General features: G+C 40.5%; 3 protein-coding genes and 1 non-coding gene across 6 annotated transcripts; 3 read left to right on the top strand and 1 right to left on the bottom strand.

The window, feature by feature from the left end:
* Positions 1-9,721: 9,721 nt before the first annotated feature.
* Positions 9,722-9,792, top strand: TRNAG-CCC (transfer RNA glycine (anticodon CCC)). Its single transcript has one exon. It is a non-coding gene; the product is annotated as a tRNA-Gly (tRNA).
* Positions 9,793-12,202: 2,410 nt separating this feature from the next.
* On the top strand, positions 12,203-20,091 carry PSMC1 (proteasome 26S subunit, ATPase 1). The gene is made up of 11 exons (XM_068682972.1): positions 12,203-12,315; positions 12,566-12,619; positions 13,388-13,484; positions 13,874-13,998; positions 14,499-14,684; positions 14,875-15,003; positions 15,634-15,730; positions 15,888-16,077; positions 17,409-17,560; positions 19,044-19,198; positions 19,781-20,091. The coding sequence occupies exons 1-11, from the start codon at positions 12,313-12,315 to the stop codon at positions 19,913-19,915; spliced, it is 1,323 nt and encodes a 440-aa protein (XP_068539073.1). The 5' UTR covers positions 12,203-12,312; the 3' UTR covers positions 19,916-20,091.
* A 2,453-nt stretch (positions 20,092-22,544) lies between these two features.
* Positions 22,545-50,366, bottom strand: NRDE2 (NRDE-2, necessary for RNA interference, domain containing). Of its 3 annotated transcripts, none has more exons than XM_068682970.1 (14): positions 50,046-50,364; positions 43,262-43,370; positions 41,164-41,388; positions 39,724-39,873; positions 37,785-38,247; positions 37,193-37,595; positions 33,764-33,897; positions 31,930-32,053; positions 30,808-30,983; positions 29,791-30,177; positions 27,782-28,710; positions 25,458-25,596; positions 23,855-23,926; positions 22,545-23,305 (listed from the first exon to the last, which is right to left on the bottom strand). In XM_068682970.1, the coding sequence occupies exons 1-14, from the start codon at positions 50,122-50,124 to the stop codon at positions 23,180-23,182; spliced, it is 3,516 nt and encodes a 1,171-aa protein (XP_068539071.1). In that variant the 5' UTR covers positions 50,125-50,364; the 3' UTR covers positions 22,545-23,179. The 3 variants fall into 3 exon arrangements, 2 of the variants coding, with proteins under 2 accessions (XP_068539071.1, XP_068539072.1); XM_068682971.1 differs by having other exon boundaries at positions 41,164-41,385; positions 50,046-50,362; XR_011096908.1 differs by lacking the exon at positions 22,545-23,305 and having other exon boundaries at positions 23,912-23,926; positions 25,458-25,591; positions 50,046-50,366.
* Positions 50,367-83,567: 33,201 nt separating this feature from the next.
* Positions 83,568-95,021, top strand: CALM1 (calmodulin 1). The gene is made up of 6 exons (XM_068682969.1): positions 83,568-83,768; positions 86,409-86,439; positions 87,301-87,444; positions 89,762-89,868; positions 91,283-91,418; positions 91,650-95,021. Exons 1-6 carry the CDS (start codon positions 83,766-83,768, stop codon positions 91,676-91,678), a joined length of 450 nt encoding a protein of 149 aa, XP_068539070.1. The 5' UTR covers positions 83,568-83,765; the 3' UTR covers positions 91,679-95,021.
* The last annotated feature ends 26,875 nt before the right edge of the window (positions 95,022-121,896 follow it).

Genomic DNA, 121,896 nt, shown 5'->3' with positions numbered 1-121,896 from the left:
GTGTTTCGATATTGCTCAGCTATTTTTTCATTTCTATTTATTATTGGTTTTGCAATGGTAAATATTTCCCCCTTGGCAATTTGCATTAATACATCCCATTCAGTCATTGTTTAGCTCTCTCACTTTGTCATGTAGCTAGGATGGAGCTAAATTGGCCTATATTTTATAAGCGTCTCACTTATTTTTCTCTGCAGCTGTGACCTTTCTGTTTAGGGAGACAGTTGACTTAGATTGTATGACCACTGCACAGATATGTACCATCAATAAGAGCAACAGTAAACAATAAATGAGTAATACAGGGGAAAACCATAAAAACCTAGAGCAAAGTGCATCTCTTCATGATGAGAAAAGCACACATAGACCTCTGCTGGCAAGCTCTATGTGAGAATCACTGAAATGAGAAAAAGCATCTTAAAATGTTCAACTGTTTAATGAATTTTATTTCTAAATGTAAGACCTCACTTGTGTGTCTGTGGAGGAATATTGTCATATTGTCATGGCATTCTTTCTCACAGTGCATGTTTTTAATGTGTATTTACCACCAAATATACTACTAATCTGGTCTGAAAACCCAGGTGGCTGTTTTCCACTACTTTCCTTGCAATCCATAGACTGGTCATTGGCAGCCTTCCCCTCAGCTTTTCCTGCCACAAGCCCCTCTCAAATTCCATCCCTGGACTCGCAGTTGCATGGTTACCTTAACCTTTGCACATACGTGCACACACTTAGCCCACTTAGCTGAAGTGAGTTGTTAATCTTTGTTCAAATAAAGCAGTTTGTCATCATAATTGTCTTTAGCATGCTAAAATATGTTAAACAATGTTGTCTTTCAGCTCTACCTGGTGAAGGTATAAAATTAATCTTAAAGGCTTGCCCTGTCCATGATACTTCCAGATACTGGTGTGGGTTTTGTTTGTTTGTTTTCTACAGCATAAACAGAAAATATATTCTGAGTCAGCTAAGACTTTCATGACAGACTGGGTTTGGGAGAGAAGTAGAGAAATATGCTACTTATTTTACTTTTAACCCTGAGTTCAGTTTGGAGCCAGACCTCCAGGAAATCATGAAAAACAACTTAACTCTGCAATTTTTGAAATTGCAATTTTTTCTTTTTTTTTCTACTCTGAATTCTTCATCACTAGGTTGGCAATACATGGTAGATATGCTACCTCTAAAACTGATCTCAGGGAAGCACAGGTGGATGTAGCACATGCACTCACAAAAACAGATATCAATAATAAATATAGATAGATATTGGTTATATGTATTGAATAAATAGATATGATAGATATTGATACAATTGGTGATGGGAAGACATTAATTTCTCAAATTAAATTATACTCTCAGATCCAATGATAGCTACAGTTCTGCATAATATTACCAGTGGTGCAACACGTGTTTAGCACACCATTTTAGCTGGATTTCTTTTAATTTTGCAAAAGGACCATTGTTCCTCTGAGTGGACATCTGCTTTTTTCATCCTCAGGCTGGGAAGGTTTGGTTTGCCATAAGCTGACATGCTTTTGAGCTGACAGCAGAATATGTTGACACTGCTGTTTCATATCCCTGTTTCATATCTGATTAACTGCAACACTTCCTCAGATTCCATTTCCGTGAGGTGCCTACAGCCACCATCGTGCCATGATCCCATCACATGTCGGGTATAAATACATGTGGGCTGGATCATTATTTGGATGTGAGACCTGGCAGCAACATAGTGCCACTGCAGAGACTTACATCTAGGTGTTCAAAGCGTGATGAAGGCAGGAGGATAATGGAACAGAAAACTTTGTACCTTGCTGTTGATCCACATATAGCTTGTGTCAGTAGTGGATGAAACACTTCACAAATGGATGCTGGCTTGAAATCAGTTCTAATATACATTTCCCACTGTCAAGATAAGAACAGCAGCCTACTGCAACAAGCTCTGACTAGAGAAATGTAGCCTGTAGCTACAGTGCAGTACTGTAGCTATGTAAGCTTCAGAAATTGGTCATGTCAGACTTCTCATGGGTTACACCAGTTTCTGCAGATTGAGAAACTTACTCTGCAAAAAATGAAGTCTCTTCTACCTCTGACTTGTATAATTTTACAAATCTTTGGCTTAAGCCCTTCTCTTGTGCTAGCAGACTCATAGACAAGTCCTACCAAATGCTCGCAGCACAGTTGCAGTCCATGCACTGATGCAGTGTAATACTTCTGACGTGAAGAGCTCTTCACATCAGCCTGTTTCCAAAGGATCACAACCTCTTCATGTTACCATTCAAGAAATTATTAACACAGATGACTGTATGTTTCAAGTGCAGATAAAAGTAAACGGCATACCTTCTAAAACAAAAGATTATGAAAGAAGAGATGACATCCAAAATGTTAGAGTATGACCCCAGAGCAGTTTGATGTTAATGGAAAATGGTATAATCCTAAAATCAGTCGTATATGTCTCTAAACACTTCACAGGAAATTATGGAATATGTTATCCTGACAGATGTAACATTTGGGTAATACAGTATGAGGGAAACTGCAATGAATGAAGAAGGAAACTGAAGAGTAGAGCTATTTTTTACAGCAGAGAATAGGGACAGTTACACTACCTGTAAACCCAGATTTGAAAATCATTGCCAAGGCTGACTATATATGGGATTGGTATAGGGGAGAATTTGTATCGGAGGGACAAAGGATTTTCAACAGAGTTCAATGGAAGATAAAATACAGTTTCAGAGCCACAGCATCACCATGCCTACTTCTGTTTCTCTTAAGCTTATTCAGAGGAGACTGGCACCTCCAAATAGTCCTGAATTCATCACTCTGCCCATTTTTTCAGAAAGGCCCGTATAAAACAATATCCAAACAAGAATTCATGCACTTCTCATTTCTCACTCCACATACCAGAACCACACTCACCCCACTGTATTCAGGGCCTTCTCCATTTTCTTTTATTTATTTATTTATTTGTTTATTTTTGGATAGACAAGAGTTCTGCACAGCCTACATAATAAGTGCTAACACTTCCACAACAGGGCTTTGGCTCTTAGTTTCAGCTGTCTTTCAGTAAGAGTATCCTTTGTGTGTGAGCAGAGGAGAACTAGAAAAACTAGAACTAGATGATTTCTTCAGCAGCTGAAGAAATCATCTGTAGAAACTTTTTCTTGCAAGTGAGGATGACTGATTTGAATAACCCAATAGATTCAATTTGCATTATTAACAGTAAACATAATTACATAGGTATATCAACCATACCTCCAGATAGTGCTGCAATTACAGGCTGATTAAGCAGTCTATGCATCACAGAACTGAAGCCACAATTATTCAATAGAGGATGTGAACATGGTGAGACGCTTGTGCAGCATTAGATTACAGGGCTGCAGGAAATGACAGAGAGGAGTGATTACATTAGAGCCAACAGATTAATGCAGAACCAGTACTTCAGTGAGAAGCAATTAAAACCAACATATCTTCATCTTTATTACAGTGGCAAGGTGGTGAAGCTAGTGACTCCTGGGTTATTAGGGGCATTAGGACTTTTCCGCTTGTTTTTCTTGTGTCTCGGTGACTTCCCGTTCTCCTGCACCGACAATAGCTCTCTGCTCTCTCCTCTTTCTGCTTCCCTTTAATGGCCTCGTGCATTCAGTCCACTTAGGCTTTCATTGTTAGATTCAGCCTTTCTTTCCATCCACTTCAGTGGTCTCCAGGACTGTCCCTAACTGCTTTCCAGCTTCAAGCCTCTCCTCCAAACTACTGCTTATAATTAATCCTTCACTGGCACGCCCACACTGATGGCCTTTGCCCTCCAGCCTCCCTCCTGTGTTACATGGGCTGAGGAGAGAAGTCCTGCAGAGCAGGCACAGCCCTTCTGTTGGGTTTTGCAAAGCATGAGCACTCACAGCATTAAATAAAAGTAATTATAACAACTCGGCCCTTTCATGGGAAAAAACACACAAATCATCAGCAGTTACTAATTGGATGGAGCACACAGGTTTGGCAAACATCTGATGCTGTCTAAGAATGTCATACTGACACCCCAAGTAGCCAATACAATTTTTAGAAACTATTTCTATGTGTCATTAGAAATATTACTGTCGGTCTGAGAAATGAGAGGAAAAGCCTGTTTCATGTTTTCCTCTTTCCTTGAAAATTATTTCTCTATTTCTTCATCAGTTGACTGAGTCCTGCAGAGTGGCTCTGGAACAAACTCAGTTTATGTGAATGTTGATGGAATTAATGATAAAGTATCCAGTTTGTTAAAACCATCCTAGACTATCCGAATCCGAATTTTGAATCCGAATATTGAATCCAAAGAGTGTTGGGTGATTCTATTTTTCCAACATCAGGAACTATTAACAGGGCAGGTGAAGATCCCTGTATCCCATTCCGATGACTTGTCTCCGTATTTCATCCCTTTCCTTTGTTGTTTCTCCAAAGTTAGTAATTTCCTCATCAGGCAGTCTGCTGTATTCACTTTCACAAAGCTACCAGAAGCCCTACAAAATACAGACTGGCTAGTACGTTAGCCCTTACGAACAAATCAACTAATTATTACATTTGCCTGCCACACAACAAAACGTCCCCATAGCAACTTCATTCTTTGCTTGCTGCTGAATTACTAAAGGATCTTTTCTTACAGAAACACAGTGCCTTGCATTTCGCCAGCCACTGTTTCAAAAACAGGAAGAAAAGACATTTTCTTCTTTCACTCGCTTTCAGCTGGGTTTAGGATGCCACTTTGCTTTTACACAGCTGTCACTCACTGGAGCCCTCTGGGCCGGACTCAGCTATGACTTTGGGGAATGTATTTGCCACCAGAACCAACGAGGTGAATCTGATGCTGCTTACGCTAAGGGAGAAGTGAGTTCCTTCAGCTGCTGGATGATAAGCCTGAGGCAGTCTCCTCCACCTACCTGCCTGCCTACTAGACTCTGAGATTTCGCCAAGGACAATGGTGTCTTTCTCTGAGACTTCCAAAAGAGACCATATGAAGACACAGTATATTACAAATGTTATTTTCAACATAATGGCTTGTTCTGCTATATTCCAAAACCATGTATAAGCAATTCTTCAAGCAAGTAACTTTCCTGAAGCACTGAAAAATTCCTAAAAATTTTATTATCAAGACTTTCAAAAGTACCCATAAATGCTTCTTTAGCTTCTTTCAAAAGTACCCATAAATGCTTCTTTCAGTCTTCAAAGACTTAAAATGCTTTGATTTCTGCTTCTCCAGCTCCAAATAATTCCTGCCCCAAGAAGTTTGGCTTTTGGTAGCACTCTGAAACAACACCATACAGATCAGTGGGAGCTGTTGTGCAGAGGAATGAGTACCTGAAGATAAAGTGATGCAGATGAGTCCATGGCTGGAAGCTCAAGTGAGCTATCTGCTTGAATAGATGCTGCAGAAAAATAAGTTTAAACATAACAGTTGTGTCACTAATCAACACAGCCAGCAGGGAAATGGGATGGGACAGATATTTTACAACATGCCATCAACAAAAAGGGACAATCAAAATTATGGCATCCTGTTTACACTGCTAGTAAGTGTGGTGTAATTAATCAGGCTCCTGAGGGTGAACATTTGCTGCACTGCTCAGATATTTCCTATTAACCTAAAAAAGAAACACATATTTACATGTATATTTGAAATCCTGCTATTCAGCTGTTGATGATTTTTCCTCATTTCCTGATCTCCCTCTCCCAAATGTACACATGTAAGTAGAACACCTTCCAGCTATGATGCATTGGAATGAGCTGTGTCCTCTGCAGATTAGAAATCCTTTCCTCTACTTGATTCAACTTGGCTTAAAGTAGGTGCTGCCCTTCAAATAAATCAAATAAATCTTTGATGTATTAATTAATTTATTTTTGGGGGCGGAGAGGGAGGGGCTACTGGATCAAAACCCAGCAAAACCAAGAAACTAGTCAATTATTCCTGAGTCTAGCTAGGAATATTTGGTTAGATATTTTTCTTTGGAAAGTGTATTTTTTTCCAAAAGTAAGACAGCAGAAAGGGTTTCTGACAATTAATTACTTTACTCAAGAAATGTTTTGGGGAAAAGTTTTAACATTGTCAACCCATTCCACTTGTTTTTTTTTTAAATAAGTAGGGCTTTGTTATTGTCTTTGTATTTCTAAATTTTACTTAAACTTATACTTTAAAACATAAAAAAAAAAAAAGTTAAAATGAAATAAATGCTTCAGAATTTTTCTAAATTTCCATTCAAAATTTTTTAATTTATTCTCTAACATTGGTTTTGTTAGAAACGGGAAATAATCTGAAACCTCTCATATTTCAAAAGCATAAGTACCCTGGAAATTTAAATTTTAACTAGGCCTTCAGACTTCATAACAACACGAGATAGATTTTCTTTGACTAATAAGTGTTAAAAAAAAAAGGAGGGGGGGTGAAAACTTTCTACCGAAAAAGAATTTTTGATTAACTGTTAACCTCTAAAAGAATGAGACAGATTAAAGCATGCTATCAGGCAATTGTGGCAGCACAAATAAATTTTTTGAATAACAAATGCAAAGACTAACATATGAAGTTTGATGGTGATAGTGGAAATAATTTTCACGGGCTAGGAAGCCTTCCCCAGAGAGTTGCTGGGTATGTGTGCCTGCCTTGCCTGCTCAAGCTAGGAGGGAGAAAAGGTCAGCCTGGTAATTATTATAAGAGACGCTGCTGTAAGCAGCAGCATGTCAGGACCAGAAAAGCAGCTGTAGGTGCAAGAGGTGTCCCCAGGCTCCTAGGGGAAAGCCAGCAGGTATCAGGGAATGTGCTGGCAGCTGCTGCAGGTTTGTTCACTGTGGTGTGTGAGTTCATCTGGCTGCTAAGAGCACCTCAGCCTGCCCCGGGCAGAAGGCCCCTGCTTAGGGCATGGCCCTTCCTGTGCCCACTCGCCCCTCTGCAGCCCTGCAGACTTCTAGAGACCTGGTCCAAGGTGTTTTTACGCAATCTGTTTAGACATTGGTGAAGTTTAACAGTCTGTTAGGTAGCCCAGTAGCCGTTCACAATACTCCCTCCTAGTGGAGGGTTAAGATTCATGTGCCCAGTACGTTAAGATGGGTTAAGATTCATGTGCTCCTTTCCTCAAGGATTAAAAAAAAAACAAAAAAAAACAAAAAAAAAAAAAAAAAAAAAAACAAAAAAAAAAACAAAAAAAAAACCTTAGTTCTGTCTTCACATACAATTTTATAGAATACTCCCAGCTTATATAAATCTCTAAGCTGGTTGTTGCAAAAATCAAGTGCATAAAACCTTATTAACCCCTTTTAAAGAATGATCCCTGCACCATTTCTTACGTGTCCTTCTTTTAAACAGAACATCAGTAATCAAAAATTCAAATGAAGACTATATGTAGTGGTGTCAAAACATTTACTTTTTAGTACATCTAAACATTCCTTTAATGTAGGTGCAGCCAAGAAATAAAATTTCACAACAGTAATCTAAGCATAAGGTTGTTTATGAATACAATAAATGTTAACTGAGGTTGTGTGAATGGAGGACTTCATGTTCAAGGACATGAAGTTCACCCACCCAGATTATTCCTAACCATGCAGGGAAAATGTGGTTTTCCTGTTCTTCTGGAAGTCACGCTGCTGAGGATTTTTAATCTGCTTTGTTATCTCCTTTCCAATGTGTAGCATAATCGATCCACTTTGGCATCTACTTCAGTTGGAGCAGGTAAATGTTCTCACAGGAGTCTTTGGGACCACTGGGGGGAACATGCGTTGATGTTTCAGAGGGCTAAGCCTGTAGCTGCAGCCCTAGCCCTCCATTCTCTGACAGCTGCTTGATGCTAATTCACGCAACATAAAGCTGTGCTAGAGCTGGGGAGCCATCTCGGGGCTCTCCACTCAAACGAGCAATCTGCAGGTGGCTGTTAGCTGCAGTTTAGTCTTTCCTCCTGAGTAATAGTGCGGTGATTATGTGCAAGGAAAGAAAGGCAGGGCAAGAGCTCCTGACACCTTGGGGATGCAGCAGTCCCTGCAGACAAGAGCAGGCTGAGAGCTGCTCTCATCCACACTGAGAGCAAGGCAGCTGCAGAATATCCCGTGGATGGGGAAGGCACAAGGACCACCACTGTTAGCAGTTTGAAAACACAGTGCCATGGCAAGGAAGAGCACAGACATTCTGACTAACGAGACAAGTCATGGAAGATTGAGTGAATCTGTTCTAAGGGAATGCTATCCTCATTTGTACATACCCAATAATCCATACCCAATAATTCATACCAAATGGGCTTTAGCTAAGAGCCATGGAAGGGGCTAATTTTTAAAATGAACAACATCCAATGAATTGTACTTTGCACATGTGTAATGTGGATGTCAGGAAAAGAATGGACTGAAGGTGACATTCCCATTTTTAAAATTATAATATTAGCCTTGGTGATGGGAGAAGGACAAGGTAATCATGCTGCCTAGTGTAAGGCACTTATGCAGCTTGGTTAAAAAAAGCCATCTCCCTAGTTCGCTGGATGGGCAATGTCAAGTAAAAGACTCTAAAAGTCTCTCCCAGAAGGTGATAGTTCTGAATTGGTGGAGAAACTTCTTCGTTGATTCGGAGGGGAGGCTACAGGGAGTCGGAACCCTGCCTATAACTCCCCTTCATGTAGTCATGTGCCAGTCAGCAAGTGGTGGGAATATCTTCCAAACCCACTATACGTAGTTGCAATAACAAGACTGATCTTTTTCTTATCTGGAGGTTTGTTTAAATCTATGAAAACATTTTAAAAAGTTTTAGGTGCCTTGCTATGTATTAAGAAATAGAGATTAAACTCAACAGTACAAGCAATCCTAGTGATGTCCTCAATGTACAAAGTGAGAATAAACCTCCCTGCTAGCTACTAATCCCTGCCCCAGTATTCCCCCAGACCTCAACTGCCCTCTTCTTCCCCAAAAGCTTGGGAATAAAGATGTGGGCTTTACAATATGCCTAAAAGATCAGCAGTACGCTTATGTCAGAATAAAGAAGAGGGAGTAAAAAATACTGTAGGAAAAACACAATGAAAAAAAAAAAAATCACCCTCCCTGAACAGTGTTCAACATTTTTTGATATGAAGGGCCAGCTTTTTGATGCTCTTAAGGCTACATTCATTTTTAGCAAACAAGGGACCGTATGTTCTTTTTTGTTACCGCTGCTTGTTCACTCTTTTTTTCTAGTGAGGGCAACACAAAAATCAGAGGCACTTTGATCATTAAACCTATTTATTCTTCACATTTCCTAATTTGACATCATCCAAGCTCTGCATCTAAACCAAAAATCTGGATGTTGATAGCTAAGATGTGCAGCCAGGTTACATGAGTGTATTTCTATAGCGCTCACAGTCAATCAGCATTGAAAACCCCAGGAATTCAAAACCATTAACCAGATCACTCCAAATCAGGAAATTGGCTTAAAAAACACAGTATTTCCCTTCTGTGATTCTTGCTTTCTGCCACATGTGTTTCATAGCATGTGTTTAAGTTAATGAGTTGGATGACAATCTTGACAACATCCTTTTAATGTAGCTCTCATATGAAATTTTCTAATATTTATAAAAGCTACAAAACCAGATTGCTATCACAGATGTGTCTTGTGAATTCAGAAATGCAAAGCTGAGTTTTTAGGTTCACCCCACACTCCTACCATTCTGGTGAGTTTATGAAATAATTCTCCCATTTCAAATGACTGCTAAGCTACAAGACACTAAAATCTGGGTTTTATAAGAAGTGACAAGAAATCTGAATCACAGCTGCACCGCTGGTGTAGTGGTATCATGCAAGATTCCCATTCTTGCGACCCGGGTTCGATTCCCGGGCGGTGCATGGTAACTTTTTGAGTTCAGTTTTGGGCCCCTCAGTACAAGAAGGACATCGAGGCCCTGGAGCATGTCCAGAGAAGGACAACAAAGCTGGTGGATGGCCTGGAGCACAAGTCCTGTGAGGAGTGGCTGAGGGAACTGGGGTTGTTTGGTCTGGGGAAGAGGAGGCTCAGGGCAGACCTTATTGCTCTCTACAACTACCTGAAAGGAAGGTGTGCGGAGCTGGGGGTCAGCCTTTTCTAGCGGATAACTAGTGATAGGACTAGAGGGAATGGCCGCAAGTTGCACCAGGGGAGGTTCAGGTTGGAAATGAGCAGACATTTCTTCTCAGAAAGAGCAGTCAGGCTTTGGGATGGATTGCCCAGGGGGGTGGTGGAGTCACCGTCCCTGGGGGTGTTGAAGGAAAGGTTGGACGTGGTGCTTAGGGACATGGTTAAGGGACTACATTGGTAGTAGGGTGATGGTTGGACCAGGTGATCCAGTGAGAGGATAGTCGTTTAGCGATACAGCGTAAGATTAAATAAATAAATAAACAGGTATGATCCTGTAAGACAGTAAATTCCATACAGTATGTGTTACAAAAGCAGAGTGACTGCTCCTGCAGAGAAGGCAGGCACTTGGGTGCTGCAAGGGACAGGTGGGGAGCAAACCTGTGGGCCCAAAACAGGGACGGGGCTGCTGTGCCCAGCTGTGTGTGTGCAAGCAGTCGGAAACAGGCTCAACCCCAAACAGGCGTTTGGTTCTGGGTTGAGCACATGCTTGTGTTCAGTCTGTGCTTTACAGTTGAGAATGTCAGTGGAAACACTGAAAGTTTCTACAGCTTTTCCCCAGGAAGGTTGCAGACAGGTAGTATGTTTACTTGGGGGATTTCCAGAAAACTTCACTAGTGTTCTTTCACGGCTGCTTATAGGAAAAGCAATTCTTAAAAGAAAAAAACTCTGTGCTTTTATACTGAGTAGCTGATGGGAGAGATGAAAGGAAGCATCGGGTCTTGGGGAAAGAAAAAAAAAAAAAGACTAACTTTGAATACAAATTCAAAGAATATTTACTACTCTTTCTCCTCTGCTGCTGTACTCCCACACAGATCTGCTCACAGCAAGGAGTCCTAACAGAAAATTCACCACAATGTTTCTTTATTGGCAGTTAGAACTCCCAAAATTTAGATTTCATTCCTAGACATACATTTAAAAAATCTCACTTTCTTTGATTTGTATTTCCATTCTTTCATTACTGAGAAGGTTTTCTGGTTACTGTCTCTGCAAATAACTGTAAGACAAGGTTGGTTGCCTTCATTTATTTTGAAAACACAGATGGAAAAAATGTTACAGGAAAACAGACTTTTGGAAGAAGAGCTGCTGGCTTTTTATACACAAAGTTAATTCCTGTTTATATTGTTGGAACAATCAAAACACATGGTAGCTCACACTACAGGTGGAGACCAAACTGTACCAGTAGCACTCTGTAAACGCTTGCTGCAGGCAGTACTCAGTGCGCTAGTCCAGGCACGGGTCCAGTAGAAGATCCTTCCATCAATATTGCAAAACATTACCTCTGTTTTTTTTTCTTTTTGTTGTTGTTGTTGTTGTTCCTTCTATGATTCTATTATTTATTTATTTATGGGGGAGATGGGGAAAAAATATTTATTTGTGGGGAAAAACATTGGGGACCCAGGATTTGGATTTGATGATCCCTATGGGTCCCTTCCAACTCGGATACCCTGTGATTCTTTCCATGTTTCAGGCTACTCTCTGTAGTGTTCACTTATCTGTTTTCACAGCACCAGGCCACACACCGAGAGCAGACTTTGCAGTGTGTCTGCCAAGGCTAAGACACGACTGACAGTTTTGTCACCGTGGTGTATTTAAATCTCCTCCCGTGACAGCAACCCGAGCAGGACAGCTTCCATCAGGTGCGGACAGCCGGGGAGAGCTGCAAACACAAAAGTTTCCACTTGTGGCACAGCACTGCCAGAGGGCTTTGAACTTTCAAGAAAAGCCCCCTCTCGTCATGGTGAGGAGGGGTCACTTGGACTGACAAGGAAGACTACGACACGCTTTTCCAATGCATCCAGATTTAATATAATTTTACAAGATTTAGTATCGTTTTTATGGATATTAACATGGTGTCAGCTGGTTGATGATGCGATGCAGTGGGCATTGTGAGCTGCTGGGTCTGACGTGAATAAAGCGCAGGAATTCCTGAACATCCCCTGAGGGAAGGGAGCGTTGGAAGCTCCTCAGTCTCTGGCACCGAGGGGCAGAGCACACCGCTCCACTCGTTTTAATCAACAGCTGCCGCCCCCAGACTGCCCAAAACACCACGCTTGGCTGTCACGGGACGTTTCTTCCGCTAAGAAAACCAGAACAAGTCACACAGCAGCGCTGCCTGACAGGGCGGCAGGGAGCAACCCAGCGCGCTCCCGCCGGCGGCGCTTGTCCCTCTCGGCGCACCGTAGCGCCGCCGCCGCCCTGTCCCCTGCCGGCTGCCGTCGGGCGCGGCGCTTCCGGTGCGGTGCGGAGGGAAGATGGTGAGGGGGGGACGCGGCCGGGGATGGGGCCGGGGCCGCGGCGGGGCCGGGGTCGGGGTGGGGAAGGGGGGGACCGGGCCCGGCCCTCAGCGCCCCAGCGGGACCCCGGAGCCCCCCCCCGAGCCCCCCGGAGCCCTCGGCGCGCTTTGCCGTTTTGCCGAGTCACGGCAAACGAGGGCCTCAGGGTTGCTGCCGTTCCGCGTTTATCTGCCCCCTGTGATTTTATTTTATCCTAATTTATTTTATTTAGGGTCAGAGTCAAAGCGGAGGGCACGGTCCTGGTGGTGGCAAGAAGGATGACAAGGTAACTGAAACAAACAAACGCCTTTTCCTTACGGCTGTGCTACTGCAGGGGCTGGCTGCAGTGGGGTTTGCTCACGGTGTGGGTTTGTTTGCATGAAATGTTTTGTTTCTTCCGGATGCGCACAGGAGAAAGTAGGTTGCCGTTCAAAAATAGAAAAGGGAACTTTGGCGCAAAGGAAAACTGAAAATACTTGGCCGTAGAAGTTTACTTATAAAAATAAGAGCCCTGTAAATCTGCCTGGGGTAGGAAAGCCTTTAAGGTGGCGGCTAAGTAACTGGTTTTGGTTTGAAAATGGCACCGTACAGGTGTTTGCATGAGGTCTTTACGTAATGTTGTGGAACCTTAGAGGTCAGTTTCCTTGGGAAAAGGCAGTATAATACTGTGTGTGGTGAGCTGTATATGAGCTGGCAAACTGAAGGCATGTTACATGTAGATTAAAACACAACAGAAGTGTTCAGGGTCAGTGTTTTCCTCATCCTCTCGTGTATGAGTTGTTTGTGATTTAGTTCAGGTTTCAGCTTTCTGTGTTCCCTGAAAATGGAAGAAACCTAAAATAAGCAGGAGAAGAAATTTTAAATTTTTCTTAATACTACTTAGATTATTATTACTTTGGGGCTTGTTTCTCCATATTGTAAAGGAAACAATTGTGTTATGTAGTCATTCAGTTGAAGTTGAGCTCTCAGTCTGTGTACCTAACCTCTACGTGTGTTTTTTCATTGCTTTTATTCTGATTTTTTTTTTCCCCATGAAATTCCCTTTATGGTTAAGGACAAGAAGAAGAAATATGAACCTCCAGTTCCAACCAGAGTGGGGAAAAAGAAGAAGAAGACAAAGGGACCAGATGCTGCTAGCAAACTCCCTCTAGGTGAGCTTTCTGCCTGCCCCAGCAGTCCTGTCCCCAAGATGGGGCTGTATGTACAGCCGGGGACACAAGTGATTAAACCACAAGGCCAAATGTAGTTTTGTTTCATAGAAACTTCAAAAATACAAAATAAGATTGTTATGCAAGATGCATTTCATGGATTCCTGTTTAAGAGACAGACATTAAAATTAGAAGAAAAGTGGGGGAAATAGCATTTAAAAGATTATTTTTTTTTGACCAAAACTTAGTGGGGTAAGGTTTACTTAATGACAATGCTTAATGATTGCTGTCTGTATAGAAAGTATTGTCAGAAAGTAAAGCAGAAATTCTGATGATGAATTAATAGTTAATACCATTTCAATCTTGACCTAAAATTTTACTTGTGATTGCAGTGACTCCTCACACACAGTGCAGACTCAAACTGTTGAAATTAGAGAGGATTAAAGACTACCTGTTAATGGAGGAAGAATTTATCAGAAATCAAGAACAAATGAAACCTTTGGAAGAAAAACAAGAGGTGAGCTTTGAGTGAATTGTTAATAATAAAATGAGTGCTCTAATGTAATCTGCTTCATACAGAAGCAATGGAAATAGAGTGCCATGAATGTGTGAGTCAATGTAAACATTACTTGTATTAAAATCTTTCATTGCATCTCATTTACTGTTTGGAAAGTAGGGTATTTTTCTAGTGAAAATTTCTAGAAAGAAAGAATATTTTCACTATGTGTATCCATATACTAGTGTCCATGGGACTAAAATAATTGTGAATTCTGTTACTGGCCTGTGCTTTTATGCCTTTTGGGGCAGTGAAGCAATAGCAAAAACTAGTTCTGTTCTTTTTGGCTTGTAAAATTAATTGACTAATACAATGAAATTCCCAAATGTGCTGTCAGCTTTTAACTGTATTGTACTTCAGCTGAAGGTAATACTCAAAATTCTGGCCCAACCAGAAATAAATGAATAGTAATGTTTTTGCCTGTGTTCTTAAGTTGTTTCTTGAATTCTCCTTGACAACAGGAGGAAAGATCAAAGGTGGATGATCTGAGGGGAACACCGATGTCTGTGGGTACCTTGGAGGAAATCATTGATGATAATCACGCTATTGTGTCCACCTCAGTGGGATCAGAACACTACGTCAGTATTCTGTCTTTTGTGGACAAGGACTTGCTGGAGCCTGGCTGCTCTGTTCTGCTAAATCATAAGGTGAGTTATGCGAGATGATAAAAGAAGCACACGCTCTTCTGCCGTTTTATCTGGCCTCTGTTCTGAGGATCACAGGGTCTGAGGCTACTGCCGTTTATTTCACGCACCTAACTGTATGGATGTTGGGTTTTGGTTTGATGTTGTATTGGTGCTGCTTACTAACTTTAACAACTCTTAATGCTTGCCTTAGGTTCATGCTGTGATAGGAGTCCTGATGGATGACACGGATCCTCTAGTTACTGTGATGAAAGTTGAGAAAGCTCCTCAAGAAACATATGCTGACATTGGTGGCCTTGACAACCAGATTCAGGAAATCAAGGTATTCTGATGTGCTAATTTGTGCTGTTAAGTGAACTATAAACATAGCTGTTAGGTCAGGAGCCTGAAGGAGCAACAGCAGAACCAATGGGCTCTGCTGTTGCAGGATACGGTTGGGTTTCTGGGCTGCAAGTGCACATTGCTGGCTCGTGTTGAGCTTCTCATCAACCAACACCCTCAGTCAAACAGCCAACTCAACTCTTTTGCTTTGGATACACATCCAAAATCATAAATGTGCTTAAAACATTCATCCATAGCATCTGGTAGCTCATACTGGAAAGCATCATTTTAGGAAAGTCTGCCCCCTGAAGTACTCCACCCGTGTTTGAGAGCCAGGAACTGCTGAGTTCTAAATTCATCATGTGTTTAGGTTGAAGCAGGGGGTACTCTCACTGTTTCAACTTGACGTGTGAGGAGAAGCAATACGAAGACCTATTTAGATAGAATAGTTGCCTGCCTTAGAATTGCAGGCAACCAAGACGCATGTTTTTCAAGGTCTGCCTTGCAATTACTTGCATTCTTTTTGTCTTTCTTACTTTTATTAATGCAGTCCTGAAGAACCCCACAGATCTTCTGTGGAGAGTGCTCGCTGTTTATAAAAAAAAACACATTTGTTTTTGTCATGATGCAGGAGTCTGTGGAGCTTCCCCTCACCCATCCTGAATACTATGAAGAGATGGGTATAAAGCCCCCCAAAGGAGTCATTCTGTATGGCCCGCCTGGCACAGGTATCTTGGAGTTCTGTACCAAGCTAGCACGAGAAAAATAAATTACACTTGGGTAGTGTTAAACCACTGCCCAGTCTGTCACAAATTTGATGTTTTGTTTTTTTGTTGTTTTTTTTTTTTTTCCTGCAGACTAATTACAGTATTTCTTTGCAATTAGGTAAAACTTTACTGGCCAAAGCAGTAGCAAACCAAACTTCAGCGACCTTCCTGCGAGTTGTTGGTTCAGAACTTATACAGAAATACTTGGGTGATGGTCCAAAGCTCGTGCGTGAACTGTTCCGTGTAGCTGAAGAGCATGCTCCGTCCATTGTCTTCATTGATGAAATTGATGCCATTGGTACAAAGAGGTACGGTGTTCTGGCTTCCACTTCACACAGAGGTACTGCCAAGGATAGTAAAAGGCTTACTGGAAAGTCTTTTGCAACCATGTTGATACTCTGTTTCTTAGCTCTGCTACAATTTCTGTATTATTTTTCATTTAAGCAATTTTTGACAAGTAAAAGGTCAAATATTCAGACTAACCACAACATTTTCACGTTAAATAGGTATGACCAGTGATTTCACCTCTTTTCTCTTGCTACGTGGTTTCATGACACAGTGTCTTGCACTGGAAGAGGCACTGTGCAAGTGTCTGGCATGCTTTCAGTGCAAAAACAAAAACTGGCTTTAGTGATTCAAGAGTAACTCAGTGTATTTAACACTGAGTACACCCATGTGTTGTTTGCCTTTCTAAATAGCTAACTGAACAGTTACAACTAAGTTTTTAGAATGATGTGGGAAGTTACAGAGTGTAATGTCAAGGATGTGGAATTTGATCAGCATTGCTTATGTCAAGCTAAGCTGCTGTACAGCCTGTAGCCAAGCTGTATTTATTTGAAGACTCCTTGGGCTGCTTGGAGCTCTCCAATTCAGTTAGTCCTTAAAGCAGTCATATGTTCTCCTTTAAATAAACAAAATGATGCTCATGTATCTTACTACACAGCTGCCACCCTCAATCTCCAGTATGAAGGAGCTTCTGCCCCGTGTATTTCAGCATATGTAGAACAGATGGGACTGATGGGGAAGTGGGTAACACTCAGAATTTTTCATACACGCTATGTTGCTTCAGACTGTTCCTAAACATGGATGAGGCTTTCTGTATGAAGAGTACCTAGTCTGGTATTTGCAGAGTGAAGTGACTCACGCACGAAGCACAGCACTGCATCCCCTGGTTTTAGTAAGGGCAGAGTAAGACCAGGAGCCGCATTAGTAAGGCTGAAAGGCATACAGTTGTACCTGTATGCATAAGGGGAAAAACAACTGTCAGGCTTTATTTTCTTCCAGTTTGGATGCATGTCCTTTTAAAAATTAGTGTTTTTTTTTCTTTTATATTTTTATTCATCTGTTAAGGATAAATGAGATTTCCAACTATATTACAGACATTGGATAAGAACAGACTTCTTTCATGTAATTGCTATTATTTTCCACAGCTACAAGAATAGATCAGTGCCTTTGTGCTTATCTAGATGTTACAATTAGATTGTGAAAACCTGCCTTTTGCGTTCTATGGGCGAATGTTTAAAATTCTGTTGTAACATGGGCATTTTAAAAAGGCCATTTTGTGTATTTGTGGCAGTTAATGTGAAGTATGTTCTTAAATTTGCATAGTGCTTCTTCTGACTCTGTTGTTGTCTTAAAGGTATGACTCAAATTCAGGTGGTGAGAGAGAGATCCAGCGGACAATGCTGGAGCTGCTGAACCAGCTGGATGGATTTGACTCTCGTGGGGACGTTAAAGTTATCATGGCCACAAACAGAATAGAAACGCTGGATCCAGCTCTAATTAGGCCAGGTAAGAGACTTCCCCCTGTGAAAGGACTTGTCACACAGATTATTAAACAAATGGGCTGGTCAAAAGAACGCATGTCAGTGGTTTGTCTCTTTTCCATCTATGCTGGTGTATCTGTTAAAATCAGAACTCAGTCACAGGGGATTAGTCAGGGAGAAATAGTATCTTATTTTTATGTGTGTTACATGTTGAGCCCAGAGCTTGAACAGACACACATACTATTTTTAAATGGCCAGTAAAAATGTACCAAAACCCGCATAAATACATGCGGTGTCTTTTAAATGAGAAATTTGAAAGCCACAAAGAGATCAAAGGAATAAGCTAAGCTTCCTGGTAGAGTCTTTGAATAAATCTGAAATATTGAAGGAGTTGTAAAGATACTTTTCTTCTTAAGTAACACAGGTAAAATAGAGAGCAAAGATAATTCTAGATTAATCTGATAGATAATGCATCTGAGGGGTCAATAGACTGTATGGAACCAAGGAGTTTAAAGAAAAACTTCCACAGTATGAAGTTGCCAAGGTGTGATTTTTCAACAAGCTGTTTTTGTCCCCATCTTAGGCTTACCCCTCCAAATCAAAAGCAATTTGAGAACTGAGCAGAAAATACTGTACTGATGTTAAAAGCCAAGTTAGGGTGGTCTGAAATTAAATGGAAAGAAACCTCCTATACCCATCATGTATTTTAGTTACCATTGCTTGAGCAACCATGGTACTTCTGGCAGCTTGGTAAACTCTGTTACCAGTGTGTGTATTCTTCTGGAATACTGTACGTGGTACCATCAACCCCTTTTACTAAAGACTAAAACTAGAGAAGAAGTGTGATCTAGAGATGGAAAATATCTTTAAAAGGAATGCTTATTATGTTGGAAGCATAGGAGCTGCAACAGCTTTCTGGCAGTACGGACTTCAGGAAATATCTGGCAGGAACTTCCAGCAGAACTTATGCAAAGCCTTCTTTCTTCATATAGGTTTTACAGTGCTACATAATACTTCTAACATTTTTTTGAGAAGATTATATTGGAAGGGTTCATGTTGCCACAGTAACTTACTCGTTTTTGTGTGTATGTGGCAGAGTTAAATGTAATCGTTTAGCTTCAGAGCTAAATTTAATCTCAGTAAAATGAAGTGTGTTACAAGAATATAGGTATTGGATTAACACTTCTCTGTGGTATGATGAATTATTCTTATATTTACATGACTCAAGGAAGCTATGGTTTTTCATGCCTCCCAGATAAGATGCCTTTTACTTGCAGTTACACAGGCTTTTACAAAGCACCAGTGCATCTCTTTTCAGCTCCACCTTTGTGTTCGTTACAAACAGAACTGTCTGATTGCACTTCCTACTGTAAGACATGATTGATTCTGGCATGAAGATAGTTACCATCAGTATGAAATGTTCTTCCTGCTCTTTTTCCAGTAGAAGCATGCACAAAAAAGAACACAACATCAACAAACAACTAAGAGCAAACTTTTCTTTTGTGCAGGACGTATCGACAGGAAAATAGAGTTCCCTTTACCTGATGAGAAGACCAAGAAACGAATCTTTCAGATTCACACAAGCAGGATGACGCTGGCAGATGATGTGACATTGGATGAACTGATTATGGCAAAAGACGATCTCAGCGGTGCAGATATTAAGGTGTGTACATCACCATTGTTCATAGTTCAAAACCTAAATCCCCAGTTTAACTGTATCCAAACCTATATGGAATCATGCGGAAGTATCCAAGATATTGTTAATCATGCAAAACAGTCCAGCATATGAAGCGTTTTTTAGAGACAATGCTGCACACAGATAAAAATACAATTCTAGATTAGGAAGTTTCAGACAAGCAGACTATGTCTGAAGTAAACAGAGCTCTTGCTAGAGTTACCACCATGGCATTAAGTTTTTGTCATCCCAGTGCAAAAGTGTAACAGTCTGCTGTTAAGAGCTGGATGCCTTTGTTCTGTGGGCAGGAGGGAAATGGAATTATTGTGAAGCTGCCTTTTTTTTTTTTGCCATGGAAATACTACTTTATGGGAAGACATCTGGCTTTATCCAGGTTGTGTTACATGCTTCAGCACTACTAAACAGCATGAAAAACTTAATTTTAATTTTGCTAATAATCTTTACCACTACAGCCTGTGGTGAACCTTTTCATAGAGCTCTAGCTGTCTGCTGAGGTGTTGTTTGAAGTAGCTGCAGAACCAGTAACTTTTTCTGCTTTCTCTGTTGTAGGCAATTTGTACAGAAGCTGGATTGATGGCATTGAGGGAACGGCGAATGAAAGTAACAAATGAAGACTTCAAAAAATCAAAAGAGAACGTTCTCTATAAGAAGCAGGAGGGAACCCCCGAGGGACTGTATCTTTAAGTCATCTCTGCCTGTTAAGGAACTTCTGGAAACTCTTGCCTGGTTGAGATGACTGTTGTGTGTAAAACCACCTAGTCTAGATAATTCTCATTCCTGAAGAGGTTAAATTCTGGTGAATTGTGGTTTTCAGTCAGTGTAACACTTTGTTTCCCAATAAAACATTTATTTGAACTGAACTGCTTTCGTGGTAATTAAGAATTACTTACACTGTTGTTGCTTTAGTCAGGCTTGTGTCCACCAAGAAGTGCTGGCACACCCCCGTGCATAGAGAAGAGCACGTCAGGAGGTTCCTCACCGCTCTGTTCTTGTTAGGCAGGGCCATCTTGTACAAGTACTGCAACTTGCCTCTATTCTTAGAGTACCTTTTTTTTTTTTTTTTAACTCTGGGTGGAGGGCAGGTCATGCCTAACTAACTAGTACAAAAGTCACCTCCAAGTACCTCGCTTTCCTAAGTAACATATACATAAAAATTAATGAAAAAATTAAACCCTTAAAGTGTATCTGTTACTGAAATGTACTCTGTATCTAACATTTGTGCTTCCAAAAACAAGATCTATTTAGGTCTTTACACTAATGTCACTGAGTAATCTGTTTGGGTAAAATACTTGTACCATTAACAAAGGGCAGTTCTCATTTATTTCCAAACACTACATGCTTGATTTTAAAAGTTGTTATAGATGTACATATATAACTAAAAGCTGTAAGTTTGGTATACAGAATGCAATTAAGTAGTGCACAGTCTTTGCTGTGGAAACTTTCTGTGGGAAGAAAATCTGGACAGTAACAGAAATTTGGAAGTTAGTTACACATAAAGCAATCCCTTTGATAACTGCCAGTGCTGTTAACAACAATGGCAGCAGCAAGGCCAAGAGATGTTGTTTTTCCATGTTAAAGTTGTGGTTCATTGTTAAAAACAAATCTTACATATGAGGGGAATGTTTATCTGGATGACAGGAACCCTGAAATAGAGCTGGTTTTCATCTGGAGAAAGGAAAAAAACAGCACCGTTTATTACCCATTCCTGTAAATCTTATGAGATCTGTCTCCCTGGAAAACTCACAAAAAGCCAGCACTTTTTTAGGCAAGCACTTTCTAATCATGACAGGAGGCCTCATCTCTGCTTGTTGGGCTCAAGAGCTTTAGAACATGCAGTAAACAAGGCTTTCTTTTTTATCTGGGACACAGCGGGTAAGGCAGGCTCGAAGCAACAACCACAGAGAGGCTGGTGGAACTGACAAGGAAAGCTGCAAGGTATTAAACAAGATCAAGAACTGTGTTCTGGTACACTGACTACCACAACATTAGCTGAAGAAGATACATATTTGACAAATGTTTAGCTTTTAAAGCAGAATTTAACTTCTACCACTTTCTCCAACATTTCTGAATTCAAATCAAAAACTTCACCATAGAGACAAAAAAAATCTTGTGGGGTCTGAATTAAAAGGCAAGACTTACTCCAGGAGCACCACTGAGTAAGCAGCCTCTGACCATCCCAAGTGAAAGAAGCAGCTGTAGTGAGGCACCAGGAAAAGCTGTGCAAAAGAGAAAGAGAGGAAAGACCCCAGAGGAAGGATCACATGGAATAGAAAGGTGATTGAAGACAAGACACACACAGGAGCACAAAAATGCTGCCCCTCATTCCTACCTCCACGCCTGTTCCAGGTGTTTAGAGGAAATGGCATTCTGCTTTGACAGGAGAGCAAAAGCAAATTATAAAAAAAAATACTTTTTGATGTCACCATTCAATACACTATGTAACTCTTACCTCCAATTCAGAAGGTCTCATATTGGAAAGAAGAATGGATTTTAAAGATAACTAAGCTTTGGGGAAAAAAAGTTATTTTATAGAAAAAACAGCATCACCTGCAATCACCAGGATATTTTAAGGCTCTTAGAATATGCACTGTTATTTAAAAATTATGCATGTTCCCTGTAACATTTATAATACTTTAACAAAGATGAATAAATGAAGTGCAGCCTAAACTAACATGTGTATCTTGTGCTATGCCACTATTAGGCAAAAATTAGCTAGAGGTTGTGTGACTTTCTCCAGCCACAGTTTTCTATGTAATCATCTCTCCAGCTGGATGACCCACAACTGTTTTAGTGCTGTTAGTGACAGTTGTTTGTTTTCTTCTAAAAACCAAACCAAAACAAAACCAAACCAAAATCTCTGAAACAGTTTCAGGTACTCAGTAGCTGCAGGTACTCTATTTCAGATGAGGATCTAGTTTCTGAGTATTTGGGTGTCCTGAGCAGGAATGCTAAATGCAGTCTTTTACATATTTCAGCATCTTCTGTCTTACAAAATAAACGTATAACAATTATATTGCTAAATTGTTACCATATTTCATGTTATTTCTCTAGAAGCTGGCCTAAAGATTCTTGGAATTGAAGCTACTAATGAGAGAGTCATGCTTTGACTATTCTACCTTCTTTGGTGAGGATTAAATACAGAATAGACTTCTACTTCTCTCATGATGATTGCCTATATTTGGGTCAAAAGAAAGTAATCAATTACAAAAACTTTTTTTAAACTGGACTGCTCAGAGATGCACTATGGATAAAGTTTCATTGTTAATGTATCAACAATCTTATTAAATTAAGAAAGAAAGAAAATCAAGTTCCATTTGAATTTTAAAAATTAAAGGTATATTTTTCATAAATATTCATATTAAAATGGTCATCTGTCAAAACATACAAATACAAGTCCAAAATAGGTGCCTGCACAAGCAAAGATTTGGCCTTCACTGTTTATGAACAGATGTAACTGTTGTTTGACTCGGTGGTTATATATACACACGCATACCAAGCTGAAGGAAATTACTGAAGTCTGCCAGCTGGAGGACAGTGGAGCATCCACTTGGCAGATGTTTATTTCCTGTGCTGTTCACCAAACCATAATTGGCATGTACTGAATCTCTATTGAACTCCAGGGAATGTAATTTCAAACAATAGAAGAAGAAATGTGGGCAACATTCAACAGGAGGATATTTGCGAGAGGGTATCCTTCTGTGGGAGCCAGGAATACTTCAGAGAAATGGATGCATTTCTGTGGGCAAAATGCAGTACTTGATCCAAGAATACTCACAGCTAGTAGAACTCCATTTTGATAGCAACTTGTACAAAAAAATTAAAAAAAAAAAAAAAAAAAGTACATAGTACCCAAGTCCCAACAGAGCTCCAGCTTGTAGAGACAGTTCTAACTAAGTGTTAGTTTTGGAACTAGCTTGTGTACTTTCTTCGCTCTTACACAATCTTCTCTTAGACTTCTAACAGGAGATCCAGCTCTTCCATAGGTACCCGCACTCTTAATTCTTTTTCAGTCATTAGATCAAGTGTCTCTTGTAGCTGATCAGGGAAGTACTCTATTGCATCCATATACAGTACCTGGAAAGGCAATGGTAAAATGAGAACTTTTTATCTGCCATTTTTCTATCACAGCAAGACACATAATAGAAAGAGTATGCAGACATGCAAACAACCCTGCAGCAAGAACACAGGAAATACACACTTCCTAAAAATAATACCAACAGAACTAGAATTTCTACATTCACAGCAGTGCAGATGTTTAACCAAAGTCTTTTCCAACTGTTACTAAACAGTTGTATTCAAAAAGATAAAACTCATAGATCAAGAGGTGCTGGAGCATTTACAGCATACTCAGCCATCATTTGGGGAGTTGTGGGTGCTCCTTAACACCCTTCTGTTCTGAAATGCAAACAGTACTGACCACTATGTTTGTCTCCATTTCAGATCTTTTTTTTTATTAAAAAATAAATAAATAAATATTATAGTTGCTTTTTGGAAAGCTCTACTTTCATTTAATTTACCCATTATGATAACTACTAAATTATAATTTTTAGTTGTTTTTTTTTTTAAATACAGAACTTCAAAAACTAGAGTACTGATGACAGGCTTATTTTTTTCAATGCTTACTTTTGTCCAAGGACAGTTCTGAATGGCTTTATAAAACAATCCTTTACTTTTTTCTTTTTTTCCTACTGAAACCTGTGTGAGAAAAAAAAAAAAAACGTTCATAATTCAATACAGCAATAACTGAAATAATAAAACAACTGTCTATGAGACAAAAGAAATTCCCAATGAAAAGCTTGGTGTTCCTCTGTTGAGGAGTCCTTCCTACTATATCCTGTGATAGCTATACAGTTGGATAGGTTACAGTGATGACTACCTGTGTAATCAAAGAGATGTCCTTAGGGGGTTTCAGTGTTTTACTCGTGAGACAAGTAGTAGAATAGAGAGCAGCAGCAGAAGCTGCCACTGAATATTTCAGTTGAAGCCAATGCCTTTGCCTGTATTTCGCAGTAATATCGCAATGGGCAAGAGTGTGCATCACTACCCAGAACTTAACACCACACAAAAGCATCTCTGGTACCGTGAAGGTGATAATATATTATTTTTGTGCACTGAAGAGACTATACCCATATGCTTTTTCACTCCAGATAAGCTTGTTACGGTTGGATACCAAAAATATATTAAATGCATTGAGATGTTTGGAGAAGAAGAGCTCTTCAGGCACAAAATCACATTTTCTCTTGTTCTGACTGTTGCTAAAAATGAGCAAGTTCCCTTGTCAATTCTTAAAATCCAGAAATTCTTTTGCATATTATTGTGATGTTGGTTGCAGAAACTTGTGCTGTTCAGGTGTCCTGATCTCCCTTTGCCGAATAGCGATGCATGTATACAAATAACTGAAAAGGGGATGCAAAGAGGATTGAGACAGTCTCTTCTTTTCAGTGGTGCCCCGTGCCAGAACAAGAGGCAAGAGACACAATCTGGATCTCAGGAGGTTTCATCTGAGCATCAGGAAGCACTTTGCTGTGCGGGTGACTGAGCACTGGCACAGGTTGCCCAAAAAGGCTGCAGTCTCCCTCCCCGGAGATCTTCAGAAGCCATCTGGACACGGTCCTGGGCAGCATGCTCTGTTAAGTCCTGCTGGAGCAGAGGGGCTGGACCAGATGGCCTCCAGAGGTGCCTTCCAACCTCAGCCATTCTGGGATCCCGTGAAGTTATACAAGATCGGGATCTAGCTTTGACTGAAATATCAGAGTCCTCACAATTTCCATACAGAACACTAAAGTAGGTCTAAGATACAAATACAAGTCATCACTGCTTATTTATATAAAAATCATAAAATCCTACATCCCTTCCTTAGATTTGCTTCCTTTTTTCTTAAATTTTGCTCCCCTGACCACTTGCCTCTATATTGTGAGACAGACCAGGGGGAATCCATCTATTGATATCTCATGAAATAAGTTTTACCTGTGTGAGAGGGCAGCCACAATAACTGCACCTGTATTAAAACCACACTGTCAGAAGCTATCACTCCTTCTGATCTTTATGAAGGAAATTTTCCCAAATATGCCAAAAAGATGCAGCATTACAATTCACAAATAAGTCACCTCGAAAATCATATAGCTATGGCACCATTTAGTGTTTCTTTTTTAATATATCATCATAGCTGTGCCCATAAGAAATTCCAGATGTGGCAGATGCAGTAAAATGGATACACTCTTCTTACCAGAAAGTTCAAATACATCCTCCATAGCAGTGGACAATGGGTACCATTTTCACTCTGAGTGGCATGTTCAAATAGAGCTATAATCCTATTTGTTAACCCAGTTTCAGGAATAGTATAATATATTTCACCAACATCTGCCCTGAAACAGAGAGGGGAAAAAAGAAAAACACAATCACTTAAACACAAGATAAAGGACCACATTCAGATGTTAAGATCAACATACTGTCTTCTGTTCACACAGCACTGTATATGGACAATTTTGCATTTCATGCTGTGAACTCTGAATGTCATAAAACTGATTTTTAGCCAGTTTTCTAAATAGAAAATTCCATTAAAAGAAGCTAAATGAGATATTTTCTGGAAATTAAAGCATGCTGGAAAATTAACCCTGTTCAACTGGAGATGATTTTTCTGAGAATAATTATCTGCTATCATATAATCTTAAAACACTTATCTTAGTGTTCATTCCAGACATTGTATAATTCAAAACTTGGCAAAGCAGCTCAAACCAAATGCAAGTCTAGATCAAGAAGCCTTCTTTTGGTACCCAGGCAAGTCTGCTTAAATTTACCTTTGTAAGACCATCTGTAGATCTTGTATCAAGCCCTAGGTTACAGCTCTGGATGTCAACTGTGATTGGAACAGGAAACCATTTTATATTTGACCCAGGAGTTTCAAATCCCACAAGATCCAGGCCCAACACAAAATGTTTTTCATGTTTTTCACTGAAGCATTACTTTCTATCTACAGCTGATACAGACTGGCTTATTTTTGATGCTTGTGTTGGAAGAGCCTGGAGCACTCACGGCAGCATCACCTCTCTTTCTGCATTTTCCTATCCTGGCAGCTTGCTCCACTCAAGCTTAGTGCTCCTCATTTGACTCTTTCTTCAAGGGTCTTTAAGGTCATGTTTCCTCTCATCATAACCTTAGCCATGGCAGAATGTGATGTAATGTACTCTCCATGGAGCATTGTATCTCACCTTGGTTTATGTATGCTACTGTTTTACTCTTGATGTTCATTTCTTTCATGAATTCTATGCATTTAAACATGCAGAAATGAGAAACAGAACAGGAAACAGTCACACATACTACAGACCTTTGCTTAGTTTGTCACAACATAAAACATTATTTTTAATTCATGACTCACAGGCCATTTATCTCCTTTGCAGTAGGTCAGCTGCACTCTTGCAACATCCAGCTTGTCCCTATACAAATGTAATTTACAGGAACAGCCATGCTAGCAGAAAACAATCTGGAAAGGAGCTAAATGTCACAGAGAAAATCACCACTCTGGAATTTTAACATGGGTTTCCAGTAACGAGAATGAAAACCATCATATTGTCAGTCTGCAATTAACAGTAAATCAAATCACAATTGTCCTTTACATTTGATGGCAGTAGAATTTTTACTACAATTTAGGATCACAAACTCTGACAGCTCAGGAATGTCACTGCTACGAGTGCATGCCTGTTGCCAGACTGAGGCAATCAAAGCAGTGGGCACATCATTTTAAAGCATACTGATAATTTCATCAAGTGCTAAGATTGTATGCTTACAGCTATGGAAAGCCTCCAGATAACAGTTTCCTAGAAATCTCTGTTGCTATGTGCAGACACAAAGAACCAAGCTGGCAGTATTGTAGATACACAGGTAGCATGGCATAGGTAGCTCCTAGCAATGAGTTGACAAGAGACTAAGGTTTAAGAACAAACATATACCTCTATTCCTCACATCTCTTACCCCTTTTTCCTTTCCTGGGAGCATAATACCCAAGCCCAGACCACACCACAAATTCAGGAAATTTCCAGCCTCTTCTACCTAGCAACAGTCCCATATAAAAACCGAACCCTCAAGTACTCACTATGGAAACAGATCTGCTACCACTGTATTCTGCAACTCAGGAGTAAAGTAGGGCAGTGAGCTCAGACAGAAACCAATATAGCTCTGTTTTACACTCCTTTTTGCTGTACGTATTAAAATTCAGCAGTTTATAGGCTCATCATGTCTACTCTAGCCATCTAGGCAGGCTCTTAGTCATTTAAAAATCAGGCAAATAAGTATGTACCATCCTGATGTCAGAGCTGAGCAATCAAACACAAGCAACACACGATCTGAGCCAGCAGAAAGGACATGAGACTAGAACCTAGGCCTTTAATTTTGTTCAGGATTCTGTCACCAGCTCGCTGTCTGGTCTCAAACAAATAACCCTCCCTAGTCATAGCATCTTCATCTGCAAAAAAGAACGACAGCATTTTCTCTCCTCTGTTACGCGATCAGACAGAAAAAAAAAAAGTGTTATCACAAGGAGCTGCAAGATATTACCTCTGGACGTGCTCAGTAAGTTTTTTTCTCATTTGCTCTGCTTGGATTGCAAACAGCCACGGCTCTAAAGAGCTGGTAGACCTCGTGACACCATCAAAAAACCTTCGTGCTTTGCTAGCACTGTGAGACTTCCCTTGGACCTGGATGTACGACCTCCAGAGGGACTGGTTGCTAGGATATCTCCTCAGCGCCTCCGTTAGGGCCTCTCGCAAAGGATTCAAAGGATAAACGCTAATTTTCATGTGGAACATGAGTAAATTTGTGTGCAGCAGTGTGACAGCTTCAAGAGCTGTGGGAAGATTTTGAACGCCAGAATTCATTCCGGAATTTTCACATTTCTCTGGAGCAGGAACTTGAAGTTTTTCCGAAGCCTGTGCATATACCAATACCGCAGCATCAATCCCAACGGTCAAGTACTGGAACACTGCGTAACATCCAACCAAGTTAACCAGCTGGTTAGACTCACCGACCTGATCCCGATCAGAAACTGGTGTTTTATTTAAATAATCTTGCAGTGCATGCTCATACGTCTTACGAGCTTTCAGGACATTAACAGATAACACTTGTCCATTATAGGGCACATACGGTCCACTTTCAGTCAATTTAGTCAATATATGAACAGCGCGCGATGTGACAGCTCCTTCCAGGCTTTCCAGGAGTTCCACTTCTAGCTGAGCATAAAGCAGACTGAGGCTGCACAGCTTGGGACTCTTCAATCCTCCCGTCTCTGCTGTGCTCAGAGCTGTGTCAAATACCTTCCTAGCATCAGCAGTGTTTCCAAGCAGCCATTCTAGGTACGCATACAGTTTCCAAAGAGAAAGGTCATTTCGGTTGTCAGGTGCTTTAAGGAGATTCTTGGCCAATTTTTTACTTTTCCTCCCTTGTGCTTTCAGCTTCTTCTTGTTTTTTGTTTGGAGACACTGAACTACCTGCAACGAAGAATAAACAGAACACATTTTGAGAGAGGTGAGAAAAAAGAAAAGAAAGAGAAAAAAAAAGAAAAAAAGCCAAACCTCACAGCATTTTGATTTCATTACTGCCTTTGTTTTCATATTGTTCCATATTTCACCGCTGGCCAGAGCTGTTGCTACTGAACACTGTAAGTTGTCAGAGCTGCCTGTTGTCAGCTTCCTCCAACATACCCAAATTGCACAGGCTTATCATCCTCATGCCTGGCACTGCCATTAAATAGTATCAAATTCCACTGGTTTAAAAGGCCAACTCATCCAAAAAAAGGAGTTGCTATCCTGTAATGGTTGAGAAGAACTAAATAAAAATCCTGTCTGGCTAGATGCAGCTTATGACCAGCACAAATAAATCTCCACGTAACTTTCACAGCAGAAATCTGCTGGGGAAAAAAATCTGGAGATTTCATAGGAAACCTTCTGGTTAGGTGATGTTTGGGTAAAAGGCAGAGAATTCTTCCATAAGAAAACACAAAATTAAACTTTCTGAAGTGCTAAGAGAAACTGCAGTCTTGTGGGCATCTATTGGGCATATAAGCGAACAGTTTCACTTAAATCCAGATTCAAGTAATAAGGTGTTATTTCCTTCAATAACACTGCAAAAGTAACTTGCAAAGGAAGCAGTGGGTTTCTTCATAAGGTGCTAATATCATGGTATGGGGGATTATGCACTTTGTAGAATATATTGATGAAAGTTCTTGGCTCATTCACTTTGCCTTGTAAAAAGAACAACTTGCATCCACTCTTGTCTAGCATATGAAGTATCATATAGCAGTAGACAACATGTTAACATTTATCTAAGACTGCAAGAAATACTTTACTACATGAAAATATGCTTCTGTATAAAATGTACTGAAGAACAGGGTTTGTGTTTTTTTTTTTTTACCCTTTTTTCTTTTGCCCCCAGGGCAATCTTAACTGACACTTACTGCTTTGAATACTCAGTCCTCTAAGACAATTTTCCTGAGAAGTTATTCTAATTAAACATAAACACACAAGGAAATCACACAGCACAAAAGCAGTTATATGCAGATTTCTCATTACCTTAGATATTTCATACTGTAACCAACAAATGGACAGGTTAGATTTTTCCTTTCCTGAAAATAGCAGGTATAGAGCATGAAAAACATTCTGTATGAATTCCTCTCCATCTTTATAATGGCCTATATGCTGTCTGCCTCTTAGCATCGTGTCCATATGACCAATACTGTTGAATCCAGATAGTGGCACATCAATAGAAGTCAGTGGCTTTTCATCAGAAAGTACATTGTCAAAGATGTTATTTTCGTCCATGGCAATATAGAGGTTGGGAGGAAAGAGTTTACTTATACATGGCACTCCCAGGAATTGCAAAAATGAGTACAGTAGTTGATGTTGAAGGTCTGGATTAGAAAGCTGGATCATGGATGGTCCAAGATCATCAAATAAAACCTTTAAAACAAAAAACAAATCAAAACTCAATTTATGCAATCAAGTAAAATCAAGAAACCTACGTAACTAGAGAAACTTTTGAAGTCAATAAAGATTTATAATTACTACTAAATGGTAAGGGAAAAGCAATGCATTTTCCCAGTCAGATGGTAAATTTGCTCTCGAGATATTTCTTTGCTCTAGATTATCAGAGACCCATACAGAACACTTAACACAATGAAAGTCTAAAAATATATTATTGATTTTTCCAAATAAAAATGCGTTAAAAGGCCCGATCAATGTCTGACTTTACCTTTTCTCCCAAGAAAAAAAAAAGTCCAAATATCTGACTTGAAGCTAAATTCAGGCAACAAAACTTTTGTTTATTTAATGTGGATATCATCTTAAACACAGTCTGTGATATTTCCATATACAGCTGAGAGAAATCACAGAACAGCAAGGCTATTCACCTACAGCCCAAAGTTTACCATGAGGTTCCTATGGATTTCAGCAGTCTCAGCACAAAACCTAAGGTGACTTTTGAATTCCAAACAAATGAAAAAAGAATTACTCCTCTGAAAATATCTGTTGGCAATGAATCCAAACACAAAGCTAAGTTTATCTCCCACTGTTTTATTATGTTAGAGTGACCTGTCTTTCTGGATCTTCACAGTCTTCTTCAGTTTGGTTTTTGGTTTTGTCTGGCCTCCAAGGTAGCCAATGTCTTGCTTCACGAGAATATTCAATATCCAGCCAAATGTGCCACTTGGGGAGAGTTTTATCCTTTATTTCTTCATCTTCATCTATCTCTTCTTCATCATCATCATCTAAAAACAGATCAAAACACCCACACAGATATTAAAGAAAAATTAATCTACCACATCCAAAGACCAGACTTGACATATAATTTAACTATTTTTAAAATGCCTGTTTTCATTAACGTTGCATCTGTTTCCAGGATGGAGCTGAAGATTTCCACATCATAGTTCTGCGTTTTGACACCATCTCTGTAAGTGCAGGTTTCCAAACTATTTGAACCAGTGAACCAGTGTCAGCACCCAAACTTTATCACAGAGATAACAATAAATCCTCATCAGGCTGTGGGGCACTTAACAACAGCAGTTTATAAGCCACAGCAAAGGGCCAGTAGCTACTTTTTTATGCAGTTTAGTTTCTTCATATCTGGGCACGGTATCTCAAATGCACTCTATGAACATTCATGTGCATAAAACACTTTACTTGCGTTTCCTCAAAATGCATTATCACAACGATTAAACATTGCAAACTAAGACTGACAACGCTGCTTTAAAACACCTGGTATTTTTCAAAATTTTAAGCAACACACAACAGAAACTACCATTGTAGTTAAACACATACAAAAAGAAGTGTTTAATCTCATCCTACTTTTCTGATAATCCTTTTGGTACTTAAACATTATCAGCATATTTTTCCTGTGACAGGTATATATTAATTGCTTGCTGTAACTGATAAGCCCTTCTAAGTTAATGTTAAGGGGAAGCTTGTAGAGACTTCCTTGTGGCTCAGAAAAAAAAAAATAAACTTCCTCAAAATGTATGGTTACCTGCACTTTTTTTTTTTTGGTAGTAAATCATGCCATTTTTACACCATATCCAAATTCTTGTTGTGATGTTTACCATTAACTATGTGAAACATTCCCAATTCACAACACATAAATTTCCAGTAAAATAAACTGATGGCAGCAATGTTTTTACTACATGGACATAGGAACGACACATATTGACATGGGCATACCAGGTTTGTCAACAGCAATCCAGCCACCCTTTTCTTGTTGGTGCATCCATGCCCTCCAGCCTCTTGCTCCTTTTTCTCCAATTCGTGGTTCTCCACTATCCCAAAAGGGTTCAAAGAATTCCACCTGTTTTTTTCAGCGGGGGAAACCAAAACAAAACATATTTAGAATAATTTTTGCTGTTGTAAAGACACTGATTGGATCAATACAGTTTTCCAGACCCCTACAGTCACTTATTGGTGAGCAGCTTCTGTATCTAAAGATTTTGTTAGATGCTACTTAAGAAGCTGCAGCAACACCTGAGTACTTTGGTTATGTCTGTGGCACAGCACAACTGTCATCAGCTCTTCTCTTTAACATAAGGATTGTTTTTAAAACAAAACAAAACAAAAAAAATTGTATTAAGCTTTTACAGAATGCAGAAGACTCTTGTGCCAAATATCCTATTCAGCTTCTTCAAGGGTAAGGATCTGAAGTCCCCAAAATGTGGCTTTCAGAACCCAAATCTCCTTTCCTCTCCATCTTTTTTGGGACCATGAAGAATTTGGATAATAGAATGATGATTTAGACAATCATACTCCTATGATTCAATCAAAATGCTACACTTGGACATAAGCATGAGTGGACTGAGGATAAGAGGAAAAGATCAGTAAGGCCTTTTATTTCTCAGATTTCAGATGATCAACAATCTCAGGGCACTTTTCAGTGAATCAGAAGTTCAGGGTTGTAGTTCTTCACTGCTTGTATGCAATCTATCACCTTTAGACTGATCAATTCCTCCCCTGCATTGTGTATACTTTGCTCTAATAACCATCTCTCTCCTACTTCATGCTTCTGCTGTGTACCAAACCTTGGCTTGGACATTGAGATGCGACTCAAATACAAATATTAACAACAAAATTTACTGTAAGAAAAATCAGCATCACTGTATGAAAAAACGCAGGGTTTACAAATCTAATTCTACTCCTTATGGATTTATTCTTTGCAAAAAGTGAGAAAGTAAACTGTGAAAACAGTACGGAAGCAACTAATTCAAGACTGAGTCATGATTCTACAAGAGGGCAGAATTAAAGATGTTGCACCAGCTGTAAATCTGGCATTTTATTATTTTGAAGAACTGCACTTTCCAACTAGACTTTGTCCTTTTAATTTAGGTTCCTTTCCATCCTGCCTTCTTAATAGATTTAAACACTACAGGTAATCTTACAGTCTTTTCAAATGGTTGGAAGTGTAACAGGTTTTTTTGTTGTTGTTTGGTTGTGTTTGTTTGTTTTTTTTTGTCTTTTAATTGTTATTTTTTTTTTGTGCAACTATGCCAAGTGTTCCATCCTGCATGATAATTATAATTAAGTCTACACTTCCGGCATTTTAAGAGGACACCGGTATTATTTAAAGTAAAAGATTGCTCCATTGATGGGCAACAGCATCTAGAGGGCAAAAAATAATGTCTTAGCAGTGGATGCTGGAGAAGGTGGGGATAATAAAAGGATTTTTAACACTGGGGAGAACTTTTAACTTCGGGGAAAAGAAGCAGGAAAGCACTAACTGCCAACACTTTGGTCAGCCAGCTGAATTTTCTCTGTCATTTTAGCAAGATGGAAGACAAGGTATGACTGGTCATTGCACTTCCATTATATACAGAAGCAGCAGCAATTTGGCATGTAGTTCCAGAGGACCCACAATATTTTTCCAATGCAGACACCACCTTGAAGAGCCACAAAGTCAGTTGCAATTCAAAATATTTTCCTTATGTCCTTAAAATTCATCAATATTTTTCTGCTGCAGCATTCTCTGTAATGCACAAGGACATAAAACCATTTAAATGGAAATTGCTACCTGTCCCTTTGTTGGCAGATCTTTTACACTATCAGGTTTAAAGAAGGTGAAGTCAATCAGAGCCTGAAACAAAGACACTGCTTTCTCAGAATGGCCAGCCTGTCGCAGGAAGTGGCATTGCTGAATAAATATAGCTGTAAAGGAAAGGAAAGAAAGTTTTTTTTTTTTATTTCAAAGAAATTGTTGTTGTTAAGTATTTTAATAAAGCCCACAAATATACAAAAGACATACATGAAGTGCTGTGGAGCATAATTGTTCTGGAACAGTGTCAAAATCCAAAACATAGTAGTAACTGACATAAAAGCATGTCAAAATTATTGTAGTCTGTAGTAACTTCAAGTCCTCCCACTTTAAATGTGCTAAACAGATGCCATTTTATTTTCCTTTATGAGAGTCTGGTCTTTTGGCCAAAGCATTACTGCCTGAGATTAGAGAATCATCTTGTCCCTTGCTCTTCAACAAATTATTTCTGTAATCATTGTCATACCCCTACTACACACTGAGCCTCAAATCCCAGCTTATACAGGAAAGAATAACCTCAGATTTTCTATTCATATGTTTGCAAATGACAATTTTAGGACAAAAGAAAAGAGCTAGAAAAATAACATATTAAAAAAAAAAAACAACAAACAAACTACTACTAGATAATGCAAGAACAGAGACATTTGAATACTCTAAATAACATTCAACTCTTAACAAAACAGGGGCTGTTTGACAAAGTGCTTTAAATTATAATTTTTGCAACAAATAAGACAGATAATTCATTGATAGTTTTGAAAATAGTTACTCAAACACTGCTTTGTTTAAAAACCTTCAAAACCAAAACAAAGTATGTATGTGTCTAGATATACAAATGCAACTTCATAGGTTTATACAAATTATGATGATTTTATCTCTTTATATTGAGTGGCAAACAATTTATTCCTCTTGTTCAGATTTACACCAGATATGCACACATACGAAGTAAGCGTTTCATTAATCTTCCTGCAAGGTCATTCTTTCTGACAACAAAGACTTAAATACCTTCAGAAATCTCATTAAACAACAAGAAGTGTGCTAAGTGTCTAATAGAATCTTCCAAAGCATTTTAATCAGTTTAGGCACTTATTCCATCAATTTTGGTATCCAATTGCCACTGAAAAAAATTGTTGCTTCCCAGTTCATCAGCTTCCAACTAATGAACATTGATTAAAATGTTCTGAATGAAGAGAATATCTCATCAGGACTTGCTGTCAAACTGGAGCCAAAAATAACTAATAGCATAAGACTTTCTGCGTGACAAAAAAGAAAACCGAAGAAATGCAAAGATCAGTGTTTTCTTTGTGATAAAAACTGAAAACAACAAGCATACATATTTAATTTGGTTTACGATGCTAGGACACTTCTAGAGCCGAACCTAGAAGGTGTGGATGTTTCTCCCCAGCTGCTACGTATAATTTGAAAAACAGGACTGCCTTTCCACAGCAGAACTTGAGGATACTTATTTTCACTTGTTTTACATTAACAGATCCTAGTAAATTCAAAATGTTACAAGATAAAAATATTTGAAGACTGATCTATAATTTTAAATACATCTTTACCTTTCTTCATGTTTAAAAAATACATTGATACTGTTTTGAAGCAGATAGTATCATGCACATAATTGAACACTAGATGGCACAGTCCACCACTACTTAAACTTAGCTCTTACACTTTATCATTATCAAAGGTTGATGATAGAAGCCTACATACATCTACCCCTAATTCGTGAAACTCTTAGTAGATTTATGTTAACAAAAATTTGTAGATTTCTTAGTTCAAACTTACCTCAAGAACTACAAATAGTTAAGTAACTAAAAATAATAATAATAAAAAAAACACTTTCAGACCAAGAAGACCCCCCTGGAAGTTTCTCCACTCCTATTACTTGAATTCCAAAGTGTCTGTATGGGTGGGGTGGAGTGTGCGTGGGGAAGATATAATAGAAAAAAAAAGTTCTTGACAGTGCTTGTAAACAATTCACTATAGTGCTAATACAGGACAAGTAGAAATTAAGAGTGAACAGAAACACAAGAAAAGTTGAGTTGTTTTTTCAACCTATTTATATGGGTAGACTTGCCAACAAGTATGCTTTGTGAAAAATGTTTCAACGTAACATATTAAACTAGTTAAAGGGACCATATTGAAAAACATTTTTTTCACAAAATATTTAACAAGTAAATATGTTCTGTGCAGAAAAAAAAAAAAAAAAAAGGAAACCTTCCTGTTTGAAAAAAATATACATGTAGAGGCTGAATAAAACATTTGTCCCGAGAAACATCTGTTGTGGTTGACATACAAAGCGAATGAAGTATTAGAAGTCAAAGACCGTAATTAGAAGATCAGACGATACCAGGCAGTACAACAGCCACCTGCCAGTAGGGGACTTTTCCTTTACAAAACATTTTCCAGCTCTTGATCCAAAATGAATCAGAAGACCACCGTAAGAGATCCAAAGAATTTAAGTTATTTTGTAACACAGCATTGGCATCATAATCTTAAAGTCAAGACTTGCTTAACAGATAGCATTATTGTTCCAACAGCACTTTCAAGATTTGGACAAAAATAGAAGTTTCTTGGACTATGCCACAGATGAAAAAGCACGAAATACAGCATAATAGTCTCTTCTAGCTTTAAAATGTATTTTAAAAGAAAAATAATCCAGATTCATAGTGACACTAATATTTTCCTCCTCAGCATATCCATAGATTAACGATCACAATGACCCTTTGAGGTAGAGAAGCATAATTGAAACGGGATATAACTTTCATTTGGCTCCAGACAAATTTAAAGCCTGTGCCAGAACTGAGCACAAACCTGTTTCTTGCCTGGATCCTGTCCAGCATCCTAACCATCTGACTAACTTTCCTTCCAGGCATAATTATATAATAAATTTTAACTTGCAGATAAATGCATACAATAAATGCAAATGACACGATTGTATAGCATTGCAGTTCAGAATTCTGAATGCATTCATTGTGACTCTCACAAAAATTTCACATTACCCTTTTCTTTTCTAGATAAAAGTAATTAAAAAAAAAACCTTTTGAACAAGAGATCATTTCTTTCACAACCAAACTTTTTTTTTTTTTAAACACTTTTCAAAGATAAAAGCACCTCTCTTGGCTGCTGGCTGCAATTCTTAAGCCTTGCCGTTGTACTGTAAACCACTCAGGACATTATACTTGGATGGTGTATCACAAACTCATCTGGGGAAGGGAAGCATCTGCCGTATCCATATTTGGTTGGAATGTCTGCTTCAATTCTCAGCTAAGAAAACAAGATGCCAGCATTTTGAAGAGAATAAAATTTTCCTATAATAGATAGGAAAGTCTGTTCTTACAGAGAATGTATTCAACTCTTATGAAGACCTTTCTGACCGTATCACAAAAGAGAGAAAAACTTCCTTACCTAGCATAGCTTCTTCTGTGCCTGGCAGTGGGGGATGTGACACCATGCTGCCATCCTGTACAGCTGCCAGCGTAGTCAAGCATTTTCCATAGAGTCCATTGATTTTTGAAACAGAAAAGGTACTGAACTGACTTTGACAGAACAGAAGATATTTCTTCCACAGCTCTGGGTTATTGGGATGTATGAAAATTAGCTTCTGCCATTCTTTGATCAAAGCTGGTGGTTCCCAGAATTCTGTGCAAACCTTCAACCTGGCGAGTTTCAGATCAACATTACCTGGATTGCTTTCAATTGCCCTCTCTAAAATAGCTAGTTTCTTTTCTAAGATTAACTTCAGTGATTTTCTTCTTACTTCCTGCTCTCCCATACTTGCATAAGGGCTAGGTCCTCTCATTAATTCATCCTTTAAACAAAACAAAGATCATAACAACATTAGGAACAACCATCATGAGAAGAACACTGACATTTGTGAAAATGAATTAACAGCTCATTCTTTTCCAGTAAATATATATAGTCCTAAACAAAGGAAACTGAAATACATTTGTGTATTTATTACTTAATAATGAGCAATCATGTCTGTCAAAAAACATACCTGAAAAGAAACAAATTCCATCCAAGCATTAATATCTCTTGGGTTTTCTCTGACTTTCTTGTTATATTCTTCCACTTTTGTCATCAGAATGGGGTTAACATTTATCGCAGACTCCTGAAATGCCTGCTGTGTATTTACAGGCTCATGTTCTGCATCTTTGTTTCCTTTTCCTTGCAGCCACACTGTAGTTGATGGATCATAAATCCCAAGAGGGTTTACCTCTGTTGTGTCAGAAGGATCACTGCTTTCCATTTGGAAAACTGGTATAAAAGCAGCTGAGTCAGATGGAGAACTTTTATTGCAAACAGGAATCCCATCTGTGTTTAATGTCTTCACATTGTTCTTTGAGAAGTAGCGCTCAGGTCGCCTCTGTGATTGCTTCTTTTGGGATGCAGGACTGTCCCAAGTTATACATTGTTTCTTTGCATCTATGCCAAGACAGGACTCTCCTTTCCTTTTATATCTTAAAAGGAAAAATACAGTTAAACATATTCTAAAATACATGTAAGAAAGGATAACTCCTTTTTGAAAGGAAGTATGAAACTATGAATCAAGTACTTTAATCCAAATTGACCCAAATAGCATATGCAGAGAGCTTCAAAAGTTTAAGAACTTGGGAACTCTCTCTTTAAGTCTTTATTTATTTTTGCAGTGCCATCAGAACTTCTATCATTTAAAGCATTCTCTAAGTTCAACGATGGCCATCTTACTTCCAGAAGAAAAAATATTTTTTCCTCCAATCACTTTAAACCATGCAGACATACCTGGACAAAGATCAACAGACAACACTATTTAATGGTATTTAGATTAGATTATTTTAAAGTGAATAATTAGACAACAGCAGTTCATCTGGTAATTTTTCTTTTGCATCCCTAAGCCTTTCTCCATCTTATAAGCCAACAAGAGGGGGAAAAAAAAACAGACTCATGAAGGCCACAATGAAGGCTACGGACTAACAAAGAAAGATGCCATTTTAAAATATTACCAAAAATGTCATTTCAATGGCAGATGCAGTGATGTGCAATGCCGAAATAACATTTTCCATCTCAAACAATAGCTGACAACCCAAAGTTGGCAGAAAAGTGGAATGGATTGTAACCAGGCAATTTTACTGCACAGGTATACATATTACAAAAATAAAAGACATCAATCCCTCTTCCTCCACAAATAATTACATTATACACAGTAAACACTTTTCCTTGAGAACATGAAGCAAAAAGTGTGCATGCATAATACATAAGCCCAGCGTGAGCTCCCTTGGATGGACTTCTCTGTTAATTCAGGGAAAAGCTCTGAAGCGCTAGCATAATACTAGTAACCCACTAAGGATGTTGAATATGCAATTTCATCTACAGCCATTTGAAATGTAGCAATGCATTAAACAGATACTCTTTGGTATAACGTCTGCACAATCTAACACAGAATCCATTTGCTAAGAAAGTATTTGCACTTTTTGCAAAAATCTCAAACTACTCAAGTAAGTAAATTTTTTGACATTTCTAATATGAGAAACATAGTACCTTCATTTCCCTTTAAGGCACAGAAAAAGAGCAATGAAGAGATCAAAACGTACAACGACCTGGAGACTATCTAGAACTGAACCTAGGGTTTCTGACTTTGAAACCATGACTTTTGAATGATGCCACCTCCAGATGGTAGATCTAGAGGTTCACATGCCTGTGATCTACTACATAAAGAATGTTTTTAAAAAGTACTTTATTCCCATTATTTCATGGCATCTTTTGTATTCAATGATATTTTGATCCAATACAAAGTTAATTTTTTAAGTACACTATTAAGTACGCTATAGAAGGTATTTTCTCACCTTCTTCATAAAAATTTGAAATGTCAACTATTTCACAACCAGCCTCAATTTAATGAATCTTGAGTTAGTGATTCCATGATAGCTTGCAAACCAATACAAACCAACATATTGTACCTTGCAATGTCCCCTCGATACAGGGATTTGTAGGCCCAGTTTGCAGGATCTGATTTCTTGTCTATTCTGAAAGTTTCTGCTGTGAAAGCCTGGACGTCATCAAGCCAAACAAAGCGGTTGTTGGTAAGATTTGATGTTTTATCACCTAGACTGAAGAAAACGAGAAGTATATTCTAATTATTTGTGCACATATTCAGCATTTACAAAACCAGAAAACATCATGTATGTATATATATCTATATATATGTATGTATGTATGTATGCATATATATATACACACACATATATGCATACATATATATATACACACAATGTGTATATATATATAAACATGTATATATATATATATACACATGTATACACACGATGTATACAATGTGTATATATTCATAGCATATACAAGTGCTTATGAACCTGTGCTCTCAGTTCTTGCAAAATCTGCCTTGGAAAGTAGAAAATAGAGGAAAAATCAAAGATGGCCTGGAGTACACCCAGCTGTAACAAAAGTTACAACCTCAGTGTGAGGACATCCTCACTCCTTCCCCAGGAGCAGATGCAGAATCAGAGAGGCAAAATGGCTGCTCAAGCTGACAAACATGATGAGAAACAGGGAAAGGTGACTTACACAGCCAGTTAGATAGAGCCACTTAGATTGAAAACATCAAAAACCAAGAGACTGAGAAAAACACATGACTGTGTATGTGGTTTGCCAAAGCAGAATACTCAATGTGTTTGTAGAACCTCTTTTACTGCTCAAGGATCATGCTAGTTACTAGACACCTACTACTTCATGCAAAAATGACACCTCCACCAATTACACAGTACTTCAGAGCTCCCAGAATTAACAAAAAAGATCTGGTAAAACAATTTCAATTGTTCAAATACTCACCCAGATATACTATGAGTAAGAAGTATGAAGCATATGGCATATAGCAATAAATGGATGGACATTAAAGAAATATTAAATTAATATAAGCTTTTTCTTAATATGAAGAAAAAAGCAAATGTGAACTCTGAGTAAGAAGTTATATTACAAGACAAATACAACTGTGTTATTGTACTAACTAAGAATAATGTTTAATGCAAGCCCTCTCCAAGCTCTACAAGTAAAGCAAGGACCCATGACAGGAAACAAGATGCTTACAAATACACAAAATTAGCCTTTAAACATCTTTAAAAATATTTCATTACACCCATACCATGTTTTGTTCTGAAGAACAGTATTTTGCAGAATATTTTAGTCACAGTTTCTCAGAAGTGATAAAACAGGTGTTTCTAATTCGAATCTTTTTAACTGTTTTGAACACAGGTTTGATTATTTAAAGGTTAGGAAAAAAAAACAACACACCAGGGGCAAGAATCTCATTCATAAAGTTGAAGAGACAGGTAAAAAAAAAACACAACAAATTTACATTTTGCATAGTATTTATAAGTACATACTTTGCTGCTGCTTCCTTTTCACGATTTCTGCCACTTGCTGTAGCTCTGTCCTTGATGTGCTTAGTGTCCAAGTCTGATTCGCTGCTGCTGGAGTCCCCTTTGGCTTTCTTTTTTGTCTTGTAGTGGTGATGCTTTTTCTTTTTCTTTTTCCTTTTCTTACTTGACTTTTTCAGATTCTCATCTGAATCACTTTCCCCTGACAGCTCTGATCTTGAAGTAGTCCTGCTTGGAAAGGAGTATATATATCTATATATACACTTAGATATCTGAGTAGTAGAACTGTAAAAAGATATCACTGTGAGAAAGCTCCTAAACATTTTACCCTTCACCTTTCTCTACCCTGCCTGTCTTTCTGGAGAAGAGAGTTAATAGCAACCCATAAAATGTAATATACAGTAGAACTGCAGTAAATAACAATTATATTTTTCTCATCTTCTGGAATTGCTGAAAAACAGTCTTAAATTTTTAATTGTCAAAGACATTTTGATGTGGGATCTATACAAGTATCCATCTGTTATCACCACCAAATTAAAGAAAATAAATGAGCTGATAAAATCTTGTAACAACTGTGTGGAGACAACTTAGGTCACGCTAAAAAGATGGTCACCTTTCACGGTGACCACAAAGAAAGAAAAAGTCTGTACCTTTTCTTTGTTTCATTATGATTTACATTAAAAAAAAAAAATCAAAGAAGTATTTTCAAGATCACTTCCAGCTTAAAAATTCAAATCTTACTTCTTAAGGAACAATTTTTGGTGACTACTGAATTAATGCTGTCGTATATTAAACTTTAGTAACATCATATAAACATTGTATAAAAAAATGTAATAACAAACACAACATGTGATAGACAACTGACTTACTAAGAGATGACACTAAAAGAGGAGCAACAAGGCTCAGTATTCTTAATGAGTCAATAAAAGTAAATGCATTGTTTCAGAAGCAAGGCACCTCCAAAAAGAACACAAAGAGGTGTCTCTGTATGAAAGTATGAAGAAAAAAGAATCCATGGGAGAACCCATCGAAATCTTAAAAACAAACAAAAATAATAATAATAAAAAAAACACAATGAAATATCTTAACTATATTAATTAGTTTTTATTGAAATGAGATTGTACCCCAGTAATACTTAAGATTTTTTTTTTTACATTCTTTTTCAAAAGTTAAATATGGTGGGTTTATTAGATCATTCTATCTGAAGGGTAATTTGTAAATTCCTTAGTGACAATAAAAGTAGAATATATGACTGATAAATAAAACAGTGATGGCATTTCATTTACACAATATATGTAAATGTAAACATAAATATATGAAAGGATGTATTCAACCATGATTTTTATTATAAAGACATTCTGTCTCACTGCCACCAACAGCCAACATAAACACTGGAGCTTGTTTAAAATTAAACATGACTAAGTTTTCAAACTTGGCAACTGCAACTGGATTCTATTAATTATTCAGTTTTAGTTATAGTCTAGATATGTCAAGTACAGCAACTGTTCAAGTGAAGGTACTAAAATCAACCAGTACTTTAACAAATGTGGTGCTCACAACACATATTTGTAAAAATAACATAATCAGCCTCTTCAGTGAGCAGCACAATCTATGCTGCTGAAAAACTTGATACAGGTATTATCTCATTAATTCACATCTTCAACTAGTTTTTAAAAAGTAAAAAAAAATAAATCCTGTACTTGACTGCAAAATGGTTGATTTAAATGGTTTTCACAGAGAAATCACAAAGATGATACTTAATCTTTACATTAATTCAAGGGTCACTAAGGACATTCAAAAGCTAATGAAGAATCATCATCACTCAGCTCCATTTCCCTGCCAAAATAACAATGATTTAAATGTAGCTGTGAGAAAAAGAAAATTTAAATGTAATTATATAAGTATAACTTCTCATTATTTTAAGTTAAAGGACATGGAAGCATTATTCATACTTTCATATATGACTCAGCTCAGGCCTTTATAAATAGTGAACAGTGGAATGAAAAGCAGCACTAAAAGCTCCTGATTTTGGTCTCCCATAACAAAAGATAAGCAGGACAAAAAAAAAAAAAAGAGGCTAAAGAGATATTGAAGTATATTCTACCTTATTAGTGGTGATTTTTCAGGGGTAGAATTTGCAACTTCTGTAGTGCGTTGATGCACTAACAGTGCATCTTCTGTAGAGAAGCTTGGGTTACTCAGCCAGTCCAGGTCTGCAGGTGAAGAGAAGCGTGAGATCAGTACAAATAAGCTTGATATGTTTTTTAAAGTTAGGGGTTAATCTAGTCAGCAGACATTTAAATTTGCAGAAAATGTCACTAAGTCATGTGTAATAGTTGAGGACACTGAAGAGCAGTGAAATTTCCATTTAGCAGAACAATAGGTTTCAACCAGGTAAAATATTTAGGAGCCAGGATTCTCTTGGGACATCAATTTAAGCTTTTAAAAAGACACTGTGTAGCAATACTTAGAAGTTCATTCTGAAAGCAGGTAATATGTTTCATATACTGCTATATATATATATTTTTTTTTAAGTCTCTTTCCAGTATTAATTTTAACACGTACGCACTCAAACAGTATAACTGAAAAAAATACAGAAGGACATAATTACTTAAGAAACATAGGTAACGAATGAAACGCAACTTAATGCAAATTTAGAAAATTACAAAATGTGCTTTACTTGCTGTATGGAAAGTATTTTAAACACAATTTTATTGATAGGGACACCCATTACTGATAAGAATACTCAAGTGTTTTATACAAGGTCAAAATACGGCACTGGATTCTCAGTTCTCTAACCACTGAGATACCATTACCCTTGGATACAGCATGAGAAAAGGCTAATTGATGTTCATGTTGATGCGTTAATCAGCATTTAGCATAGAGACCAACCATTTCGGGTATCTATCAGGTCAGATGTTGACAGGCTATAGAAGGTAGACTTTCTGACCTAATTTTAGTGATATTAAAACTTCTATGAAAGAATTCTAGAAATGAAATTTCTATGAAAACCCTTAAGCGTGTGAACTGTTCTAACATTAAACAAAAATTGTTGCTTAGCATAATCACAGAATTTATCAGCATTTATCAGCAGTCTCTCTGGTGCCATTCCATGGGAGATAACAAAGGAACAAATTTTGTCTCCCTGCCCGTTCTCCATGCTCTTCACAACCGTTTTTGCCTCAGTGTTCTTCCTGTCACATTCTTGTCTTTGTGCTTTTGACCACGCTGACCTCTGAGACTTAAATAGCATGAACTCATTGTCTGCTAAGCCATACATCTCTCCTCCTTCAGAAGTATTTCTTTCAGAAATATCTCTTCATACAAAAATTCTTTCTTCTGTCTCATGTCTCTGTTGTCCACAAAAGGATTTAAAATGGAGCAGGCTGCAGAACAGTTTGCTAACCTAAGATAAACTCATCAAGTACATATAATCAAGCAAAGCTCCAGTTGTCACTTCCCAAGAGCTGGCCCTAGCCAGCAAAGAACAAGCACCCCTGGGGAGGGCCGTCCTCGCTGGGCCATGCCAAGTCTCCATCTCTGCACAGAGAAGAGCCCCAGGCAGCACACCGCAGGGCACTGCCATGCACCATCCTTTCCATCACCAAAATGCAAGACAGTGAAAAACAGAAAGATAAAAATTCAACTGTCTAACCTGTATGCATATGATTGTATCCATCTGCCTGGCAATGGAATCACTACACCTATGTCAAATGTTACCACACTCTGTTGCAAATCCACACCAAAACCCTTCCCCCCCCCCCGAAGTACTTAAAATATATTAATGCAAAATTACAATTACAATCAAGACCTTTAAACCATTATTACTTATTTAAAACATGATAAAAACCTATTACTTAATTCAATTGAATTTAAATTAATCCACTGTGGCACAAGCACCTTCATCTTAAATACGTGTGCTTGATTCTAAACCTCTAAATCTACCACAAAGCATTCGACCAAAACTTTTGGTGACCTTAAAGGGGAAAGATTTCTGCTGGCTAATATCCAAGCAACATGTGACTTGCCTATCAAAATTCCCCCTGCTGGGGAATAAAGTGCTCTGCAATAATAAGTTCTCATTTCAGTCCTGTAAGAAACGTACTAAGAAACAACCTAGAATCAGAATTGCTTCTTAGAAGAATTTTATTTAGCATTTTTCACAAAATCCCATAATGCTTCTCAGAGATAATTCTGCAACCATACCATATGTGAAACACACAAGACTTATATAACTTCCTACACCTGATAACTACATAACCAAATGAGTTAATTCAATAAATGTCACATGCTAGTGTGCTGCCTTATGCCTGAGATTCCTCAAGTATATTTATTAAATATGATGCTGATTTAAAAATGGGTATCTTACATATATTCAATTATTTCTGCTCATTTTGGTTTTGAAGAAGTGATGTAAAGGAATGCAGGAACAAACCGTAACCCTAACACATCTTTCCACTGGTCACACTCCGTCTTCCTTATACATAGACAAATTCAGAGATTAATCAGTCCCGAGCACTCCATATTTAGGTAAATACAACCAATTTGTGCATAAGGGATTTTATTCATTTACAGAAATAAAGGAGAAATTCAGTGCCCTTAAAAAAAAATCCATCTTTGTTTTAATTTGCATGGTATCCCCCAGAAGCCTTTGATCTTCCTTTTGATAAATTATTGTTTCACTTTGCAACGTGTAATAAGTCATTTACTAGAATTATTTATTTTGGCAGAATTTAATTTATTGTAAGGTAGTTCTGTATTGATTTGAATAAAGAACTATGCTTCAAAACCACTTGAAATATATTAATACCAATACTCATGACATTTCTTAATAAAACACTGGCTTAAGCTTTTCAGAAAAAAAAAAAATTAAGCTACGGCAGAACAGTTAAATGAATTGTTTTAAGCATACAGAGTTGTTGGTGATGAAATTCAGATTTCAAGACTTATGAGATCCAGACCATTAGTCTAAGACATGTTTAAGATCTTGACCTAACATCTTCTAACATGCTGTACATCTCAAAATAGGCTTTCCGTCAATTTCAAGAGCATAGTATCTGGTCCTCCAAAGATTAACATAGATAATGCATTTTACAATATTACTTGACCATGTAAACACTTTAGATACAGAGCAGCCCAAAATAGGAAAAAAATGTCTGCATACAACAAGTATGCTAAATTTTATAACCTCGAGCATTAAGGCACTGCGTTCCAAGCAATTTCCAAATGGAGATATGGATCTTTAGCAGGACTAGGAGCTTTAGGCTTAAAAACTGAAAAATAAAAACCCACTGATACATTACTTTTTAAAATAGCATTATTGATTACATTGACAAAATGAACAGAGAATAAATTAAACAAAGAAAGTAGTAAAGCTTCAGCTGCTTTAGAAGACAATAAAAGCAGGGGCTGATCAAGCATACAATTTTCTTGAGGCACAAAACACACTTGGAATCTACAAGTCAGTTTAAACAGAGCTTATACCTGATTTGGCACAGGAGTGGAAAGCAGTTCTCTATATTTCTCTGCCTTAAAGGCTGTGCTAAGACAGGAACCACATTTTTAAATAACGAGGGAGTTGGCAAAATTTTCACTTTCCTCCCTCAAAACAAGTCAATAAATTAATCTTGCATCTTACAAAAGAATGAAGCCTGGGTTTCTGAGTTGTGCCCTAAATCCTTTACACTCTCTCCCACTGCCACAGCTTCAGGAATTATCGGAGTTCTCCAGACCCTGCTGCTTTCCCACATCCCCTCCCTATCAGCTGGGCAGGAGGCAGCCTGTGCTGTATCAGTGTGATCTCTGAAGATGTTTATTAGTTGGCTAACGTGCATATGCTCAATGCCAAGTAGTTCAATTCATGTTACAGCCTCTCTCTCAACAGTGTCACTTGCCTAGATTTATGTTTTCTAAGCAAGTGCAGATTTTCACAGACCCCTCGTTTTATGACTTCTCTCTCTCACTCACAATTAATTTTTTTGAAAGGGTTAAAACTCCTGAGGGGGAAGAGAGATATTGCAGAAGCAGGCTGGCATACTGGCACAGCAAGCACGCATGAGAATGATTTCCATAGGAAATTTGCATTAAATATAGCAAAATAACATTTACTATCACCATTTTAACAAACTTTTAAGATGTTATTTTGACTTAACTTTACCTGCAAGTACCTGTTATTTCCCTGCCGATGTGAAGTCCCTCACTAAACCAGGTACAGTGTGCTTATGGCAGTAAGCACAAGCAGAGTAACATTTATTTTTAATAGGCCAAATTATTGTTTTAGTGCCTCACAGGAAATCTCACCTTGAGAACTGGAGTCATAAACATTAATCCCCTGGTGGCCTAGGCTTGGTTCTACCTGAACAGATAAGATCAAATTGCGTTTTTAAAATATTGAAGAATCACACTGCATGAACAAACCCCCCTAGCACAGTCAATATGCCTCTGTGGACACACCAGTGCAATGTTTAGAATTCTCCAACTAGAGTTTTCTGAACAATTTAATCAAACTGACCTGATACTCTGGAAAGAATTGAACAAATTTTTCCATTACGCAACATGCAAGTCCAAACCTCCTTGCAAATCTCCAGTGAATCAGTTAGGTGGATACAAATATTTCAATCTTTAAAATTCTACCACTTCATTCTTTTTTTCTTGTCAGACATCTAAGAAGTTTAGTATTTTCACAGACCAGATCTATGTTCTTCAGAAAATAAAATAAAAGACAAATTTTTGGTGATAATATGTGTGCATTTACTATTCTTCCATTCCACCATCTATATTCATGAGTACAAGAGTAGAAGTAAACCAGTGGCGCTTTTTTAAACCTTACCAAGTTACATATATATATTTATATGCATTATATATAGTGTATATAGATAAAATATATAGTATATATACATATAGTGCATGTCTAAGGGGCATTTTAAAGAGTTTTATGAAGGTCTTCAGTTGCCTTTCCAAATGCTGAAAATGTGCTTTCAGCAAAAATCACGGAATCATAGTAACTACGGAATACTTTAGATTGTAAACAATGCTGTGCATTATGCTTACTACTGCCTGGGGGGTTAATTATTACCACTGTTCTGTTCAGTACTGATAATTTGTGGTCTTTTATCAAAAAGTAATTAAACTTGATAATATAATTTTAAGAAACCATATACAAAATTACATTGTGCTCTAGAGATGGCTGCAGCTCAGCATTTTAGCAGGATAGGATGAGCATACAGCAATACTGTTTCAGATATTTATAAATGATTTATGGAAGTTTGAAAGAATATCAGACAGAGGTCAGAAGAATGAAATATGATGACAGTGTTTACATTATTACCTATTTTTTATAATAAAACTATAAAGTTATCCTGAATGACTGCTGAAGACACCCCAGTTTTACATATCATGTTAAAAAACACATATTCAGTGATCTCTGTATCACGATCGATTTTGGCTTCATCTCAGCTCTGAGGAAAGAGAGTCATCTATCAGACAGATACCAAAGTTGTCTGTCGAGTTCTCAAGTTCTCACAAGCTGAACGTGTGAAATTTGATATATGCCACCATTAATGTGGTTCTGAGTACTTAATTTTTATTACTTATACTGAAATACGATAAAGTACAAAATTGCGTAAAACGTAAAAAGTGAACAAATGATGATCCTTAAACTTTTGTCAATAATTCTGATATTAAAAGTTTCTAGTAGACCAAAACATATCTCATAAACAATGCTATAACTGAAATCCAGATCTGAAAGTACGTCTTAACATCGTTTTCTGTGTAACTTGACCTTCCAGGCAGGTGGTCTGCGGTGACACAGACTGCGTAACAAACCTGAGGCTCTATTCCCAGGGTTTTAAAATGTAAGCAAAGGCCTCACTACTAGAGCAACATTACTGTACATCTGCTTGGCACAGCAGCTTCTCTCTTCCTAGAAGCTGTGATTTGGGATATTATTATGCCCACTGTTCCCTGCACCAAGTGCATTACCAGAAAGGCTCCCCAGCACGGCTAAAGCATCTCTGTACTGGCAGGCTGTGTATCAACAGGTGCAATGCCATCAGGGCAAAATGCAGAACTTGCTAGGAGGTGGGAAGTAGCTTACCCTATGCTGTATTCATGAAAGTTTCTAAAACTCACCATAATGACCGGACCAAACATCCAAGAAATTTACACCAGGGATTATGTTACTTTTCTCTTGCTGTGGTCTCTACAGGACAGGCAAGGGCAGTGGGAGATGGCAAGCAATAAGCTGAGTTCAGAACACCTCCCAGTACAATTAATGCACGTTGTGACTGAGTGTGTACTTTACGTTTCGCAATACACCACCTAGTGTTCTTTGCTCATTTAATAGAAGTATAACTCATTAGGCAGCAGCCGTGGCAATCAAAAGATCAAGCTGAATGATATTCTCAGTCATAAAGTTCCCCAAACGATCCTTTACGGCTTGCACACCCTTCCCCAGGACGAGCGTTTCCACAGCCACGCCTCCAGCAGACACCTGGCAACAAACCCGCGCACACCCAGCCCACACCCCAGGTGTCCCTACTTCAGCTTCTCTCCAAATTTACACCCCAGAAGGGAACTTTGGTCAGCAGGACAGCAACTTTATTGAAAGCAGCAGCGGGCACTAAGCTTTCCCAGCCTCCCCTCGGACCGCGCAGCCCCGCGCAGGGGAGGGAGGAGCCGGCGGCGAGGGCACCCCGCCCCGTGCAGCCGCGGGGCTGAGGCGGGCCTGGCGGGCGGGGACCACCTCAGAGCCCCCCGCTGCCCGCGGACCCCACACGCAGCCCGGGGCCGCTGCCGGCCGGGGCAGGAAGCTCCGTGCGGCGCCCACTGGAAGCGGAAGGGCTTCCCCGCGGAGCGCTGCCGGGGGAAGGGTTCCCCGAGGGTTTTACCTTTCCTGGAGCCCTCGCTGCTGCCCGCTGGGGTCTCCCCGGACTCGGCGGCACCGGCGAAGGCCGGGAACAGCGCCATGGCCCCGCTGCCTGCCCCGCTGCCCGCCCGAGCTGCCCCGCGGAGCGGAGGGGCAAGATGGCGGCGCGGCGCCGGGCCTGCTGGGACCTGTAGTTCGCCTGCCCCGGCTCCCAAAATGGCGGCCGGGCCGCTGTGGGTGCTGAGCGAGGAAAGTGTCTGGGCTGGGGGTGTCGTGTTATCCTCCGGGCCTCCGCTGACGGGACGGAAGGAGGGGATTACTGTTCAGCCCGCGGGGAAGAGCCGGGGATGGGGTTTCCATAGCCTTTCCTTCCTCGCCACTCTTACTTTCCCTCATGCAGCACGCTGGGAGTGAAGGTCCGTCTGGCCAGGGAGCCTGCCTCGAATGGCGGTAGTGCAGGCTTAAGGAAGAAATAAACTCCCGCAATGAGCAATTTTTAAGTCCCCTGACCAGTGGGGACACCATTCATGTTTAATAGTATTATTGAATATGCCCTCCATTAAGAAACTGGGAAAATAATGAACAGTCTTATGGTTTTGACTACTAGGGCAGGATGTTACACTTGAGTTACGTATTGTAAAAAGTAGTATTTCCTTTTTTTTTTTTTTTCCCTCAAGCTTAATTGTAGCATTATAAGGAAAGCAAACAAACAAACAAAAAACTGCACAGTCTTATACACCATTATGATAACTCACTTCAGTTTTCATACTTAATCTCCTGAGGACTGCTTTTTTTTTCTTTGCATACCAAAGCTCTTGTTTAATTTTTCTAGTTTTTCTAACTGATACACTAGTACCGCTGCATGACTAGAATTTCATGTAGTAATCAAGTGTACAAATGATGTAGACTTGTACATTGTAGTTTGTACACATTGTAGTGTACAAACAATGCAAGTATTGTATTACCTGAAATTATAATGAGTGGTTTGGTTTCGGCTCCTTTCCCAATGCCTTATACCAATTCTGTTTTTCTTTTTGACTATTATGAGCTACAATGTCTTCTAAGAGCCTATTCCTGAGTGGCAAATGATTCTCCATTACTATGTGTATCACTATTAGGATTAGTTTCCTACAAACACTAGACACAAGCACTTTGCACTAACTAAGCTTTTTGCTTTTATTTTTTTTTTCCTGACGTTTTATAATTTATTTGTGCAATACTTCAGCAACCTTCCTCAGTCAGCTTTCTAGCTGATTATCCTGAATACTTTGAGTCAACTGCAGACTTCGCCAACTGTACATTCACTTCCTTTTGCAGCCTTTTTGTAACGCTGAACTGTCGGATGCCACAGAATTCTCTAAATGACTTCTTCCTTTGGAAAACTAGAAAACTCTTTCTTAATCATTGTTTCCTACCTTTAATTTATTTTTAATCTATAAAGTATTATTCATTTGCTAACAACAGAAGAGGAGAATGTGAGACAGAGGGAGAAGAGGATTCAGAACAAAATAGTAGTCATCATCACTGATAGTCTGCAAGTCATCAAACGTGTGGTTAAGAGCAGGGCCTGCCTGCCAACTTGGAAAGAACTGACTTCAAAATTTATGTTCACATAATGATGTTTAGCAATGCTTTTGTTTAAGTGTGCTAATATCTGTCATGTTTTGAAGTAAAACATTAGAATGTGAAAATGCAATGAGTAATATATAGAAACATATATCTGCCTAAAACCGATACAGAAGATAGAAGGAAAAATCTAAAATAATCACATTACCAATTTGTGACTAAACTCTGAAGAGACAATTTCAAAAAGAATTATCTTGCCACGTGCAATTTCTAGCCTTTTTCCTGAGAAAAGAAAGCCTATGTAATTATGCTACTTGAACAAGCATTTGTCCTTCTGTCTGCCTGGCATAATTTCTCCAGGTAGTTTTAGAACTCATGACCAATTTCAACCAAATTTAACAGGATGTTACAGATTATTACATTACTGCAAATTGCATGACAACAGGTGGCAATCTAGAGCAGGGTTTTCAGTGGTAGGGAAACCAATGTGCAGAGTTCTTAATCTGAGGCTAAACTACTGGGAAAGTTCAGTCAGAACTCTCCTGCTCATGGAAATATTTGTTATAATCTTATTTGGATAGGTAATGAAATATGTAGAAATTCACTCTGTAAACTTCAGTACTAGGAAAACTACCACTTATCTATAGAAAATGTATTACTTACCTGTTTTCTTAAGGACCAGACTCAAAGCCCATTCAAGATAGTGATGTTCTAGATGCAGAATAAACTAAACTGATTTCATAATAAAAGCATTCAGTTTATTTGCTGAAATGTTGTTATTCATATTGTCTCTCAGATGTTCATAATGATGGTAATTTCTAACTTCTCAGCAAAGCAAATACAGAAAGGTTTTTTTTTTTCTGAGTAAATTAAATGCCCAGAGAATAAAAATCCTAAATACAAATTTATGAACTGATTCCCTAGAAATTAGCCATAATTATGGATAAACAGGGGGATAAATTAACTAAGGGTGTTGTTATTATACATGTATTTCTATGACATCAAAAATCAAAGACTCATTTAACACTACTACAAACATATTTTACACTACCACATAAATGTGGGCAAGATTTCCGATTATCACAGGTGGAAATTAAACTTGTGTGAACTTTGCTTTTAGATTATCCTATTTATTTATATATGTAGTTCCTATTTACTGTTGGTAACAATTGGTTTTGTAGTAAAGTCTTTTATCTTGACATTTCCTTGACCTACTGAGTAAGCAATGTTAATCTTGATAAATGCAGTCTTTTTCAACATGTTTAGCCCTGCATTTAACAAGTTTTTGCAGCTTTTGTCTTAAAAACCCTGAAAAAAATGCATTTCAGTAGCATTATACAAATACTTTACTAAGCTGTTATAGGCAAAAAGTACAATTATAAATACATTAACGAAAATGTCATTTTCCTCAACTAAGTTGAGCTGAGTCTTTTCTTAGGATTTTGTGGAGAAACCAACCAAAACACCTCTTGATACTGAACACCTAAAATAAAAAGTTACTTGAGCCTCTCGGGATTGTTATTTCAGTTTTATTCTAGTAACAGCAAACTTTTTACAAATGGACAAAAACACAGCAGCTGTCCTCAACAAGAGTTCCTTGTTAATAATAACTAACTAACTAGAGGAATTAGTAAGTTGTTCTTTGTATTTTCAGTCTGCTTTTTACATTGTGCCCACCTGTTTAACATATTGAAGTGTGGTTTAGTTAATGCTTTTATTAATGATACTTTTTAAGGATTTTTATTATAATTATTTGAAAAACCTTATGGTGGGTAATATACTGAGATGCCAAAGAGATGTGACAGTTTTCAGTAGATTTGAGTTCTTTTGTATATTTTGACAAAAATCATAACATTTAAGGGAAACACCTCTTATCATCTCCATAATATTTTCATTATTCCAGTAAGATTGTAATAGGTATCTGTGAATCCAACTTCTGGGAAATGGGTGCCATGTGAAGCAGTAATTCAGGGCCTCTCACCAGGGTCTGGAAGGCCACAGCAGGCCAGTTTGGTTCTTGGCTTCACATATTCACAGTTTGCTCCGTCACACTCTCCACACTCTGACTTTATAATCTGTGACATCATTTCTCTTATATCTTTCACATTTTCTGTTGCTTTCTCTACACTTTCTGCTTCCTCTATAGTAAATCCTGTGGTTAGTTCTTCCTTCCACCCTGATGACTGAGGAATCCCTGTAAGGATTAGGTTAATCTCTCTAGACAATACACAGAGACTGTTCTCTTTACAGAGGTGGGTTTGTTCCCATATGTAAAAACTTACAGAACAAGCCTTAGAGTACAGCACTATAAACAGTGTAATTTAAAGCACACCCAGTGGGTATCTTGAATAAAAGCATTAGAAATAAAGCCAACCATTTGGAATAAAGGCCACACTGCACTGATTTAAAGAAATAAGCATACATAAAAATACTGTAAAATTTTCTAAGAATGTAAGACCAGAGGTCAAATTAGGGAGGACACAAAATGAATTCTGACCAGAGTGAGAGGGATAATTGGATTTATTTACATGCACTCTCTTCACCTTCCCGTAATGACTCCTGCATTGATAGACTAGCAGCTTCCAGCTCTGCGCTCCAGCAGCCTTCCCAAACCTCATTTACACAGCACTGAGTTCTGCTAGCATCGTGTGTTCATGCACTTCTATCATGGTAAGGATGCTCATGCAGTTTACTCCAGTAAGAAAATGCCTGTTTTTAATGACACTTTTACAGTTTTCCAACAGTGAGTGAAACAGGGCGAATGTAAAACAAGGGTGTTTTAATTGTATCTCCCTGCAGGGAGAACTATGGAACACAGTGAGGTTTCTAATAACACCAGTTCCTTTTCTGATGGTGTGCCAAGTTTCCAGCCTTCCTCTACATTTTCCCAATCTCTTCTCAGGTTTCTTTCACTGAGAAATCCTTTTGTCTATGCCAACGCTACTTAGATGTATTGAGATCCACTGTGTATTTTTACCAAGGGCTGATTTTTTATTGAGACCCACCCAGCATGCAGGAATGCGACAGCTCCTGTTTCAGCTCCACCAGGTGCTGTGCACGGCCACCAGGCTATGACCCCAGCACCATCCCGTGGCAGGTCTTGCCAGGAGAACAAGATGGAAGAGATCACCTCCTGTAGGAGCATCACGTGTTTGGGACTTGAATGATGTCCTGATAAGGTCCCCGCAGCTATTTTATTTCCTCAGGAAGCTCCCTCTGTCTGCCCTTCTCTCTGGGTGCTGTGTGGGCTGGGAGCTATGGGAGGCCCCTGGGGTGCAGGGCAGGGGCAGGTGGGGGCACTGGGAACAAGACGTCTCCCTGGGGACAGGCTGGGTCGGGGACAGGGTGGGATGTAGGCCCATGGGTGGCCTGGCTTAGCCATGTCCATGGCCAGGTTGGGCTGGGCTGTGGGGAGCTGGAGCCTTGCCCTGCTGGGGCCTTGCTGGGGCAGGGGCTGCCAACCCTGGAGTGATGTGGGGTCAGGGGCAGGTGGGAGAGCCCCACTGGGGATAAGCAGGGGTAGTGTGGCTTGGCAGTGCCCTCAGGCCCCTCACACTTTCACCCCACCCCACTCCCTTTCAAAGCTGCTGTCATACTTCCCACCTTCTTGCTGCCTCTCTTGGCTGCTCACATGCAGGGGGTGAGAACTGGACTCCCATGAGCTTGGATGCAGCCTGGCAGCAGCCAGCTCTCCTCCCCACCCATTTCTTTCCCAGGTAACCCAGCTCCTGCCATGAGCATCCTGCAGCTCTCACATCTCACACTAGTTTTTAATGGTGACAGCTCCAGAAGGCATCTTCTAGGAAGTAGTTCTTCTTAAGTGTTTTGATATTATTCTTCCAGTCCCCAAAATTGACATATCAAAACTGAATATAATTTGACGCAAAGGCATAATAATTTTACATCTTTCAAAAACACCTTTACTGTATTTTTAAAAGGAAAAGAGTTGACTCATGTCTAGCAGAAGATTCCAATTACTAACTTTCTCTTCAAATTTTAATTATATAGTGTGTTATGTGTGCAGTTAGTATCCTAGGTGAGAATATTTTATAATACTGTTATTAAATTAGATGTATCATATTCTATTCTCAAAATACTTATTTTGCAGGTCAGTATGTATATGATTTTTAGATTCTTTTATACACAGATTTTAAAAATCATGCTATTGCTCATTAAAAATATACAATCCTACTGCCTTTTCCGCTTACAATGAATTCAATAATACATTAATAAAATCTTAGCAGTTTACACTATTAATAAAGCAAAGATATAAAATTATGTGGAAGTGGTGCAAACATTTTTCCTTCAACAGAGAAAATTAAATAGAAAATAGGCATACAGTAGTTGATCTTATTCGTACACACCTTATTGCTAATATTTATACAAAGGCTGTCAGGCCATCTTTCTAATGCTTTATTTTAACAAATATAGTGATTTATATATTTACTGTTCCAGGTTTTTCAATGTTTCTATTCTACTGTTCCAGATTTTTCTATCAGTAAAATCTTCAGTTATGATAAGCATTGTTATCAGATACTTGCTTGGGTAGATCAGCTTTAAGAGGTATGTTTGTGATAATTGGTTCAGTGCAGCAACACATTCTGATGCTACTCTTAAAAACCCTAAATGAGGCCTTTGCACTTGATTATTCAAGTTGCAAAGCTGTACTGGCATTGAGCTCTGAACTAATGCCATGGTCAGACTGACCCTGTATGCGTATATGAAACATGTATACAGTGTTACATCATACAAAACAGAAATAGCAACCAAATTAAGCTGAAAAACTTTTCTTTCAAAGCCATATTCTAAAAAGGCCCATTAGTTTTTTAGGCATAAATGTCAGACTTGTCAAGTAGTAACTGCACATATGCATATGTGAATATAAACCTATATTTCTAAATATATTACAAAACATTAGAATCTTGATATCATTCCCTTTACATTTACTGAGAATTTTGTTGTAAACTAAACTATGAACAGAAGATGAAGAAGGTGTTTTGAAGACATAAGCAGAGCATTCTGCTCGTGAGCATTTTATACAAGCTTTCTCAGGGCAAAGACTGGAGGACTAGGTTCAATTCTTCCTATAAAGTCAAAGACAGGCAGTTTTATCCATTTTCCTTTCGTAGAGAAACAGAGGCAAGGAGTTTGATTCCTGAAAAAAAATCCATTGGGGCTAGTTGGGTATTTTTCTACGTTGTACCCTGGAGGCCCACTATCCTTCTTTCTAAAACAACAGAGGTATAGGTCTTCCTGTAAGAAAAATGCATTTCACATACTTCTTTTATTCTCAAATCAAAACAAATAAATGTCACATGCCATGCAGACGGAAAACATCCAACTTATTGCAGCACTTTGAGGTCACTTTGTGGCTTGCACAGATGAAGCTTCCAGTTATTGAAATGCTTTGTTTGGTTGGCTTGTTTGTTTTTATTTGTTGTTGTTTATTTATTTTTGGTGTCTTGGAATCATATGATCAGATTTTTTAATTTGAAGGAGTGGTAATATCCCTGATGGACTATTCAAAATGCAGTCTACAAAACAATTATCATGCTTAAGTAATCAATATTTTCAAAATAAAAAAGCTCCACTATCTACATGAAGGGATTTCCATGTTCTGTTACCCATTCCTTCAGAAGCAGTTTGCAATTCTTTTAGATTACTCATGGGTTTTGTGATTTCTCAGGTAAATTCCTTGCTAATTTGTCATTAGCCTGTCCCCCAAACAAAATTGATCTGGCCATTTATCCCTGGTCTCTAAACTTTTGTGGACATATGTGTGGAAGGCATAATCTAAGTCACTGAGTTCAACCCCTGCAGAAATCCTTACCATTTAAGTCTGTTCTTGGATTCCACCTTGAAATTTGGGCTTTTTCTACCCACAACTCCTGTTGCAAGACTATTTCAGAACCTTGATTTTCTGATGCTTAGACACATCCTGATTTCCTTCTCAGTCTCATTCATGCTCTGTTTATATCCATCTGCTTCTGGGCCAGCACTGTGCTATGACTTAAAATAACTCTTCCTTTATCAAGGCGCTAACCTGGGTGTAATTTATGCACAGACAGTAATCATATGCCACTCAGCATTTCTTCCATTAAGCTTTTTTTTTTTTTTTTTAATCTTTCTTCATAAGTTTGGTTGTTCAGTACACTTTTTGTACACCATGAACAATTACTACACTTCGGCATTTCAAACCTATCACTTCCTCTGGATGAATCCCCTATTATGCCAGAAAATCTTGTTATTAATCCCTAAGGACATGGCCTTGTATTTTATATTAAACTTAATTTTATTTCAATTACTCCAGCCTGCTAGGTCACCTGTTTTCTAGGAATGCCATTCTTGATACAGCTCTTTTTGAGCAAGGCCTCTCACTTTTTGTCATCAGCAAGTTTAATTAGCACATTCTTATTTTTGTGCCACTGCCTTTATTAAATAAGATTGAGCCAAATGCTGGTATAAAGATCCCCACTTGAAATTTCTCTCTGGTTTCATAGTGCCCATTTCAGCACAGAGCTATTGTCATCCCTCTTTTAGCAGTTCTTTATCTAAGTTACATTTCTTGTGCTATTTCCCATTTCAGCTAAGAATGTAACAAGTACTGCATTTTCAAGTGTTTTACTGAGAAGGAAATCAATTGGATCTATGAGATTTCTGCCCATAAAAAATCTGCTGTTATTAAAGGACACTCCTGATCTACCTTTAGTAAATTTACCTTTGACCTTACTTTCTACATCTTTATCCCTCCTGAAAACTGCAAATTTGGGGAATGTAGCTAGACTATATGTAACCTCAGTGCTTCAGGGATCTACTGTCTTCTTGTGCTAGTTATGATGTGCTATCTGCATTGCTAAATAGTCCTTTGGTTTATGCTTTACTCTTTGGAAAGGTCTAGCCTTGGGTTAGGTTTGGCGAATCCTTTTTTCCTGTACCTCCAAGCCTCCCAGTCAAAGTTTTTTTTTTTTTACATTCATTCATTTATCTTCTTCACCCCATATAGACCCTTCCTTTGTTTTAACCCTCACTGCTGAGGTGGTTGCTCCTCCAGCATTTACATGGAATGTAAATTCACACGGTTTTTGCATCTCTGAGTTAGATAAATTCCAGATCTCTGCCATATTTAAGCCACTGATTTATTCAGTCCATACAAATACCTCTACAAAATACAAAAAATTGTCATTCTGGTATTTAAAAAGCCCTCAAAAATTGTAGTCATTGAAACAGCTTTGTTTATTCTTCCATTCTATTTAGACTTTTCAAGCAGGTAGGGATGGAGAGGAGACTGCTCTGTTTTCACTTCAAATGCAACGAGCTCTCTCCGCAATGTTACTACCTGCCTAAAATTAGTCTGCAGTAGCACCAGTTTGTGCATAGTAAAAAAATTATTGGTTGCCATTTACACAAACATCTGGTCTGTACTGGTATTAGTAATGCATGTTTTCTATTGTACATCTTCATTTTTGTATCTCTTTTCAACCTCATCAGAAATATCCCTCATCCCCATGTTTCACCGGCCACTGAACTGTGATATTTGCAGGAGATTTTCCTTTCTCCAGTTTCCATTTGTGCTGCAAAATCCAATTAATTTACCTGCCAGCAAGATTGCAAACTTCTCTCCAGACTTTTCTAGAAAACTTCAATTCCTAAATAATTTCACATAGGTGTCCATTATTGGCATTGAGAAGTTTTATCACCAGACAATATGTATAATGCTTGAGTTGTATGCAACGCCATCTCTCTGACAGAATGCTGACTGCTGTCACTAGAAAATCAATACGACCAGAATTGAAACTGGTTGATATACACACAGTAAAAACAATCTACAACGTAATGAACTGAAACCCTGCTGTCCTGAACTATTACAGTGCTCTTTCAGCACACTGAGGATTATTATGCCTACAAAAACAGTAGCTTAACATACCTACATTATGGATATCATTGCTAAGTCACGGTAATATATTAACTGGGACTAATCAACTGTATATTCATTAAAATGAAAAACTCTATTTTATAAGCAGTGAAAGTCTTTTTATACAAACTGCAATTATTCTACTGAAGCGTTGTTACTTTTGACCTGAAAAACTTCAATATGCTGCACAACCTTGAGAAGAGATTGCATAGGCAAGTACACCCAATAAGCACTATAACAGCATTAGGAAATCTAATTTTCATGTAGAGAAGAAAGGACATTAATTTTATTTTTATGGTCCTCCTTCAATGATACAACCATGCTTCTTCCATACAATTCCTTTTCACCTTACCTGTCCTTCAGTGTTTTTCTACACCCATTAAATTACATAAAAGCAGCTCTTTTGGCTTAGAAGGTTAGTAAAAAAAGCAGAACATACACACAAAAACAAACAGCTGTACCTGCATTAAATGTACTAAGAGGAGAAGTAGGGGTGATTCAAGCCTAGTTCTTGGGGCAATAAAATAACCTAGGACAGAATAATATGAATATGCATGTATCTTCATCAGGGCATGAGTGGAACATGTCTATACACTTTTGTATTTGATACCTTATTTTATACAAACATACATGAGCACAGCAGTTTGAATTTTGCAGATTTACAATAAAATTAATGATGTCAAAAGCCTACTACTCAGTCTGTACCGCAAACATGTATGTGCAAAACTTCATCATAATGTTTGCCACAGTCTTCTTCCGTACAGGAGCAGGAGACTGGAGCAGCTTCTGAAGCTGCTTCCAATCTGAGTTGTGCTACATTCCGATACGTATTCTCTCTCCCTCCAGAATTTTCTCTCTCACACACTATTTCATATCCAAACATGCACAAAAACGGAAGATAATCCTTTGTCAAATAGCTTGCAGTATAAATCTGTCTCCCGTATATACATATGTCCTTTTTGGTACACAAACTCAGGATGGCCATCACCACACATGACCAGTTGCTTACAGATGCCCAGTCACATGGATTCTCTTTCTTTTTCCACTCACTCAGCATTGTACAATGCGCATTTACCTCACTTTCCATCTCACATACTCTCTTCCCCCTCAATAAATGTTACTTTCTTGTTTTCCTCCCCTCAGACTCATCATCACTTTATCTCAGCTCATCAATTTTGTTCAAAGCTGCTGGGCTTCCATGAACCCTGAGCCTATATTCACAAGTCCACCCATTATCTGAAATACTCTTTACCCTTCTGGCCATAAGTAAGTCCTTTTTGGTCAGAGGGCTTCTCACCTATTTTTATGACTTCACTTTTGGCAGCATATGAAATCCACCCCCAGAAATACAAGGTTGGACTTACCACTGGGATGGAACTAAGGGATTACTAAGACAAAGGAAACCACCACTTGAGCGGTACAGGCTAGACCTTGCAAAAGAAGCATTACGTGTACATCAGATGGGTGAGGGAATGTGATAAACACATAGAATGTGAAAGGGTATCTTCTTCTTCATTTGTATCTATCAATCTGGCTGTGGTTACTCTGCTTCCCAAATACTGTGTGCCTATCTGTAAAACAGCAAGGTGGGAGACGTTCATAGTGGCCTTGAGAGATAAGACCTCTCTAAGTATCTAATCATTCCTGAGAGGTCAAACAGTGGAAACTAAAGCCCATAGCCAACAAAGAAGTGTAGCAGAGCTTGTAATGAGTGACTCCATGAATGAAGAAGCCAGATGATTGATGTCTATACTAGTGTTGTTTGCTTAAAAATGGCTTTAAGTTATACTTCAAATAATGTGGATCATTCTTACTTAAATTCTGCTAAGTCAATGTGTCTTAAATACATCAAGCATACTGCTGACCCATCTCTAATAACAGTCTCAGTTGTGTTTTGAGGTGACTGGAGTGGTTCTAGCGTTTCTTTTCCCAGTATAGATTAAAACACTATAAATCTTTCCTCTTCAATTTATTGTGCTGGTCTCATTTGTTAACAAATTTTGTATACAAAGTGGTAGAGCCAACCTACAGCATTTATTATTCACTTAAGTGGAAAAGAACAGAAGCAGAAAGCCCCAACTATCTTCTAGATTGTCTGTAAAGGTCCCTCTTAACCCAAACCATTCTTTGACTGTATGATATACAGATCATATTAACAAACTAAATAAACAAAAATAAATAAATAAACAAAACAAAAACTAAGCAAACAAACAAACAAAACACCATTCTTCTGTAATATACAATCCCATGTATGGTGTGATTTGGTGTAGCCTTTTCTAAACACGTAGCTTGCAGGCAGCACACTCCCTGCAAGACTGACATTGCTCGAGGCGTTAAAAAATACTGCCTTAACTATGGTCCAGGGTGATAGAGAACAGAACAAGTGTTACACCTAGAATATTAATCACTCATGAAGAATAATACTTAGATAGCAAAGCTTAGGCACACAGTCCATTTTGTTGTCCTCCACTGCTGATTTTCATCGTTGATGTTGTTTTCACAGGTTATTTTGCTCCTGACTAAAGATTTGAAGAAAAATAGGTCACTTTGCTATTTGAGATGTTATAGTGGGGACAGGTTAACATACAAAAGGAAGGAAACAGTAAAATTTACTCCACTAAAGGTTAAAACCTCTGAAAATCTATGAGGCTTGATCCCAGATTGTTACAGGACTGAAGTTTTTAATGTTTTAGGCTACTAGACCTATTTTCTCTATTTTCTTTTTTAAACAAATGAAAAGCTTTGCTTTTCTGAGGAAGAAGTGTTGGGAAAATTACTCAGTAAATTCCCAGTATCCCAAGTATATTATTCCTCTTGATCATAAGTCACCAGAGAAAGAATTGAGTTGTGAGGGGCATGTAGAAATTGCGAGAAAGTGAGACTATGTGAAAAATAATTACAGCATAGAAAAGAGTAAAAGAGTCAGAAAAATGTAAAAATCAAGTGCATTATTTATACTGTATAATTTAGTATTATTTGTCCAAAATGTCTTGTACCATTGGAATATCATTTAAATACAGAAAACCTCTAAAATGTTTCTATGACAGTTTATTATTCGTATTATTTTACTTTGACAAACAGCGTAGTCCATTAATTTCTATCTGCTCTTTTCATTATGATCAGTACTAAGTATGAGCTGTTCTCTGTATAATTTAGCCTAGAAATTACATTAGGTGGTTATTCCAAAATAGAAATCTGATATATTAAAGAAAACCAAAAAATCCATACAAAACTAAGTAGAAATTCAGCTAACACTGAAATACATAGCTGACCATATTTAAGCAATTTATTAATGACTAAGATTATTACTGTTTATCTGTATATCCAGAACAACTTCATCAACGTTTAAAGCGTAACCAGCCATGGCAGACAAACTTTGCACTTGAGTCAATGTATCTCCCAGGACTCATGCCCTTTCGTTCTCAATATTTAGGACTGCCCAAAGTCCTTATATCCAAATAACACTGAAACAATATTGCACCACCTTTGCTATCACAAGGGTGACAGTGAGTTTTAGGATGAAGTAATCCTTTTGAGCTAAGCGCAATGCCATTCTAATGAAGAAAGCACAGTGCATGCTTAAATCAAAAGCTTTCTGGCACCTGCGCAGTGAAACGGGGAAGCTGCACTCCACCCCAAGCTATGTTAGGGCCTTTGGCAGATGCATGGCGAGCTGTGTAGTCTCGTATGAACTGAGGAATCTCTAAACACTGTCAAAGCAGCCCTTTGGGAAGAGCTGCAAAGCAGGCTCTGTGAGATTCATCCTGGTTAGTTTATGAAAAGCTACATCTTGGGGTTTTGAGTTGTTATCCCAAATTTCTTAGCAAACAAATCAGTAGCAACATACTGGAGAGGAAAAAACTCCAATGTTTTCATTACAACGTGCTTGAACAGCCATAATCATTAACAGAGGCCACAATGTACTAGAGTAACACCACTCAAATATGAACCCTGAAGAGTTTAAGACCTAGATCAGAAAACGCTCTATTTTAAAATGCTAAGATCGGGCTTTTTCTTCAGCTGCTAGAAGTAATTGCTTTTTATTTCTACTCAGTAAATAACTATTTGAGAAAGGTAAATTAATAGGATTAGCAGTTGCAGACAAGCCTGGAGATAAGCACATGCAGATAATCAGCACAATATGCTCAGCAAGTTGTCAGGAGCACAGACAAGTTGGGGGGAGCAGGGAGAAACTAAAGAGGAGGAGCAGGAGGGAGGAAAGCAATAGGAAGGGCTAGAGTTAGCAAATGAGAGCTGCTGAATGCCATTTGTAAATTAATAGCTGTAGCCCAGCAGAGAGTTTCCTGGTAATAGAATTTGTTCTTCTCAGGTCAGGAGAAATACGATCTTTTCAGGTGATCTCTGTTGCTCAGGGATCTCTTTCCGTGGGGTTGCCAGCTGTGTTTTGATAGCCAGATTGGCTGGGAGATGTCTCTAGTGGCAGAGATATCTTTCTGACATCTTTTTTTTTGCCTGTCTAGGAAACAGCTCGACAGCCATCAGTACCTCTGCTTGTCAAGGGAATTTCTTTGCTCCTTGGCAAAGAGCCTGCTCTCTATTTATTCCCTTTGTTTGGATTTCTCTCCTTTTTTTTTTTTTTCAATGAAGTTTTCTGCACACAAGCATTCTCACCCTCTAAAGCACAGTCACAGTTAAAGCTATCATACACCAGTCCTAGAACTGACTTTGGAAATGACCTTTCTCCCTCCCACCCCCAAATACCATTCCCCATCCTCCCCCCCCCCCAAAAAAAAAAAAAAAAAAAGGGTACTAGATCAAGAGGAGGCACCAGCAAGGACAAAACAGGGATTTCTGTGCAATTTCTAGCCTTCTGACACTGTGGCTATGGGACAGAGAGGCCCCTGAGGCCATTTTGTTTGTAGGCTTTTCCTCATTGAAGGCACTGACAAAGGTCCCTTGGACCCCCAAGGCTCTATTGTTTCCCATTCCAAACAAGCCATGAAGTGTACGGCCTCATGTGGCTTGCTGAAGCCACTTCATTTTCACAGAGTGCTGTGTGGTTTGTAATTTTGCAACCCTGAAGTATTCTAAGTGGTGATTAAGTACTAAAACAAAAAGATTGTAGTATTCATGTGCTAAAATGAAATCTTTCAATTTATTAATGCTATTCCTAAAAATATTTTATTTGCAAGGGAGTAGAAGCCTTCCCTCAAATCTCCACTTAACCTACCACCATTTTTCATTTTTTAACATTTCACCTTCTCATAGCAAAGATGTTTGGTGGTCTTAGAGGCATTGCTTTTACTTGAGATTACTCCTAATTTACAATGGTATAGCTATTAGTGGAATTAGAGGAGTATAGCTGCCCTGTGGCTGCTGTTTCACAATAAAAAATTGCAATAGTGGCTTAAAGCCTCCTAAGACTCCCTCTGCTCTTCAGCTGTGGCAACATAATGGGTTTTGGGCTTCTTAAATAAGGCTCATTAAAAAGTTGTCAGCACTAAGCCAGGGAACTAACTGTATTTTTTTTTAAATATTGCTTTTAACAAGGTATGCTAGCACAACTGAATGGGTGGCATGCCACAGACTGAAGAGGGAGCAAAGAAAAGGAAGCAGGAATACCTCAAGCTGACACCGCTGCTTGAAGAGCAGTAAAATCACAGACCAAGTGAGATCAAAAGCAAGAGCAGGCTTGTAATACCCGTGGAGCCAATACTAAATTCTCTATGATTAGATTATCTGTGTTGCAGATTATCCATGCCACAGATGTGAAAGCACCTCGCATCCAGCACAGTTATTAGCTGAGGCCCAGCATGATACAAATGCTGCTCACTTTTGTCCCTGGTGTGGAAATACAGGCACCTCCGTGCAGGACAAAGCCAGGGAGGATAAATCCAGCTGAACTGAAGTTGCCTCCATGAAGAAACAGCTGAGGCTTCTCCCCAGCATATCCCCAGACTGAGGAGTGACAGACAGCATGCTGCAGGCGCACCTCGCTGCTTCCCCTCACAAACAGCTCAAATCCAGCCAGGCTTCAGGCCAGCTGCAGCCGACTTCACGGGGAGACAGCTGAAATGAGCCCCAGCACGCGGGACTGTGGGAGGCCTCGGAGGTCAGGTGAATATGATACACGCGCACGGATCCAGTTTGGATATCTGACCCTACAGACTCTCCTACAGGGAAGGAAGGAGATAGCACTGAAACATCAGCAACGAGAAGCCTGGCCAGTTTCTGGAAGAAAGTATGGGAGCAGAATGAAAAGGCCAAAATGTCATAGGTGACACCATTAGTGAGGCATTTACACTGCAAAGTATTACTTGCAAAAGAAAACAGGAAACATGGCAATTACGAGTAGGATGTTCAGAAGCATTCCCTCCATGGCTCAGCTCCAACCCTACCGAGCTCAATGACACAGAGGGTCCGGCTGAAGCTATTTTTTTGTTGTCTGTTCTAGCACTTACACAAAGCCTACAGGTACAGCAGCTTTCTGCAAACTACGATGAAACAATCAATTCTTGGTGTGGAAGTACATTTTTGCACCAAATAGTAGCCTTGCAGCTGATTATTCTGTATTATTTATATTGCACCACAAATGTGCTTACCTTTTGGGATCATTTTAAAAGAGTATAAATTGCCATAGAAAAGCTAGCCAACTTCCAGGTGAACAGAGGTATTTTTAATCTAATGTAATAGCTATCACTTTGCCTCTAATAGCTCATCAGAAATTCAAAACTAATGATTTTAATTCTTCGCAAATACTCAGAAGAGGTGCACAATTCTAATCAAACCGTTAGCTTTGGGACTTTCACTTTTGTGTGTATTTTGTCTGCCTCATATAAGCAATACCAATGAAGCCAAACAGGCTTTTCGTCTGTTCCTATGTTGCAATATTGTGTCATATTATATTGTCTAATAATGCCAATTCTTTTTGTCCCAGAGTTGCCCAGTTTTCCACATCTTTAAGGTTGTTTCCACTAGAAAAATAATGCAATTCAGTACAATCACCTTTACTCCTGAAGAATGGGCACAGCATCCTGTTTTATGGAGCACAAAGGAATTCAGAAGAGTAGGAGCAATTTATCTACCTGTAGTTCCCAGACTCTCTGTAGGCAGCTGTATTCAAAAAATCTTCCTTCCAGTGTTTCTGACGCCACACAGACAGACTTATAGCTTCATTCAGGTCACCACCCCAGTTCTGAAATTATTTCTAAATCCTCAGAAAACCACTTCAACTGTCAGACCCTCCTATTGTCTGCACCTACATGTGACCCGATTTTAGTACATTTTATTTTGCCTGTACCTAAATTGAAGTAAATTTTCTTTTTTCCTTGTGTATTCTGTATGGAACAAAATGGTTGAACTGTCCAACGCCCAACACAGTGGTACATTCTTCAGACTTCATTTTTTGTATTGTCAAACAAATCCCCTTACAATTGCACAGAATCTCTTGGCTTAGCCAGATATCACAGGCAATCCCATGTGGCCATCCACTGAAGCCAAGAGAATTACTGCAGGGCTGGATTTGGCAGTATAGCATTTTGAACTGAGTTCCCTTAAGCAAGAAATCAGCACAAATGTACAAATCTGGCTGTGTTTGAAGGTTCTGTTTTGCAGCCATCTGTGCAGGCTTCTATTGTTAAACAGGAGTAAAACAAATTCTGGACTAAATGATACTCATTTATACATGCGTTTAGGTAAAAAAATACACAGAATTAGAAAAGATGAAAATAACAAGAAAAAGCTGTTTTGAATTATTAGAAAATCCATAAAACAATACGCTTGAGTACAACACCAAGCACACAGCTTAAGACACATTGACACTGCAAATTAACATTGGAATCCCAGTATGATTTCTTAAGCTAAAAGACACAGTCAGCTGAAGGCAGTTTATTGTGTGTTGGTTTTTTAGGCAAAACATTAAAAAGCTGAAATGTTGTCCCTTTGTAATGCTACATAAAATCTTGTACATTTTTGTAGAAGTAATGTGCTTGATTACTGTTTGCCAAATCAATGAGTAATTACATGGTGAAACATACTGCTACAGAAACCCACTGAGGTCAAGAACAAAATAAATTCTAAAAATGTACATGAATAACAAACTACTCTGAGCTGCAGTTGTTAACAATAATTCTGGAAGCATTATTACATTTCATGCTTTGAGTTTAAGAAAATCACTTACTGCTTAAATCTCTGCAGTCAGAGGGGTTTTTTAAATACCATTTTGTACACAAACTTGATCCACACTCTGCTCTCACTCCTATGTGGGGCCAGCTTCTGATCAATTTAAGCAGGGGAACACAGTGAGTGTATAAGCAGTGAGTGCGCTCAGATTCAGACGTGACCAATAATGCTGTTGACTAGCATTAAACATACTTAACCATTATTTTTGCTTTTTTAACACTCTTTAACTTGCAAGGAATGACAGAAGTGGCAGAGACATACTCAGTAGAGCTGTGGAGCAATCCTCACCACAAAAGCAGCTCCAAGCAGTCTCTAACCACTCCTACTGCAAAGCCTCCCTGTGTCTCCAGGATGGTCTGGCATAGCACAGTTACTCTGAACCAACAAGTGTAACCCAGGGGTAAGCTACTCTACACCCGAGCAGCGTAACATTAGCAGCTTACACTGGCCAAGACGGGCAGTGACTTGCTGCTGTTTGGGCCAGCAGCTCTTGCCTCTCCAGCGTCACCGCCCCTGCTGCAGGAACCTAGTGAGGGCCACCTTTTCCTAGACTCTGGGAGAAAGATAAGGTAGGAAATGTGATGTGGGTGGAGTGGAGATGGGTGAGGGAATGGAACTGGCCTCATTGCGGAGATAAGAGAAGCACGTTAAAAGTTCAGGGATGGGGCTTCAATACGTAATGGACACAGGCCCACAAGTGGGATAAGCAGGCTGGTAGGGAAGCATGGTATCCTCCTGCACATCCACATAGACCGGCCTGGGGACAGCAATTTGATGCTACTCGTTGCACCAAAGGCTTGCCCCTGTCCAATGGGTTAAGCCTGCTCTGTGTCAGTCTGTGTTGTTGTCATGGAATCTGTGCCAGGATTGATAACAAACAAGTTGTAATTTACACCCAGGAAGTTAGTCATTTGCTGTGGCCAACCAACACACCCCCACAATGGAAGAAGGCTTAGAGCTATCAGCTCCTGCCATAAAACTTGTGACAGAATTAGTCAAGCCATTAGAGCAATGGGGTGTAACAGAAAAAAAAAGCCACCCACCACATAGCAGCCTGGTCTTCTTGAAACCAGGCAGGACCTGGCACACGACTACTGACCATAGGGCATTAAATAAAGCAACTGGCCTTTTAACAGCCCCTGTTCCCAGGATGGTAAATAGGAATGCGATTTTCCATGGATGGGAGTATTACTTATAAAAGGCATGTTCTTTATGGTCCTGATACAAGAGCAAGAAAAAACATAGCTTGCAGATACTTGGAGTGGAAGACAATACACCCTTAATCACTTACCCCAAGGTTTTAAACATGGCCCCACTATTGCCCATGCCATGGTAGCTAAAGAGCTAAAATCAATCATTCTCCATCCGAAGTAACAATTTTACAATATGTGGATGTTATTCTAGTTGGAGGACCAGAGGAGAAAATAGTTTACCGGAGTATAAATGCTATCATTCAGCATCTGCTAGAACTGAATATCAGCGTTCCAGACTTTAAACAGCAAGGACCAAGTCAAGAAGCTACATTTTCAGGTACACAATGGATAGGAGGACAGAAAACTGTTCCAGAATCCATATTAGTTGAGATGCAAAGCATTCAAGCACCTCCTGATAAAAATGAGTTATGAGCTTTATTAGGAACTTTTTGGGCTTGGAAGTCACACGCTCCTGAATTCCATATTTTAGAGAAACCTCTGTACAATTTGCTGAAGAAAAACACAGTGTGGGATTGGGAACAAAATCACCATGAAACACTAAGTGCTTTAAATAATGAAATTCTACTTACCAGCCAATGGGACCCATTCACCCCACATGCTCCTTTAGACTTCAAAAAGGCACAGGTGATGAGGGATGAGGGTTATCAGTGGGGGTTATAGCAACAAGATGTGCAAGATAAAAAAGATTCCTATTACTTTTGGCTCTAAATTGTGGCAAGGCTCCTAACTACACTGAATTTGAGAAAGCACTGTTAGCTGAATATGAAGGGCTGCTAACTGCTGAGCTCTTAACTGCTCTTAACTCAAGAAAAGGAAATCAAGTTACTTGCACCCGTTCCTATTTTAAAACCAATTTTAACTACCCTTAGTGGAAGCACAGGAAACTGCAGTGCAGTAATGGATTTTGTATATACATCACTGGGTGACATGAGATGGGCCAAATGATTCTGTGAGTCTGAGCCTATCAGAGAGCAAAGAGCAAATCACAGAAAGAACATCCTATCCTTGTATTCTTAACGACTATTGTACTGTTACTTGTTGTAACCTTGATATCGACCTGTTACCTTAAAAATTGAATAGCACACATGAATGAAACATGAACTCAAATACTAAGCTTATAAATAATGATTTTCCCAGATACGTATATGCTCTCACCCTCACCTTGCACAGGCAGAGGGCTAGTCATTCATATATTGTATGGATTACGCTCACGCGTAACACCAGCAATTGTTGAATGCTGGTCAGAGCCAAAGGGTGGAATGTGACCGACCAACACACCCCCATGATGGAACAAAGCTCAGAGGAGATGAGGAAAAAAAAAATAATTACCTCAGGGCAGAACATAAAGTATGACCGCCAATTATCATAAAGAAAGCCAAACTTATCTCAAGACAAAGGGGACCGGAGGGTAACCTTTGTTTTAGAGATACAACTGTACCAGTGGGTCATCAGGTTGTGTAAACAGCCTTCCCTGAGATAACTCAGGGAAGAGAGTAATGTCTTCCTGAGCTAGCCAAGCTAACATGGCACAGGGGAAGTGCATACGTGGCTCAGCCAAGCATGGTGTATAAACACTCAACCAACATAATGAACTTTGGAGAAAACAATGGGCTGGAGCTGGCTTCAAACCACATGTTCCTTCCTGCTGACTGGGGATGCCCAGCGTTGTGATGGTGAACATGCAGAGACTGAATACAGGAGTTGTGTTTTTATTGGGATCCATCTGCATATTGCAACTGCAACTTTATCCTGATGGTGTGCTTTCAGTAGGTTGATATATCACTCTTCTAAATCAAAATCTGACGTAACACCGAGTATATCAAATAAGTGAATTTAGTAGGAGGAGAGGAGAGGAGAGGAGAGGAGAGGAGAGGAGAGGAGAGGAGAGGAGAGGAGAGGAGAGGAGAGGAGAGGAGAGGAGAGGAGAGGAGAGGAGAGGAGAGGAGAGGAGAGGAGAGGAGAGGAGAGGAGAGGAGAGGAGAGGAGAGGAGAGGAGAGGAGAGGAGAGGAGAGGAGAGGAGAGGAGAGGAGAGGAGAGGAGAGGAGAGGAGAGGAGAGGAGAGGAGAGGAGAGGAGAGGAGAGGAGAGGAGAGGAGAGGAGAGGAGAGGAGAGGAGAGGAGAGGAAGTGGGACATAAATGAAAAGGTGAAGGCTGTTTGTTCTTACACAAAACTGATTATGCTAAGATTTTTATTGTGGTGGTAGGTAGTATTTCACATCATCACGTTCAGTTGACAGTAATCTAAATAGCAGTTTGTGCTCAGTGTCTGTTCCTAGCAAAAGTATCAGGATTGATGTGAATGTTTGCAAATGAGACTGAATGCAGAAAAAATAATAGAGTTCTCCCTATCACAGGTATATCAAAGAAAAGTCAGACATCTTCCTAAAATTTTCCAGCTTCTACCAGTTCTTGGAGCAACCAGAAAAATTCTGTGAAACTTTATTGAGTGCTGGACAGTTTGATTACCTTCAGTGCTCAACTACAATATCAGACGGTGTCATCGTTAACTTAGAACAACCACTTTCCAAACTCACCTCAAACTTGTCAAAAGCAAAGAAATGAGGTCTTCCTAAGGAATCCTTTTCAAACTAAAAATAAATTTGCACCAGTTAAAGAGAAAATAATGTAAAATAATACATACTTGATGTACTAATTATAACATGAGAAGCATTTGTTCTTGGCTGTCCCAAAAGTCACTTATCAAGTTTATGACATCGGCTTTTATAGAAACAGAAAATAAAAACAGATCATTTTAGCAGCTTTAATAGCTTTGCCAAACTTTAATCACTCGGGCTGAAAATTTCCATGATGATTGTCTGCCTTGGCCTGTATAAAGTTCAATCAAAATTGTTCATAATAATACTCTAATAATAACAGATACAGAAAAGTCCATATAGCAATTAATAATTTTGACTTCAGAATAGGGCTTGACTAGATTGCAGCACATACAGCACAGTCACACTCCAAACAATGAGGCTAAAGCAAGATTCTGAATAGCTATTTACCAGACAGCATCTTCTAACCTGAACAATGAATCAGACAAGGGTCTGAGGGAAAAAATAGCATATGATGATGTTGTCCAAGGCTGTCGTATAATGTAAACAACCAGCCTCAACTTAAGTGCTTCTCAGCTTTTCCATGCTTGACTTGCAACTGCAATGCCTTTATTTCACTGTGCCTGTTTATCTGTGTACACCTTCATACATACATAAATGCAGTAAATATACATATCAAAAAGCAACAACAAGTCAAAATGGTGCAAGTTTTAGAAGAAATAACACATTACTTGAAAAGGAAAAAAATCAAACTATTCTAATATGAACACGTAGTTCCATATTCCGTTATTTGGCAGTACCATTCAGGCTCCATAAGATGGCAGACCTGCATATATTTAACAGATGTTAGTGTAATGACATTGCTGTAAATACATTGATTTAAAATGGTTGCTCTAAATGGATGGTGCATGCTTTTATTCAGACTGTTTTGACTGTGATATATTTAGAATTACAATTGAGCGTTGGCTATTATGCTGTATTACCTTTCCCATAATTATTGATGGCTTTGGACATGACCCACACACGCAAAAGAAAGGTACCACCATCACCCAGAGTTGCTTTATTTGAAATTACCTGAATTTGCTCACTGTGACTTTTCCTAATAAACATGTAATTGTTATTTATTCCAGTGATTCATGCTAGCAACCTGTGCTCAAAGTAAACTAATTCTTGGAATATAATTACCGTCCTGAACACACTAAAGCTTGAGTTTATCTTCTCAATAGTTACTTTCATAAGAGACTGGGGCAACAATGATTTACATGTCAACCCTGAAATTGGTATATTTATTCCCCATTAAATGATCGTGTCACTTTAAAAAACTTTTTTTCAGGTTCTCTGACATTAATGTAGTTCTATTATTTGTACAGTCATTATAATAAATTAATACTACAAATTTGTTTTATGACTAATATACAATGTTTAAGGTTGTTCTGGAGCATAGTGTGTCATCACACTTTACCAGTGCTTCCTACCCATTTCCTTTCCATTTGTTAAGACCTCAAACTGTTTTAGACCTAAGATTTTCTAAAATGATTTTTTCAAAAATGCTAGCATACTTTAAATGACCAGGTAAGAAAAGGAATGAGCTTGCAATCTCGCTTTTATGTTTCACTTTAGCAAACCCTCACTCATAAATGTTACAATTATAATTACATAGGCATATAATTTTCCCATAAAGGTTTCATTCCACTTGTTCCACTTGGCTGGGACTACAAGTGAAAGTGCCTAGATTGTTTTTAATATTTTGAAAGAATTCTTTTGGAAAAAGACAGTAAGAAGTGTTCATGCCAGCAGGAAAGCAGTTTGTACTCAGCAAGGCTGTGAAAAGGAAATCATGATAATTTTAAAATAAAAAGTGTTCTACTTCCTAGTGAGCAAATGGAATAAAGGAAACAAATTAACACGGACTTCAACTCAAAATTCTTCCAATAGCACATCAAGAATGTTATCCTGAAAACTGTAGTTAGGAAGAAAACTTTCACTAGAGTCAAGAAATTGGGCCATTATGTTCATATTCAAATCTGCGAATTTTCATATGTAAACATGTTCTTTAATAATTGCTTAGCAATGAAACCTTATTTAAAATACTGTTCCCTGACACATTCACAGACTTCTTGCTGACTCACTCTTCAAGAATGGGATTTTGAAAGAGAGCAACGAAACACTCCAGTAACAAAAAATGAAGAATTTAGATAGCATTATGAGCGTCTGTAACCTACTTCCACGTTTAGATGGATATTGTATCTAGCCCTGCAGATGTGCCAGGAATCTTTTACTGGTTTGAAACACCCATCATTTTTAAAGCAGTCTTGTAAGCCTCCTATTCATGCAGAGAAGGCTTTGCTGTTCATTCACTTGGGTTTGGTGTATTGATGCTTATTTCAATTAGACACGAACAGAAATCCCACCCGAGTGGTGACAGCGTGTCCGCCCCAGAGTGCAGCTTGTGAGGCAAGGAGGCTGAGGGGCTCCTGCCAAGGGCTGAGGAGCTCCTGGCCAGAACTGAGGAGCTCCTGGCCAGAACTGAGGAGCTCCTGGCCAAGGCTGAGGGGCTCCTGGCCAAGGCTGAGGAGCCCAAAGCACCCAGCAGCATCCAGAAGTCTCAGGCGGAGGCAGGGCAACGCCACATGCCCCTGCACAGCTCTTCACTTCGGGTCTAATTTTACAGAAGCATCTCCTCGTGTTGAAAGATTTTGCAGCATTTCAGCAAGATATTTAAGAGATCACTCGTCACTTTATCGTGCATATCCTCCTCCAACTGTCACTCAAACTGTCGCTTTGAGCCGCAGTCCAAGAAACACTTCTTGCACTGATAGTAGAAGGGCAGAATAAGCAAATTTGTTCTGCCACATTTTGTACCTCCAGCACCCCGTGTGCCAGAGAAGCGACGAGAAACGAGGCTTTGTCTTTCTGCTGCCTCTTGATACAGCAACCCGGCCCTGAAGAGATAACCGACGGAGGAAAAGCGCCTTCCTGCCAGCTCTGGCTCACTGAGCCAAGCAGGGGCTATTGCTGCGGGCAGCAGCAGCAGGAACAGGAGGGAAACGTAGCGCTAGGGCTGCTGATACTGCCAGGGAGGGTGGAAGGCACCACGGGCCTCGCAAAGCTCTGGGGCTGGGGTTGGAGTGGGGCTGTGGCACTGGCTGTGGCACTGACAGGAGTACAGAGGGGGGCACTGACAGGACAGGCAGCGCGCGGCCGCCGCCATTCCCGCCGCTCCCCCAGCAGCCCGCCAGTCCACGCACTCCAGCATCTCCACTTGACGCATTGCAGGTACAGCGCGGCCAATCGGAGGGCTCGGCTCTTCCCAGCTAACCATTGCAGAGCCCCGCTAGCCAATCGGGCGGCCCCTGACAAACCGCTGCCTCAGGAGCCTCAGCACCGCTTCCGTCGGGAGGCGCCGTGCCGGAGCCCGGTAACCTTCCGCGGAGGGATATAGGCCCTGCCGCCGGGGAGGGCGCGGGGAGCGGCGGGCGGTGGCCGGGTGCGCGCTGCCCCCAGGGCCAGCCCCGGCCGCCCTGGCGGTGCTCCCGGTGCCGTGGCCGCTGCCTTTCCCTGCCTGGCGCTGTGGGAGCCGGCAGGGCGTGGGGTGCTGCCGCCGGGCCGGCTGCCCTCTTTTTTTTTCCCCCGGGCAGCTAACGCCCTGTGCCCCGGCACACAGCCCTGCCCGCTGTCTGCAGGGAGGAAAAAAAAATAAAAAAAATAAAAAAGTAAAAAATAAAAAATCCTCACAATTCCACTCGGGAGGTTGCAGGGAGGTTTAGAAAAAGCAAAGGGTGCCGCGCTGTGCTGCCCGGGCCCCTGCTGCGGGCTGAGCTGCTGGCGGCCAGGGGCAGTCCCCGTGTGGGGACGGGAGCCCGGGGAGCCCAGGCACGGCGCCGAGCCCCAGCCTCCTTCAGACGGCTTTGAAGTGGCTGCCGAGGCGCTGCGGGGCTGCCGGTGCCCAGCCGGCAGCGGGCACGCTGTGGGGAGGCAGCAGGGAGCCGGGCAGCGTCTCCCTGTTAACGCCACACACCGGGCACAGCGCCTCCGGGCAGGGCCTGCCGAGCTCCCCTCACAGCGGCTGCTGAGGGGCCGCCCGTGTCCGCCTTGGATCAGCTGCAGCTGTGGAAGCCCCCCAGACACCCACCGTTTCTCCTCTGTAGCCTTCCTTTGGGGTGTTTGGTTCAAAATCCAGCCCCCTCCCCATCCCCGCAGCTCAAATAATGAACTGGCTGTGTTTTGATGCGCGCGTTCAGGTGCAGCTGAGCCTCCGTGCCAGCGCAACGCTGCGGCTGTGGCCTGGGATGGCGATGCCAGGCCCCTCATAACCTGCACAATGCATACAACATTTATACAATATATACAATAACCCGCACGAGGGCCTAGCGACGGTGTCTGAAGGGGATCTCTCCCTGCAGGACCTTCCCAGCCATGCTGGGGGCTGAGGGAGCGCTGGGAGGGTCTCAGGACAGCTGAAAATCTAACGATAATGTTTTTGCAAGAATTAAGCTAGGTGAATACTTGGCACCCATGGACCCATCACAGAACAGAGTTCATTTTTTTTGCAGAAGCCTGTGGGCCAGCAGTATGTCCCTGAGGAGAGAACAAGATGAGACAAACTAAAGAAAGAAGTGGGAGGAGGAGTAGGAAGATATCTATGTTTAAGTGATTTAACCCCATAATAATAATAACAAAATAGTCTATTTTGAGTCTTTTGCTTTTTTGCTTATTTGATGCTGAATATCTTGTTTCAGTTGCATATTAGTTAAGGAGATTGGTGCTCTGTAAGCACCTAAAATAGAATATGGAGATAGAGACAGCAGAAGCAGAGTGGATGCCAAAGTGAAATGATCTGGAGTGCTGAGCACTGCATCAGCCCACACACAGGCCCACCCCAAGGATAGTGATGCAGAGAAGTCTTAGATGGTGCTCCCTGCTTGGAAAAATGATGTCAGTATTGGCAGACCCAAAACTAAACTGAAGGCTAACCAAAATAAACTCATTAAATGTACTTCCCTTCTATATAGCATAAAAATCCCATTCTCGGTGCAATGCACCTTTGTGTTAGGCTTGTGCTCTGTAACAACGCTGCTGACAGCTTCACAGCCAGCACATAACAGTGCACTTACTAAATATAAGTACTTCATTAGCATCTAGCATATTTCTGCTACCACAAAAATAATAACAAATAGCCACACTGGGGGAAGGCCAATGCCGCTTGCCAGGAGAGGTGTGCACACAGTGCAGACCTGGGACAGACCAGAGTTTTAGGCATATTCTTATTTCACAGAAGCTGACGGCCTCAGAATAAGGCAGGCAGAAGAGAGATTTAATTAGGCAGCTGATGTGAACTGTGCCCTCACAAAAACGTTGGGAAGAACAGCAGGCCCCATGACACAGCTCAATTTTGCTGGCTTACAAAGAAAAACAGGCTTTCTCTTTTGGTAGCATTATCTGCAATTTCAGCGACGTGCTGGGGCCTTTTAGGATGGAGGCTCATGAATACTTTGAGGATCAGACATTTTAGGAGGCTGGACTTCACATGTGCTAACGCCCCCAAATGTAGAACCCCAAGTTCTAGAAAAAGAACTGAATTAAGGGGAAGTATCAAAGAAAAACCTTTACATGGAAGAAAGAGCCTGCATTCTGGAGTCACCATATATTCCTGCCATTTTAAAAATTCTCTTCATTAAAAGACTTTAAAGAAAATGAGCCTGCAGCAGAGGATTTCCTAGGTCATGCCAGCTTCCCAGGGGAGAAGCAGTCTGTTGATTCTCCAGCAATAGGTTGTGGTTATATTATAGTTTATTTTTACAGTTTCTCAGAACTGATAGTAGAAATACATTTTTTCTTCAAGGGTCTTGAAAAACTTTGTTCTTTCTCCCCCCTAAAATTAATGACTGATCAGTTGATGAAGTCATTTCATTATCAGGTGGGTTTATTAGTGATGCAGGCACAAACAACATAGTTATCCAAAGAAGTGTAGGGATTCCACAGCTTTCTCCATGTACTTAAGCAAATTAAGAGTACACTTGCCAAGGATGCTGGCTTCCAGCATCTGCCTTTGAGGAGGTACGCATAATACTTCTCACCTTGGGCCAGCTCCTTGCTATGGTGGATGACAACACTGGATTATCTCCTGGATGGCAGTAGCTGACATCCTTAGGGCAGGTGGGTTTGGTCTCATAGATGCTTATCACAAGGAGTCTGACAAACTGTGTTGCAGATGCATGAGAGAAAGGAAAGGAGGAATACATCCCTAACTGATGTGAATTAACACAGATTTATTAACCTCAGGGCGTGTTTACAGTTGCTGGAAATCAGTACTGGAAACTATGATTCTGATCGCCCTTGAACTCTGTGTTTGCAGTTATTGATTTTTTTACTCCAGCTGTGGCCATGAAGGTGTGTAACCACCTGGATGTCAGATAGGTGTGTCCTATCTGACCCAAAGAAAATGTATTGACATAAAGCTACTATAGAAGTATGATTTGGGATTAAGTAAGGGAGATGTGGCCATCGGATGTATCTGTGGATTTTACATATGTTTGCCTGGGCCATATATCTTTGTACTTGTTTACCAGCAAAGATCAGAAACAACCAAAATTTAAAAGAACACTTTTGCTTACTGTTTCACAAAACCGGGGCCTGATTCTGCAACTGTTCAGTTCTATATCTATGCTAAATGTTTTCTGAAAGTTTTTGACATACTCCTATATTTAAGCAAAATTGTTTGCTAAATTTATTTGGGATTTTTATTGCAAAATTAATGTCCCAGCTTGCCCCATAGGAATATTCAGATGAAAATAAATTACTCATGAACAAAAGAGAGGTGTAAAGATCATACAAACAGAACATCTGATCATTTCCTTTATGTAAAAAAGCAATCTCAAGTAACTTTGAAGGTTTTTTTGTTTTTTTGTTTGTTTGTTTTGGTCATGTATTAAATAGAACAAACTGAAATGAGAAAGGTAGAGGTACTAGAGTTGAACAGACTGATTTCCAGCCTTTCTTCAGGCCTTAAGTTTTCAAATGTACTTGTTTATCACTGTTTATCATGCCATGTTAACCTATGTATTGGTTAAAATTCTGTAGCTAACAGCAATAACTGTTTGGCTTTTATCTTTTAGTTTTAACAGAAATCTGAACTTATAATGTAAACCAGGTTTTGTCTCACTCAGTTTTTCAGCATGTTCTTCAAAAACTAAATGCAAGCTCAGGCCATTCCTAGCAAGGTGAGTTTGACTAATAATTGTTTTAATGTTTGTTATATTTTCGTTTAAAATTTTGAGTAATCAGTGTCTACTGAAATTAGAAACAGAACTTTTCAGTCATTAGAATGACTGTTCCCATACATATCTTTCCATACAGGATATTTCTAAATATATGTGTCGTTTAAAAAAAAAATCACTTTTCTTTGGCAGATATATCAACTACAATCATTGTCAGGGACTCTACTTCATATAAAAGTAGCCAACAGTGAAGAAACATCACCTAGGAAATATTTAGTGTGTTTGACAGTGTTACGTAAAAATACAAAATTCTTATCAAAGATTCATTTATAAATATTCTGTCCTCTTCCGCATTCGATTCTTGAAAAATAGCAAATACAGTTTGGCTTTTATCCATAAAAACATGAACAATAACAAAACAAAAACAATAGAACAAATGGAATGAGTAACTTTGTTTATATCATGAATCATCTAAATGTTTACCTTTCTATGAAACTGGCAATTACAAAACCTGAGAAGGAAAATCCTGTTTTCAGATACTCTGTTTCTAGCAAACTCTTCACAGTGCTGTGAAGAAAGCTTGTTTTTTAAGACTGTGTGAAAAAGTTTTTTTTTTTTTTAATTCATTTTACATTTCAAATATAAGAAGTAGGGAAAAGTACTTTGGTTTAAAATAATTATTTTATAATGTTTAATCTGCAAAATACACGGCTGAGTTTATGTATGGGAGCAGCTCTATAATTCCCATCTGTGCAAATCGTTTTAAGATAGGATCTTTATGGTTCCCCACTCAAACTGCCCTAAGTTTAGAACATGAAACTTCTCAAATTATTGGGCCCCGAGGGTGCCAATTTACATAGCTACGTAGAAAAGTACTCACTAATTTAATTACAATGTGTAAATAATTTAGTTCTAACCAACGGCTAAATCAGTTTTACATCACCACCTAAAACTTTACAAGACAATGGACTCAACATAAGGAACAACTACTGTTACTCAATTATACAGATGGCTTTTCGACTCTTAATGCTCAGAGATCCGTATTCTGTGTGACTTTAATATATGCCAGTGGGAATGAGGCAAATTATGCACATATAAAATATTGGGGAGTTCCACCCCCCCCCCGTCCCTCCTGTCCCCATCCTCCCCCTCCCTTCAGAAAAGAAACAGGAACAGGAACATATATGTTCCCATTGAAAAATGCTACCAGGCCTGGAAACTTAAATGTTAAGATTAAAGCAATTTTTATTTTTACTTCTTGCATAAATGTGGTCAAATTCAACTCTGTTCTAGCTTTTTATTTCAATGGAGTTCCACCCACTTATTTGCAATCTTAGTGAAGCTCATGGAGTATTTTTATAAGGATACTGGCTCAGTGTTTCACAGCTGCCAATGGCATTTGGAAACATTAATTTTGTGGAAAATGGTCTCCCAAAGAAACGTTGACAATATGAGCAGAATTTTAGAGAGGATACAAAAACTCTTCTCTGATACACCAACAGAATTCCAATTGACTTGAAAAGGAATACAACAAATTCAACGCCAGTTTAGGTAGCTTAAACCTATAACTGGCAATGTTTTATCAGTAAAAAATAATTTTGAATTTGTTCTGGATGCACACATATATGCACAGGCTCTTATATACTTGATTTTGAGTTCTAATATTTAAAAATGATTATATTCTGGTTATCTATCCTTATCGCCATAATAGCAGCCTCCCAGCTGAGCATTACATCCAATCTCAAACTTGGGTCTGTTCTCACATCCTTTTTCCAGGGCAGATGCCTGTGAATTGCTTTTATTTTGATTTTTGTTAAATTATGCATGTACGAGAAAACAACAATTATATGCATGAACCCACTTTCTTCAGTACATATATTAACTAACCAAGGCTGAAAAACACACCTTACATGTAAGTGGTAAGGTTTATTATGAGTTCCTAATAAAATTCTTTCTAAAAAATACAATTTTTAAGATTGTATTAAGACTAATATCTGAGGTATAATACTTGCTAGAATGGTTGCAAGTCTTTGACTGGGCCTAATAAATTTGTAAACTAATCCTTTGTTAATATTACAGCTTAAACACAAGTTGACAAAAACATGCTTAGTGATACAGAGTAAATTAGTTTAGAACAGTAAACCTTAACCAGACAGAAACACTTGGTTAGAAATTTATCTTAATAGCTATTGCATAGCCCTCTGTTCACAGAAAAACTCGGTAGCAATGGGGTGGCCAACTTGTACGGTGTTAGGCACAACTACCAAGTAATTCCATGGCCGAGTCCAGCTCCCACTGAGATCCAGAAGATTTTGAATGAGACATTGTATAAGTACCTGGCAAATCCTTTGACACTGTATGTCATTGGACTGACAGGGGCATTTCTTGCCTGCCCACAACTGAATGTAAATTTTAAGTGAACAAAGAATACCGATCAAACTCGAGCTGTACAACTGAGTGAAAGCGAGCTTACAAGGAGCAGGCAGATGCCAGTTTAGATGAGGTTTTCCACACTAAATAAGCAGAAAAACCTTAGTGTTCCATTTTGTTTACATTTATCATTACCATATGTCAAATCAGGAAAAAAAAATCCCCTTAGTCAGAATGTTATTTTGGAGTAGTAGCTGTGAAATACTTTCAAATCCAGAATGACGCAATTCAACAGAAACTACTGCAGAACCTATCTGTGGTATCTCATTTGGTCATCTTGAAATTTTTCTGAAATAAAGTGAGACTATATCTCATTTGGTCATCTTGAAATTTTTCTGAAATAAAGTGAGACTATATTGCAAGATACTCAAAAAGTAAATTACTTTTAAAGTTCTGTTTATATAAAAATGATTTATTAGTGTAAACCATTAAGAGTTAGCAATAGTAGTCACACACACCCACCAGAACAACAATTAAAAGAAAGAAATAGGAAAAAACATATAGCAATCCTTCTACTCAAGGTCCCGTTAAGCCTTGGCAACCTTCATTGCGTGTGACTTCATTGAATGTAGCTTTTTACCTCACGTTTCCAAGTTTCTTCACATATATACAAACATTGTAATGTTGGTATTTTGTAAAATAATCTCCATGAAGTTTAATTACGTGTCTCTTAGTCTCTCCTCAACAGATACAATCTAATCCCCTCACTTTTTAACGAGTGAAGGCTTTGTATCAATGGAATAATGTACTACATGTACTGGAAAATAAGCACCCACGTTCTAAATTGTCGCATTGAAGTGTCGGTGAGATTATTCTCCTGGTAATACCTTCAGCTTTCCACATTAGCAACATTTTGGCCAAAGACCATGAGATTGCATTAGCTATTTATCTTTGTGAGATAACTGTATAAATTTGTTAGCCCAATATTTGTATAGAGCTCTCATTTCAATAATGAGATCTTCACTTGTGTGAGGCCAGCGCAATGAAGTGAATGATTTGCACATGAACATTCTTCAGACATCCCCGTGAGACTCAGGGAGTTCCAAGATTCACTTATCCAAGCAAAAGCTCTTGTAGCCCACATCAATCAAGCATTGTGTCATGTTTTCTGGAAAGAAATTAAGCTGGGAAAATAAGAGCTTAAAATTGTTGGTCTGGTTTGAAAACAAAAGATCGATTTGCATGTTCTTCTATGCAAAAAATAAAGAAATCCAACCTCACTGCTTTGTATTTAAATATATATACGTTTAATATAGGAGGCGAGGCATTCTGCATCTAAAATGGAAGGTATCCATAAACCTATCATTTGCAGACCAGCCAGCTGCAAATCGATTTTCTGACACCATTTCAGACAGTACTTCTTACACAAATGTTACAACAGTTTTGGGGCCCAACCCTGACATGTGGAATATGCTGTAGCTCACTCTGAGAAGTATTTCTAGATTGGAAATAGATGATAGCTGTGTTTGCCAACCTATCTTTGTGTTCCAGAAAGGCAAGCAAATGGATTGTAACTTCAGTGGTTAAATAAACAGAACCTAACCCATTTGGCCTTTATTTCAAAGGCTGAAAGTATGCAAAATTTTTCAAAACTGGAAGAATAGAAAAATGCATTTTAGAAGAGTTAGTGCTACATTGCAGTAAGATCATCAGAATTACGACCACAACGGAAATACCGCCAACCTTCCAGTCCGGAGAGGCCCAAATTACAACCTTAACTAAAAATACCACGAGCTACAAGGAAGCTCAGCATCTAAGGGTTCCTGTCACAGACGGATGCAAGATTCTTGCTGCTAGTGTAGGTGCATGTTTGTACGCTCCTGTACCTGTTAAAAAGGTACGACGTGAGCACTACGGTATTTACCTGGGTCATCATCAGCTGGTGGCCCGAATCCCCAACGCCTGGGAGGCAGAGGAGGACGGGAGGAGGCAGACCAGGCCTGCTGCCCCTCATGTGCTGCCAAGGGGCCCAAGTGACACGTCAGTCGCCTGGTTCTGGATGGGTTGTACCGAGCGCTGGGTTTTGGTGCTTGACAAAAACCCTAAAGATTAAAGGTGCTCGCTTCAGAGCCGCACAACACCTCTCCAGCCTATTCCGTGCCCCCTGCTCGCCCAGGTTTCCCCCAAAAAACACGCTTGGGCAACGCACCCCCGGCACCCAGCTGCTGCCCCCGGGGATGGGGAAATCGGGGAAAAAATAAGAAAAACGGGGAAGAAAGGGGAAAAAACAGGGGAAAAACGTCCCCGAGCCGCCGGGACCCCCGGGGGGCGCCGGGCAGGGAAGGGGGCTCGGGGTGCGCGGGCTGCCCGCAGCACGGCCCCCGGGGCCGCTCTTACCTCGGGGGCACGAGGGGCGCGGGGCCGGGATGGGGCGGGGGGGGGGGGGGCCGTGGGGGTGCCCCCTCCGCGCCCCGTCTCCCGCAGCGGGCGGGCGGGGAGGGGCGGGGAGGGGCGGGCGGCGGAGGGGGCAGGGCCGCTCGCCGCAGTCACCCTCACACGGAGCGCGCCGGGGAGGGGAGAAAAAGGCCCCGCTCCGGCGGAGGGATACAGCGCCATATATAGCGGCACGGCGCAGCCGCGCACCCCCAGCACTCCTCGCCGCCGCCGCGCCGGGCAGCAGCAGCAGCAGCAGCAGCAGCAGGAGGAGCAGCAGCAGCCGCCGCCGCCGCTCGTGGTCGCGCAGTTCGTGCCGCCGCCGCCGCGCCATGGTAGGTAGCGCGGCCGCCCGCAGCGCCGGGGGCTGGCTGAGGAGACGGGCGGCCGAGCCGGGCTGTCCCCGGGGAGGGCTGCGGCGCGGGGGCGGCGGGAGGCCGCGGAGCTAATGCCGTGCCGGGCACCCCGTCCGTCCTCCCTCCCTCCCTCCCTTCCTTCCCTTCCCCCCGTCCCTGCCCTGCTCCCTGCCGCCGCTTCCTTCTCCCCGCGGCGCCGCCCGCCCCGCCTCGCCCTCCGGAAAGGGCCGGGAGCCGCTCCCCGGGGCCGCGGCTCTGCCCCGCTGCGCCCCGGCCCCGGCCGCAGTGCGCACCGAGGGGGGGGTGGAGGGGGGAGAGAGAGACCGCGCTGCGGCTGCTGCGCCCCCCCCCCCCCCCCCCCCCATTCCTCCCCGGTACCGTCCCCAAAAACGCAGCCGGGCTGCCCGCATTACATCATGTCTCCTCCTCTTCCTCCCTGCCTCCCGCCGCCTGGCCCCGGCTGCGGGGGTTGGGGGGGCAGCCGAGCCTCACCCCCCCCCCCCCCCCCCCCCCCCCGCCTCCCTTCCAGCCCCCGGGGGCAGGGGATGGGGGGGGATTGGGGCAGGGGATGGGGCATCGGGGCAGGGGGAGCCGCTGCCTTCCCCGCCCGGGGGAGGGAGGGAGGGGAAGGGGAGGGGAAGGGAAGCGGGGCCGCAGTGCAGCACTGCCCGCCGGGCACGGCGCCTGTTGCGCCCCGCGCTGCCCGCCCGGCCCCAGCCCCGGGGGTGGCAGCCTGGGGCTGGGGGGCTTCGGGGGCAGCCCCCCGGCCGGGGGGGGTGGAGGGCTGGGGGTTATATTTTTTTATTATTATTTTTTATTTATTTTTTGAGGGGGGGAGTGGGCTGCTCTCTCGTCGCTTCCTGGCCATCTGGGTGTCGCTCCGTGCTGCCTCCCCGCCGGGACACGGCTCGGTGGCGGGGCAGGGCGGGGTGGCAGCCCCAGCCCCGGGCACCTTTGTCCCCCAGCACAGCGCTGGTGGCCGCCTGCAGCGAGCCGAGCCCCGAGGACAGCTCCGGCGCTGCCGTTTCTTGGTGTGACGCCGGTTTTTGGAGGCATCCGGAGCCCCGAGACACGGGGCAGAAAGCCGGTGCTGCCGGGTGAGGGTTTTGCCGAGGTGTGGCTCCGTTTCCTGTTCTGCAGGGCATTTGGTCTGTTATGTAAATTGCTTAGATGATCTTTAAGGGAAGCCTCATCTTTGCTGGAAAATCGTGAAAAGAGTGGGAGGTCAAGCTGGATTTTTGAAGACGTTTTCTACAGTCTTTTAGCACGACTTAAGAAATGTGAATTTGGTTTTTTAACTGCAAGCACTATTTTCTTACCCCCCCCCTCCCCCCCCCCCATACATGTGGGGAGCTGTTTAATCATTACACATAGACATGAAACACTAAATCTAAAGCTGGAACCTAAATACTGATGATGTCTGTATGTCACTTAACACATCCAACAAGCTTCCAACCCTGTTGTTCACCTGTGCAGGGCTTGACAGATCATGTAGCCTGTTAATTCTCCATTGCATTTGTTGCCCTTTGCTGTAGTTACCTGGCTTTTATGTTTGAGATTAATGGTATTTTTAGGACAAAAGGGTTGCAAGATGCCTGCTTCCTTTGACCAACAGCATAATTTTTTTGTATTGGTAAAAGCTTTTCAAAAAAGGGAGTCTTATAGGAGCTGGTATTTTATGTTATCAAATATCCATATCTAGATAACAAAAATTCAATTTTAGGCTTGTTTTGTTGTTAATGATGAGAGAAATACATGATTTTTGTGAAGAACCAGCTATCTTAGCCCAATCAATGGAGGCTCTTGCGATGCCCTATCCGTACAGAAAGGGGAGATTTCTGGAAGGATGCGGTCGGCACAGCTGAGCTCTGGAGGAGCGCGTTGAGTTGCCCGCTGCGCAGTGCACCTCTGGCTGCAGCCTCCTGGTGTGCAGAAGGTCACAGGCGAGCGCTTTAAATCTTGGTGTTAGAAGGATGTGCACTGTGGTTTGTGCCTCGCTGGGAGGCATCTTAAGGTGCTGGGCTGAATGGGGGAATAATGTGATGCTTAAACTGGTGTTTTCTTGTCGGGTGGTGAAAATCTCTGATACTGAGCAGCATTTCCTCCTGTTACAGCACGGTCCTGTGTGTTAGGCTTACTGGAGGCTGCTGGCTGGACTGCGCTGTGGGGTTGGGCTGCTGTAGCGTTAGATCACTAGGTGGCACACTTGCCGTTAGCCCACTGATGTGCAAATACCCCCACGCTCGGTTAGGGTCACTGTACTTCTGGAAGTGACATCTGATGTGATGCGAGACTCTAAGCATGTCATTAAGGATTTCATGCCTTTCTGATCAATTACAAGGAGCCTGCCTTGTGTCCTTCGCCTGACCAAATCGGGTTCTTTGAGCCAAAGGATGGCATATTGTTCTGAATGGGCAGTTCTGGAACATGCTAGTTCTCTGCTTTTGGGAACAGCTGCATTGTGTAGGGGAGTGGAATCCCTTCTTGCAGAGGGAGAATTCCAGGGGTTGAAAGTGTCTTTGTAATGGTAATAATAAATCTCTGCTAAGTTTGAAGGAAGGGCCTTGTGGCTTGACACAGAGGTAAACATTATTCTAAAATATTCTATTCTTCGTGTAGGCTGATCAGCTGACTGAAGAACAGATTGCTGGTAAGTGTCTTAATGATACATACTTTTTGGCTAATTCCTTGTGACTGAAAGAAAATATCTCAAACATAATGGAATCATCTTTTTTTTCTCTACAATTTCAAATCTATACTAACAATTATTTAAAAAAAAAATCAAAAGCACTCCCTTTTATAAAGTTCTGGAATACTATTGGTATGTTCTGTTTCAATGTGGGCTGCAGATTATCTGAGCCAAGTGTTTCTACATTTCTTGCAAACAAGTAATTGCTTGAATTTTCAGTGAACTTCTTAGAGCCAAGGCAGAACTAAATCTTTTTTTCAGGTGAAGATAAACTTGAAGTGAAACAGAAAAAAGTAAACCTACAACTGATTTATTACCTGTTAACACAAGCGTTTATTTAAATAACTTCTAATATTGTCTAACTCAAACTGGTTGAGAGAATAGTATTTGACCTTGTGGAGACCAGTCACACCCACTTGAGGTTGACACTAATTCTTATGTCTGCTGCCTTGTGTTGCCATTTACCACTTATTTTTATTCCTGTAAGTTTGTTAATGGTGAATGGGTGAGCTGTTGGGTTCCCTGGCTTATCCCAAACAGCTGCAATTTGTGCTGCAACAGTAATTCAAGCAACACGATGTTGAAATGCATTCACATTGCAATATTATGTTAGTACATGGAAACTTAGGTCATGTGGCTGTGCAGATTTTGTTGGTACTGTAACTATTTCTACTAATATTTGAAAAAAAAAATTCTGCCAACACACAGGCAAGTTAAATGTTTCCCAAAATCTTACCAGACGTCTTTCACTGGAATGCATTTTTGTATGCAGTTTTCTTAGCTGGTGATGTCACTAAACAATGGCGCTGTTTCTGCCTCTAGAGTTCAAGGAAGCCTTTTCCCTATTTGACAAGGATGGTGATGGTACTATCACAACAAAAGAACTGGGAACTGTCATGAGGTCGTTGGGTCAAAATCCAACAGAAGCAGAATTGCAGGATATGATCAACGAGGTAGATGCTGATGGTAAGTGTTAGAAGGATAGTTCTTAGTGTTGTAAATCATTCTGTGTATGCCCTCCACACTATATAAAGGTGTTATGATGAGCTCAAAATAAAGTTTAGAAATACTGGATAGAAACTATATTCGGGGGCATCTGTTATTTTGCTTGTTCTCTGCACAGCAAAGATGCCAGCTGCTGAAGTGAGAATCTTAAAGTAAAAAGATGGGCAGAGGCAAAGTTATGCTATTCGTCTTTAATATTTTATGGGTTCCAAGCTTCCTATTGCTATTCAGCTTACCCTGACCTGCATTTAACCTGTGTTTCTACCTAGCTTTTCCACGCATGTTTTGTCAGCCCTTGCTATTCTTAATAGCTGTATTAAGGTCTGGTTCTGTTTAAGGTTGAAGATGTGATTACAATGGAATAACGCTGAACTCAAGAGTTGGAAATGCAACACGGAGAGCATGCGTAGCATAGTCTAATGTAGTGTATTAGATCACTGGTAGATAGGGGGAGCAATTGGAGGCTGTCACTTGGAAAAGCAGGAAAGCCTTCTTGCATCGAAGTTGACCAGAATGGTTCATGTGGATGCCAGAAAGGATGTATGCAGTTTTTCTCTGGGACTCTGCTCAGGCTAGCAGTTACAGAAAGGAAAAGCTTGCTCTGCTTGGTGGTGTCAATGTTTTGATCTCTTACATTGGTGGATAGTGACTTTTCTGCGATACTCTGAAGAATGAAAAGTATATTGGCAAGGCTGTGGATTATCAGTTTGTTAATCAAAACTACTTTTGTGAAAGTGTAAGTTAAACTTAATTGCCAACTAATTTGGATGCAGGTACTGAACCTTCTTAATACTCAGGGTTTGCAGTGATATGTAGAGGTTGTGTATAGTGGCTTCTCCAGGCTGTTCTGCAGTGTTCATAGAATCATAGAATGGTTTGGGTTGGAAGGGACCTTAAAGATGACCCAGTTCCAACCCCCCTGCCATGGGCAGGGACACTTCCCACCAGACCAGGTTGCATGAAGCCCCATCCAGCCTGGCCTTGAACACCTCCAGTGATGGGGCATCCACAGCTTCTCTGGGTGACCTATTCCAGTGCCTCACCACCCTCAGAGTGAAGAATTTCTTCCTTTATATCAAATAAAAATCTACTTTCATTCAGTTTAAAGCCATGTTGCACTGGTAGATTAAAATTGGAAGTAGAGTGAGGACTTGAGATACGTATGTCCTGCCCATATGTTTAAATTTGCTTCACAGCAGAATGCTTTGCTAATATTCTGCACGTTCATTGAGAATTTTCTGAAGCTGTGTGTAAGACCTGTCTTCTGACTTAGCTGGTAGATGAAGTTGGCCATGATGATAAATAGCTCCATATGTCTTAATCTGGGATCCCTAAACTGCAAAGCTTTTCTTAATGATGCAGTTAAATGAATGCAGTTTAAATTTACCCAGTGAGTTTGCATGTTTCCCTGGGGCAAAAGGTAGATCTTAGCAACACGGTGAATGCTTAATGCTTTGTTTTGGCATGTAGGGATAGATCATGACTATGCTAACCTACTTTGTGTAGCTTGAAAGAACTTTTGCTTCTTTAACCATACTCATCTGTTTCTTATTATTTATAAGCTTTGAGCAGCCTCAAGTTTGAGTCTTTACTTTAAACTAGAACTTAATCTTATGGATGAGGCCTGAACACTGGTGGGGATTTTCAGTTTTGCGGTGCAAAACACTATGGTTATCAGAAATAACAAATGAAAGTTTTTCTTATGTCAGTTGTTTGCAGATACTTCTTGGACCTTAAAGTTGTGTATTACTTCTGTGGTATACAATGTAGGCTGATAAAAATTGATTTTGAACAAGTATTTATGAACAGTGTGATGAAGAACTTTCTCAAATTTTAGATGTCATGGAGTTGTAGTGCCAGCTTTAATGTATTTGCTTCTGGAATCTCCCACAGTATTTGTTAGATTGTAAACAAGTTAAGTGATTAGTTTTGGAGACTGGTTTTAAGTAAAGGTGAACCTTATCAAATCTTACCTGTTAACCTGCGAATATCAGACTGATATTTTATGTGCAACTTGGGTGGGCAATGGTATGGCTTGATTTGGAAAGAAAGCAGCAGTTGACTTTGTGCTGAAACACTGGGGTGGAAGTGGCTGTTGCACATTGTAAAAGCAAACAGGCAATGGTTATGAGTTAAGGAAAACATATGGTTCTTCTATAGGAATAGGTTAGAGAGTACCTGTCAGTCTGATTCTTGTCACTGGCTAAATTAAAGGCCAGATTCTTTTGTGCTCAAAACAAGCATGGAAGTTTAATTTTGGAAGTTTGTTTCCATTAAGGCAATGGCACTATCGACTTTCCTGAATTCTTAACCATGATGGCCAGAAAAATGAAGGACACAGACAGCGAGGAAGAAATCCGTGAGGCATTCCGAGTCTTTGACAAGGTATTCTTGGATCTTCAAATATTCCTTAGAAGCAGTAATGATGCTTATCTTTTCCTCTGTGTTCTCTCATCTTGTCTGAAAGGAAAAACCTCATAGCAGAGGCAGGAGAATTTGTAGCAGAGCAGGCCCTGTTCTATGGCAGAGCAGGCTGGTTGTATCCACTTATACAGCAGTGCTAAACTTGAGGCTTTTCCAGGAAGAAAACTTTCTGGCCTTTTAAGAGCAGATATGAGCAGAACTAGATGCTTGCAGGGTGAAGGGGTCTTGTACAGAAGATTACAAAAATACCTTTTGATTTTGGGGAATTACAGAAATATTCGCGTGGGTGTGCAAGGTATTATGAAAGCTTCTGAAGCTGTCACCGGTATTTACAGGCACAAGGGGTGCCTGTAATAGACAAGGCAGCATGTTGTCTTAAACATGCAGGCTTTGAAGTTACTTTCAGGAAAACTTGAGCTCAACTCCCACCTTCATTAAAGTTAACCTAGGTGTACATGGTAAAAGTTCTGACGAGCTATTTTTAGAACAGGGGTTCCCCTCTTTGGATTGTTTGGGTATGACAGTTACTACAAGAGACCTGTGCTGTACAGTGGCTGGTGCAGCTGCTAAGCTAATGCATATGCATGCCTGGAAGGTCTCTTTCCAATTTTTGTGGAAAAAGAGCCAGTCTCTGGTCCTTTGCTGGAAGGTGTTTTAGAGCAGATGTTTGTTTATTTAGTACTTCCCCCAGTTTATTTTTGCAGACTAGGTTGGTGAGTGGTGGCAGATGTGACACCATCTAAGCTCCTGCTCTAAGTTAGTGTGTTCTTCGTGTAGACAGAAGACAATCCCTGAAATGGCTAGATATCAGAACTTAGAGCATATATAACTAATGGAATGCTGACTTAAAATTGTTACTCTTTTTGCCACTATTCTTGTCACAACTGCTTATGAGTGAAATTAAAGTGTTTTCTTTGAAGGTGTGATTTGTTCTAGATCTTATATAAGAAGCCTAACTTAGCTGCCCACAGTCTGATTATAGAAGCAGTGTTTTCATGGAATCGAAAGCTGACTTTATACTTGCTGGTGGGGAACTAGTCCTTTAGTTGCTTAGGCAGCAGAGAAACGAAAGCACTTTTTCTAACAATCTTTCAAAAATAAAATCAAGAAGCATTAAAATACCTTATAACAGCTGTGAATCTAGCATACAGTTACTCTTACAGTACAATAATTAGAGAAGATTTTGTTGGGAAGCATGTTTCATAAGGTGATAGGACTGATCCACACTGTAGGGGTACGCAGTGTACTGGATCTGTATGTCTGTCCTATGAGCTATAAGGCTAGTTTAAAAGCAGTCCCTAGAAACCTAGGTGTAGTTTCAGAGTAGATCAGTGTCAGTATTGTTGATCATAATCTTGTGAAACTTTCCCTGCAGGATGGCAATGGTTATATCAGTGCGGCAGAGCTACGTCATGTTATGACAAACTTAGGAGAAAAGCTAACAGATGAAGAAGTAGACGAAATGATCAGAGAAGCAGACATTGATGGGGATGGGCAAGTCAACTATGAAGGTAAAACAGCTTATCTTGACTCATACTCGTTATTCACGTTGAGTGAAGGTGTACTGAATAGGCCATCATTTTCTAGTATTTGGAGACACAGTTTACTCAGTTGTCCACTTCTGTGGAGGAGAATCTAACTTTCACTGCATCTAATGTTTGTTATGCCAAGTATGCTTAAGATTTATATGATAGTTGAAAGTACTCCAGAGACGATAAATCAGTGACTTTTTGTCTTTTCAGAATTCGTACAGATGATGACTGCAAAGTGAAGAGACCTCCTTTACACCTTTTTTCCTCTAGAAGAATCAAATTGAATCTTTTACTTACCTCTTGCAAAAAAAATGTTCATTTATTCATTCTGTTTCTGTATAGCAAAACTGAATGTCAAAATACCTTCTGTCCACAAACTGCATGTAATGGTTGGTGGTCCTGTCCCCAAAAGATCAAGTTAAACATCAGTTTTACAATATAAATAATTGTACTACCTTGAAAATAAAAAAAAAAAAAGGAAGCACTTAGTGAACTCAAAAGTTCCATTTGCTAATGACTATTACACTGTTTGGGCTGGCCAGTTTTTCATGCATGCAGCTTGACAATTGAGCACAGTCAGACATTTGTATAAAAAGGAAAAAAACAACCTAAAAGATCCACTCTTTTCTTCAACAGTGGATTCTAGATCAATTTGTAGTATAAATTGTCATAGCTGGTTTACTTTAAAATTGGTTTATACCTCAGGATGGTATGCAGCAAAAATGGTTGAAGGATGCAAAACTTAGAGAAAATGCCCTAAAGGTTGAATGGTTCTCCTGTACGTAGCAGTGTGCTCCAAAAAATACGATGATCTTAACTATGGATGGCATGTCTGTGTTAAAATATTGGTTTAACATTGTCTGCATTGCACTATAGTGAAACGGGTGTCGGCTGTTACCGTTCACAAAATTTTTAAAAGAAACCTTCACCAAGGGAGCATCTTTGGACTCTCATATTTTTAAAACCTTCTGTACCATGACTTGGAGCTGGCGGAGTAGCCTGTGGACTTCAGCACAACTATCAACATTGCTGTTCAAGACATTACAATTTATGTCCATTCCAAGTTGTAAATGCTAGTCTTTTTTTCCAATAAAAGACCATTAACTTAAAGGTGGTGTTAAATGCTTTGTAAAGCTAAAATATATATATAATTGAGATAATAAACCAAAAAAGCAGTAGGAGGGAAGCGTTTCTATGAATGACTTGCTGCTAAATTATAATGCACATGTATGCAATAAGTTATCCCCTATCTTTTCGAGATGGCAAGAACTGACCTCCTGTAACCCAAGACCTTTGCTATAAATAAATGAACTTGTGCTTGCCTTTCATATTACGACAATGTTAATTTAGTTGGTCTCAAAGTCGTGTAATGCTGACTCGTCAACTATCAGCAGAGAAGTAACACCTCATTTCACTAAAGTGGAGAGCTTTCAGCATGCATGTCGATACTGGGGGAACATGGATAGATTGCGATGTTTTTTTTTGACAGGTTATAGAAACCAGTTGGAGCACTTAAACAGCATGGACTTCATAGATATCTATGATTCTCAAACATGCCAAAAATGCATTTCTCTACCCACAGAAAGAAATGGACATTTCTCTTACAATGTTTAGAAAACAAAAGCCTTTTTGGAAACTGGGGCTATTATGTCTTGACTATCTTCTCAAACACTTGCATGAATTTTATGGGGTGGAGAAGAGGACTAGGGTTAATTTAAAAACAGTCTTGTTACTTCTGCTTTGCATGCACTAGCAATGCTTAGTCATTCCAGGTCTTTGAGTAAGTGTTCTCTGATCCTTCAGCTTCCCCATGAATGAGTAGCAAAGCAGCTGTGTTCACTCTTCTTTGTTTTGGAAGAATGCTTTTTTTTTTTTTTAATAGCAGAGCCTCCATGTGGAAGGCTTTTATGCTTGGGAGGGAGGGACTACAGCTTTGTTACTTGACTGTAAGTCTGTTTCCAAATATAACTGGAGCTGCAAACCTTAATTGCTTAATTGCCTTTGGTTCTGGAGAGTATTGATACTATCTCTTGAGAGAGATGCAAGTCTCCATTCATCCTGTCTAACTGAGGTGCCTGTGTTAAGAACTTGGTTGCTTGAAACGCAGCCTCACTCGGTGGGGGTAAAGAGATGCCTCCAGAAGGCAATCGAGACTATCTGCCTTCAGTGATTTGTTTTTTACTTTTTATTCCTGGTTGTTGCTGGGGGGAGTTCTGGGTGACTAGGTACCCAGACACCTTAACCAAGTGCCTGAAAGTTAGATGGGCTGAATCTAGGCAGTTGTTCAGATCTCTAGTTGTAAAGGCTTTTGCTATGGCTGCGTATGCTGTCATAACAAACTGGCTGCTGTGATGAGAATGCCTGACTGCCACTTGAAAGTAGAGCCTTGCATGGCAGCTGCAGACTGCTTCTTTGGCAGTGCCCGAGAGTGGCTGCCCTGAGTCTGTAGACCAGCTTTGAACAAGAATGTACTGAGGGACAGGCAAGGTAGGAGCAAGGGTTGCTGCTCTCAACTAATTACTTCTGCCTGAGTGTGCAGAGATCTCGTCTAGTAGGTAAATGCTTCTTACCATCTATCTGTCATTCACTCACGGTTGGTAGGGTAGTTCATTTAAGAACAGCTGCTTTTAGCTTATTCAGTGTGCTCTGTGCTTGCTAGCAAAGAGACCTCATTCCTGCAAGAGGTTCTTGGCTTGATTAGAAATTGTCTGGCAGTGTGCAGTGTTGGTATGCCCTGTAACTGAATCTGCCTGGAGGTATCTAATTATTAACTGACTTCAGTACCACATCAACCTCGAGTAAATGTATCCTCTGTACAGGACTTTAGCTCTGTTCCTTTCCGCATAGTGAATATCTAGAGAAATGAAACACTGTCATCAAGGACTTTTTTTCTTTTTTTTTTTTCTTTTTGTGGGTGTGTGCGTGTGGCTTTGGCTTTTTCCAAATGTGAAAGTGTGGGCTGGATACACTTGGTGCATGGCTTAGAAACATGGGACTGGAAAGAACTTCCTGGGTCATCAGATCCAGTCCCCTGCTATTGCAGGCAACCGTGTCATATAATCCTTTTAATAAACTGATCAAGCTTAACCACCTGCTTGTAAGTGGCTTGTTTTCATGGAAGTTCTGTAACTCATGTTGCTCTCAACTGATGCAAGTAATATATGAAATATGAAGTTAATCAAAAGGTCCTCCAGCTTAGCTTCAGGTTTATCATTACACTTATTTAACTGAATTTCTCGACCATGTTTTTCTTTGCACAACACTCAGGAAAGTGTTGAATATTTACACCCCCTTGTTATGAATAAGAGTTGGTGTGCTTATTTTTTTTAATGGAAAAGATGGATGTCTGGCTTGTTGAAACTTGTTAGATATGTTAATTGTCAAGGCAAGAAACAATTGAGTTGTATTTGATACATAAATTTAAGGCTAGATTATACATAACCATTTTTAAAATACATCAACTTGCAGTGTAGTTTTATATTTAATACTGAAATTGTACTGCTAAAGTTTAAACTGCTGTTAATCATATTCCTCTTCTGATCATAATGAAAAAATAAAGGGTAAGAAAATGCTTAACATAGATTATTCATTATCATGCTTATTTTATTAACTCAGGCACACACATCCCGAAGCGTCTCCAGGTGCGGGGCATTTGTTTTGTTTGGTGGGGTGGGGAAAAGGGGAGGAGGGGGGTTACTGATGTGATAATGGGAGACTCTCATTCCCACAATTTGTCCCACTTCTGCAGCTTCAGAAACTGATGCTGTCAAGAATCGATGAAGTTAGCCTACACCTTACTGATGCATTAAATGTGCGCGTGGGTGCAGGTCTGACCTGTGGGTACTGCACAGTGCTGCTGCTGACAGTCCCCGTGCCCTGCACAGCTCGGTGGGAGGGGGAGAGGCTCTATCTTGGTCCCCATATGGCAGTAAACATAATGTGAACGCAGGTCCCTCTTCCCAGGTGGCACCAAATTAAACTAAAAAGACAGTCTTGGGGTTTAGAACTAATAGTTGTATGGCTTGCTTTTTCCATACCCTGAAACTAACTGGACCACCTGCCTTACTGCAATCCAATTAGGGTGTGGGGTTTTGTTTTTTAAGGTTCAGTGACTAACTGAAATTTGACAAAGTACTGTGGCAAGACCACGGTGTGTCTTCTAACCATAAACATCTAGTAGTCAAGTGAAGATAAGTGATAAAGACTGGTGCCATGTAGCTCCTGACTGACATTTAGGAGAGCAGACGATAAACATTTAAATAGAACAGGTGCACCCTTAAAATCAGTAAGACAAATGTGTGTGATATTTGTGGATTTTTACACAACAGGATTGCAATTCCAATATATATTTATATATTTTTAAAATCCAAACACCAGATTTTGAAGTAATTAAGTAGATAGTGAGCTGCGTGTGGATTTGGAGTTCCAAAGAGCCCTGATGTTATTTGGTATTAAAAAGTATGTATATATATATGTATGAAGGCCCAAGCACTTAAAGGATTGATGTTATATGCTTCTAAGCACCCCTACCAGCAGGTTACCCCTATCAGTAAAGCATTCAGAGGATCTGTAATAGTTGATAATTGAATTAAAGTTTGATATTAATAAATCCAGTTCTGGATGAAGTGGCCAAATATCCCCAATAAATGACAGAGCTGCTGATTAGGTAGAGGCTAACAAAATCTCTTAAAGCCCCTGGATGATTAAGCACAGCTGGTACCTAGTGCTAAATGAGTGCCGGTGTTGCTCTCCTTCCTGCTGCTAACAGGCAGGACCAGCACAGAGCCAGCCAGCCTGCCCTGCTCCCATCCCTGCAGCACCGACCAGGAGCCTTTTCTTGCTTCCCTGAGCGCTGCTTTGCTCTGCAGAGGCAGGAACACACTTCAGAAAGCAGCATGTCCCTTCCTGGCATCAAACTGCTCAAGTCCACAAGGCGAAAAAAAACCATTTGCTACAGAAAGGGAGCATCCTGCAGCAGGAGGTTCCAAAGCCCTGTGCAGACAGAAGCTCTGAGTGACACCAGCAATATATAGTGATGTTAAAAAGAAAGAAAAAAAAAAAATAAAGAGGTTGCAAGTTACTCTGTCCAGCATCACTAGAGGTGTTGGGCAAAGCTGGCTGTAGCTGGCAGCGAGGACGGCAGCCTCGTACACAGTAATTTCTCACTCTGGTCTTTCACAGAAACGTCATTGACTGTGAAATCTTGTATAAATCTCAGAAAAGTCACTTTCATCTCAGTTGCCTCAGATATCAACATGTGGAGAAATACTGAAAGAATTACTCACGGAACAGCCTTTTCCTGGCGCAATAATGTATCTTTTGAGATAATTAATGGTTCAAGTACAATATGAAAACTGAGCTAATCACCTAAAAATGAATCAAAATATGTTCTGAATAGTTTTATTCCTACATCTCTAAATATGAAGTTTGAAAAAAAAGATTCTTGAACAAATGTCCTATTTGCCATATCAGCTGCAGCATTTAGAACGAACACAATATTCCAATAGGAACCAATTCAATCAACTGAGCAAGCCGTAAAAAGACATAGGGTATCATTCCCCTTTTTGCTAGGCTGCAGTGGGATTGGCAATAGCGATGCTGACAGCACAGCAGTGCCATAGTTATTCTGATAAATCGATATGGTGAAAAAAATGGATAGGGCGAGAGGAAAAAAAGGAGTATACCTCTGCATGGGCCTGCTTTGTGGCCTTGTCTCATGGAGTATTTGTTGCCCACAAATCTATAAATACTCAACTGTGAGCCCTCTGAACACTACGTTTTTCTAGCAGTGGTAGTGTCCACCCCCAAACAAACAAACAAAAAAACAACAAACAGTCAAAAACTCTGCCACCACACGTAGGTCTATGTACTATGTATACCTGAAAGCATAGCCTGGAAAAGCCAGCTGTAAACCTTCTGCAGTTCAGAACTTGTCAAATGTCCTATTTATTAAGTTCTGCTTATTCTGAGCTTTCTTTACAAATACATTAAAAGGAACAATTTCCTCCAGGCATCTTGGTAGGAGACAAAACATACCCAGGACTTCAGATGGCTTTTTACTGAATCTCTTTTATTAGGTAAAATACTGAAAGAATGAATATTTAGCTCCACAGGTATCTGTGTGTGACATCAAAATTATCAGGGATTTTGGTATAAAATGTTAGCAATATTTTCAAATAGCCTATTTGTTTCATTAGACATTAATAGACCAAAAATTCCTGTACGTGTCCACCAGGTACTCTGACAATCAGACTCACAGTGAGCATGATGCTGTCCTACCCTACACATCTGGACTACAGACAGGTTAATTCCATCAGTACATCCAGTTAACAAGTAAAACATCTTTACACCACCAATGAGGATGCTCAATGAGGATGTTCTACAGCACAGCTAACATAAGCATAGCTAAAATGTGAAAACTGCCTTTCCAATGTATTTTCTATCAAATTGACTTCTGGAGAGGAAAGTATACAACTTGTTCACTAGCTTAAGTTACTATTCTTTTGTATATTGCACATTTGTACACTGAAAATACTATGACAAAATAATGGTCTTAAGACTACAGAACTAAGCACTCAAAATTTAGAAAATGCCCAATTAAGGTTATCTGTGAAATGCCAGTTTGGGCTGTTGCAGATGTGATTGCAAAAGATTAAGACACCGTCTTGGCTTATAGATCCTCCTACTATGCTTCCCACAGGATTTTTGCATGAAGTTTATTAAATACTTCTTTTCAACTTTCTGAATGCATTATTCCATACTCAAGTCACTTCTCACTGCACAACTCTTGTTCTGAGGACAGAATTAGTAGTTTCTTCATTTTTTCCGATGGCACTGAAGTAGCCGAGTGCCTCACAAATACCGCTTTCATTTTTATGACACATACTGCTTTCTTTTTTCATGGCTTTTCATGGCACACGGTGAAGTAAGGACGCCCTCCTTTAACAGAAAGAACCGAGGTACGGTGACTGAAGTCCACAGTAGCATTACCGGAGCACCCAGTTAGAGACACTTACATTTTTCAGAGCTACTATCTCACGCTATGCATGGCACAATCCCATCGGTACCAGGGAGCTTCCTTCATGGCCGAAAATCTGTCTAAGCTGGGTCAGGCAGTTGTCGAATGATGTACATAGAGGAAGCACCCACCCATACAGAGCTAAGTTCACAAGAAAACAGATCAGCTGCACGTTTTTTTTTCACAGCACCACCCCGATTCATGCTCAGAGCAGCTCCCCTTGTGCCAGGAAAGAGGAAGGAGCTGAAATAAATTACAGGATTTCATGTTAAAACCACATTGTAAGGGGGTTGGAAGGGAAGTAGGCAAAGAAAAGTGGTACAGAAACTCAGTTCTGGCACTCCCTAACTCTGAGGCTTAGCTTTGCCCTTTCCCTGCCGTTTCAATCCTCTACTTTACTACTCGCTCACAGCAGCGTGAAGCCGAACCGCGCTCCCAGCACAGGAAACTCCACCATGCAGCATCCCGGTGACACCCCCTGTGTCACCCCAAGCCTCAGCCTGCAGGTTCAGCACAGGCCTGAGGTGACCCAGCCCATGGCTTTCGTGGGCACTCGCTGACTGCAGAGCAAGGGTGGCTTCGGGGGCTGTTGGAGGTACTTGGGGCTGCAGGAGACTGAGCGTTGGTGGCTGTAGGTTCCTACGCTCATCCACTGACACCCTGACCCCATAGCAGCTATCCTGTGCCTCTTCTGCCCCCTCCCTCATCTCAGATTTGTTCTCTACCCTCATCAGAGCCAGTTTGTTCCTCTTTTCTTCATTTTCTTGTCCCATGGTCCTCACCCCTTTTTCACCCTATCAGCCAATCTATTTCTTTAACCAGGGCTGCCAATGACACAGATCTTCCAGATCTCCGTTGCCGCCACAAGCAGCCACCAAATTTTTCATCCTAACCTGCTGGTTTCTCACCAAGTAACTTTCACCTCTGTGCTGCCGGAGATGGGGTAAGCACTCAAGTCAGAGTGTAGAAAAAAGTCCCCCCTGTGATCAGCTCGTTTGGGGTTGTAGACAGACCTGAGCCCCACTTAGCTTTCAGCGGCCGAGAGCTGTGGCTGCAAAACAAGAGACAGAGCAATTTCCCCCAGGCTTCAGGCTGGGGGTGCCCGGTCTGGGGGTATCTGGGATGTTAAATGTCTCATCTCTATTCCTTAGAGCCACAAGTTGCCTGTTCTGCAAAGAACACCTAACTGAACTTAATTCTGCTAACAGATAGCTCTAGAGTAGGAGATGCAGTTACTATTTACTAAACTGATGCAGCAGTACACCCATGCAAAAACTACAAGTAGGAAGCTCTCAGCTACAGATGTAAGCCTGCAGAAAAAGTCATATAATGTCTGATTGCACTATTAAATTATTATGGTAGTTTGAAGTTTTATGAAGCAGTAGTTCTAATAATGCCGTTTTAGTACTCTGTACTTAGACACATTAGACCCGCTTCAATACAGTAGGTAGTCACTATATGGGGGAAAATAACCTTCCTTCATCGATGTGGCAAAAAACTTCTTCATATAAAAGCTATTGCCATTAGTGAATATGTATAAATGAAAAAGTGAAATCTAATAATATATACACCTGGGTAGATTACATTGCTTACTATGAAATAATGGAACATACTTCAGTGCTTCTACTTTTAACAGGGTAGAGAAGAATTCAGATTCTTATTCATGATTAATATCCTTCATATGTAAATGACTTCAAACTGCCAGTCAAATGGTGCTATTAATTTAAGGATGAAGTACTGAACTAATCTGTTTCAAATTTTTTATTATCTATCTCACGTGTCCTAATCTCTCATGTAGCTTTAGTTCCTAGGATATTACCCAAGGGTTATAGAATCTACTTGTATAGCAATGAAGACATTTTTTTAGTGATTTACAGACTGTTAAGACCAAATTCCATACTAAATTAATTTGATCAGTTAAGACAATAACTGGAGCAGGCATTAATTGGTCATATTGGCTGAACTGCTGAGAAAATGGAACCACTTTTTTGGGCTATGGATTGAGTGCATAATATTGACTGCTAGTACTGCAGCAAAAACATTCTAACTCTATTGGATTGGTAAGTTTTTATTATTGTTATTATTATTATTTTTGCCAGAACTAGAAACACAAAATGACTTGATATCCCGCTATTCCCAAGTCACTGTCTCCTGAATCCCTGATAAAGGCCTCTGCTCACCCTAAAGACCATTGGCACCTCTGTTTTTTGCAGTGAAGTTTTCAATGTTCTTGGACATGTTTGTAAGCTTTCCAAGACAAACATACAGATTTTATAATGAATTGAGTACACTTTGTTTTGAGTGAATAGGTTGCTGTTAAATATTTCGGTCTGGGACTTGACCCACTTTGCAGTTTATCACCTTACAGAAAAATTTATCCCAGTTTTATATTTCCAAATATGAAAATATCCATCGCTCTTTTCAGTGAAAATCAGCAAAGGCCTCACCCTACCATCTTCTTCTGTTCCTGCACTACCAGCTTGGTGTCCATGAACCATGGCAATTAAACAGGATTAGATGAACAAAGCAGATTCATCATTAGCTCAGAATTTCTTTGATTCTGGAGATGTAGGTCAGACCAAATTTTACAAAATGAGGTTTTGTGGTTTCATTTAATTTTTTATTATACCCTCAAAAAAAAAAAAAAAAAAAAAAAAAAAGCAATGAAAATAATTAAAAAAAAAATGTTTAAAAGGAAAAAGTGTTACTGGTATAAGTAAGGCAGGAAAGCTGGACTGATGGGCTCAGGAAGGCATAAAAGATGAGTTTGTTTGGCAAAGCACTCACACAGAAGAGCTCTTTAAGGGATGATGAGAGATTTCTGTGGTGCCAGCTCTGGGAGAATCCCTGCAGAGAAGAGAGGCAAAGCAGGGGCAGAAGTGTTTGAAGGAAGATCTAAAATAGATTAAAAAAAAAAAGGTGAAACATGCAAATGGCCTTGTGAATGCAACCCACTGCATATTACAGTGGCCCAGCCACAGAAACAAAACTGCCAAGACAAGTCTGTGTTAATCTCCCAGACTCTGCTTGGGTTAGAGGGGAAAGAACTGATGCAGAGAAGAAGCTTCAAGGAGTGCTCAGCCCGGACCTGTACGATGTGGACATTGGGAAAAGGCTATGAAGAGCTGACAGCATTGCTGCTAGGAAAGCTTTTCCCCTGTGCAAGCATTGCCCAGTGCCATGTCTGTTCCTGCTTGTCTGTGAGGTGAGCAGATGCGGTCACTGTCACCAGACTGCCTCTATGTTCAGTGATCACGCCTTACACCCTGCCAGTCTCCAGGATCCAGCTACTTCACTCTGGGGTGAAAAAAGACACCTGCATGGCGAGGGAAGTCGGTGCTCTGAGCCTGCCCTGCAGGTGGCCAAGCAGTCCTTTGTGATAGAGGGGACAGAGGACAGCTTCGCTCCATCCCCACACAGCTACCCACTTTGTATAGAATAAATACTACCTGATGCAGAGAAAAAGACCATGCATGAGCGTGTACTCTCCCTGGAGAGGGGAAATCTACATCCCAAATCTTTCTGCCAGTGATGCTTCACAGTAGTGAAGTTGTCAGTGGACCTAAGGCTGGTGTGCAGTCCCACATACCCTGCCATTAGTCAATGTGTGCTCCGATCAGTGGGTTTGTCCCTACTGGAATTTTTGTTCCTATCTTGTTCGGTGCTGAGTGTAGTAGTTTCATGGTGCTTCATAGCCTTATGCTGTGGGTGTATTCCTGGTCGGGAGGAGGTGGTAGAGTCCATTCTCTTGGTTCCTGCAAATCTGTGTATGGAGAAATGAGAACTTTTTCCTCTGAGCCTGGTAGGCTCAGTCCAAGGGTGTCTGCTGAATCAACACTTGGGACCTTGCTGCTCATATCCCAGGGAGCAGGGGCTATGCTGATTATAAATGTTGACACCAAGGAGATTACAGGCACATCCAAGAACTCAAACACCTTTACTGTAAAAAACAGAGATTACAATACTCGTCAGATAGTAGCTGAGGAGGGGGTTAGGGCTTTAACCATTCCTGGAACAACAGTGAAGGTTCAAAATACAGCAGAATATTTTCTAGCTCCCCTCTTTAGCCTGTAGCCCTAATTCTTTGTTTCATCACATCAGTTTTGAAACTAGTAGAAGACTATGGAGAGGGTATAACAGGCCCCAAATTAATACTTAGTAGTGAAATCAAATGCGAACACTTTCCTCATTTTAAGTAGCTTAGCAAATGGTCTAGAAAATAGAGCATGGTACAGAGCCATTCAACATGAGCTCGTTGATTCAGATGCAACCTGCAAGAAGTTAACAAAAATTAGTGCTGGCAAATGCCCATTTGGCAGCCTGCAGAGGAGCCTTGTTTATAACTTCATCCCACATAAGTACTCGTGGCTGCCGATTTCCATTCACAGACCCTGTTGTCACGGAGTCACTACGTGGCCCCCTGACCTGGTCCTCTGGCTGCTCAGTAGATGTCCTCACTGGCAGTGGGCTGAGGGCACTGAAGCTTGAACCCCTTCCTCTGAGAACAGCCTGGACATGGAGGCCGAGGCCCAGCATGTCTCTGTGTCACAGTAGTGACTGCCACGCATCCTCCCCGCTGTCCCCAGAGGCCCTTTGTGGGGACACCATGGTGCCCATGTCCCCACCTGGCTGCAAGGCCCTGGGTTGGGCACCCGGGCGCTCGCTGCCTTCTCTGGCAGCCTGTGCCATGCATTTTGCTGCTTCTGCCAGCACCAGTGCCTGACGGACCAGGCCTAAACTGGCTTGGAGAGGCCCACACAATGCTTCAGATGCTGGGGACTGCATCCTTCAAGCCTTATCCAGCTTCTTGGCACAGCAGGGAAAAGGGATTTGTGGTATTGTTGGTATTACTATAGGAGAGAGCAGGCCGGTGTAAGCTTGAGCTCCCCGTTTGCTGCTTTTATTGCCCTCCAAGAGGAATGCAGCTGCAGGGCTGGGGCTGGCAGCCCAGCCAAACCTTCCCATGCCTACCAGAGTGGCCAGCTGTCAGGCCAGGTTGTGTCAACCAGCCTGGAGCCAACCCCAGATCAGCACTTATGTCTTGTTTTTATGGCCTAGGGAAGTGTAACGGGGATGTTGGCAGGCTGGAAGGGCTGGAGAGAGCTGGTCCCAGCTCAGCAGCTCCTGTTGTTGCTGCCCTGCATGCGAAAACATGCACTGAAACATCTCACAGGTGGATGTGGGCCATCCACAGCAATCAGCATTAAGCATTTGTATCCAAAGACCCCAAAGCTTTAGGCAAATTCAAATTTAAACTTGTAAGAGGTCTCTTCCTTTTAAATGAAACACCTCTGTTCCCCTCCTCACATCCCAGCACAGCACTTTTGAAATTCAGATGCAAACAGAAATTTCATACCTTTAAATCTCCTGCCATCCAACTCATTACAGCATGACGTGTATGCTGTCCTTTTTTTTTTTTTTTTTTTTTTTTTTTTTTTTTTTTTTCCTTTCTGCTGGATCAGGATGAACATCTGTAATGCTTTTATGACTCTCTTATATAAGTATTATCAGGAAAAAATACTAGGAAAGAAATTAAGCCAAAGGACAATGCCAGCAGAAGAACCAAGAGGTAGGAATAGGCTCAGGATAAACTTACATTAAAAATTAAAGATTTCCTGGCATTGGAAAAGTGTAGCTGTGGAGCCACCTTTCTGTAAGTAGCCATGGAAGAAGTGTTGGCTAACTTTTGCTCAAGTCTTAAGGAGAATAGATGGTGGTATTGCCAAAATACCACTACAGTTGACCCAAGCCTATCTGCTGTCTTCATAATGGTGCTTACAGTGGAGTTACATAGCCAGGACTGTCTATTACAGTGTTTTTCAGGAGTCTTAGGGCAAAAACTGGTGTCTTCCCACTGTTCAGTCAATCTCCCTGACCTGTACAGCTCCTTTCCTTAGGAAAAGTCTCCCTCTTTTTTTTTTTTTTAATTTGCATAGTGCTGTATTTTTTTACTATTCCTTAGCAATCACAGGTTCTGCTCACAGCAAACTAATCAGAAGAGGAGCTTTTAATCAAAGCCACTGAATTCTGGATATCTTGTGCAGCTCCATTGTTTTCTTCCTGTTAAAAACCTCCAAGTGCTTTGCGATGATGTTATTAGTAGACTGCCTGCCTGCATAAAAACAACATTATCACATTATTTCCATATGTCTTAATTATCATCTCAGCTTCTGTCTTCTTTTTATCTTTTTTCAGATAACTACCAAAGTTTCTTAAATGTGTACTCAGGTCAGTGGACTCAAGAGCTAATGGTCAAGGAGGAGGATTTATTGGGAAGTAAGAAGAAGGGCTTAATAGGGATTTATTAGCCTCTTTTTGGAGAGGCTCAAGCCTGGTCTGAGGCAATAGTGACAGGTAAGTCATTACCACATGCCAAACATTTAATTTTTTACTGCAACAAAGTTGATAGTGACAGTTGACTTCCCAGAGGGCAAGTGGCCTCTTATGAACATTGTCTTCACTGTCAGTTTTGTTGGATGTCTTGAAGGACAAGCTGAGAACTAATTGGAAGCTGGATACTGAAGGGCTCATACATAAGGATGAGCTCTGGGCCATGGATATGTGGGGTAAGGAAACCTGGTGTTACTACTTCCAAGCTATATTTGTGGCTGGGTAATTAGAAGATTTCAATCTTCAGGGGTGCACAAACTCTGTTATCCACCCAGCCATTCTCTGTGAATTATTCACAACTCATTTAAAAAGATAAGAGAATGAAATATAAGATGTATGCACATAAATCATAGCAAGATCTTGCCAGTACCTGCTATGGTCAAGAATGAAAAACAGTCTCCATTATAATCTCTTTTTCTCACGCGTTCCTAACTTAGAAAATAAAATAAAAATAGAAACAACTTTGAAACAAATATATTTGATTTGGTTGCTCCCCAAGGATAATATTTGGGGGAACTTTTATATTTAGGAAAAGACTGTCATTTTTTGCCTTCAGCCAGAAGTGTTTTTTTTTTTTTTTCCCTTTAGAAAGAAAACAAACAAAGAAATTAAATGCAAACTGGTCAAGTCAACAAATGCCAGGATATGCAAAAGGGAAGTTTCTAATGGCCTTATTGTCTGACACTGCATTTTGTATTTCTCTCTGTTAGTTTTAATATTAAGTTAAATAAAATAATATCTGCAATTTAACTCATACATTGCAGACTATCCAGGAGGCAATGTTTTCAAAGTCAACAATAGTTGAAAAGTTGAAGTTGAAAAGAGTTAAGGAAGTGCAGAGTGACAAGTATTTTTGAATAATCTGGCCTCTTTCTTAGGTAGTCAAGGCTTACCTCGGTGAATAGAGGAAGTATCACTCTCCCAACAGCTTTGCCCTCAGAATAAAGTTGCTGAGATGGTCTTGCTGCATTTTGAGCTTTCAAAATTTCCTACATTGCAGTATTTTGAAGTTGTGTACGTTTTCTCATTATGATTAGGTAATATGCAGTGCTATGCTAAGAAAAAAAAAAAAAAAAAAAAAAAGGTGGGAATTATGCACTCAGAGAATAAAATGATCCATTAAAACAATACATGTATTAATGTGAGTTTCAGTGAATATTTAATATAACAAGAATGTCACTTTGAGTTACAGTTGACATACACAAGCAATCCCATTGACTGTAATTGAGGGCAAAATTTGCTTCTTTTCTTTCCCTTAACAAACTGTTCATTAAATGGTAGTGAGTTCTCTACTGAACCATGTGGCACTTAAAAAGACCAGTATCTTCATTGCTCATTTATGATTTCTGCTGAAAGTCTCCATTAGAGTTGCCATTTTACCTTACGTTAGCAAATGTACTAATGGAATTACCTTCTTCTGGGCCATTTTTTACTTTGCAACAACAGTTTCCATGTTTTGTTTTAATTTTATTTCTGCCTCTTCTAGCTGGTTTTCTAATGAGTTTCTCTGTGTGAAGTCAAGGGCTTAGGTGTCTGGATGCTGCAGGAGATGCAGTGCTATTCTGTAAATCCAGTGCTCACCTGGAGTTAGAGGATGCAAGGTCACAGACCAAATGAATTGAGCAAACTTACAGGTGTAGTAATCTCCTCGCACTGAAATGCATAGAACATATTGTTCCCGTTGAGAAACTAATTAATTAAAATAAGGAAAACAATTAGAATTGGTGCAGTAAATGGAGTCATAACATTATAGAAGGATCAGGCTCAGGGATTTGGCTCAGGTCCTATAGTTCACAAAGCTGTGTGTATAGTCTAACAAACTCCAAGTTGCCGGCAGTGTTCACAGACAATGAGACTGGGGGCTTTAATGTCTCTATGTATTTTACAATATGAAAATACTGCAAAATCATGTACATGTTTTGATCACCATGGCACTGATGGTGATAGTTATACTGGTGGCTTGAGAGCGTGCAGCTTTCTTATGCTGGGGAAATAGTAATGGTGTTCACCAGCATTTGGACTAGCTCTTACAGATGCTGTATCCCCTTAACCATATTTATGTTAACAGGTGATGTGGACACTGAGTACTTGTAACTGCACTGATGGAGTTGATATTATGAGATGCTCAGTGAGCCTATGAGATACTGGAGTCAGTGAGAGGCAGTGTCAGCTCCTGGCTGGCCTGAGCCGTTGCAGAGCACAAATTAGGACTTATCTGCTTCTCTGCACTTCTCCTGAAAACGCCTGCTCTTTTGTGCTGGCTAGTTGTTATTGTTCTTTATTATTGCTTGTAACAAAGTAACGCATTAATCAAAGAGAGTGTTTTTATAATCATATCAGAGTAGTGATTTAGTATGACATCTTATTTTTTGGATGGGGGGAGGGAGGATTTTAAAAAGCTTCAGTCATCTGGAATGAAAACATAGTAAGTGGTGCAGTCCCTGCACCCATTTAAAGGCTGAAATATGCCATGTCATATATAACCGTTGGACAGTTTATTTATTTGGAATAAACTATAGAGGAATTGCTCACATTAGAGTGATGTTTGGCCAGAACACTTTTTTTTTTTTTTTGGACTTGAGAAGAAAATAGAGTGTTTTCCTTGCTGCTTGTTTCTGGGCCTTTCTTCCTCTCCACACATTTCCCTGATCTGCTGGCTTTCTTTCATGGCTACCACAAGCCATGCGATTTAAGGAAAGACCTACAGATTGGACTGCTGTATATCTTACTACACACCTATACTCAGACAAAATGAAAGGCAGTGTTCGGGGATAGATGGAGCCTTCTGACTCTTGATCAGACCCGATGGAGGACTTTGTGAAGGCCTGGAAACCTGTCTAGGCTGAGGGTAAGAATCGGAGGACGCATACATTTTTCCTCCATTCTTTAGTCACATGAAAACATCAGGGTTTGAGCTTTGTCTGTATCTGATAGTCTTCTTCTGGGTATGTTACTTCTGTGTTAGATGACAGAAGTCCACATACCACTGAAACTAAAGACAATTCTTCAAGAAGATGAGAGTCTATGGAGATGCTGCCCTGCTGGCAGCAAGTCCAGTACTATGCACACAGAGCCAGTTCTCGGTGCCTCTTCCAAATTCCTCCTTCTTGTAGCTTCTGCTGCTGTTTTCCTGGCATGTTGCTCTGAGTCGCAGCTGCAGTGGAGGTCCTTGCTCAGTTTCTCAGTGTGGATTGCAGATGTCCAAAGCTGTGGCAAGAGAAGTCCCAGAAGTTTCCTGGGGAGTGCGCAGATTCAGGGGCTGCTAGCATTTGTCAGGAGAGGGGCTGGACCTAGGAGGTATCCAAAGTTTTTCACCCCTTAGGACCTGCTTGTTCCCATGAAAGTCATAGCAGAGTTCAGATGCAATTTTGTTTACTTCACATAAAGCTTACTTAAATTTGAAGCTGAGACCTAGCTCTATCTTTTTCTGCCATACAGAACATGGGGTGAACATAGCATGTTCCCTAAAATGCCAGATGCATTTCTGAAGGGTTACAAAGACCTGTGAGATGTGTAAATAATAACTATAAACCTCCCGAGACTTGGTAATATTTTAACCAGTAGTCCTTCTTCAGGCTAAAGAAAAATCCTGTCTCACCCTGCGACTGCACACATAGCACTGGTGTGATTCATCATGCTTCCCTTCTTTCTCAGAAGCTGCCTTCACAGCCGTTTGGTCCTCATATGTTCTTTCAGAGAACTGAATTGGGCATCTTTTCAGAATTATAGAGCAAAATGTTCACACCATAATCACAAGATGGAAGAAGCTTTTTTTTTTTTTTTTTTTCAGGCACTTGGGCATATTCATTTGTTCTCTACAATGTATTTTCCAGCCTCAGTGGTGGATATGATACTCAAAAAAGAGTTAATGGCTTATCTGCAGTTGCTAGGTAATGCTGTCTTGTCATTGGGACCACTTACTAGTTAGTGACAGCCTTTCTGATGATGTAATGCTTAAATAGTAATTGTGGAGTGCATTAAATTACCTTTTTATTTTTCTTGCTTCCTTTAGAAAGCTAGGAAATGAAACATAAAAGCCTGCAGCATTGTGATATTATGGCTGCATGGATAAATCAACCAAATGCCAGAAAATACAGAAGCTGAACATTAGTCTAAGGAGACATCTTCAGCTCTGAGAGAGTGAGCTCTCTTGATAATGTGTTTTAATACAGCTTTTGGTAGAAAGTACAGTTGCTTCGTAGTTCTTCAAGCAATGTAGATTGAAATGACTGGTTCAAGTGATGGGTCACTATAATAATAAACATGGAAAATTCAAATGGGCTTTATAGCAGTTGATAATTCCTTTGCTTGCTTTCATTTTATTTTTCACATTTTTGTTTAATTCAGCAGTCAGAGCCACACTCATAAAACAACAAGCACTGTTTGGATTTAAATTACTTTTGGACTCAGACCAAACTGCTCAAAAACACATGTGGACCGAGGTGCAGCCAAAACTCATGCAGTCAGGTCAGCTCCAGAGGTGCATTCTTTGGATATCAGATTTGAAGTAATTGCTAATTTGTTCCTAGGTAACAGGAAAACACATTAAAGTGAATAAAACTATTAAACAAACATTTCCTTCTAATTTCTGTTCAACTGATTCAGCCAAGCGTTCCAGCCCATAACCCTCCTTTCCTAGCCCAAGAAGTACTGAAGGAGGGATCTGACACTCACTGGGGTCTTGCACCCTTAAAATCCTCAGAGTTGGAGAGATCCATTGACCCTGGCTTTGGGGCACCCCACCAGTGCTTGTTCCCTCAGCCTCCTGTGATCCTCTCCTTCAAACCCACTGCCTGTTCCCAGCTGCATATGGATCAGGGCTGCTTTGCTGGTATCTTTCCTAAGGTTACACACCCCCAAACAAAGCTGCTTTAAAGAGAATCCACCATCATCTCAGACCATGAAATAGCATTGGGAGTCTAGGACTCAGGGCAGTTAGAAAGTGTCTGGCTATCTTTTCATGCAAGCAAGGCAAATCCACTTGTGGATGCCATCCCTGAGGCAGGATCCTACCTAGATAAGAAAGCAATCACATAAAGAGAAGTAGATACTTTTATGGCTGGCACCATGCAAATGGGCAAATGGAGAGAGAAGGTTACTGGTAAACATCAGGCTCCCTTTTTTGTTTGTGTGTATCTTCGTGTGATCATTTAGGAACCCTTTGGTGAACAACACTGTACTCTCACTCAAACATATACAAGTGTGCTGATACCAGCAGATGTGCCTGGATGTTGCTGAGATTAGCTGTCTGAACCAACAACATCAGCAAGCCAGCATCTTTGTGCCTCCCGTTTGTCAAATTAAAAGGTCCTATTCTAGGCTCTCCCTCCCTTATGTATACTCCTACATTGCCGTGCTCAGTGGACACATGCAAGGAGAGTTTTTGCTTTCTGAGAAGTGTGTGGGATTCGGTTCCAGGGTAGAACCAGAAGTCTGCGGGCTTCAACACCCAGCTTTTCCATGCCACTGAGAAAACTAGCTAGGATAATATATGCAGGCTGAAAGAAAAAGGGAAATGCATGTAACTGTATCCTTATGGGAGCCCTTCTTTGTATTTTGGGACATGCAGTCATAATAATGGTGGACACTGCGCAGACAATAAGACATGAGATGAGAACTTTCTTGTACTCAGGTTCAGCACAAATATTATTTACCAGAACTACAATGTACAGAGACTGTTGTAAGGGCAAATCTCATGCAACAGACCATTCAAATGCTTGTGGTAAGTACAGTGGATGCTGCTATGAAAAAGCAATAGCAGAAAAATAAATGACTCCAGATTGTGAACCACTTTAGACAGATAGAGTTTATTATCCTAAAATAAGTTTAAACCTGTATGTAGGTAGTTATAGCAGAATAAGGATGGTGAAGTACCACCATGGCTGTGGATAGCATTACCAGTTACATTTGATTCCCTTTGATGAGATAGGTTTCATCCTACTCACTCATTTGTCTCATCTCAAAAAACAATCCCCTTACACCGACACCTGATATGCAATGCATCACCCTGGCTGAGAGAAAGAACAGGGTTTTAAAGTTGTCCCATTTTGCACTTGTGTTTTTACTGAGACAGAGCAGATGGCAGGGACATGCCCGTTACACCACTGAGCCACATCCCAAGGTGTCACGTCCATCCCAGGGGGCTGCCAGAGTCTGGTCTACTGCTCATTTCTTCATGTCTGGACCCATCATCAACAGTGGTGCCTTGTTTAATGTATGGGAAGCATCTGAGGCAGTTAAAAAAACATTAAACACATTAAGGAAAGAAGGTTTAGCTCCACAAATCAAGGCTTGCAGAAATCATCCCAGGACCACTCATTTCCATCCATGTAAGTAACAAATTCCCAACAATTCTGATATAGAGCACTAAGAGATTGCACTGCATTACTAATGAAACTGAACTATCACTTTGGTACTCTTTTAAAACACCTTTCCCTCTGTGGATCAGTGCTCTGCACAAACATCAGTTACACCAGCACACACTTATAACCACAGTGGCTGAGCTCCCTGCCTGCTATACCAGCAATCTTTGTTGCCCCTACCTTACAGAGAAAGGACATAACATACAAACAGGCTGCTTGCCCTCACCCAACTATAAATCTTGGCACAAAGCATGGCCCTGAATAATTAACCTGACTTGTGATGTACCTTGAAATTAAATCCGATGGTTAACATCTAGCCTTATGGTCTAACCATGAATAACTGCAGTGACCTGGATACCACCTGCAGTGCTCCTGGCAGTGCAGCTCTCAGGGCCCTGTGTGCAGCTCTTGTGTCTAGGTGTCTCCTCTTCAGCTTCCTTTGGCTTGGGAGAGCCAGAACCTTGTCCTTATTCCTTGACTTTGTTGGAGTAAGATTGGCCTGTGCTTCAGCTAGCACAAGAAATACAAAGATCAAAACAAAACAGTGGCATAAACAGATGTATTTCCCAGCCTATGTTTTCTAAGAGTTATCTGAGCTTAGGTCAGTGTCTGTTCAAGGTCTTTCAAGCCACTTTGTGCCTTCCACACAGATCCACAAATCTTACACTTTTTTGCAATCATTTCCTTTGACCATGGCTTATTCTGGAAGTGAAAAGGTCTGAGCTAATACAAAAGCCTTCCCCAAAGATTCTTTTTCTCCATACTCACAGTTTGCCAGGCTAATGACTTCCAGTATCCACATCTGCCACCTGTTTGCAACTGTTGGCATTTTCTGATTTCTGCCATGGCCACTACAGCTGCTCCACCTCACCTCCTGGCCAGCTCTGAGGAGCCTCACCATGACACCACGACACCAATACACCACGGCACCATGGCACCATGACACCTTGGCACCATGGCACCATGACACCATGACATCTTAGCACCGTAACTGGTGGTGTCCATCTGATATGGGAGACAATGGCAGGCAGGCTCTCCTGGGTCTTCCCTCACTTAACAGTTGCTGAGCATAACCCAGTTGCATTCTCCAGGTCTGATTCTAGGTTGGGGCACAAGTGTTTTGCCCTCCTCCCAGTTCAGCAATAGTTTCCTTCACCAAAATCCTCATACAGTAGCTGTGTCTGCATGCTCAGGACTGGGCTTGTGACAGGTTATTTCTATTCCGTACATGTACCAGGACATTTTCATCCACTGGCTGCAAAGGTTTATTTCTGCCTCTCCCCTCCTCACAAAAACTGTAATTTGGGAAGCAGATTTCATTTTGCTGATTCTGTCCGACTGTTTATTATACTGGATTTCTAAGGCACTTATGCTTGGCTCGGCGATTCCTCAGAAAGGGAATGGTGCCTATTGTAGTTAACCCTGTAAAATGTCTAATGAATAATTAAATAGCATGTTGTCTGTAATTCAGCTTTGTTGGTTTGGTCAGTCAATTGCTGGTTGCTGCTCCTATCAGACAAAAACCTTGCCATGAAGCTTGTTTAAAATTCAGCATTTGCTAATTAGCATTGTTCCGAATGTAATTCTAAGTGTCACTTCTTCAGGCAATTCAAGAGAGCAATGTAGAACTTCAGTGTCTCTATGGAGACCATCTATAATTTAAAAGACAGAAACAACAGTTTAATGCCTTGTAATACTTTAAAAATCACCAGTATCTCTTTCCAAAATACCCCCAAAATACAAATAGAGAAAGGACTAAGGACTATGCCCCACTAGTACATGAAGCCAATTTGTTGAAGATCACCAAACAGTGACAGAGATGATTCACAGAAACTAGTTGAGGGCTAAGTTAAAGCACCAGGATTAGTCTCAGGGGCTTAAATTAAATACTGAATAAATATTTAAAATGCAAAAGATCAAATCGTTAGGCACATGTGCCAGCTGTAGGAAGGCAAAAGCATTTTGTTGGATTTATGCACAGAAAGACCGAGAAATGAATTCAGCAGCCCTGCTAACCATCTGGCTCACAGGACCGTAAGCCATGACTGATCTTGATTTCCAGGGCAGACGAGAAGAGGTTTGATCACCCACACCGGGCATCGTGCCTCCAGCAATGCCTGATGATGCTTCAGAGAAAAACAACATTGGGCATGACAGAAAGACAGGGTCTCCTGTAAATAACCAACAACCACACAGGCGAACTCTGATGAATGAGTAATGTGAGATACACGCACAAAGCTGCACACAAGTCTTATGGCTGATCAAAATCCCGACCAGGAGCTGGTCGGGGAGAGACGAGCAGGGGATGGAGATACATACAGCTCCTGCGTGTCTCAGTCCTTGCAGAAAGCACACTGATGCCTTGCAAGCTCTAACACTGTAGGCAGAGCAGAGAGCAGGGCTGTGTGTGATGCAGGAAAAACATGCAGAGAGCAAACACCATGCCAAAGCCTGGTGCATGAGGCAGAAGGTGGTGGTGGCACCACCCCGGGCATGGAGAGTGGCTTCAACCCAGGGCAAGAGGCTACAGTGAGGGTAGGGAGTGGGCATATGGTTGGGCAGAGATGCCAACAGGCGCATGAAATTGGCTGGTAGGGTGGGAAAAATAAACTGGGAAAGGAGGAAGAGACAAGTTAGAGACTGAGCTGGGGGGGTGAGGACAGCCCGTCTCAGAGATGGGTTGGAGGCACCAGGTACCAGCAGGTCAGCCCCCTATGGATGGGGAAAATGAAGCATCCCACAAGGTCCAGCACAGTGGCAGGCAGGCTTTGGGCAAAATTGCTGTGTGCCCTGAATTTTGAAGGTAAAGGGGAACACAATGAGTACAAATCTCACTATGTAACCAGGGGGAACAGGTAGGATAAAAGGTAAGCTGCTCTGTCCAAAAGGTGTAAGCAAAAGCTAAAGAAAACTTCTAAAACCGAGTCTTTATTGCTGAAATTTCTCTATACCTTTTTCAAGGTTGCCTTGCAGCTGAGAGCTTCTGCTCTCCTAGTGTGAAATATCCTAAAATAAATAACACTATCTTCTGCAGTGGTGCATTATAATCAGAGTAGGAGGTTTTTAAAAGCCAAGCGGAAATGTGTGGTCTAATTTATAGATGACTTGATCAGAGATCAGTTTTCTTACATCCTTAAAGGTATTTTAATATAGTAAGATTTCTTATTATACCTTGTTAGATCATAGGAAATATTTACTACTCAAAATTCTTAAGGAACACATTTCATCTTATTCATTGCCATGTTTCCTTGCCCCTTCAGCAATAAGATTCATTAGTGTCTGTAAAAATAGACATCTAATGAGATGTTTACTTCATTTAATTAAAGTCTAACATTTTCTGCCTGGAATACAATATCGACTCGGTGCTTTTTTTTCCCTGCATTAGATACATGTTAACTACAGAACTGGATATTAACAGTGAACAGAGATTTTGTTCTTTAATACCAATAACTCTGCTCTTTATTATTCACTCACTATTCCAGCTGATGTCAGTGGAAGGACATATATAGGAAAAGCGCTATCAGGCAGCTCAATGCATTTCATATTTCTTGTGCAGCAGCATTTTTTCTTGAAGAAACAAATGCTTTTTGCATGCTAGTTTTAGCATTTGGGTGGCTTATGTGATTTCTTGTCTTGTGGCATCTTCATTTGGAGCATTATAGTAGAAGCAACCATGGGATAAGGCAGTTTTTGGAAGTTCTGCTTGGCATATGATTAGCCAGGACAAGCTTCAGCTGGGAAGAAGGGCAGAGAAGGAATTTCCTCTTCAGGCTTCACTTTTGCAACTACATCTACACAGACAGGCATGCGCCTACAGCACTGGGTGGGAAAGGCAAGGATGGCTCACTGTGCTCCCTGGCTCCGTGCTTAGCTCACCTGCATTTCTTTTCCTTCCCCCTTGGTTTTCTTGCTGCCTTGATGTGCGCTGTTGTTCTGCATGACCAGTTATCAGAGCCCTCAGCAAATCTCTTGAGACACAGAGTTCGCAGAGGCTGCCGCTGCGCGCTGTGACCCTACTCTTGCAGGCGGCTGCTTGCTGGTCTCACCAAGGAGCTGTATGCATTAATCGTACACAGCTCATGGTATAATTGATTCTACAATCAAATGTCCCTCTGCTCCAGCAGAGATTCAGCCAACAGTCCGTGACTGCAAAGCTGTAGCTTTGACTCTTGCCTCACAACTGTTGGTGGGTTAGGGAGCATGAATTGCTGGAAGCTCCAAACCTCTCCCTCCCTACAAAAGTGTGTAAGGGCACTGACAGTCACACCAAGCCAAACAGCAGAAGAGTTGGATCAAAACAGCTGGCTTCTGGCAAGAACCTTACCCCCGAGTGTTAATCTCTCCAATCTGCCGGTGTTTATCCTGAAATTATGCCTCATCAGCATAGCCATAATTCTGTTATTTTTTTTTTCATTTGTTGTTGTTGTTGGTTAGTTGTTTTCTGTGGATTAGCTTTAATTGACCAGAGAGGAAAAAAAAAAAAAAGGCAAAAAAATCCTTCATCAAAAATAATACCTTCTTCCACTGCCAGCAAGGGTTTCATGGGTCCATGCAGCTGGGATCAGCTGGAGCTGTAGCGCAAAGGCATCCTGCCTGCAGCTGAAGAGGCCCCACCTCTCTAATCAGACTTGTGTACATTTTGAAAACAAAAAATTAGGTTCCCTCTTCATTCAATTTTCTTTCCTTTCTGTCTGCTGATATAAATAGATACAGGATATGTCTTAAGAGTCTGCATGATGCCTTCTGACCCACTGGATTGCACTTGAGATAGCTGCTTCAGACCTCTCTTTTAATATGTCTCTTCCACTTCAGACTAAGTCAGCTATTATTTTGTTAAGAATATTGGAAGTGTTTTTTTAAATGTAGTAAATTAAAACTTACCAATTCTTATGTGCCTTTTCTTCCTTTACAATGACATTGTTTGGGCAATACGTCAAAAAAAAAGCCTTGCTACATTGATGTATGGCACCAATCTATCATGAGAGCACTATATTTTTGGTGATGTATTAGAACAATGCATCATTAAAACATCATTGATGTAGATATATATTACTCAGCTACTGACTGGCTACCAACAATATATACGTATGGGGACCTAGGTTTAATGCGTTATATCAAAAGTGCATGGGTTTGAATATAAAATAATAATATCTGAATGCTGCTAAGAATGGTGTGAAATTGTATATTAATAGGTATAATGAGAGTCTCTGCAAGACATTTCAATTAAAAAAAAAAAAAAAGCTGAATTAATGAAGTGGTGGAAGCTGCCCTTCTGCCACCCACATTGTTTTCCTGTTCCAGAATGGGCCAGAAAGGAATGAAAAAGGCAGAATGAAAAGATATAGGGCAATAGTCCAAAGGCATAACTGCCTCCCACGGCTTTGATGGGAAACAGGAAACATAATAAAAGCAAGTGAAAATTTAAATGGAGAGAAGCAATACCATTCTTTCAGGATTTGCTTACGGCTTTTGGTCTTTTTAATATCGCTGACTTTGAAGTTAAAACAGGGTCTCTGATCTTTAATAAACTGAAGTGAGGTGGACCACTAGTGTAGGCACTAATAAAAAGAATGAAAGGGAAGCATGACTGTATGTGATTCATTAGTTTCTAGCAAATTATATGTTTTTGTCCTGGAGCATTTGTTAAATTCCCTTTCTTTTCTAGAATGATTCAGTTTGCCCAAATCAAAATATGGGGTCACATCTGTTGAGGAAAAAACTTGTTGACAGAGCCCTTCATAGACGATTTCCACTTGTGCCTGAATGTAAGATGCACCTGCAGTTTCTTAGCATTGTCAGCTCTTCCTGACCCTCAGCTTTTGGGAATACTGAGGAAATATGGGGGGGGGGGTTAGGGAAAGGCTGTAGCATTTGTTAGAATGGGTTCTTTTTACTTACTGATAGGTAAAGGCAGAAGTTGTGTTACAAAACCCTGTCCTCGTTTTTGTAGGGATTCTAAATGACTGACCTGAAAGGTATTTTTTTTCTGTTGTCTGCTCTTAATTTTACATGGTGAGAATTCTTTAAAAACACTCATTATTTTAATCTCATAGCCTACCTCTGAACTGTAGAAAGATTAACTAATTTTTCAGCAGCTATTACAGCAAAGCATAACAACTTTTGTCCAAGTTCATAGCAGTGAATTTCCAAGTAATGTCAGAGCTGGGATTATAGTCAGCAGGGTCCTGCCATGTTTTAAACCATATTTACCTCCTGGAACTGCCAGCCATCCTTCACATTTGGTAGCCATGCTTTATCAGTCTGATTTCTTGTGTTACCACGTTACTAGCTCAGCCAAACTTTCAAACCCACTATTGTAGCAGATCAGATTCAGGTCAGTAACATACAATATAAATCACTTATTCCCAATCTGTCTTTAATCCTAAAGAACAAAGTGGATTGTTTTGCTGGAAAAAGGCATCCTGTTGATAAGGATAACCTAAACCCTAGAGTAATCTCTAAGGTGCAGATGTACCCTGGTCTGTAAAATGAGAAAGCTACCTGCTAATATTAGGCTGAGTCAGGATGTGCCATGGTTCAGTGATGAAGCTGCAAATTGTTCGGCTACGTGAACAGGAGGAGAGAGACCATAGGCCAGGAGCATGAAGCAGCAGCTTTGGCAGCCTGGGGAAACCACTGGGTAGCAGTTTATAATGATGGGGGAGTGCTCCCAATGTCTGAGGTATCACTTCCAACACAAAGACCCTTCCCTGCGTACAGCCTTGAGTACATCCTAAACTCAGTCACAGCACTCAGTATCGCCAGGCACTGGTTTAGCACCCACCCTGTCACTGCCAATAATTAACTTCCTTTTCCACTGCAAGAGCACACCACATCGGTGAGCATCATTGACACAGTCAGGTGGCAGCAAACGTCCTGGTTCTGGTGTTCATGGTGAAGTGTAGGACATGGAGAATAAGCTGCCTAGTAGGTTAAATGTGTCATCTGGGAACATGACATGGATGTAAAAATACAGTGATACAGGGCATCGCAAGCCCATCTGTTCTTTGTGCAGTTCAGACTGTTTTTTTCTCATGGCTTTCAGCAGGTTCCTCAGGTTTTCTGAGCATCAAGTTCCCAGTCTGTAAAATCAGCCTCACAGGCTTTTGTCATGTCCTGCCTAGGAGAGCATTAAAGATTGATTCATTCTTGTTTGAAAATTGCTGTGAAGATGAAAACTGCCATATAAATTCTGCCTATTGTTCCAGTGGCCTCCTGATTTCAAAGGCTGCTGGGGTTAAAATGGTAGGAGACTGATTTAAGTGGAAATCAAGATGTGCTGTGCCTGATGTGGGAGCCAGACAGACCATGTTCACCAGCAGCAGCCTGAGCGAGAGTGATGCTCAGAGAGATGATACAAAAAGCTCTTCAATACCATAAAGGCACACATAAAAAAATCTCATTACTGCCTCTTGCACTCTCTAGCCACCATTTCTACAACTCTATTGGGCTTTGGCAGCAGCGAGAAACATGTTAATGAAACAGAGCAGTATCTGGACCATCTGGGAAGGATATTGTGTCAGGTTGTATGATGAGATATACAGACATCCTTTGGAGGGTGCCAAGGGTGAGACAATAATACGCATGCTTATAATAAAAGCCCTGCCTTTGCAAGCAGATAGCAAAGCACCAGAGGGGCAAAGAGGTGGAGAGAGAAGCTCATGCTGTGATGGGCAGCGACTCTGCCAGAGCACAGGGAAGGAGCTGGCAAATGCTCTGTCGGTGCCTTGCACAAAACCCATCCAGGTAAGAGGAATGGAGCAGCAATGTGACTGACTCCAGGGTGCTAGCCCGGGCTGGAGCCAGCACACAAACCATCCTCCTGCACCCAGAGGACGGTGCAGCTGCTTGTCACTGCCAATGGGAAACCTGGTGCAGGAGAGGCACCAGAAACTTTAGCTCAAATTTTCTCTTTAATAACCAGTGTGATTAAGTTAAGAGGGCTAATTAATAGCCCTGAAAATGCATCGTTAATTACAAAACAGCATCAACTCACTGAAGCCCAGGTATGTTGGGCACTCGGTTGGATGAAGAGCCCCAGTCTCAGCTACCTGAGCCAGCTGCCAGCCTGGGCACTGCAGGCAGCACCGAAAGGGCCTGGGGAGGGGAAGGCCACGCATGTTGTGCTCGCCTCTCTCACCTGGATGAGGGGGAGAGGAAACCCTGTGAAGTGCTGGGCAACAACCCCACTTATGGAGCATGCTCTAACTTGGTCTTATTACCAACCCTTCTCTGCGTCATGGCTGTGTCTGTTGGGGAAACCTCTGACAAAACCCAGGGCCCACTGGAAACCATGTAGAAGCACATGAAAAAATGCCATCTGAGGGGTGAGAAGCTGCAAACGGTGCAGTATGGTGTTTTATTTTGACTACAGTTTTGCGTCCAGGCTGCTGTGCCATGACACACACATGGGAGCAGCTTTGTGGTGGACACAGGTCTTGTAACCTACCGAGGTTTGGCCATGTTCCCTGCAACCATCCTTACCCTCCACACAGTGAGGGGACTAACAGTAATTAATGAAGACATTGCCCTTTTACCATGCCTTTCATTCATTATGAGTATGAATGAGCAAAGCCTCCCGACCCCGCTGTGAGGTAAGAGTGATGGCTTTCCCCATTTTATGGCTGGATAAGCAAAGGCCTGTGGAGATGAAAGGCCGGCTGTTCCCAGCCTTGCATGAGTGGGCCAGGGGAGAGGCAGAGGCAGGGAAGTCTTTCCTTTCCTCTCACTGCAGCTCACCTGCATAGCCTCTCCCGGATGACGTGTTCTCCCAGGAATAAGCTTAGCAGCTCTGAGATGCCTGCCTGTTACCCTGGAGGGACAAAACCATGCCTCCTACCACCAGCAGCAAAGGGAACACACGCTGGGACAATAAAGCAGCACATATAGCTGGGAAGATGGTGCAATAAAGGACAACCTATTTTAAGTAGTATTTCCAAGCACTCCTGCGTGCACTCCCACCCTGCCCCTGGCCGGTAGCTCTTTGAAAAGCCTCAGGTGACCTGCAGGCACATTGTTCAGAACTGTTTCTGGATGAGGACTGGTGCCCAGAGAGACCACAAGGCTTGGGGATAACTGAAGCGAACAGTTATCACTAACTGAAGTGAGTAGGCCAAGCTTGTTATCGTCTGAAAAAAAAAGGGAGATGATCAGGGTCAAGACATTGGAGTGACTGTTCATAGCTGAGCTGTCTTATTAGATCATTAGCTCCAATTTTTGGCCCAGATGTTGTAGCAGATAAAATATGACATAAATTTTCCATAGAAAAGCTGCCTTTGGGCACTCCAGTGTCCGTCGTCAGCGGCGCACGCAGTCATTTAATGTTTCCTCTGGGCTTCCAGGGTAAGCATGGCCTTTATGTAACATACCTACGCACATGCACATATGTGCAGGAGGGTTTGGGAACAGTTTCACTGAATTCTGTGTGGGAAATCAGCCTACCTGAGTGCTGTGTTGAATTTCTTCGCAGTTGTGTTGCTGCTCATCTGGCACAGCTGTGGCCCTCCCTGGCAGACTGACTGCGTGTGCCTGCTGCAGCAGTTTCATGAAAAAAAAAGCCTTTCTGCTGGCACTGCTGCATTCTGCAGCCCTCTCCTCCCCTGAGAGGCTTTGGATGATACAATACTTACCACAGTTTCACTTGTTACTGCTTTTTCATCCAGCAAGATAAATGATCATGAAGACTCACTTTGCCTTCCTCTGAGCACAGCCTCCTCCATGTATAGTGAAGATAAATATTCAGGCAAGTCAGTCATCTCAAAAAACATCTAGGCAAGAGTTCACATTAGTTTAAAAACTCCCTGCCTGACACTGTAGTGGCAATTGCCACAGAAAAGCCTATAAACAAAATAAACAAATGTAATACCATGGAGAATTGGGAGAAGAAAGCAATAGTGCTGCTTGCTATTCTGCAACTGCTTCAAAATCCAAAACAAACCAACCAAAATTGTTGTCCTAGTTATCTTTTCATCCTTTTCCCTAGGCCTTTTCCATAAGGTACTTAGTGGAAATGAAAGCAATAGTCTTATATAGATAAATCCATAGAATTGAAAAGAGACTGATCTCTTTTCTCTAGGTGCTCGAATGCTACACCAGTCTATATGATGTTTGAAAACCATGTGGGAAGGAGATCATTCTCTCTCAAATTCAATAGGCTTTTAGAATCACATTTATTCACTTCTATAGAGTTTTTCCATATGGGATTTCAGGGCCTTTTATACAAGAAGGTGCCCCCCTTTTCTCCTCTCCTTCCTTTGTGCTTGTTCTTTCACCAGCACAAAGCTGAAGCGAACAATGCTATACGCTCTGCTTTACATCCCACAACATCCAGGACTCCGAAGAACAAAGAATAAATAGTTGTCGGAGGGGATAAAGATAGAAAGTTCAGCGCAATGGGTAGCTGGGGCTCCACGGAAAGTTTTGGTGCTGGTGGAACAAGGTTCATTTTGAGAGCCAAAGAAAATGTGCCCTGAAAACTAGTTCTGATGTGGGCTGGCTATAAAATCTGGACTGAGTCACCATGCCTCTCTGAGCTGCATTTTCTACAGCTGTAAAACGGGGTTTTGGCCCAAAAGCCTGGGTAATGGTTTTATAAGGCATTATAAAGGGCTGCAAGGAAGATAAACAAATAACTTCGCTTTTTTCATGTGGGAGGGCAGGAGCAAAGACAGAAGGGAAAGAAGCAAAT

Source organism: Anas acuta, chromosome 5, assembly GCF_963932015.1.
Source record: "Anas acuta chromosome 5, bAnaAcu1.1, whole genome shotgun sequence".
Lineage (NCBI taxonomy): Eukaryota > Metazoa > Chordata > Aves > Anseriformes > Anatidae > Anas > Anas acuta.
The sequence above is the reverse complement of the archived record's forward strand: the minus strand, read 5'-3'. Positions and strand labels throughout refer to the sequence as shown.

What these genes read in the sequence shown, in the direction of transcription:
- CALM1 (XM_068682969.1), top strand. An exon ending in GACTGAAGAACAGATTGCTG is followed by an intron (nt 86,440 to 87,300) that starts GTAAGTGTCTTA and finishes TTCTGCCTCTAG; the next exon opens with AGTTCAAGGAAGCCTTTTCC. An exon ending in CATTCCGAGTCTTTGACAAG is followed by an intron (nt 89,869 to 91,282) that starts GTATTCTTGGAT and finishes CTTTCCCTGCAG; the next exon opens with GATGGCAATGGTTATATCAG.
- PSMC1 (XM_068682972.1), top strand. An exon ending in GTGGCAAGAAGGATGACAAG is followed by an intron (nt 12,620 to 13,387) that starts GTAACTGAAACA and finishes TTTATGGTTAAG; the next exon opens with GACAAGAAGAAGAAATATGA. An exon ending in ACCAGATTCAGGAAATCAAG is followed by an intron (nt 15,004 to 15,633) that starts GTATTCTGATGT and finishes GTCATGATGCAG; the next exon opens with GAGTCTGTGGAGCTTCCCCT.
- NRDE2 (XM_068682970.1), bottom strand. Translation starts at nt 50,124, where the DNA reads ATGGCGCTGTTCCCGGCCTTCGCCGGTGCCGCCGAGTCCGGGGAGACC. An exon ending in GAAAAGGAAGCAGCAGCAAA is followed by an intron (nt 39,874 to 41,163) that starts GTATGTACTTAT and finishes CGTTTTCTTCAG; the next exon opens with TCTAGGTGATAAAACATCAA. An exon ending in TACAGTATGAAATATCTAAG is followed by an intron (nt 28,711 to 29,790) that starts GTAATGAGAAAT and finishes TCTTCGTTGCAG; the next exon opens with GTAGTTCAGTGTCTCCAAAC.